This window comes from Monodelphis domestica, chromosome 8, assembly GCF_027887165.1.
Source record: "Monodelphis domestica isolate mMonDom1 chromosome 8, mMonDom1.pri, whole genome shotgun sequence".
Taxonomy (NCBI): domain Eukaryota; kingdom Metazoa; phylum Chordata; class Mammalia; order Didelphimorphia; family Didelphidae; genus Monodelphis; species Monodelphis domestica.
The window spans coordinates 210,585,925-210,730,103 of NC_077234.1; the positions used below are offsets into that span (position 1 = coordinate 210,585,925).

The 144,179-nt window shown below is 36.2% G+C and overlaps 2 protein-coding genes and 1 long non-coding RNA gene across 12 annotated transcripts in view; 2 read left to right on the plus strand and 1 right to left on the minus strand.

The window, feature by feature from the left end:
* Positions 1–3,713: 3,713 nt before the first annotated feature.
* LOC103100623 (uncharacterized) lies at positions 3,714–10,032 on the minus strand. Its single transcript, XR_471208.3, has 3 exons — positions 9,460–10,032; positions 4,549–4,696; positions 3,714–4,310 (listed from the first exon to the last, which is right to left on the minus strand). It is a non-coding gene; the product is annotated as an uncharacterized LOC103100623 (long non-coding RNA).
* Positions 9,981–57,563, plus strand: RP2 (RP2 activator of ARL3 GTPase). 4 transcript variants are annotated; one of them, XM_007501042.3, is made up of 7 exons: positions 9,981–10,229; positions 10,603–10,713; positions 35,281–35,946; positions 38,501–38,615; positions 52,615–52,700; positions 54,876–54,965; positions 55,748–57,563. In XM_007501042.3, exons 1-6 carry the CDS (start codon positions 10,206–10,208, stop codon positions 54,957–54,959), a joined length of 1,086 nt encoding a protein of 361 aa, XP_007501104.1. In that variant the 5' UTR covers positions 9,981–10,205; the 3' UTR covers positions 54,960–54,965; positions 55,748–57,563. The 4 variants fall into 4 exon arrangements, with proteins under 4 accessions (XP_007501104.1, XP_007501105.1, XP_056664521.1 ...); XM_007501043.3 differs by having other exon boundaries at positions 54,876–54,960; XM_056808543.1 differs by having other exon boundaries at positions 10,103–10,229; positions 10,606–10,713; positions 54,876–57,563.
* A 19,719-nt stretch (positions 57,564–77,282) lies between these two features.
* JADE3 (jade family PHD finger 3) overlaps positions 77,283–144,179 on the plus strand; it is a 219,398-nt gene continuing 152,501 nt past the window's right edge. For 3 of the 7 annotated variants that reach the window (XM_016424826.2, XM_016424828.2, XM_056808546.1), the window contains exon 1: positions 77,987–78,123. The gene's annotated coding sequence lies outside the window, so the exon portion shown is untranslated. Of the gene's footprint in view, positions 77,376–77,986; positions 78,124–101,588; positions 101,625–144,179 lie in introns of those variants that run through there. The other 4 variants (XM_007501038.3, XM_056808544.1, XM_016424827.2 and 1 more) reach the window with 3 other exon arrangements.

Genomic DNA, 144,179 nt, shown 5'->3' on the forward strand with positions numbered 1-144,179 from the left:
AAATACCCTCATTCTCATATCTTTCCACCAATACCTAAAATCACACCATTAGCAATTTATTTCTTTGTGTTACATATTTCCCTTTTCAGGTACTACATTCTATAATATAAACACTACTAGTAACTATTATTTCATATTTCTCTTTCATTTCTTCGCCAAACTCCTTTAAAAAAAGTTGCTTGTACTCATTTCTTCCATTTCCTCACTTTGAAATCATTCTTCAACCCTTCGGAGTGTGTATGGCTTATTATCTCATCCATCAACTGAAACTGCTCTCTACAAAGTTGCCATGGATCTCTTAATTGTCACATCTGATGACTGTTCTCAGTTCTCATCCTTCTTAACCTCTCTGCTTTATTTGACATTGTTGACTACTCTTTCCTCCTAGATACTTTCTCCTCTCTTGGTTTAGTACATATTATCTGCAATCTGAATGCCATGGTCTGAGAGAGGCTTTGAAGGTTTACTTCACTGGCAGATATTTTGTTAATTATTGTTTTATTACTATTATAATAATAGCTAATGATAAGTAACCCTTAAGCAGTACTTTAAAGTTTGACATAGTCTTTATACATATTATTTTACAACCCTGTAAGGTAGATGATAATTATTATCTCCATTCTGCAGATAAGGAAACTGAGGCAGAGAGAGGCAAAGACTCTTGCTCCTGGTCATAAAATCAGTAAGCTCCCGATGGAGGATTCCAAATCAGCTTTTCCTTACTCCAGTTCTAGCACTCTATCTACTATACCACCTAGGAGGTTCATTGCTACCATTAATTCTCAAATAGATAATGTTTGCAATTGAGCATGTTTTTTCTATCATGTGTGGAGTTAATTCCATAAACATAGCTTATTGCAGGTAGTGCTGTAGTTTGTACTTGAGTTAGGGCTTAAGACAAAATTTCTGATTGGTAAATTTCTAGTAACTCACATTTCTGTAGATAATAAGGAATAGATGTTAAACAGACACAGGCAAAGGAAAGGAAAAGATCTTAATGCTCTGAGTAAAATTTGATAAAAACACATTTTAAAATTTAATCACCATTGTTATCATTTCCTCTAACACTTTCTAGACAATCAACAAAACAATAAATCAAACCCTGAATTATATAATTTGATTATTTCCATGGTGTAGATGTTCACACTGAAAATCTAACATTTGGATCTAGAGAGTAGGTTAGAGTTGCTTCCACCATGCCCCTGATTTTGTGGAACAGAATGATCCTGTTCCAGTATGATTAGATAATGCCCTTATTTTGACTGTATTTGCGAACACTACTTTTAATAATAGTTTTTAAATGAAAAATTCATATTCAAGCAAATAATATGCTAATTACAACCAATTTTTTAAAATTCTCACTAAAGTTGGTTCTCTAAGGGCCTACCAAGTAAATACTTTGGCTACCTCAGAAAGAGATATTATATGTATTTGAAAATAACATAATTTCACTTATTTGTAAAATATTCTATAATTTAGATAATCCACTAATTTAGCAGTTTTTTTCCTTCAATTATTTCACATTTGTGTGAGATTTTTATAACAGACTTTTGGAATTAATTTGTAAATATCAGTTCCCCCAAGAATGTAGAGTAATAATTTTAAATAGAGAGAGAAGAAGATGATGAGAGGGAGAGAGATTAATGAATTGGGCATGCAATTTAAAAAGTTGAAAAGCAACAAATCAAAACCTCAACTAAACAAAGAAATTTGAATTCTGAAAAATCAAAGAAGAAACAAACTTTAAAACAAAAGAATCAGTGAATAGACAAAAAAACTAGAATCTGTTTTTTCTTTAAATACAAAATGCCAATAGCAAAAAAGGAAATATATAAATGAAGAGTAAATAAAGAAAATTTATAAAAATTATTTTGCTAGTAATATGCTAACAAAATTGTAAATTTAAATTGATGAATATTTTTAAAAATATAAAATATCAAAACTAATAGAAGAGGAAATAGGGAATGTAAATAACTTCATTTTACAAAAAGAAATTGTTTAAGTCACAGAAAAAACTTTCAAAGGAAAAAATCCTACCAGATAGTTTTACAAGTAAATTCTAGCAAACATTCCATGAAAAATTAATTGCAATATTATGTACATTGTCTGCAAAAATAGAAAAAGAAGTGAACCTATTAAACTCTTCCTATGAGACAAGTATTATTCTGATGCCCAAACCAGGGAGCAGTAAATCAGAAAATGAATAGTATAGACCAATAACTTTGATAAAGATGCAAAAAATAAGAAAATATTAGCAAAGAATTATAATGTGATACAGTACGACTAGATTGGATTCATCAGGAATTCAAGGTTGGTTCAGGTTCAAGGTTTATAATGACCCTATAAAAGTAAAGTAACTAAATGTACACAGTCATAGCAATAGATGCAAAAAAAGCTCTAGACAAAAATAAAATGCTTCTTTATGTTAAAAACATTAAAAAATAGATACATATGTACTATTAATAAGTTAAACATCAAGTAATTAAAACTAAGAAGTAGTATTAATCTGTTATGGAGAAAATCTTAGAGACCTTTCCAATAATATCAGTAATAAAACAAGGATAACTATTATCACTAAAATTATTTAATGTTGTTCTAGAAATGATAGCTATAGGAATAAGACAAGAAAAAAGCAAATGTATGAATAAGCTTAGGAAAAGAAGAAACAAAATGATCAATTTTTGTACATTAAAAAAATCTTAGAGGGTTCTGACAAGTGAATTAAAACTGAAACAAGCTTAGTAAGTCACAAGTCACATGAAATAAACCCACAAAAATCATAAGACTTTATATACAATAGTACAACTAAACTCAGTAGGCAGAGAAATAAAAGGAATTCCTTTAGAAATCACTACAGAAAGTATAAAATCTCTGGGAGTCCTCTTACATATAGAAATTATCTGAATATAACCACAGAATACTTTTTACAGAAATAAAGACAATATTTAGAGAATTATTAATTGCTCATGATTAAAATGTGTCAAAATAATTAAAATAATACTACTACTTTGAGTAACTGATATATTCAGGGTTATATCCAGTCAAATCCCCAAAGAATTAATTTATAGGGCTGTAAAATATTAATAATATTTACTGGAAGGATCAAAATATCAAAAAAATCTCAAGAGAAATGATGAAAAAATGGAGGGTAAAGCTATGTGTTTGGAAGCAGTCAAAGTAATGGCTTCATTTAAAAAAAGTTCTAAAGTGGCAGAAAGCCCCAAATTGTCAGAAAATACTTTGGGAGCCACAATAGGTGACAGCAAGTAATGCCTTCATGGCAACACTCAGATTGGGTCAGCCTAAGTGTTTAGAGACTCTAACTTCCTGGCAATCTATTACCAGATACCATAATGGGCACTGAAGATCCAGAATTCTGAACCTCAAAGATCTAAGTGGCAGTGTCAGGGAAACCATGAGTTGTAAAATCAGCACAGAAATGCAGGGAATTCAGAATAAGACTAAACAGGGCTTTGACCACCTTCCCCAAAATTACAACAGGTCTGGTCCTGGCACAAAGCCCCAATTCAGAAAACCGAAGAAGAGAATGATATTGAAAAAAATTATTATAGCTCTGATCATGATAGAATATTACTGCAATGTAAGAAATGATGAGCAGGTTAATTTTTTTAAAATATGGAGTGACCTAGATGAAATTATGAAGAGTAAAATGAGCAGAACCAAGAGACCATAAATATACAGCAACAGAAATATTGTTTGAAGAATGTTTTATATATGTCCACCTCCAGAAAAAGAACTGATAAATAGAAACAAGCAAGACAGACTTATATATAGACATATATGTTTTTGTCAGATTGATGTGGGAGAGCAAGCTCTATGGTGGGAGAATGAATGCTGGTTCTTACCCAGAGAATTGAAGCTCAGATTCCTTAATTTTTTTTAAATTTTAAATTTTATATTTTATTTGATCATTTCCAAGCATTATTCGTTAAAGACATAGATCATTTTCTTTTCCTCCCCCCCACCCCCCATAGCCGACGCGTAAATCCACTGGGCATTAGATGTTTTCTTGATTTGAACCCATTGCTTTGTTGATAGTATTTGCATTAGAGTGTTCATTTAGAGTCTATCCTCTGTCATGTCCCCTCAACCTCTGTATTCAGGCAGTTGCTTTTTCTCGGTGTTTCCACTCCCATAGTTTATCCTTTGCTTATGAATGGTGTTTTTTTCTCCTGGATCCCTGTAAGTTGTTCAGGGACATTACACCGCCACTAATGGAGAAGTCCATTATGTTCGATTATACCACAGTGTATTAGTCTCTGTGTACAATGTTCTCCTGGTTCAGATTCCTTAATTTTAAAGCATAAAAGCATTTATTCACAGATGTTACAGATAGTGTAGCCAGGGCAATAGAAAAGCCATAGGAGGGATTTCAGATATTTAGATCTTATTAATATGGGTCTGGGGCATTCCCTCCTCCCATCCTGGAAATTCTCCACCCTCCCTCAGATTATCCTTCTCCTGGGTGTTCCAGAGGGCATTCTAGGGCAAGGGGCAGGGGAAGGAGTACAAAGATCCCCAGCATACCTGGTTGATGTTCCCTCCATATCCCATTAGTCAAACTTTAAGGTTGTTTTGAGTGCTTTGGTGTCTATTTCTCAGCCTTGCAAACTCTTATCAAAGGGACTGAAGTCATAACATTGTGGGGTACTCCCCCTATCTTCAGGCTTGGCAACTGGGAAGAAGGGCACAGGAAAAACAGGTTTGAGTTTATATTCTTCTAACTAGTAAAAAGTATAAGATCTAAAAACACCTCTAAAGAAAAAAGATTTCAAAGCACCATTTCCCACTGCCAACCCTCATCAAAATGATGCCTTCTCTAGGTAGGGAGAAGAGGGATGGATGGAGGGAGAGAAGTACTGGGGAATTTTAATGTAACAAATAAATTAATGACTGAAAAACACACACACAAGTAGTTTGCCACTTGGAATATGAGCAAAAATCAGAAAACAGGTAAGAACTTAAATTGAGTCCCATCATATTGTACCTCCAATTTTCTAAGAATCATTCTTTAATTCTTCTGAAATGCTTTTCTTCTTTTCAGTTTCCTTGGGACTGTCTCCACTACTTTATTATATAGCATGCTCTCTGCGCTAGTCCTCCCACCAAACACTTTACAATTGATAAAATGTGTCCCTTAGATGGTAATTCCTACCTTAGGCTATAGGAGCCCTTGTAGAATAGGCTTCTACTATTATAACTCATGAATCAGCTGGGACATTTATCATGGTGTGCTCTCTGGACCTAGCAGGTCTCTCTAGTTCTGACCTTTCAGTTATTCCTGAAACTCAATTTGACTCTAGTTGCTATACAACGTTCTGATTGAATAATTCTATTGCTAGTGAGATCTGGGGGCCGGGGGTGGGGGGGGATTGCAATGAGAAGACAAGCTGAAGGAGTGATCAGCTGAAGAGCAGTGGAGGGCAGAGAGAGAAGCTCCAACTGTCAACAGTCTTTCAGCCTGGGAGGTGGAGGCAGAGAGGAGGTTTTCCTGGAAGCTGACAAAGAGCCCATCAGTTTGGGACCTGTTATTCCTTCTGGGACCCAAAAATACCTCCACTAGGACCCTTCAAGAACAACTACCTGAATTCTAAAGGAGGTTTTGGATTGGGACTCATGCTGGCCAGAGCCATCCAGATCTTTCCCTGAGATTTCTCTCCCTGACCTGTTCCTGGACTCCTTGAATTAAGAGTTGAGTTAGCTGAGGGATAGGGATCAACCAGCAGCTGGCTGGAAGAGGAGAACTTGGGGGGTTCTGCCTCTTAGAGGGGACCAGTGTTAGTGTTTCCTACTCCCCACTTTCCTTGCCTGACACTCCTACCTCTTCTTCCCTGGGTGAACCCAAATAAATTGCTTACTACTTTAGAATTAGGTCTGGTTGGTTTCTGATGCTAGGAAAGGGGACAGAAGATTTGGGGAGAATCACATCTCTCCCTAAAAGGGGAAGGTTAGCTCAGGATCCCAAGGATCCAAACTGCCTAATCCAAGGAACAACATCTCTCCTTGATAGTGGGGTGACCCCAGGTTTCTGAAGGGAAATGACAGTGGGTGTCCTCCATTTCCCAGAACTATTTTCTGAGGAGATAGACATATTACCTCTGTCAGGGGGACAAAACTTGGCTACCTCTCTCTCAGAAAAAGAGAGGGGAAGAAGAATCTTCTCTCTCCCCATTTCTCTCTCTCCTTCCATTTCCCCTTGTTCCCCCTCTCAAATCCTTCTATTTATTACACTAGACGTCTTTGGAGGGTCAGTGGGGGTAGAACAGGGTGAGGGAAAGAATCCCCACCTAACTTCTTGAAGAGTAATTTACTTTTCATAGACTTCTGCCAGAATTGAATGAAACTGACAATCTTACTTTGAGACAAACTTACTGGACTTTTAATTAAAATTTTAAGACTGATTGTCTTGTAATTGTGTATGTGTTGGGGGGATGGGGTGGTGGTCAATTGTTGTTTATCCCAGTGAAGTTGCTCCCTATTGATCCAATAAGGAATTGAAGCAATCATACTTTTGACCAATTGACCAATCATACAATTGACCAATTGATCACTGATCTTCTGTGATTATATCCTAGGCTATATCGCCTGAATAAAGGGTGCAGGGTGGGAGAGGAGTGACCAGATACCCCATTGTGTGCTTTAAAAACGATTTCAGTACAATTCATTAATTTTATCATCCCCCCAACTAGATCCTAATCTTGAAGAAGGCATGGACCTTGACATTTTCTGACCAGATTTCCAGGATTATAGTAAATACACACTTGCTTAATAGACTGATTTTAAAGCTGCCTGGGGGAAAAAATTCCATGGTTTCCTTCCTTTGGGAAGAGATAATAAAGAGCATTCATAGAGCTTGGAGTTGGAAGGGAACTTTAGAGATTATTTGGTCTGAACTCTTCCTTCTTCAATTGAGGAAACAGATTTAGAAAGGGAAAACTGTTTGTCCAAAGTTATATAAGTGGTGGATCCAGGCTTTGAAACTGCTCTTTCTATTACAAAATATTTTCTGCAGGTCCATGAGGGATATAACAACTTTTAATTTTGTTTTGGAAAATGAATAATCCTGGCATAATGGTATTAGAATGAAAATTGTTTTCTCACTCCCTACTCAATAAATTCCAGTGACTCACTATTATCTCTAAGATTAAATATTACCTCCACTGGTTAGCATTTAAAGCTTTTTATAACTTGGTCCCATACTAACTTTGCAATCTTATTATACATTACTACACATACAATCTAAACTACCTTTCTTGCTGTTCATCACAGTCAAAGATATGCTGGAGCCAGTTCAAATTGCTTAGAAGAACAGATTGTTAATTTTTTCAGTGTGAGCATTTATACCTCAGCAAATGGCATTGCCCAGCACTTTCCCTTGTCTCTGTTTTCTATGTAATTTTATATGTATGCAATATGTCATAAAATCATTGCTCAAGACTTGAAATGGACCTCAAGTATCCATTTAGTCCATTCCCTTCTTTTATAGATGAGGAGACAATAAAACCAGAAAAGTTAAGCGACTTGATTAAGGTCAAAGGTAATAAATTGAGGTGGCTAAGAGATGTAGTAGGAGTGTTGAACCTGGAGTCAGGAAGACTTGAGTTTAAATACTTCCTAGTTCAAGCACTTCCTTCCTGTATGACCCTGACGGATCTTTCCAGATCCATTTTCCTTTCTACTGCTGCCATAGCCTCTGTTACCCATGGCCCCAGTGAGAACATAAACTCCTTGAGGGCAGAGACAGTTTCACTTTTGTCTTTGGACTCCTGGCTCTAGCATAATACCTGGAATGTAATTGGCAATTAATAAATATTTGTTGATTGATTGACTTATTGGGCCAAAGTCCTGGTTTTGTCTCTGTCATTTGGAAGCTATGTTACCTCAAAAAACGTCCCTTGGTTTCTCAGTTTCAGCTTACTCCTTCGAAACTATTATAATGATTTAAGCTTTACCTAACACACTGGGTTGGTCCTGAGAATCGTTAAAGTACAGCACTATATAAATATCATCTATAATGAAAAAATATGACATTTAGATGTTTTATACATGTTTTCTGACAAGTATCATTTCTATTTTCAAGTGCGAAACTGAGGCTGAGAGAGGTTAAAAGGCTTGCCTTACTTCACAAAACTATGAAGTGACAGTTGAGATAGAGAGAGGACTTGAACCCAGATGAATTAACTTCTTCGTTTTAAAATTTTTAATGTTATTTCCTAATTTTTAAAAATTCAATTTTATTTTATTTTCAGTTCTGTATTCTCTCCCTTCTAACCTTTAGAAATTGAAGGAGGAAGCTAGTTATAAGCATTTATATAGTCAAACTGTTAGGATTAAAATTCTCTGGAGACTGTATATTAATTTTTACTTATTTATTAGATAGTGAAAGCAAGTTGGAGAGAGAAAAGGCACCTAATTACACGGCCAGTTGCCTTGCTAACCTGAGCTCACTGCTCACCTTCCAAGACCATTTCTCAGGTCTAGCAGTTGCTTCTTAGCCAAGAGCCCACTAACTTCCTTGATCCATATCTTATAAATCCTGGTGACACCATTTTTTCCCGATCTCCCTGGTTGGACAGATGACCTCAGGTCAGAGGCCAGTCTTCTAGACACCAGGAGTCACAAGTGGGACAAGAAACAAGCATCTTTGGAAATGCCTGGGATCCAGGAGGCCTCTGGTCCTCCCACAGGCTCCTATAGCCTTGTTCTTAGCCCAAGCAAAGGGTAGGGGTGAGGCCAAAATGGATTTTCAAAACTTTCCTTTTTAAAAGGAGAGTGGTACAATTTTACATTAAATTTACACAAAACAAGATAAACTCCTGCATTGACTGTGTAAAAAAAAATGTATTAGTTGACACTCTGAGTCTGTCAGTCTCCACCTTGAGGCCTGTAGCAAGTTTTATCATGTGCCCTATGGATTTGTGTTTGGTCATTGTGTTGATTAGAATTAAATCTTTCAGGATTATGTTTATAATATTACTGCTTTGTATTAACTGTTCTGGTTCCACTCACTTCCCTTTGTATCAGTTTACGGAACTCTTCACAAGGTTCTCTGAAATCATTTTTACAACCTGACAACAGCATCCCAGAATATTCCTATATTGTACCATTAATTTGCTCCGCCATTCTCCAATTAATGAGTATCTTCTCAATTCTTAGGCACTCTTCTTCTCCACCCCTCCCCCAGATGCTATAACCGGTTTTGCAATGTGGTTCCTTTTTTTTTTTTTATCTCTTTGGGTTATAAACCAAGTAGTGGCATCACTGAGTCAAAGGTGATGTACAATTGACTAGTTTGGGGTTTAGTCCCGAATAATCTGGTGAAGTATTTCTAACTTAGTCTTTTTTTTCTTTCGTTAGGTAGAATGTAAGCAGAGGCCAAGCAAAAAGCATTGGATTTAGAGCTAAAGCCTGGGTTCTAAGCCTATCAATGCTACTTACTGCTTGAACTGTGAGCTTCATTTTTTCTCATTTGTCAATGAAGAGTAGTTGCATTAGATGATCTCTAGGGTATTTGCTAAGGCTCAAGTTCAGAATCCTTTTGTTTTAAAACAAAGGGATGTGTGTGGGGTCTGTGATTTCTTCAGTATCGGGAGGTTTCAGGGAGGGACTCCTCTTCAAAGCGGACCAACTACAGTTCTGCAATACAGTAGGGTCCAAGGAACTTGAAGGTGGGGACATTAAGTCCCGGGGTTAGCAAGATGTCAGAGGCGGAACTCGGACTAAAGGCTTCCTCTCTCGGAGGTAGCTCTCTCTCCACCACCCATCTTTTCCTTTCTATGAATATTCATAAGGAGGATGCGAATGAACCGACAACCTAAAAAATAGGAAGTTGTAGTCCTCCTCAGTCCCATTTCGTAATACTGAATTTAAAAGCCTAAGGAGGGGCCTGCCACGTTGCTGCCCTACCCGATCCCACCCCTCACACTCAGCCTGAGGGGAGGAGCTCTCAGCATTGGGCTCTGGGGAATTCCCCGGAGTCGGGGGCCTGGGATGGGAGGGTGGGGGTGGATAGAACTCTCATCATACGCCCCGCAGGGAAGTTCTGTAGACCATTGGCTCTCCAGGGCTCTCTGACGTCACTAGGGGGCGGATTCGGAGTCGCTTCGCGGGACTCCGGTTGGCCCACCAAGAACGGAGCGGCCATTGGTGGCGGGCGGTAGTCAGGGAGACCGTGGGGCCGGAGAATGAGAGAGAGCGAAGCGAGAGGGGTACGGCAGCCGTGAGCCAGCTAAGCAGCCGCGGCGCGACCGGGGGTTCCCAGGGTGCACGGGGGGGTGGGTGTGGGTGTGGGTGGGTTGATTGGGGTGGGAGGGGTGCGGAAGAAGGGCCGGGAAGGGAGGCGGGGGGCGGAGCGGCTGAGCCACGGAGTTGCCTACCAACTCCGAGGAGCTCCAGCTTAGACAAGCGGAGCGGTCTGGAGCCTCCGGGAAGGAGGGTGGTTTACTGCTCGCCTTGTCGGGGTTCCTCACGTGTCCGTGTCGCGCGCGGGAGGAGGGGGCGCGGGTGCAAGAGGCCTGCGAGGGTGGGGTGCAGCGGGCGGCTAGCCCACGGACCGGCACCATGGGCTGCTTCTTCTCCAAGAAGCGGAAGCCCGAGAAGGAGCAGCAGCAGCAGCAGCAGCGGCAGCAGCCGGCAGAGGAAGCGGGGGAGCAGCAGCCACAGAAGCAGTACAGCTGGGATAAGCGGGAAAAGGTACTCTTGCCTTCTTGCGTCCTACACTCCAGTCCTGGTCATCGGGGCCGCGGCCCAGGATTTACCTGCCCCCATTGGCTGCAGCTGCCGCTTCCTTCCTTCCCCTCTTCTCCCAGCCTTTCTGGGCTCTTAGGCTACCCTCTCCTACAGGAGTTTTTGGATTTTAGGCTGTGGAGCATGATCATTCTCCTTGCCTGTTTTTTTGGGGGAGGACTGGACCCTGGACATTTGCCTTAATGATCGGGGACCTTTTTTTTTTTTAGGTACCTTAGGCAGTTTATAAATTCATAGCTATGTATGCCCTGATCAACTAAAAAACCCATTATTTAATATCGCCTGCTATGTGTCAGGCACTGTCTTAAGCGTAGAGAAAGGCAAAAGACAAACCCAAAACCCAAACTCAATCCCTTTTCTCTAGGGGCTCTAGGTCTCTTCTGGGAAACAAAAGGCAAACAAGATAAATATAAGATAAATAGAGAGATTATCAACTGAGGGAAGTGATTAGCTTGGAGGGAGATCCCAGAAAGGAAATTGAAAGTGGCCGTCTGAATTTAGAACACTACTAAAATACCTTCCCTCCGGATCTCTCTTTTCCTCCCCGACCACCCGCCCAGTGCATCTTTAAAGGTGCCAAATGAATTACTTAGTCCGGGTTAAATAGGAGATTATCATCTGAGGAAAGTATTAGCAGAAGAAAAGAAAATTAAAAGTGGCCTCCTTCCCCGATGCCTGAACATATTCTACTGCTCTGGTTCCTTCTTTGATGCGCACCCTTCCCCCGCCCACCTGTTTGTGTATCGTTAAAGACGTCCAGTGCATTACACAGCCCCTGGAAAAGGGAGCTTCTACTGAGGAAGGCATTATCATGAAGGGAAATTGGGACAGGAAACTGAAAATTACCATCGTTTCTTTGGAATATTCTCTATTGTCTTCCTCGATAAACAGGCACCTTTTCCTTCCCTGATCACCTATCTGCATTATTAAAGATGTCAGGTGCCTTACTGACCCCTACAAAAGGACCAGCTGGGAAATAGGTAACAAGTCTGGTCAGTCTCAACCAGCCAGGCACTCATCAGTTTCTGCAAACTGGATTTTCTGTAGACCTCATCTTACTGTTGAGGAAGTAATGAATTTTCAGCTTCTTTTTCTGTGTTACTTCCTATTTGCTAACCCAGCCCAAAAAAGAGAGCTCCGTTGTGTGTTTTAGTGCATCTCAATGAATTAAAAAACTCAAAAAAAATTTTTAATAAAATAATGCAAATTGTTTCTCCCCTCACACAAAAGATAGTGAAGAGATAAAAATTGTGTGACCCTTTGGGAATATATAAAACGTCAGGGTAATATGGTTCTCTTAACAAGGAACTTTTTTTATAGCTCATTAAGAATATCTTATTTTGGTATTTGTATGCAAAAACAAACACGGTAATTAAGGAATTTTCTATAGAATTGTGCAGGAATGCCTTAAAGTCATGAGTTTCATAAGGTTTCCTCTTTCCACATAACAGTACTTTATATTTAGTTCATTATTTTAAGTATAATCAGCTATATTGCTGGGTTATTGAGTAATGCAAAATGAGTAAGTTAAAATTTAGATAGTGCTTACTATGTGCCTAGACACTTTGCTAAGTGCTTTGTAATTATTATCTCATTTGATCCTCACAACAACCCTGGGAGGTAAGGGCAATTATTATCCCCATTTTACAGATTGGAAACTGAGGCAAACAACTACTAAGTGATTTACCCAAGATCACACAGAGTGTGACTATCTGAACTCCTGTCTTCCAGGTCCAGTGGTCTGTCTCTTGGGTACCACTAAGCTGCCCCATCCTGTTTCACCTACTGAATGATTAGTCAGGCTAATAGTACTTTTATTGTAACAGAATAATTTTACAAAAGTATACTCTTAAGCAAATTTTCTACCAATAATTTCCAGCTTATATAGGAATTTATTAGCGTATACTCAGTTCTTGGAATTTAGATATTATTAAATAGCTCTGTCTTTATCTGCCTTTTTTCTGTTTTTTTTTTTAATTAAATATTTTATCCCTATTTGAATAAGCAGTCTTAAGATTGTGAAAGATATTGTGTCATCTCTTTTACAGGAGGAATGTAGTTATTTTAAGATTATTTTTAGGGCCAACTTAAATATAAGGGAGCTTTAAAATCCATGCAGTGAAAAATAACATTTAAATTTCTTCAACTAAAAGCAAAATTTATATATATTTATTTTTTCAAAACTAAAAGTCCCATACTTAATGACAGTGCATTTACTTTGAATGTATAACATTTAGCAAATTCATTTATTTGATAGCTTAATAACTTAAGCCATTTTAGTCTTTAAAAAAAAATCCTTACTTTCTGTTGTACTCAGTACCTGAATTGGTTAAAGGCTGGGAAATTGGGGTTAAGTGACTACCCCAGGGTCACACATCTAAGAAATATCTGAGCTCAAATTTGAACCCAAGACTTTCTGTCTCCAGGCCTGACTCTATCCACTGAGCTATGAGTGGCCCCCAGTCTTAGTCTTGTTAAACTGGAAAAAAAAAAAAAACACAGAACTATTAAATAGTCAGAAAAATCACCTTTTAATTTAGGAGAGGGGTTCAGTACTTTTCCTCCTTACAGCTGCACGATACACACCCACACGGAGCCCAGGAGGAATGCCAACCATCCTAGGTTGGACAATTCTGAAGAGCCATAAAAATTGGGAAGTTTATATACCCTTTATGGGGAACTGGGGACCTAGGATGGGAGAGTATAGTTGATTGACTTTACAACCCTAAAAGAAAATGAAGGAGCCCAGTAGGGATTATCAGTGAAAGGCTGTTGCTTTACTGTGGATACCAAAGGGAACAATCCTAGGATTTTGACCTAAGGGGAGAAACCATTGGGATTTAAAGGACACTTAACACCTAATGGTATTTGCTAGCCCCACCTAAACTAATTTAAAGTCTATTGTTAATCTGAATTTGTGAAGCTGAGTTTTACCCTCAGGGGGAAACTCCTAAGGTGGTCGAACTTGAAATCTTCACCTTTAAACCAACTAAACTAGGGGGTTATCAGACTTCAGGGGATGCTATAAATTTGGGGGTTTCTAGGTTCCGTCTTATGCTGTTTTATAAACACAGTTGTTTTTGATGAGAAGTCTTTTCACATGGATGTCATTTTTGCTTTAATCTTTTCACAATTTCTTAAAGAACACTGATTCAAAAATTAGCACATTCTCACAAATGTTGGATGTTTGTAGCTACCGTTTTTGAGGTCTCCAGAGCAAGGGCTGCGTTTTTATTTCAATTTCTCCATGGTCTTGTACGGTATTCTGTATACAGTAAGCACTCACTAGGTGACTTGATTTTTTAAATGGGAATACAAACAACAAAAAATTAGTTTTGAAAAGACTGAAATACCAGAAAGAACACTGGCCCTGGTGTCTTAGACCTGGATTCAGATCCTATCTCTGATGCATATTCCTGTGACCTCTGGCTAGTAATTTGTTTAGGCTTGGTTTTCTCATTTATAGAAATAGTAGGTTGGTCTGGAAGCCTCTAAACTCCTTTCAAGTGCTAGATCTTTGATCCTGTGATAAGCAATGGGCCCAGATGAATGAAAATGCTTTTTAAAAGCTGTGAGAGTATAAGGAAGGGAGACACTTCTTGATGTTGTTCTTCCTTTTTTGGACTGTTAGAAATTCATCCAGATATCTTTTTAAGCTTCATATTTAAAAGCCCAAGTTTTGGATAAGTCAAGTTTAACAAGACTTGAGGTATTGAAAAATATAGAATTGCCTAATGGAAATACTTAAACTGTAATTTTAAAATCATAAAACCAGATATGAAAAACATTTACGCTTTATAGGCGATTGTTTTTATAAGGTGTGCTATCAATATTTTACTTAGAAACATCTCCTGGGCTTTGATGAGCTGGAGAGCTGGGTTAATCTTAGGGGACTAAAGCTAGGAGAAACTTAATTAAAAATGTTTGGGTAATTGTTGTGATAGCAACACACTGTGGTCAACATTGCAAGATCCCAGATTCTCTTGCTACTTACTTTTGGAAAAAAAAACAAACAAACACCAACACATCTGTCTTTTGTAATATAGAAAATAAATATGAATAGCATTCTGAAAGACATTATTGAACTGATGCCTACTATGTGTGTAGTAGGCACAGCACTATACAAAGTCATTGCAAGGGTTTTAAAAAGTAGGAGACAAGCCTGTCTCCTCTTCAAGTTGGGGAAAGTCTTGTCAGGAAAATAAGCTGTGCACATTTGTAATGTTTAAAATGAGAAAACTGCATAGTATTTGAACAAGTACCAAAAGGAGTTGTATAGAAAGTAAATATTCAGGAATTTTACTTTTTCTTATTATTTATGCTAATATACCTTTCCATGGATTCAGAGGACTGGGGGCTAATTATCATGTTTATTTTATTATAATGATTCAGGGGAGTATATTATCCTTAATGCCCTAGACATTTATTTACATTCTGTCCAATCAATACTTGAATTATTTAAGTGGACTAGAAATTTAGGTAATAGGTTTTATTACATGAGGTTCTGTGTAAATTAAGAATAAGCTATTTCACTTCAATATTTTAGTTTTGCCTGTAGTAAAATGTTAAACAGTAACACTCTGTAGCATTTAATACTTTTCATACACTACCACACTCTTTTGTATTTTGTTTTTTATATGTTTTCTTTCATTTTGCTTGATTGTGAAATATTTGAGGGAATAGTCCTTGTCATCTTATTTATATAGCACAGTAGGTATACCTAGTAGGTGCTCAGTAAAAGTTTCAAAATTATTCTATATTAAAAAGATTTTCTTGGAAAAAAGACACTTGTTTTCTTTTGTACCAAAGAATAAAGCTGGAATCAAATTTTATTTCATTATTTTAACTGATATTTATTAAGCAGCTATTATGAATTAAGATACTGATAGTTTCTGAGGATATTCTGATAGAAAGACAAAAGGAAATTTATCTCAAGGGGCTGATTGTACAGTTGTAATGTGTGTTATGTGTACATGTATAGTAAATACAAAGCGATTTGAGGAGGAAGAGAACACTAGAGTAGGAGATGGAAGGCTGGTTCTTAAACTGTCTATAGGATTCTCCTATAGATCATTCCAAGCATGTGAGATGGTTTGTGGCAATGCATGTAGGTAGGAAATGGAACATCAATTCTGAGAATAGCTAGTGGGCCCATTTGAATGGAACATAATGGGAAAGATACCTTTGTAAAAGACCTTAACTTCCAGACTGAGGAATTTGTATTTTGTCCCAAAGAAAATAGGAACCTACTAACATTTTTAAGAAGTAGATTTCAGCGAATGGGTGGAAGTAACAAATTTTGGTTAACCATAATTAATAAGCTGATGATTCTTTTCATGTAGGGCAGCTTATTTTGTATGAGGCAGCTAGGTGGCACAGTGAATAGAGCTCTGGATCTGGAGCCCAGACAACTTGAGTTCAGATCCAGCTTCAGATACTTAGTAGCAATATAATCCTGGTCAAGTCAAATAATCTTTTTGCCTCAGTTTCCTCATCTGTAAAATGGGAATGATATTAGCATCTAGCCCCCCCTGCTTCCCCTTCCCCCTGGTTGTCATGAGGACCAAATGAGATAATAATTGTAAAACGTTTAGTACACTTCCTGCATGTAGTAAGGGCTATATAAATGCTAGTTGTCATTGTTATTAGTAGAGGTGTCCAATACTGTGGTATCATCTGAGGTCTTAAAACAGAGAATGGAAGACTGTGAACTATTTTTTGAGAATATTAATCGATCTGACCCAAGGTTAGACTAAATACTCTTTGAGGTTCCCTTCCATAACTAGGATAGTATTTGAGAAGAGCTGAAGCTATTATTTCATTGGGAAATGAAGAGAAATCATGGTATGGAAACTCCATTGATGAAGATCAACAACTGTATTGTATAGGCTTAAGCACTTAACAGAATGATCCCTCTCCCATTGTGGGAATTATGTTCCAGAGACCCCCATGTAGGTGACAATCCACGAAATAGGGACATTTCATATTTATTTTATTATTTATATATATTTTAAGACTTTATAAACCCTACTCTCCTAGAAACCTTTTCCACATTCTTTATTAAGCTATAGTCACTGAGCCAATCAGCACTCAGGATACAGAACACAGCATTGTGGTTGGTCACCTTTCGTTCCATCAGCAAATAGTGCCACAATAAGTGTAAATCCGCAATACAGAATTATATATATATAATAAACTCAAATTAATAGTATTCTTTTGTATATAGTTTTAAGAAAATTGCATCCATCCAAGAATTTGAAACACTTTCAACCATTCAGATGTTTAATAGTCTAAGTATGATCTAGAAAAATTTAACTTCAAGTAATCATTTCATGTACTATTTGTTAAAAATTAAAATGCAGCTATAAAACATCTTTATAATAAGCATGGCTTAATGGGTTTTCCTATTTTTAATTTGTCACCTTAGAAAAACAAAGCTTTTTTTTGTTCTACACATATTTCATAAGATTTTCTCTATAACTAGAATTTTCCTTATAATTACCTAGGCAGCAGGGTTTTTTCCTTCTCAATTGTTAGATGAATACTTTGCTTCAATTTCTTAAAACAATTGTGATAAACATTTTTTGCTAAAGTTGAGCCCAAGCCTGAGTATAAGTATGTATTTTCTTACATTTGCATTTTATAACAATGTCATATAACATGTAAGTATAGTATAATATTAACCATCATGACAACCATACTATCCTAATCATAGAAACATCTTTTCATGGTAATTTTCATAAACCATATCATTTTCAGTGGGAACTAAAAAGCAAATTTTTACCCTTCCCTAAATTGTCACATCATTTATTATGTAAAGAAAGAAAATTTGAGGTTCTAAGACAAGAATATGTTAAGCATATAAAATAGGGATCATCTGGGGGATAATAGGTGTGCTGAGGAAATATTTTTAGGAGAAAGATAAAAGTCATATAGCTATTTGATAAGAGATAAGAAGGGATGTTGAGATGTAAAAGTGTTGGCTTTTGGCACTACTATGGAATGGAAAAGGTATGCAAACTGAAGAGTACAGTTTTTTTAGCTAAGGGATCCTTTGCTATCCAAATTTTAGAACTAGAGGTACACTTTTAAATTTTAGCAAAAACATTTCTATCGTATCTGTTTTAAGGCAGAATATTCTCCTAGCAGTTGAGAAGAAAAAAAATACAGTTTTGGGAAATTATGAGGAAAATTCTGGCCATAAAAAATAGGACATTTTGAAACAATATCAAACTTCTAGGAAAAGCCTACATTATTATTTTTTGTGGTTTTCTTCAGAGTCTAATTTTGGCCTTTGACTTAGACTGAATTTCTATCAAAATGAGCAAGTTCCCTAATTTCATCCTGGATCCCCATGATTTATGCAATTGATTTATTAGAATGGAAATCTTGTTTTAGTAAGAAGTAATAAATTAGTCACTATTCCTCATTTTCATTGCTTTTGTCAAAGAAATACAATAAAAAGACTCATGGTGGATATAAGTAGGCTGCTGCATATTATAAAACACTTGGATTTAATACATAGCATGGAAGACCTCATCAAAGGGATGTATGATCAGAAAAGAAACTGGGTTTGGAAATCAGATGTACAGCCTGATTCCTACACTAGTGCCAACCAAATAAGGAAAGTACCAAAAGAAGGCCTCTTGTGCTTTTAAGAAGCCAAATTGTGTATCTTGACTCTTTCATTTTACAGATGAGGTAGGTATGGTGTTACAGGAGAATGAACAGGAGTTCTGAAGTTAGAGAACTTAGGTATCAGTCCTAATTCTGGAGCTCACTACCCATGTGACTTTAGGCAGTCCTGTGGGTCTGAGTTTCCTCATCTATAAAATGAGGGAGTTATATTCTTAGATATAGCATCTGAGATCCCTTCCAGTTCAAGATCTGTGAAATTGAAATGAAGAAATGAAGTCATATGTCCATAAGTCACAGAAAATTCATAAAAAGTATAATCATCTCAGACTGTTAGAAGTAGTGAGATAACTATAAGCTTTCTAATCATGATCCCATTTCTTGGTAGCTCTTATGAATGACACTAGAAACATTAATTACTTATATGCTTAATTCTGTATATATTAATCTTTATAGATGAGTTTATCTACACTTATATTCTAGATTGGTTTGAAGAAAAGTTTGAAAGTCATTAAAATGGGGCACAACTAGATAAATCCTATTTCTCCCATCATAGGGCAACACTGTCAAAAATAATTTCATATTATGGCATTTGTTATGATCTGATCCTGTCTCAGAACCACCTATCTTGTAATTTGGGTTTGATATTGCAACAAAATGAGATATTCCTGACTCAAATGCATTTACTCAAAAGAGATTTACTTAACTATAGCAGAAGACATATACAATAAGAATAGGCATTGAGGACATCTTGAGTTGATTCACCTGAGCAAAGCTCCCTTACCTGGATTACCTATTATGATTAACAAGCCAAGAACCAGAGTGCCCCCTAGATTTAACATGACTACTTTATAATCATATGATCCAGAAGTGATATTAACAGCCTGAATATTTAATTCCCTGAACCAGCCAAAACTCTAGGATGGTCTTAATACCTTTTAAGCTAAAATTAGGCTAATTCTTATTGGGAGAAGGATTTTTATAGTGTAATAGATAGCATTATTAGGAGAATTATGGTAATAGAGAAGTGTTAGAGGCAGTTCCCAAAGTTCCAAGCCTCTTGCTTTTTCAGGCTGATCCATCTTGTATTTCCATTTCCTCCGTTACAATAGTGCTCCTATCACAGTAATACTCTTATTATTAACTTCAGTCAGACATTTCTTTCCCACTGTTAAATATCTAAGGAAAAAAAAACAGGAACAAGAAATTGAGTATAACTTCTTTAATTTTAGAAGCCAAATCTTCTTGGTTAAGCAATAGTGTTCATTTAGAAGATTTTGACTCATACCTACTTTGAATCTTCTCAAAACATGCATCTCTAAAAAACAAACAAACAAACAAACAAAAAAACCCCAAAAGGCATCTCTACATTTGGTCTTAATAACATTCTTGGATTCTGTATAAGTGCATGACACATGAAGATCTATAATAACTTTGAAACATTATCTACTTAATGCTTTTAAAAAACTATGCCCAGTTAGTGTGCTTTATGTTCTAATTTTATTTAAAAATGGGTTTGTTGCATATTAATCTTAGCTGTATCTTCAAATATATTTCAGCCATATATAATTGTTACTTAACATGGTTCTTTGAACAAATATATTTGAGTGCCCACTGTGGTATTTTAAGCAATGCAAAAATGAATAATAAAGATCATCAAAAAGCCTGCAATGTAGTGGGAGAGGTATCATGTACATAACAACTATAATATGAGGAAGAATGTGATATGTGCAACCAGAATAGTACTATCGGAATTCAGAGGAAGTAAAGAGCATTTATGATTGAATTGGGTTCAAGGAAGACTTTGAGGAAGAAGTAGCATTTGAACCAAGCCTTAAAAAATGGTTAGAATTTATATAACTAGGGATTTGGGGGCAGAAAGTATTCTAGGCAGAAAAAAAATTGGAGCAAAGAGTATGTGAAACAAATGTAACCTCCTTAAGAGGGTAGAGATTCCTCCTTCCTTCCTTCCTTCCTTCCTTCCTCCCTCCCTCCCTCCCTCCCTCCCTCCTTTCCTCCCTCCCTTCCTCCCTCCCTCTCTCCCTCTTCCTCCCTCCCTCCCTCCTTCCTTTCTTCCTCCCTCCCTCCTTTCCTTCCTTCCTTCCTTCCTTCTTCCGTCACTCCTTCCTTCCTTCTCTGAGGCAAGATTTGAATCCATATCTTCCTGATTCCAAGACCAATTATTCATCCTCTACCTGTATATATGTGTATATATATATCATAGAGTCTATACTATACTGTATCTGTAAATTTCAAAACTATTCCACCCTAATCAGACCATTCTTTAGAAGATCTGATTTAGCTATTTCCTGATCAATAACAATAGAGATACTTGGAATAACAGAATCAGGTCTTGGAGACTACATTTCTCCTTTTTAGTTTAACAAGATTGGGAAGGTTTGCATCAAACTCAAGATTTAATTATCTGAGAAAATGGCCTTCAACAGACATGTGCAAAAAAAAGGACAGACCTCTGAGCTGTTCTAAGTCAAGCTTGAGCCACCATTGGCACATGTGAGACGTAGGAAGTGAGGTAGAGAACAGCCTCTGGTGTTCTCATGACTTCCTGTGGAGAGGGCTAGAGTTGAGTTGGATCCTGGAGCTTGAGCTTGGAGGAGCCCCGCAGATAGCTTTCCTTCAGACTGGTCACATGAATGATAAGGACTGACCCCTTTCTCTGCCTTGGCTCTCTAGGGCCTTAAACTCCCGCTTTGGCACAGCCTGAGCCAGAGCAGTTTTTGAGTTAAACCCTTTCCTTCTCTCCCTCTCTCTCTCTTCCTCTAATATTTTCTTTTTCCTGTTGTGATTAAATCACCATAAAATTTGGCAGCTGACTTGGGTATTTTATCATTTGGGATTTCCCTTGGCTACCACTTAAATTTATATTTTTTTCAGTCTCAACCATAATTTCACCCTTTACATATCTTCAGATACTCATATAATTTGTTCTTGTTCATTTATTTCAGTTGTGTGTGATTCTTTGTGACCCCATTTTGAGGTTTTCTTGGCAAAAATACTGGAGTGGTTTGCCACTTCCTTCTCCAGCTCATTTTACAGGCAATGAAACCGAAGCAAACATGTTTAAGTGACTTAGTACCCGGGGGCATATAGCTAGTATCCAAAGCTGAATTTGAACTTGGGTCTTTTTTTTAAACCCTTACCTTCCATCTTAGAATCAATACTGTGTATTGGCTTCAAGGCAGAAGAGTGGTAAGGGCTAGGCAATGGGGGTTAGGTGACTTGCCCAGGGTCACACAGCTGGGAAGTGTCTGAGGCCAGATTTGAACCTAGGACCTCCCATCTCTAGGCCTGGCTCTTAATCCACTGAACTACCCAGCTGCCCCCAAAAACTTTGGTTTTTTTTGACTCTGGGCCTGGCACTCTACTGCCCACTTCACTTCCCAGTTACATAATATACATTCTATATTTAGAGGAGAGCTTGATCAATTCGATGAGGGTTACAGGAGGTGAGCCTCTGTACTTGGGAAGGTTGGAGAGGTTCCTCATTTTTCTCTGCTATACTTGAAAGGGTTCCCCATCCTTTTTTTTTTTAATACTCTCTCTTTTTACTAGGTTTTTGTGATGCTCCTCTCTCTCTTGGTTCTTCTAGTTTTATGTACCTCATTTTTCATTGCCAATTTGTCCTATTCCCTGCCCCTGGTTTTGGGTGTTCACCCAGGCATTTTTCTGGGTTTCCTCTCTAATACTCTCTTATTTGATTTTATATTTCTCTTTAGTTTAGTTATCATCTCTGTGTAGATGAGTCATGGATCCATATGCTCACCTAATTTATAAACATTTTTAAACTATCTTCAGACTTCACCTAGATTTTACCCTGTATTCTTCCTTTTTTTCTCCTCTCAGAAAGATACTCATAAAAAAGAATTTAAAAAAAATTAAAACCCTTTCTGTCTTAGTGACAACTCTTAAAAAGGCAAGGGCTAGGCAAATAGATTTAAGTGACATACCTAGGGTCCTACAACTAGGATAAAAATTTTTTTTAATTTTATTTTTATTTACTTTACTTTACTTTATTTATTTACTTTATTTACTTTTCTTTATTTCTCTAGTGCTTAGCACACAGAAGATAGTTAATAAATATTTATTGGCTGATGTGTATGGAACCTTTTTGTCAGTGACCTCCTTGTTATATGTGCCTATCAGTGGAATTTTTGGGTCAAAGGCTTTTTAGTAACTGCATCTTGTATTCTAGGATACAACTCCATCATTCATTAGTATGCCTGTTTCTCTCTTCAACATCGACAATTTCTATCTTTTGCCATTTTTGCCAGTTTGCTAACTGTAAGGTAGAACTTCAGAATTCTTTTGATTTGTTTGTTTTGTTAGTAACTTGAAGTAGTTTTTTTTATATGATTGTTAATATTTTGCAGTTCTTTCAAGTTATCATTTGATTGCTTATTGGGGAATGGCATTTAGTCTTAAATATTTCAATTAGTTGTCTATACATCTTGGACAGCAGAACCATAGCAAAGATTTTTGATAGTTTTTTTCCCCTCAAACCCACCACTTCCCTTCTTATCCTAGATACATTTTGTTTGTTAAAAGTTTTTCAATTTCATGTAATCAAAACTATTTTATCTAATTGACTCAATTTTCTTTAGTTAAGAATTTGTTCCCTACCCATAACTGTGAAAGGTATAATTTGTTTTCTTACTTTTTAATAATATAATCTTTATATTCAAGTCACATATTCATTTTTAATTTATTGTGGAATGTGGTGTAAGTGGTGGTCTGATTTCTTCCAGATTGCTTTCTATTTCTCCCAGCAGTTCTCAATTAGAGAGTTCTTTCCAAGGTGATTTAGGTTTATAAAACACTGAGTCCAACTCTGGTTTTTCTCCTAAGTCTATTTCTGAAGTACTTTTTGGATATTTTGGATTGGAAATCTGGTAAGCGTTTCCAATTCAACATTTCTAAATAGAACTCATTGTCTTTTTCCTCATTTAAAACTATCTGGAATGGAGGGATGGGAAGGGCAGCTGGGTGGCTCAGTGGATTGAGAGCCATGCCTAGAGACCGGAGGTCCTAGGTTCAAATTTGGCCTTAGACACTTCCTAGCTGTTTGACTTTGGGCAAGTCACTTAACCCCCATTGCCTAGCCCTTACTGTTCTTCTGCCTTAGCACAAATACAGAGTATTGATTCTAAGATGGAAGGTTAGGGTTTAAAAAAAAAAAGAAATAAAATAAAACCACCTATCTTTCTAATTTTGATATGTCTGTCAAAGGCACTGCCAGACTTCAGGTTCCCCAGGTTTGCAAAATGCCTTTATAACTGGGCTTTGATCTCTCTTTGAAGGATTATTATACTCTATTCTTTTCACATTCAGTAGTCTCATCTGTTCTTTTTTGTTGTTGATTATTCAAAACATTCTGTCTTGCATCTTTTTGCCTTTGTACCTTGCCTGGACAACACTCTTCTCAACCCCATCTCTCAAAATTACTAATTTCACTTAAGGCTCAGCTCCAGCGACACTTTATGCACTAGATTCTTCTTGATCTCTCTAGCTGCAAGCACTTTCCCTTAAAAATCACCTTATTTTATTTTATTTTTTGGTAAATATTTTGTCTATATATAGATATATTTTCAAGTCTCAGTGTTTGATGACTGATACTTGATACTTCCCAGAGACAGGTTACCCTGTGAATATACATGCTATATCTTTTCTCTAGAAGAATTCCTTTGTGGAAATTCCTATTTCTTTGGGAGTCTCAGACCCATAACTCTTCTAGATTTGAAACTCAGCCTCACCAGGAAATATTACCCCTTCATGTAGGAAGTTGGGTACCAGGCACTTGGCACTACCCCGGAGATTGCTTTTCCTCTGGTGAAATTGCATAAAAGAAGCAATTTGAAACAGCATTTCATAATGCCCAGAAGAGTTTAAGAAGTAACTGAGGAAATTTCAGCACTTTGAATAAGTCACTTAATTTGCTTGTGCCTCTGTTGAACTCTTAATTTCTTTCTTTCTTTCTTTCTTTCTTTCTTTTTTTAACCCTTATCTTCTGTCTTGGAGTCAATCTGTGTGTTGGCTCCAAGGCAGAAGAGTGGTAAGGGCTAGGCAATGGGGGTCAAGTGACTTCCCCAGGGTCACACAGCTGGGAAGTGTCTAAGGCCAGACTTGAACCTAGGACCTCCCATCTCTGTATTTTTAACAAGAAGCATTGGTTAAATCATACTGTTAAAGAAAAAATTTCATATAATTTAATTCAGCAAAATTGAGTGCCCATTATTCACCTAGCACTATGCAAAGTATTATAGGGATTGCAAAATAAAGAAAAACAATACTCTTTTGTACTTGCTAATAACTTTTCACAGTGCTTTTCATGTGTACAGATGTCACTTGATACCTAAGACATCTCTAGGAATTAGGGAAAATAATCATAATCCTTACCTTGAGAGTTTAGGAAATGAAATAATAGCATAAGGAGAAAAATAGCAACCAAGTGGTACAATTTATGGTATATATTTATAAGTGCTATAGGATGTCAGAAATGATAGTTCAATGTATATCAAAGCAGTTACAGGAAGCTTTGTGGGAAAAAAAAGAGAGTTTGAACTGTGCTTTTGAGAGGAGAGTTGGATTTAGATAAGTAGGGAGTATATTCTGCAGAGGAACAGCTTGAGCTATATGGTTTCAGCACCAAAGGCTGCCTTTTATCAATCACCTATAATCTTATTTTTTTTTAATTACCAAAAGCCATTTCTATGTTTCTCGAAAGTTAATGATATTTCCACAATTATAAGAATTTTACTCTTGGTTGTGAAGTTTGTGAAAATAGTATTTTTTCTCTGACCACATAGTTTTCATTAATAGCTATATTACTGAAACATTAAATTGTGACAGACATGAACAATACTTTCTATATTGTAGTACCTCAGACTGAGTATTGTTGAATATTAATTCTTAATTAGATGAGTAATTATGGCCATTTTGGGATTTAGGAAGCTTCTATGCATATAGACAATCCACAATTAATTATATGTATTAATGTTTTTTTTTTTTTGGGTTCAGATTCTACTTTTATTGTCTATTATTTGGCTAGTTATATACAGAATTACAGGAAGGATACAAATCTGAACTGGCCAAAGGAGTTCCCGTCATATCTATGGAATCAGAGATCAGTGATGTATCCACATGTCTTATTAGCCTAAATAAGATTAGAACCAATAATGGCTATAGAACTAGCTTGTTTTTTTAACCCTTACCTAATATGTGAGCCTCAGTTCTGAGGCAGAAGAGAAGCAAAGGCTAGGCAATTGGGGTTACGGTGGCTCAGGGTCAAACAGCTAGGAAATGTTTGAGGCCAAACTGAACCCAGGTCCCCCTGCTTCCAGGCCTGATTCTCTGTTCAGATGTCTCTGAAACACCTAGCTGCCCTAGAACTAGATTTAAGGATAAGCTTTTTTTTTTTTAATTTGATTTTTTTTAATAATTTTAATATTATTTTATTTGGTCGTTTTCATACATTATTCACTGGAAACAAAGATCGTTTTCTTTTCCTCCCCCCCCCCCCCCCCTGCCTTTCCCTCTCCCAAGACGCATGATTCCACTGGTTATCACATGTGTTCTTGACTCGAACCCATTTCCCTGTTGTTGGAGTTTGCATTATAGTGTTCATTTAGAGTCTCTCCTCAGTCTTATCTCCTCCAACCCTGTGGTCAAGCAGTTGCTTTTCAGCGGTGTTTTTACTCCCACAGTTTATCCTCTGCTTGTGGGTAGTATTTTTTTTTTTAGATCCCTGCAGATTGTTCAGGGATTGCATTGATACTAATGGAGAAGTCCATCACCTTCGATTGTACCACAATGTATCAGTCTCTGTGTACAATGTTTTCCTGGTTCTGCTCCTCTCACTCTGCATTACTTCCTGGAGGTTGTTCCAGTCTCCATGGAACTTCTCCACTTTATTATTCCTTTTAGCACAATAGTATTCCATCACCAACATATACCACAATTTGTTCAGCCATTCCCCAATTGAGGGGCATCCCCTCATTTTCCAATTTTTGGCCACCACAAAGAGCGCAGCTATGAATATTCTTGTACAAGTCTTTTTGTCCATTATCTCTTTGGGGTACAAGCCCAGCAGTGCTATGGCTGGATCAAAGGGCAGACAGTCTTTTATCGCCCTTTGGACATAGTTCCAAATTGCCCTCCAGAATGGTTGGATCAATTCACAACTCCACCAGCAATGAATTAATGTCCCCACTTTGCCACATCCCCTCCAGCATTCATTACTTTGCATAGCTGTCATGTTAGCCAATCTGCTAGGGGTGAGATGGTACCTCAGAGTTGTTTTGATTTGCATCTCTCTGATTATAAGAGATGTAGAGCACTTTTTCATGTGCTTATTAATAGTTTTGATTTCTTTGGCTGAGAATTGCCTGTTCATGTCCCTTGCCCATTTGTCAATTGGAGAATGGCTTGATTTTTTGTACAATTGATTTAGTTCTTTATAAATTTTAGTAATTAAACCCTTGTCAGAGGTTTTTATGAAGATTGTTTCCCAATTTGTTGCTACCCTTCTGATTTTGGTTACATTGGTTTTGTTTGTACAAAAACTTTTTAATTTGATGTAATCCAGATTATTTATTTTGCATTTTGTAATTCTTTCTAATTCTTGCTTGGTTTTGAAGTATTTCCCTTCCCAAAGGTCTGACATGTATACTATTCTGTGTTCGCCTAATTTTCTTATAGTTTCCTTCTTTATGTTCAAGTCATTCATCCATTTTGAATTTATCTTGGTGTAGGGTGTGAGGTGTTGATCTAAGCCTAATCTTTCCCACACTGTCCTCCAATTTTCCCAACAGTTTTTATGAAATAGTGGATTTTTGTCCCAAAAGCTGGGATCTTTGGGTTTGTCATATACTGTCTTGCTGAGGTTGCTTGCCCCCAGTCTATTCCACTGATCCTCCTTTCTGTCTCTTAGCCAGTACCAAATTGTTTTGATGACCACTGTTTTATAATATAGTCTGAGACCTGGGACTGCAAGACCCCCTTCCTTTGTATTTTTTTTCATTAATTCCCTGGGTATCCTTGATCTTTTGTTCTTCCAAATGAACTTTGTTATGTTTTTTTCTAAATCAGTAAAAAAAAATTTTGGAAGTTCCATGGGTATGGCACTAAATAGATAGATGAGTTTGGGTAGGATGGTCATTTTTATTATATTGGCTCGTCCTACCCATGAGCAGTTAATGTTCTTCCAATTGTTCAAGTCTAGTTTTAGTTGTGTGGAAAGTGTTTTGTAGTTGTGTTCATATAGATCCTGTGTTTGTCTCGGGAGATAGATTCCTAAGTATTTTATTTTGTCTTGGGTAATTTTGAATGGGATTTCTCTTTCTAGTTCTTGCTGCTGAGCTGTGTTGGAATTATATAGAAATGCTGATGACTTATGTGGGTTTATTTTGTATCCTGCAACTTTGCTAAAGTTGTTGATTATTTCAATTAGCTTTTTGGTTGAGTCTCTAGGATTCTTTAAGTAGACCATCATGTCATCTGCAAAGAGTGATAATTTGGTCTCCTCCTTGCCTATTTTGATGCCTTCAATTTCTTTTTCTTCTCTAATTGCTACTGCTAGTGTTTCTAATACAATGTCAAATAATAGAGGTGATAATGGGCATCCTTGTTTCACTCCTGATCTTAATGGGAATGGATTTAGTTTATCCCCATTGCAGATGATATTAGCTGATGGTTTTAGATATATACTGTTTATTATTTTTAGGAATGACCCTTCTATTCCTATGCTTTCTAGTGTTTTTAGTAGGAATGGGTGTTGTATTTTATCAAAGGCTTTTTCTGCATCTATTGAGATAATCATGTGATTCTTGTTGGTTTGCTTGTTGATGTGGTCAATTATGTGGATAGTTTTCCTAATGTTGAACCAGCCCTGCATCCCTGGTATGAATCCTACTTGATCATGGTGGATGACCCTTCTAATCACTTGCTGGAGTCTTTTTGCTAGTATCCTATTTAAGATTTTTGCATCTATATTCATTAGGGAGATTGGCCTATAGTTTTCTTTCTCTGTTTTTGGCCTGCCTGGCTTTGGAATTAGTACCATGCTTGTGTCATAAAAGGAGTTTGGTAGGACTCCCTCTTTGCTTATTATGTCGAATAGTTTGTATAATATTGGGGTTAACTGTTCTCTGAATGTTTGATAGAATTCACTGGTGAATCCATCAGGCCCTGGGGATTTTTTCTTAGGCAGTTCTTTGATGGCTTGATGGATTTCAATTTCTGATATGGGATTATTTAAGAAAACTATTTCTTCTTCTGTTAGTCTAGGCAATTTATATTTTTGTAAATATTCATCCATATCACCTAGATTGGTATATTTATTGCCATATAGTTGGGCAAAGTAGTTTTTAATGATTGCCTTAATTTCCTCTTCATTTGAGGTGAGATCCCCCTTTTCATCCTTGATGCTATTAATTTGCCTTTCTTCTTTCCTTTTTTTAATTAAATTAACCAGTACTTTGTCTATTTTGTCTGTTTTTTCAAAGTACCAGCTTCTAGTCTTGTTTATTAGCTCAATAGTTCTGTCACTTTCTATTTTATTAATTTCTCCCTTAATTTTTAGGATCTCTAGTATGGTTTTCTTCTGGGGGTTTTTAATTTGTTCATTCTCAAGTTTTTTGATTTGCATTTCCAATTCCTTGGTCTCTGTCCTCCCTAATTTGTTAATATATGCACTCAGGGATATGAATTTTCCTCTAAGTACTGCCTTGGCTGCATCCCATAAGGTTTGAAAGGATGTTTCGCCGTTGTCATTTTCTTCAACGAAATTGTTAATTGTTTCTATGATTTCTTCTCTAACTATCCAATTTTGGAGTATCATGTTATTTAATTTCCAATTAATTTTTGATTTGGGTCTCCATGTACCCTTGCCGATCGATATTTTAATTGCCTTGTGATCTGAAAAGGCTGCAGTTAATATTTCTGCTTTTCTGCATTTAAGTGCCATGTTTCTATGACCTAGTGTATGATCTATTTTTGTGAATGTGCCATGTGGTGCTGAAAAGAAGGTGTATTCTTTTTTGTCCCTATTTATTTTTCTCCATATGTCTATTAATTCTAGTTTTTCTAAGATTTCATTCACCTCTTTTACCTCTTTCTTATTTATTTTTTGATTTGATTTATCTAAATTTGATAGTGGTTGGTTCAAGTATCCCACTAATATGGTTTTACTGTCTAATTCCTCCTTCAATTCTCCTAGTTTCTCTATTAAAAATTTGGATGCTATACCATTTGGTGCATACATGTTGATTAGTGATATTTCCTCATTGTCTATACTTCCTTTTAGCAGAATATATTTACCTTCCCTGTCCCTTTTGATCAGGTCTATTTGTACTTTGGCTTTGTCAGATATCATGATTGCAACTCCTGCCTTCTTTCTATCGGTTGAGGCCCAAAAGGTCTTACTCCAACCTTTAATTCTAACCTTGTGAGTGTCAACCCGTCTCATATGTGTTTCTTGAAGACAACATATGGTAGGGTTTTGTGTTCTAATCCAATCTGCTATTTGTCTGCGTTTTATGGGTGAGTTCATCCCATTCACGTTCAAAGTTATGATTGTTATTTGTGGATTCGCTGGCATTTTGATGTCTTCCCCTAGTTCTGACCTTTCTTCTTTAGCTTTCTCCTTTTGAACCAGTGATTTACTTTAGGTCAGTCCCCCTAGTCCCCTCCCTTGAGATGCTTCCCTTTCTAGCCCCTCCCTTTTTATGCTCCCTTCCCCTCCCCCCTCTCCTTCCCTCCCTTTTTGTACTCCCTCCCCCCTCCCCCTCCTTAATTTTCCTTTCTTTCTTGCCCTAATGGATAAGATAGAATTCAGGATCCCACTGGATCTAGATGTTCTTCCCTCTCAGATTTGATTTCACTGAGAGTAAGGTTTAAGTAATTCCACTTCACGCTCTCTTCCTCTCCTTCTCATATGAGAGTTCTTCCCCTCCCCTTCCCATGTGTATCTTTATATGGGAAAGTTTATTCTATTGATTCCCCCCCTATTTCTTGAAGTTAATCTTAGTATTATCACGGTTCCCCCCTCCCTTTTCCTTTTTTTGCCCCAACTTTCCCCAAATCTTCTTGATTCCCCAATCTTTCCCTATGCATGTTTCTTCTAACTACTCTTATGATGATACAATTTATGAGAGTTACACAAAACATTTTCCCCACATATTAATATATATAATTAGATGTAAATGTAGTCCTTATAGAAGAGAGTTTGACTTAAAGAGAAAGATAAGATTTATCTCCTTTTCCCTTTCTTTCATATTTACCTTTTCATGTTTCTCTTGCTTTCTGTGCTTGGATATCGAACTTTCCACAGAGCTCTGGTCTTTTCTTAGCAAATGCTTGGAAATCTTCTATTTTGTTGAATGCCCATACTTTCCCCTGGAAGTATATAGTCAGTTTTGCTGGGTAGTTGATTCTTGGTTGGAGACCCAGCTCTCTTGCCTTTCTAAATATCGTGTTCCATGCTTTGCGGTCTCTTAGTGTGTTAGCCGCTAAGTCATGTGTGATCCTTATGGGAGCCCCCTTATATCTGAAGCTCTTCTTCTTGGCTTCTTGTAGGATTTTCTCCTTTACTTGGAAGCTCTTGAATTTGGCAATTACATTCCTAGGCGTTGTCTTTTGGGGATTTAGTATAGAAGGTGTTCTATGAATCCTTTCTATTTCTATTTTGCCCCCTTGCTCCAGAATGTGGGGGCAATTTTCTTTTATAATCTCCTCTAGAATAAAATCCAATTTGTTGTTTACCTCTGGTTTTTCTGGGAGACCGATGATACGGAGATTTTCTCGTCTTCCTCTGTTCTCCAGGTCCGTGACCTTCTCAGTGAGATATTTTATGTTTTCTTCCAATTCATTAATTGTTTGGGTTTGCTTTATTGATTCTTGCTGTTTTATCATCTCACTTTCTTCGAGGTGCTTAATTCTGGTCATTAGGGACTGGATTTGCTTTTCAGCCTTGTCTGCCCTTCTATTGGATGCTTCGAGTTCTTTTTCCAATTGAGCATTCTTATCTGTCAGACTGCTGATCTCTTTCTCCCATTTTTCTTTCCAGGTTTCCATCTTTTGGATAAGTTCCAGTTTTAGATCTTCCAGAGCTTGTTGATAGTTTCCATTTTGGGAGGCGTGTTCTGAATTTTTTTGGATTTCCTCCTCATTCTCCTCTTTTCCTTGGGTACTTCCACCATAAAAGTTTTCAATAGTCACTTTTTTCCCTTTCTTCCTGGAGGCTTGATTTTGGGCCATGTGAGCCATCCCTTTGGTGGTTTTATTCCCCTTTCCTTTTTGGTCTGGGATCTGGGTTATATGGGTGGTTTTTCTGTGAATTTAGGTTGCTTCAGACTAGTTCTTCCCAGCCTCCGAGCCCAGGTATTCAGCTCCGCCCAGATAATCAGCGCGCGTTGTTCAGCGCAGCCCGCCCGAAGTCCAGGTCCGCTGGCTTCTCCAGTGAAAGCGCCCTGAGACGTTTTTTCCTGGCAGTCCCCAGATCCCAAGGACCCTGGAGTGCCCCCCCAGACAGAGACGCTCCCCACTCACTCGCTGTCCCGGTGAGCGCTCAGGTAGCTCACTCTGGTTTAGTGGGGGCGGTGGGGTGGGGGAAGGGCGGCTCAGTTCACTTTTCTGTGCAAGCTTTTCCTTCTTATTTTAGTGTGGAAATGTTCAAGCCCCACGTACCTTTGCCTCTGTGGGGTACTGGGGAGTCCTTCTGTTCCTCCAAAGGTGATTTTATGCTCCTTTGATGTAGTCTATTTCGTTCGGTGCTGGGGAGAGAAAGCGTGCAGCGTCTAGATTGCAGCCATGATTACCCGGAAGTCTGTATTAATGTTTTAAATGTTTTTGTATGACTAATTATATACATATCTTTTTTTGAAATGTCTAATAATATTAGTTATAGAAAATGCTTCTTGAGAAATAGTACAATACAAAATCCTCTTTAGTTAAAAACTAAAAATATGGAATAACTGTGTACCAGTAGAGTGCAATACATCCCAAGGAGAAAAGTTAAGTGTAGATTAGTCTTAAGAATTCCTGATTAGGATTCATGATATTTGCTACAACTATACTTTCTCTCTCTCTCTCTCTTTCTCTCTCATCACCACCACTCAATATAACACAATCTATATATAAGTAAAATATGCATATGTATTATGTATACATATACATTTGTTTATATACTTCATATAAAGTGAGATTTAGCTGAAATTGGCTTTGGACTGTGACAAGGAAATAATACTTAGAGGTTTTTCTCACTAGCTCTTGAGTTAACTGTGTAACATGGTTATGTTACTTGACTTTTTAGTATCTTGCTTGTCTGTGAATTAGGAATAGTACATGGTATCTCATGATTAGGAGCATAAGATTTCAGTATGCATACAAACAAGGTTAATAATGGGATTTGGTTTTTTGTTGTACTCAATTTTATTTCTAGAGTTTAAGTAGTGTTATGGGTCTGTTGTGTTTCTTATTTATTTATTTATTTATTTAAACCCTTACCTTCCATCTTAGAATCAATACTGTGTATTGGCTCCAAGGCAGAAGAGTGGTAAGGGCTAGGCAATGGGAGTTAAGTGACTTCCCCAGGGTCACACAGCTGGGAAGTGTCTGAGGCCAGATTTGAACCTAGGACCTCCTGTCTCTAGGCCTGGCTCTCAATCCACTGAGCTACCCAGCTGCCCCCTCTAGAGTAATTTTAAATGGAGTTTCTCTTTCTAACTCCTGCCACTGAGTTTTGTTGGAAATATGTAGAAATGCTGATGATTTATGTGGGTTTATCTTGTACCCTGCAACTTACCTAAAGTTGTTCAATATTTTCACTAGCCTTTTAGTTGATTTTCTAGGATTCTTTAAGTATACCATAATATCATCTGCAGAGTGATAGTTTAGTTTCCTCATTGCCTACTTTAATCCCTTCAATTTCTTTTTCTTCTCTAATTGCTACTGCTAGCCTTCCAAAATATTAAATAATAGAGGTGATAATGGACATCCTTGCTTCACTACTGATTTTAGTGGGAAGGCCTCTAACTTTTCCCCAATGCAGATGATATTTGCTGATGGTTTTACATATATACTGTTTATTTTTATTTTGAGGAATGGCCCTTCTATTCTTATACTTTCTAGTGTTTTCAGTAGGAATGGGTGTTTTATGTTATTTGTCAAAGCTTTTTTTGCGTCTATTGAGATAATCATGTGATTTGTGTTGGTTCGATTATTGATATGATCAATTATGTGGATGGTTTTCCTAATATTAAACCATCCTTGCATTCCTAGTATAAATCTCATCTGGTCATAGTGAATAATCCTTGTGATAACTTGCTGAAGTCTTTTTTGCTAGTGTTTTATTTAAGATTTTTGCATCTATGTTCATTAAGGAGATTGGTCTGTAGTTGTAGTATTGATTCTAAGATGAAAGGTGTGAGTTTAAAAAAAATATTCATATACTTTTTTTGAGAGTTGGAGCAGAACTTTCTTATTCAGGTAGGGAAAGGAGTGTATGCCTCCTCCCCTCAAAAAAGGTTTTTTGAAGAAAAACAAATTAAGAACAAAAACAAAACAAGAAATATTCCACTGTTTTCTGAGCCTAAGGACAAGATTGGAGTAAGGACAGCCAAATCAAACTACCTGTTCCCTCTTTTCAACTTTCTTGCCTTTGTTTATACCAGTCATGGCAAACATTTTAGAGACCAAGTACTCAAATTGTAACCCTCACACTGCATGTGAAGCCACCCATTTACCCCTACGAGGGGAGGGAGGAAGCACTCCCATTGGGCTGCTGGGCAAAGGGGTGTGTGATATGAGAAAAGTCCTCAGGCGCAGTGGAGAAGGGGGAAGGGAGCAGCTCCCTCTGGCACATGTGCCATAGGTTCACTAACACGGGCTTATTACCATGCCCATTGCCTGGTATATATCCTCATCTTCCTTCCCAATTTGCATTGAAATTTTCCATAGCTTTTGAGGTCCACCTCAAATGTTTCCTCCTCTATTTTTTCCCAGTTACATGTTATCTCTTCTTCTTCAGACCTTTTGTGGGTCTATTATATTTAGACATGTATTATACTTTGTATATAATTATTTTTTTTGTATTCCTCTACAAGGCTCCAAGAGAACAGAAGCTTATTTATTTCCCCCTTTTCCCTGATATTGACACTTTGTTCTTATTGTAACTTCATTTAAAAAAAAGATTGAAAGAGATGATGTTTGATCGTATAGTAGAGATCTTATACTGGACCCAGCTATAATGATTTTTGTGACTTTCTTTAGCAGCATTGAGCAGCTTCTTAAAGATCATTTATTTACTCAAAAGGTATGTGGGCTATATATAGGCTAGTCCCAACTGTTTGGCCTTAACTTTGTTGCCTATTTCTTCTGATTTCATTCTTCTGATTTGCCACCAATACTTAGTATTGATTCTAAGACCTAAGGTAAGGGTTGTTTTTTGTTGTTGTTGTTTGTTTGTTTTTAAAGGCCTTGGACTGAGTGCTGGGAATATAAAGACAAAACAGAAACAACCTACCCTGCCCATATGAATCTTATTACTGAGTAGATAAGAAATGGACAATGATAGTTAATCAGCACTAGAGATTAGCAAAATAGATACAATGGCATGTCAAAGGGTCAAGGGTGAGTCCTGTGACTGTGGAGTCTGGACTATGTAGGGAGGCAAGTGAAATCAGAAGGTGGCTTATAGAATGAGAAATTGAGAGACTTGAGTTCCTGGAACTGGTATACCTAGTTTTTATATGTGATATCTACACTTAAAAAAACAAAAAGAAAGAAACTAAACATTGGTTTCCCACCCTTTTCTAGTAATATTTCAAAAAACACTTAAACTTTTCATTTGTTTTGTTTCTCCAGGTTGATCCAAAAGACTATATGTTTAATGGCTTGAAGGATGAAACAGTAGGTCGCTTACCTGGGAAAGTTGCAGGACAGCAGTTTGTCATTCAAGACTGTGAGGCCTGCAACATCTACATCTTTGATCACTCTGCTACAATCACTATTGATGACTGTACAAACTGCAGAATCTTTCTGGGACCTGTAAAAGGCAGCATATTTTTCCGGAATTGCAGAGATTGCAAGTGTGTAGTAGCCTGCCAGCAGTTTCGTACTCGGGATTGTAGAAAGCTAGAAGTCTTCTTATGTTGTGCTACCCAACCCATTATTGAATCCTCGACAAGTATCAAGTTTGGCTGTTTTCAATTTTATTATCCTGAGCTAGCTTTTCAGTTCAAAGATGCAGGACTAAGCATCTTCAATAACACATGGAGTAACATCCATGACTTTACACCTCTGTCAGGAGAAAACAATTGGAGTCTCTTACCAGAGGATGCAGTGATTCAGGACTATGTTCCTTTACCTACTCTTGAAGAGCTCAAAGCTGTACGAATTTCTACTGATGCCAGTAGAAGCATTGTTCCAATAACCCGTGGTCAGAGGCAGAAGATTAGTGATGAATCCTGTTTGGCTGTGTTATTTGCTGGTGATTATACTACTGCAAATGCCAGGAAATTAATTGATGAAGTAAGAAACTTTTTTCCTTTTTCTCCTACCTTTCAAGCAAAGATGCTATTTAAGTAAGCCTTTCTTTTAGAATTAAATCTTAGAAATTCAGAGACTAGCCACCTTAGTTAGTAAACATTTATTAAGTACTATATGTGCCAGGCACTATACTAAGTAGGTAACTCAGAAGCTGGATAATATTTCCCAATTACATATGTAAAATCTTTTTTTTAACATCATTTGAAAAAATGTGAATTTCCAGATTCTCTCCTTCCCTCTCACCCCTTGAGAAAGTAAGCAATATGACAGCAATTATACATGTGAAAATGTATTTCCATATTAGCCATGTTGCAAATGAAAGCACATGCACACACACAAAAAACATTGAGAAAAATAAAGTTTAAAAAGTATACTTCAGTCTATCTACACTCAGGGTTTATTAGTTCTTTCTCTGACAGTGGATACCATTTTTCATTATGGATCCTTTGGAAATGTCTTGGATCATTGTCTTAGAGTAGTTTAAGTCTTTCACATTGGTTATTATTATAGAATTGATCAGCTTATTTCTAGAACTCTGAGCACTTTGTTCACAACAACCCTTCAAGGGAGTCATAGTGAGAATTATTATTAATCTTTTTTTATAGATTTTTCTTTTTTATTTATTTATAGATTTTTAATAGATTTATTTATAGTTTTATAGATGAAAAAATCAAGGGTCAGCATGCAATAAACAGTTTGTCCATGTTTACAATTAAGAAAATGGTAGAATTAGGTCCTTGGCATCTGAGTAGTAGAATGGTCCTTTGAAAGAACAAGAGTCTAGACATTCTTAGAAAAATCATGGAAGCATCTGTGTCCTTAGAGTCCTATAAGTTAATCTAATTCTTATCCCAATCTCCTTTAAAGAAATTTCAGGATAAATAGTATGTAAATATTTTAAGCTGTTTTAGAAGAAAAGCACTACATAAATCCAAGATGATAGTACTGTAAGGTGATATGATGTTAAGCTTTGAAAAAAAAAATATCTGAATTTAAAAAAAAGAAAAATATTCTCAAAATATCTGGCATCAAATACCCAAGGAAAATTGATGAATAAAAAACAATTTCTTAAAGTCTTACTAGATTTTAGGAAATATTTTGTATTGAATGCCTATAATTTTGTCACATGTAAATTTAATAAGATGAAAAGTGAGAAGATGGGAAAGTAAGAAATAGAGAATATTGCTTTGGGGACTTTATGAAACATACAGAGTAAAAAATGCTTTTGAAAATTATTTAAAAGTCTGGGAAGATACTAGTGATAACAATTCAAAGGAAAAGAGCACCAGTGAAACATTTTAAAAATACACAGAAAAGACTAGAAGGAGAATTGTGAGATAGTACAGATACAGCTTTTGGAATTAATGTACTGTTAATTAGCATTTACTTTTCTTTTTTAAAGCAAGTTGTGGGTGATGAGATTCAGTTTCCTATACAGCACTTCAACATTCATTTTCTTGTTTTTGTTTATAGAAATTTTTAGGTTTTTTGGTGTTTATATCAAGTTCAGAATAAAATTTTGTACATTTTTTTATATTAGGAAGATGTTAAAATTTGTATTAGATCCAAGTCTCAAAATATAAATGAGCTTTTTAAATTTGTGAAATTTTTGGGAACACTTGTTTCATTAGCTGTTAACATTTAACTTTTTTGTACTTGTGACTTTATAGAGCTCTTGGTGAGGAATTTCCTCCATCAATGCAGATAGGCATCATCTTTGTAATTTAGTATTAGAGAATTCCTTAGACCCATGACATATATATATATCCAGCACAGTGAGGCTACAATGCTACATCTAGATATTTAACTATCATTGTTAATATTAACTCTTTATCATAATTATCTCCTTTCGAATTGACCATCTTACTCATATGAGATATTGTTACTGCTCATAATCCAAACATCCAAGTAAAATCATAACCAATTTAAAAAATGTATATACTTTATAATGAAATTGCATTAAAAAGCATCGAAGTGACTCATTGGATTGAGAATCAAGCCTAGAGATAAGAGGTCCTGGGTTCAACTTTGGCCTTCGATACTTAGTTATTTGGGTCTGGGCAAGTCACTTACCCTCAATTGCTTAAGCCCTTACCACATTTCTGCCTCAAAAACAACAGTATTGATCCCAAGATGGAAGGTAAGCTTTAAAAATATATATATTAAAAGGAAAGCCATAGTTTGGTCCTCAACTTGCTAGTATCTGGTATTTATTTTATTTTAAATTTAAATTTAGTTAGTTGTTACATTAAAATATCTAGGTAGTCCCTTCACTCCTTCTTCTACCCCCATTAGAGAAGGCATAATTTGACCAAAAAAAATTTTGCATATATGAAACTTTCACTTATTTCTATTTATCAGTTCTTTCTCTTGAGGTGGACACACACAAGTTATTCATCAAACTATTTCTTTTGCTATATATAATGTTCTCTTGGTTATGCTTGTTTCACTCTTCATAATTTCATGTGCTCTGTTTTTGTTTCTTTTTTACTAATGGTAGCTATTTGAAAAATCTAAATATTTCTATTTTCAATAGATGCTTAGCAGAAGTTTTTTGCTGGTTCAGACAAAGGAAGTATTAATGAAACCTGAGGATGCTCAGAGAGTTTTCCAAGAAAGAGCACCTGATTTCATTCCTTTCCTGGAAAAAGGTAAAACTGGGGAGTTAAAAGATAAGTGTGAAAATCTAATTATGCACAAAGACAATTTATGGTGAATTTGGTGGGGGTCAATCCACTTCCATTGTTTTATGCACATACATAACTCATTGGATTTATTTCTGATTCTGTGGGACTCTTGCTTTTTGCCTGGAATATTTTTCCCTTTCTCATTTCTCTCATATTATGTCCTTATAATTGTTCAAAGCTTGTAAAATCCTTTAGTCTTCAGAAAGATAACTGGAGGAGGCAGCTTGGGTAGCTCAGTGGATTGAGAGCCAAGCCTAGAGACGGGAGATCCTAGGTTCAAATCTGGCCTCAGCCACTTCCTAGTTGTATGATCCTGGGCAAGTCACTTAACCCCCATTGCCTAGCCCTTATGCCTTGGAACCAATAGACAGTATTGATTCCAAGATGGAAGGGAAGGGTTTAAAAAAAAAGAAAGATAACTGGAAATGAGGAAGTGATTTTCTAATTTTCTGTAATATTAATAAATTAAATACCTTACTACTGTGTTTACCTCAATGAATAACAACCATTGTGTTATATTGAAATGCTATAGAAGTGGAGAAAGGAGTTCCTGCTTTGAAGGAGCTTGCTTATGTTGTAAAAACTATAAGAATACTAATAACAGATCAAACTTGAGAATTTTTTTGTATTTTATGTATATTGTCTTGGCATATCTAAAGTAGTTTTTTGCATTTTCGATCCCCACAAATGAATATTTCTTAGTGTAGGGGTTAAAATGTATGGTTTGACAGAAAGAGTAAAATAGAGAAATGTGAAAGAGGGTGTATAAGCTGTCTAGCTATTATTACCCTAATATTTCTCTGGTGATTGGCTCAGCTCAGGCTGGGCTAATTAGCCCTCCACTGGAGGGTCATGAGTTCAGGGGGCTGTTTAGCGATAGGACCCGGTGGTGAATAACCATGTGGCCTCCCTGAGACCTCCCCGTCCAGAAACTAAACTCTCTGGAAGCCAGGAAAGGAGTCAATCTTTTCACTCACCCATGTTGTAGTCCAAAGGGAACACCCAAGAGCAGTCTTACCAGAAGCAGTACAAGAGTCAGAATTCAAGCCGAGGTTCCAAGCTGGAGCTCCTCCAAATTCAAGTCCAGAGAAGTATGTTGGAACAGGAAGTTCACGGCTTGTATAGTGCTTTTTCCAAGTCACTTCCTATCCCTTCTTCTACTTTATGGGGACCAATTGCAGTCTTTAAATTTGCTTAGCACTGCCAAGGGGGCAGTCAGTAGCTTCTGAGTTGTCACATACTTTTGCAAGTGACTTTTGAACCTCCGCTACTTAGGCATTAAGTAGGGGTATCTTTGCTTTTGGAGGTGTAAACTCCTGAAGTAAGTAGTTTGTGGACTTCCCTTACTTTAAGGTTAAGTAGGGGTACATTTGCTTCTGTTGATTAATTCAAAAGTAGACAAAGGGAAAGTTAATCCTATCTTCACATTAGGCAGTAGATGTTCCCATGAAATTCCATATTTCTCTCCGCTAGATTGTAAGGGGTAAAATTAGGGGTTATTGACTGAATATATTATACTAGTGGTTGCCAGGGATTAATCCAATCCCAATTAAAATACTCAAAATACTTGGGATTTTAATGGTGGTTTAATTACAATAGAAGGAAGAAATTTAAGAAGAAGAGAGAGAAAAGGGTATAAGATTTCTCTGGCCTAGCCTAAGCCAAGGGAAGTTCAGAGAACTCAGCCACGAGGCCTCAGAAGATTAAAACTAGCTCAGCTTCCAGCCACAAGGTCTACTCCAAGATGAGGGGCCTCCCAAGAGGATAGTGCTTTAGGAGGTAAAGGAAAGGAAGAATCAGCCTAACCACTCACCCAGGTTGCTCAGGGAAGATGTCTTGCCTAACCGACACTACAGAGCTTCTCCAGTCACCTCACTGGCAAGCCGCAACCCCTAAACCACCAAGACGCCCAGCAAGCTACCATGAGCCACAAGAGCCAGAGAGAGAGCCATGTCTCCTCAAGAGAGCCCAGAGAGAGGAAGTGATGCGAAATATATAGACTGTTCTTTACATCACTTCCTGCGTCTCACATGTTCCAATGGTAACTTAAGCTTGACTTAGGACAGCCCGGGGGTCTGTCAGTTGTTTTTTATTTGTCACTTGCTAGCACATGTTTGTCATAGGCGATCCTCCTCAACACTTAATCCTTAAGTAAGGGTGTATACATTCCTGGTTGCTAGGGTTTTAAAGACTAATCAGGGTGGAGAAAATCTAAAATTTACAAAACTCCCAGTAACCTACCTCTATCTACCTTGCAGTTATTTTGCATATACATTGATATAGAAACTTGGCATAGTTGACATAGTGGATAGAGAGATGTCCTGGGGGAGGGGGGTGGCAGCAGGGTTGGTTCAAGCATCCTACCTCTAATATAAACTAGCTCTATAATCCTGGGCAAGTCACTTAACTCTCTCAGTGCTCTAGATAACTCTGTAATTTGTAGAATAGGAACTGGCTTGCCTTGATACAATAGTAATGTCATTGGGAATTCTCTAAAACCAATAAAATCTCAAGTTTAATCTTTATTTTTATATGTAGGGTGGCCCCCAAATCTTAATACATTTTAAAGCTTTACTAGATTGTGTGTATCTAGCATATAGTAGGTGCTTAATTAATGCTTGCTAATTGGTTGCAATTTTTTTGTAAAAATAACCAATTCTGCCTTCTGATGTGATCTCTCCTTCTAGTTGATAGCCCTTTAAGTTATAAGACCACAATCTTGTGTCTAGTTTTGTCTGCTCCAATTTATATACCCATTTCTATCAGGTGTTTGTTTTTCTAAAATAGTTTTCAGATTACTTATTCTGGTTACTTTCCTTGTACTTTTTTAGTTTGTGAATGTCCTAAAAAAAAGTGGTATTTCAAATTGAATAGTCTCATTTTAGCCACTCTTAGAAAGGTAAAGATAAAGATTATGCCTCTCTCACTTTATATAATGCCATGACTATGTAGGTACTTGATTTAAAAATATATATATACATATATACATATTTTTTAAGTGATATCTCATGAAATTTTTGAAACTGTAAGCATGTCAACCATATCGTATTTTAGGAACTGGCCTGAATATATCCCAATTTTCTGTTCAACTCCTTGAAGTGGGAGAATGTTGGAAATGTTGTCCTTTCTGGTTGAGTATAATTGATAGGAATAATAAATCTAAATTCTAGCTTCATATTTTGTTATCTTTAGATTCCATGGATTAAGAAATGTGTGCAGTGAAAGAGAGAAATATCTGCAACCTTTAAGTAATTTGCCTATTCTTGAAAAGAAATGATAAAAAATCAAGTATTATTTTAACCCAAATTGACCTCCTTGAATATTCTGTCTTTTATAAACTATACTTAACTATAAATTTATTATAAATTACTTGCTCTTATTTTTTCTTATATTTACTTTAGTTTGTCAAGATGGCCTCATTCTTGTGTCAAATGGAATAGAGCTAAATGGGGAAATGGATAATTTTCTCTTCCAGGAGCTCTCAGTTGAATTCATTTACACTGGCAAATACTACTTTTGTATTGTTATTCTTCTTTTATGCCAAGTAGTGAAAAAAGGACCACCTTAAGATTAAGTTGGAAATTAAATACTGCTGAAAGAAATAGAATGGCCTTATTTCACCCTCTTTTTCACTGAACAAATTTCAGACGTAGTAAGTAAAGTTTTTGCCATTTAAGAAATATTCACACTGTGAAAAGACCTGGAAAGGCATTTTTTTATTTTCAAGTCTGTATAGCAATCTTCAGTTGAATGTGGCCTATTACTAAGTTCAGCCATCATGAATCTTCTCTTTGACCATAGATCCTAAAATTTTCATATAAATAGCAATTCCTTTTCTCTTACAGTAGAATATTTATGTTTTACTAATTTTGTTAGCTACTAAATAGAATTTGAATAGAAACTACTGGGCTTGTCATTTACTTAGTATATAGAGAGCTCTTAGATGAGGAAATGTCTCCTATTATTCCTGTCTTGACACCTTCTTCTCTGCTATTTATACCTTTAGTTGTTCAGGGCACTGTAGTTAAGTGATTTGCCAGGGATTACAAAGTCTCTAGATATATGAGGCAAGATAAATAGGATAAAGGTAAATTATTCCTAAATGGGAATAATAAATTAAAGTGAAAGAGTTCCTTATTTTAGAGTTTGAGCTAAAACTGTGTAAATTAAGGTCCACTTTTCCCCATTAGAAACCTTTAACAGAACCTTAAAAATATATTGCATGGTGTAATTTTGGGGGACTCGCACTCCTAGATGGAGAAATGAGGAAAAGGTTGATGAAAATGGCTTCTCTCACCACTCTCTCCTGGAGTCCCTGAATTACTTGAGGGAGACTAATGGAGATCTCCCCTCAATGAAGGCTTGCCCCTTGATGGCTGTGCTGGCCCTCAAGAGCGGCAAGGAAGTCTTCTCTATAAGGAGAGGAATATGAGACCTCAATCTGGATATGTGCTGCTTTGGAACACTCACAAGCCTCCCCCTCGTCTTCTTGAAAATTGGCAAGATGGAGTCTGCCAATGGGTTTATTCTAGTTGTAAATAAATGAGATTGAATTTGCTATCTGACTGCTTATTTGATTGAATTGTTGATTGGAGCAAAGGGTAGACGTTAGAGGGTTGTGGGTCACCCCAAGTCTCTTTATAAATAAAACTAATTACTGAAGTACAAAGTTTTCTCATAGCCAGGGGAGAGGTAGAAAAAGGGGAGAGCACTGCTCACCCATTTGAGTCCAGTATCTCAATAGTTCATGGAATGAAAGTCTTTGAAGAAATTAGGTTTCTTGATAGGAACCAGCGATGTTTTAAACAGGAATCCTCAATGTTAGGATTTCTGTCAGTATCAGAAATCCCCAAAGGTTTCTTGAGTGGGCCAGGGAAATAGATCCTCCTTCCACTCCCTTCTGTATCTCAGCACCCAAGACCCTCTCCTCTGGAGAATTTCCCAGAAGTCTTTGTTCAGTTTCCAACTGCTGTTCTTGCCTCATGCAACTGTTGAGCTCTCAACATTTCATTTCAATCCAATGGTACTTTTTTCCTACTCCCCATCATTACAGTGGGATCAATTTACTATTGATTACAAAATAGATCTTTAGACCCTCAATAGATTTACTGCCTTCTATTGGTTTCCTACTTTCAGCCATTTCCCTATTTAGAGAAGAGCATAAAACTACAGCTTCATCATCACACTCCTGAATATTGGGGTTGAGTGTGCCAAACTCCCAGAGGTTGTATCTTTAATAAATCAGTAGTACTTTAAGAAATGGGAGGACTCTTTGGTCCAACAATTTCTTGGATCCAGATATTCCTTACCCATGGTGATGGATTTTTTAGACATACTTCCAGTTAACCCTTTTAACCCTTTTATATATAAACCATCTTCCAGGTAGTGTCATCTAGACCTTGAAGTTTCTACTTGTGTGAATAGTTCAAGTTCCTTTTAATTGACCAATTTTACTTCCTCTAGAATAGTTCAGGATTTGGAACCCCACAAGTGGAATTATTGTGAGAAAGTAGGCTTTTTAATCATCTTAGGGGAGTTGAAACTTTATAATCATGGTAAACAAGAATTCATCTGGAAGAAATTCATCTGGAATTCTTTAGCTTACCATGGTAATTATCAAAGGGGAAAGTCTTCATCCAGCACTCTGAGATGTGGGACCCTCACAATAAGCTAAATTTTGCTTTTATGCCCCTAATAGAGCTCCCAGGGAAGGAAAGGTTTTGACTGTTGGACTAGAGAATACTGAATGGGTGAGAATATGAGTGCTAGCCTATAGGAAGTCAGGTCCTGGAGCAGGTTGAATTCAAGAGACTTTATGCCCTCTTAGCTACCTCATTACACATCACCTGTTTCTGTGACAAGGCTTAGAGGTAGAATTGGAGGCATTAATCTGTACCTTGGATTGCAGAATCCTGGCACTATGCCCTGGTTATCTCAATGGTTTTTTGATTTGTTCTGAACTGATAATCCTTGCTGTAAGGATAGTACCTTTTAGATAGTTCAATTATTTTGTTTTTATGATTTTGTATTAAACTTCTCCAACCTAGTTTTATGCTAGGCTTCTTTCGAAGTGAGAATTGTTTTGACTATTTTAGTGGTGTAAAGTCTATAATTTGGGGGACCTTTCCATTCAATGGATTTCAATATCACATGATGGAGTAGGAATTGGTGAATGCAGTAGTAGAGATGATGATGATTAGTTTGTTTTGTTTTTAAAATTTCAATTGTATACTTTAAAAATCCTAAAATTGTTTGTATTGTCTTTTTTCCTGGTTCATAAGGATTGCATTCTAAACTGGAGCTTTAGTTACTGGGATGCTCTGAATTTTGACTGATCTAAAATAAGTACCATTTTCACTTTCTCTATATGAACATTTAGGTTATGATTAAGGAGGTAGGAGCCACCGTGTGGCCTTGATGGTTTAAAACCAAAACAAATTAAAAAAAAAAACTTTCTAAAAATATCTTTTCAAATTTTACAAAGTTTACAAATCCCATTTTCTTCTGTTTGTTGTCTTCGTTAATTTCATCCTTAAATGTCCTGAGAATGACTTTTAAAATGTGGGTCTTGATATAGACATAGGCATGGATTCCTTGTTAGGTACTACTGCTAATAGAAACTTATCAACATATAGAGATGTAGGAGGTAAAACCGAGGTTTATTACATGCTTCACATAGTTCCAGAGCTCTTAATTAACTCTGTGCAATGAACCTAGCTTTCCTAAAGCTTATATAGCCTCCAGTTACATCAGAGAAGGGGGAAAAAAAAGGAAACGGTACCAGGTTGGATTTATAGTAGTACGAAAGGAAAAAAGAAATTTACAACCACCAAAATGAGAAATAAGAATTTATCTGTCACAGATACACTTTTAAGATTTATAGATCAAAGATAAGGAAGATCACATCAGATCTAATTTATCAATAAACACTAAGAAGGGGTAGTCTGCAAACATTCTTTTTCCTCAGTTCTATTTCTTATTTTGGTCAGAATAATTGGGAGTCTCAGCTAATTTAGCACACCATAAGGAAAGTCTCAGCTGGGTAGGGGACTTACCTCACAATTAAAGTGGCAGTAATAAAAAATTAATAGATAACTCTTACAACAGTTTCTTATCAAGTTTTATCCAATCTTGTTCTTCCTGCCAATATTGTATTAAGTGATATTGCTCACAATCTTCCACCATCTTTTTCTGTAAAATTTCTACAGACAAATCTTTTTTTAAAATAATATTTTACTTCCCCCCAATTACACGTGGGAGAGATTTCAAATAAAAAAAAAGAAGAAAGTGAAATATAGTATGTTTCAGTCTGCATTCAATCTCTATGAGCTCTTTCTCAGAGAAGAGATGGCATTTTTTCATCATGAGTTTTTGGGATTGTTAGATCTCTTCATTGCTAGGTCATTCACAGTTCATCAAAAAATATTGCTGTCACTGTATACAGTGTTCTGATTCTTCTCATTTCACACAGTTAGGAAGAGGCTGAGGTCACATTTGAACCTAGGACCTCCTGTCTCTAGGCTTGGCTCTCAATCCACTGAACCACCCAACTGCCACCCAACTACCCCCCCTCCCCAATATTGATCAGTGTTGTGCTTGGGTATCTTGTCTCTCCACTTTGCAAAGAAGTTATTGCTAAGTGGAGTAGGTTCTAGACTTGTGTTTTGGGTTTTTTTAAATATAGAAACTGAATTATAGTAGTTGAACTAATTAGAATAACTTGGACTGATAATGAGTTTTGCCATCTCTTTCCCATTTTTAGGCAATAGCTTGTTTAAACAAGTCGGGTTGTAGTTATTTTAATTGTTTGCTACCTTTTTTTCCTTACTTTTATCTAGTTTGTACCTTTTTGATTTTTGCTCTAGCAAGTTGGTGGTTTGATTTCCCACAGAAAGCTCGGTCAAGAACAAGAGTTCTTTCTTGTCTATTAAAAATAAACATTAAATTTGTTACATACTAGCAGCTTTTTTTGGTTGGAAAGTGATTATAATTTTGATTCTCTTAGGGAAGCTAATGGTAAATGTTTGAAGTTCATTTTTAATATTCTAATATAAGTAGGTACACAAAGATAAATAAGAATCACTTTAAGGCATCAAGGTGATTCAATAATATACTTTAAGGTATTTTTTTCTTTGCCTTCATCAAATATTTTAGACATAAAGGTACTTTTAGAGATAACTTATATACTATCAAAAACATAGCCAGTGATCCTTTTATTTCTGAGATGAAATAGCTTTTTTAAAATGAAGAGAAAACTTCAGTCATTTCATAAATAGTTAAAATTGTAAAATAATGAATGATATAATCTTTTCTCTATTGAGGATTATAAGCAACTGTAAAGCTTTCTCATTTGCTTATGAAATAATAGTGATTATTGAAACATTTTTCTTCATATGCTGACAATTGAGCTTTGTTAGTAAACAAAATTATAAAAAGGTTATTGTATTCTATTCATGAAGATATCAGATTTATTTATGTGAATTTTAAGGACCTAGATAACTCTAAAAGAGCTTCTATTACTGAAATCTCCCCCCCACCCCCACCCCCTTCATAGTAAACAGGAAATTTTAGTGAGAAATTTCTGGCTGTCTTTGAAAGCATTTACTGTATTACCCTGTAGGGATGCTTATTAAAATCATACTCTATTTCTCTATCAATTCAAATTTCCTCCCACTCTCAGTGGTACTGAAAACCCTCAATTCACAACCAACCTCTTCCTTTTAACTCAATATTTATTTATTTATTATGAATGCATCAAAACCATGCGCACATTTTCATTTGATGGGCCAAACACTCCACTATGAGCTTTTTCTTATGATACAGCTTTTCTTTAGAGTGCCTTTCTTTTCCCAGCTCACTGTTCTTTTCTCCATTCCTTAAAAGACTATCTGTATTTTGACATCCTCTGCAGTCTTTTTGGCCAAAAACTAGGTTGATTTCTTTTCCTAGCCTTCTTTTCTCTTTCCATGATTATGTATTTTCTATCTTTTGGCTCTTTTATCACCTGTGTTAAAACCTAGTATGCTCTGGTGATACTTTTGTTGTCTTTCTCAGGAAAAACAGTCATAACCTCTATGAGGAAAGGGATTAGAATATTGTTCTTCTCACATGTGGGCAGCTAAGTGTTCCAGCAGATAGAGCACTGGGCTTGAGTTAAAATCTAGCCTCAGACACTTACTGTGTGACCCTGGAAAAGTTGCTTAACCCTGTTTACCTCAGTTTCCTCATCTGTAAAATGAGATGGAGAAGGAAGTGGCAAACCAGTCTAGTATCTGCCAAGAAAACCCCCAATAGGGTCACAGAGTGGGACATGACTAGACAATAACAATGAACAGCTTACCCCATGATATTGTAACATAAGAAGCTAAGCTCTCTTGATAGAGTTACTAGAAAGTTGTATCCTACTCATAGCTTTATAAAAAGTATACTTCGTGTGAAATACACAGAAAAATTGATTATACTTCCTAACTCTTTTCTTTTTATATTGAATGTCCATTTCTACCTCTCCCTCCAGAGAAACTAATACTGATAAATTTGCACACTGTTAACTATTTTTATCTTAGACTGTACATGGCTCTTGTCTGTACGATGTGTTTTGGTACTGTATAAATGGAGATTTTGAACCTTTGCCTTCATTCCCCAGAAGTCCTTGGTATTTCCCAGAATTCCCTATAATCTCTCCTGCATCTCCACATTGGTCAGATCAGGTTATTGGTATTTAACTGGCAGTAATGCCTCCCACATCCTCCTTTTTTTTGCATGATGTAGCATCAGCAGTGATGGTGGTAAAATGGGGAAAATTTGAAAATGGCTAACCAGCCATGGGCACGTGGTCTTATTTTGTAACCTCTTTATTCCTTGATTTCTAATGATCCTTAATAAACCTCATAAAACATTTTTATTATTAGAGATATAAATTTAATTTTTACAGTACTTACAGTTAGTTTAGTGGTTAATTGCATTCTGTTTTGCATTGTTCCCTAATCATTTCATATGTATAAAGCTTGTCTTCCCAACAAGATTATGAACTCCTTTGGGGCAGAAATTGTGTCTGGTATGTTTTTATGTCTCACAGTGCCTATTGCAATGGTTGACACATAGTGAGTGTTCATAAAAATGTATGTTGAATTAAAATAAACATTATTTTGTTTGGTCCAGTCATGATTAGCCTCTGGCTAATTTGATACCAGTCATGATAAGTTCAATTTGAAACCGAAATGAACTTATAAAATACTGAAATTGCAATAGAAAATATAACTAGGCCTTTATAGTAGAATTTTAAGCACAGTCATCTTTTATTATTTGTGGTGAAGACTAAAAAAATATACATGGCTTTGGAAAGCTGTCTGAAATGAGGTTTGGAGATATACTTTCAGACAATTATTACCTTTTTGGTGCCTATTATTAATTCCCCTTTGCCTTGGTTTTGTTATTGGTGGACAATGGCATGCCTGGATATTAAGGGGATTAGAGGCATGGGACTAACAGAACTAAACTACTCTTGGATAATTAAGAGCTGATTGTAATAGTTTTGATTTAAAAAAACAAACAACTTTTTCCTGCTTTTTGGAAATGAACACAGTTTTATGGCTATCTGGCTATCAATAGAAATTAAAGTGAGGTAGTCATAGAATCATAGACCTAAAGTTGGAAGATTATTTAACCTGCTAATATTTGCTTGATCATTATTATCTGAGATGTCCAATAATGGAATGGACTGTCTAATCATGAGAGTCAAAATCTGTCTTGCTCTGCCTTCTCATTGGTTCATATTTTCTGATATCTCTTCTACATGACAGAATTTATCATGTGGCCTTTCTTTAGATTTTCTCTGATTTATCCATAACCCTTTAAAAATGTGACACATAATGCTGAAAAACAATATGCTAGATGTAGGCAGATTAGTAGATTATTGTCCTTTTTTTTGTCTCCTTTTTGATGACATACTTCCATTAATGTTGCATAGAATTGCGTTAGTTTTTTTTTTTATGGTGAGAGAAGATATTCACATTATTGACCTAGATTGTGAACAAAAACTCCTAAGCCATTTATATTAAGTGCTATTATTAAGTCAGGTTTTCTCCATTTTTGTACTCTTCTATTGGATTTTGTTTTTAATCTAAGCAGATAGAAGGATTAAGAAAAAAGTAGCCCCTCCCTTTCATTGCATAGGTAGGGGACTATACATAAGGAATGTTACATATGCTGTCAAACACAGACCATGTGTTTGCTAGTTTTGCTAAACTTTTTTCTTTTCAAAAATCTTTTATCATAAAAATTGTCTCTCCAGATAAAGAAGTATATTCAGAAATGAATGGGATATTAATAAAAACAAAAGCTAGCAATGAAAATAAGGTAGTTTTAAAAATAAATCTAATCAGAGGAATTCATATTTTAATTACATCCAATTCATCATCTGATGTATTAGCTTTCCCTCTCAAGTTTTTGTCATCTTTGAATGTGATAGGTTTACTGTTTATCTCCATTGTAGTTATTGAAAAAAATTTCAAACAGGAAAGCTGAGACTTGAGTCCTGGCACACTCCGCTAGCCACCTGGGTTGATACTGACCCATTCATTAGGACTCTTTGGGGAAAGTCATTAAAACAGGTGTAATTGCACTTATCTATATTGTTGACCATCCCACATGACTCCAGTTGTCTGCAACATTGTCATATTTTTTCCAGAAATCAAACTACAATGCATCTTATTTTGTTCCTTCATCTGATCTACCTAATAAACCTTTCAAAAAAAAAGGAAATGAGGTATTAGTTTAGGGTAGCATGAGTTGTTCTTAGTGAACTAATAATATATGTTTCTAGTGATCACCACTTTTCTAGGAGTTGATAGAAGTTAGGTTAGAAGTTCTAGCTTCTAAAATCTACTTTTTATCCTGTATTGAAAATGAGTGCATCATTTGCTTGTTCATCATCTTGTGACAGCACTACATTTCTTCATAATTCTTTATAGATTGCACACAACAATAGCTTCATAGTCACATCTGCTATAATTTATTGTTTTTCTTCTTACCTAGAATTCATTTTCTTTTAAACTTAATTATATTTATCTGACATTTCCATTGTGAAGATTATTCTTCTTGGGTAAAAACAAACAACAACAACAACAAAAAACAAGAAAAAGAGAAGTGGAGTAGTTCTATCATCTCTTTATGTTTCTCACCTGTAGTAGAATGGGCCTTCCTTCTTGTTCTTAGTGTAACTAAATAAAGCTGTTTTTAATGCCATTAAAATGTTTCAAAAGCTTCAGCATATTCTACACTTTAACTTTCCTAGCACATTTCTTATAGGTCCATGCCATTTTTTAGTATTCATCCTTCAAATCAACACAGATTTATTCCACTCCCGTTTGTCCAAATCACTGTTAGCCCTTAGTTTGCTGTCTTTTATACTTGGCCCTTTTAAAATCTGAGCCATCAGAGAGCTCCCTATCTGTGTTGGCTGCATTAGGAATTTCTGAAGGAGGTTATTGGTTTGGGACATCCTCCTTTTTCTTTACCATTGGGATAATTTGTGATTGCAGTGCCAAGATTTATTATTTTTATTATCATCATCATCTCATCCTACTTAAGCAATTTTTCCTTTTAGAGTTAGGAAAAATTATTGCAGGAGATGAAAATTTCAGCAAGGCCAGGTAAAGAATATATCAGAGACCACATACTTCTAGCAGCATGAGACTTTGAACAGATTATTTTAAGAGTTGAAGTCAGCTATTACTATAGTGTTTCTGTTTTTTGTATCAGATTTGTAATCTGTATTATGAAAGTATCAATCATATCCTCTTTGGCTACACTGGTTTTAATATGTTCCTATAATGATAACAAATTTCTAAGTGCCTACTATGTGTATAATTCTGTACTAAGCAATGAGAGTAAGAGGCATATTAGACAACATAAGAACTTTGCCCTCATGGATCTTATAATAAAAAAAATAATTATTTTTCTCTCCTTTTATCTCCACCCACATGCTCTCTATTGTGCTTCTATTTTCAGGATTATATATTTCTCAAGACTGCTGCTTTCCCACTCTTTTTGAAATCATATTTATATATCATAAACTTAAAGCTGAAAGAGACCTTTGAAACTATATAGTAGAACCTCCTCGTTTTATAGGTTAAAAAAAAGGGGGACCAGAGGGGGCAGCTAGTTGTATAGTGGGGTAGAGCTGCAGGCCTGGAGTCAGGAGGACCTGGATTTATATCTAACCTCAGACACTTTCCTAGCCCTGTGACCCAATTGCCTCCCCTTGCTCCTCTTCTGTCTTAGAACTGATACTAAGACAGAAGGTAAGGATCTTTTTTTAAAAGAGAGGAGGGGTGGGGGGAGTGGGACAGGGGAGGTCAGACAGGCTTAAGTAGATCCAGGATTTGAGTCTTAAACAAAATCTTTATGTTCCTTTCATTATATTTCAGTTATTAGTTCCTTCCTGCCAGTCCTAAGATTAACTTTGTTTTATTGTGTCAAAGTTTCAAATTTGTAATTGTTACCTGTTTTCCATTGGTAAATAGTAGGCATGAAAGCCATAAATGCCGTTTGTTTCTAATCTTTGTGTTTTTCTGTGAATTATGGAAACTCTACCATTCTTTTTTTCTATGATGTCTTCTATATTATATGATTTTACTAGAGATATATAGGCATTTTTACTTCTCCCACAAATTGAAGTTTAGGATTGTTTAATCTACCACTAGTTTGACCACATCATGGAAGTTGTTTGCCATGTTTTCCTGCCTACCATAAAGGTAGTAATAATAAATAGATAATATTTATAAAGGCATTCATTTTGCAAATCACTTTGCATGCAATTTTTCATTAATTATTTGAAGGTAGAAAAACAATAAACCATAACCATCTGCTGCATATTTCTCTTAGGTAAGAAAAGAAAAGCAAATACTAGAGTATACATTAAGTACTTTTCATTAATAAAATAGTTCTTTTGGTTTTCTTCTAGGTCCTGTTATTGCTTTGGAGTTCAATGGAGATGGTGCAGTAGAAGGGTGCCAACTCATCATAAATGATGTTTTCAATGGGACCAAGGTGAGAGACTGTATTGGATTGTAGGAAGATAGGGATAAGGTCTACCCTGAAATGTTTGGAATAGGGAACTCCCTGGCAATGAGTAAACTGTTCCCCTTGGGATGAGCCACCTCCTAGTCTGCACCTTGAGTCTTTGAGTTCTGTCCAGAGAACTACAATATTAAGTGACTTGCCAAGGGATAACACAGCCATTATGACATAAAAATGGGACTTGAACCTAAGTCTTCCTAGCTAAAAACCAGCTCTCTATCAGCTACCTCACAATGTCTCTTGAAAATTGTACAAAATAATAATAAACTTACATGTGTGTTCCATTAAAATTTTTGCTCAAATAATTTTCCTTAAAGTAGGTGATATTAATATTACTTCAGATAAGCAAAAACTTACAGTTAATTCAAACTTCCCCAATTTGGAATTTTGATCATTGGAAAGCAGCCAAGCTGAAATTTGCCTTTGTGTTATCTATAAATACATTATTTTAGAAGTAATAATAGATTCAGTTCATCAGATACTTATTGAAAATTTAGTTATGTGCCAAGGATACATGGGAGAAATGTAAGACTATAATTCTGGGGATAGAGCATATTCTCCAGCAAAGGAACAATAAATGGTAATAAAATCCAAAGCTAAAATATTTGGTATGTTATAATAAGAAAAGGGTATTATTGTCAAGAGTGGGGGAGAAGTAAGCATGAACAACTATAGTTGTCTTACAAGGCTTCATGAAAGAAAAGGAAAGTTAATCGGGCTTGGAGGATACATGGGACTTTTCTAGGTAAGTGAGGGAGAATATGCTTTGAATTATTTTGAGCAAACATAAGAATAATTATGATATGTTCCACCAAAATAGGAAAACCAAGACTTAATTGGTATTGAACGTAGTCCATGAAGGAGAAAGTTGAATATTAGGGTGAAGAATCAGACTATAAACAGGAGCTCTTACCTTTTTGTGGGTGTCCTGGATTCCTTTTGGTGAAGCTTTTGGACCCCTTTTAAAAATGATGGTTTTAAATCTATAGTAAGAGGAAGAGCCAGGACCAGAATACAGGCACTTTGGTGCCAAGTCCATTACTCATCATCCTTTTTCATGCTGGATTTTAGATTTGAAACATTTTCTTGAATAGAGAACAAACTATTCCATCAGGCATTTTAGAAACACCATAATTGACATTTTAAAATAGCTTTTACTTTTTCACAAATAATTTAAAGTGGGATAGGACCCCAGATCAATTTTAGTTCAACTCTCAATTTACAGATGAATAAAATGAAACTAAAAAGATTAAGTTAAATGACTTGCTCAAGGTCACAAGAACAGATCCCAGAGTCATATATAGGTCCTTTTGACTCTAGATCCAATATTCCTGACACATAAGACAGTACCTTATCAACTTTGCTAAATATAAGCGACTCACCTGTTTATTAAAGTAAATCCCCTAAATGCTTCTGCAAAAGTACATTTTCTTAGCCTAATTCTATTTATTGCTTATATCTTTTAAAATAATCTATACTAATTTTTCACCAGTTTAGAGATTCACGAAAATTAATAATTGGTTGCTATCTTTTTAGATTTTTTAATTTCCTGAACAATGTGCATGTATATTGCATTTACTGATTTGTTTTGTTGAACTGCTTTTCTTTCCCTTGTTATGAGAAAGTATGGGAATTCATTGAGAAATAATTGTAGCATAAATTTTATTTGAAGCATTAAAGATAAATTTAAAATTCTCCAATTTACCATTTATATTTATTTTTCTTTATACCTGATGTGATCTGATTTTGAGTTCTACTTTATATTAGCTTTGTGACCCATGAACAAATCATTTAATAGCTTAGATTTTCAGCACAAGGCCTTTTGTATATAAACCAAAAGCTGTAACAGCTTAGAACAAATCATGACATTTCAAGAGTGCTTTTAGAAATGTTCTAATTTTATTTAATGATGATTTTCATCATAGAAGCACTTTAAAAGACATTAACATTTAATTTTCAACTGTTGAAAACCTACTATCTCAATTATAGGAGACTTGAATGTTTTAGTGTTGTGTTGGATGAATTTTATGGTCATATTTAAGAAAGCAGCAGATTTTTTTTTGCTAGATTCAATGGTAAATAGGATGCTAATATTTTATGTTGGTTGATTATTAATATTTTTTGTTTCTTTTAAATTTAAAATAGATGTTTGTGTCAGAAAATAAAGTAGCAGCTTCTGGAGATGTCGAAAGCTTCTATAACTTTGCTGATCTGCAAATGGGGATGTGAAGTACAGTATGGAACCATTACTCTGACATGAAGCCCATATTTTCAACTTGTTTTATGTAGATTTTTAATAGCATAATTTTCTGCACTAGAAGTATTTTTTTTTACAAATACCGAGATGTCAAAATAATATTTTTTTTGGAAGAATCTGTTTAGGATGACATGATTTACTTGATGAAAAATAGATAGTCCTTCTTAAAATTTACATTTAATGGATTTTAAGCACTTAAATCCTCTTCCCATTGTCTGTTCTTCTCTAGAACTTGAAAATTCACTTTCCCAAAACTATAATTTAAATGAACTGTCAATGAAACATCTACAGAAAGTTCTAGGAAGTGAATAAAATGTAGCATAGAATTTAGAACTTGGAAGATGCCTAAGATCCTTTACTGGAATCCATTTCATAAATGAGAAAACTAAACTTGGCTCTTAGTGGAATTGCTAATGGTCCTATATGTTTACTATATGTAAACAGCAAAACTGGTATTTGAAATCAGATTCTCCCTTTCTGAATCCATTATTTTTTTCCACTATTCCACACTAGATGAAACTTAACCAAAACATGTTAATGTGATGGCCATTTTTTAAACATTGGCATCTAAAGAGAGCATATTTGGAATTTTGTATAATTTTACTTATTTTTTTATAGTACTGTCAGAAAAAAAAACCTAAAATTTCATTAAGTACCTTAACTAAACTATTTAAACCCCTGATAATTTAGTCTATCACCTTCATTCAATGGAAGGACTTTTGCATAGCCCATTATTTATTTGAGTATCTCTTCTTTTTAGGGAGATTCGTTTCCTTGTCTATATATTTGTTCAAATGGATCAAGGAATTTTCAGTTATCATGGACAAAGATTATAAAATGAAATGATGGCTTTATAATTGCAAAATAAAACAAGTAGGTTGGGGCTTCTGGATTTATTGCTATGTAAACTAAAGTTGTCAAACAAATCAATCAATGGGTATTAAAGTTATTTCGCCAAATAATTACCCCAATCCCAGCATAGCACAACTTTCCTAAGGAAAGACACACAACAGTGGTCAACTTTGGAACTAAAATTTTTACAAATCCTTTGGAGGGAGCATGGAAGCAAGAAAGATACAACTTTGTGACACACAAAATAAGTGCTGCCCAAAAATAAGACATCTCATCTGATAACAGTACACCATTAATATATTGATTACCAAAAAGCCAAATAAATTTGTTTTCAACAAAATATTCTTTCTACATTTAAGACACAATATTAAAGTAACTTTTCAAACTATCTAGATTGTAAGTGTAAGTGTTTGGGGTAGAGGGGAGTACATTGTAACCTAACATCACTCAGTTCAGAAATGTCTTAATAGGCTTAGGAAGAATTAAATTTAAACTTTCCAAGAGATTTACAGGAAGGTGCTTCATTTTCATAAGTTTGGGGGGGGGGAAATGGAATAATGCCATTTTGATAAGCTTAAGTACAGAAAATAACTATTTCCAAAAATTATTTTCAAGGTGATTATAAAATGCCAACATTTAAATCATTACATATATTCTTCATTACATTTAATAATAATTTGAGATATCATTCCCAACTACTGTCATAAATATATGCTTATAGTCAAAGATAATGCAGTGTAAAGACCACACACTGGTACCCAGAGAACCTCTACTATATACCTAATATTGTGCTGACTTTTTTGCATTTTATTTCTTCAACTTTGATGAGACCAGATAATTCTGTAAGATCAAGTTATGCTCTGACTAGGAAATGGTTTCTTAAAGTTAGAAGTAAAGATCAGTAGTTATTTATTACTGTTTTGGTCATAACTAAATGAATACTTAGTAATCAGTTTAGTTGAATGAAAAAAAGACATTTTGAAATAAAGAACTATTTGAAATTCTAATCATGCTTAAATGATAATAAATCTACTATTATCATTATGCCTTTTAAAACCAGAATCTTAATTTTTGCAAACTGAAATCCACTGTTGTATAAAACCCTTTGGTTTTTTATCTTTTCTCAGATATTCAAGTACAAGTTTAGAAATATGCTGTATAATTGAGGTGTTAATTTTTAATTTTATCATATATGTTTAGCATTTTGATTAATCAGTCTAAAACTGTATATACTTCCCTTATTTTAAGTAGATACTATTTATGTTCTTCTGAACATAAAGACTTGGCTTTTATGAAAAATATTTTGATTTCTGATTATTTGAAGGATTAAAAAATTAAATGAAGTTATATTCTAGCATAATTTCTTTCACTATTAACTTTGGTAATATCTGACTATACAGCATTTCTTTTTAGAATTGCTTTCCAATTCATGAGTACTTATTGTAATGAATGTCAATTCATTTTCCTAATATGTTATATTTAAATTTCCTACTAGCTTATGTCTCTTGTATATTACCTGCTTTATACAACTTTTGTATATTTAATGTCTAGTTTTTGTATATATTTCATGTAGCATTTGTAAAATGTAGTTCATAATAAACATTGTTAAAAATAAAATGCCTTAGTACTCACTTAATAGATCACTAACATGTTGCAGTTATACACCAAGATTGTGTATCATGATGTGAATGTTTTAGTAGTAAAATAAAACCAGATGAGCCATGTCCTGTTGTTTCTATTTAATGCAAATTGAGCCCTGATTTAGCAGGCCAGAGGATTTACACTGTTGTCTTACTGTATTACCCAATATCACAGACACAGAATTTTAGATGAACTTTTATTTTAGATATCAGAGCAAGAAAATGAAAATCTTAAAAGAAAAAAAATGTTAATGTAGGAAATTAAGGCTTCTACTTAGAATATATTCACTTAATTTAAAATATAGTAGGAACAAACAAATCTTGAAAATATTTTCAGGTATATTTAGCATGAATATGCCATGTATCAATGAAGTATGTATTAAATGGCTACCGTAAACTCAGCACTAGCTAAAAAAGGTGTTATGAGGGGTATAAAATGATTAAAACAGATAAATCTACATTTTTCTTGGGAATTTATGATAGTCTTTAATTAAAGGTAATATGTGGGTGAAGGACTTGATTTTATTTTTTTTTTAAGTTTTACTTGTTCCTAATAGTGAACCAATAATTTAAATTGTTTCTTAAAAGAAAAGCCAGTGAACAACCTGCAACGATCTAAGAGGAAAAAAAAAAACTATCCTCAAGCAGAGGACAAACTGAGGGAGTAAAAACACCGGGGGAGAGCAACTGCTTGACTACAGAGGTTGAGGGGACATGATCGAGGAGAGACGCTAAATGAGTGCCCTAATGCAAATACCAAAAACAAGGAAATGGGTTCAGAGCAAGGACACATGTGATACCCAGAGGAATCGCGCGTCGGCTAGGGAAGGGGTGGCAGGGGGAGGGGAGGAAAAGAAAATGATTTGTTTCCAATGAACAATGTATGAAAATGACCAAATAAAATAATGTTTAAAAAAAAAAAGCCAGTTCTTGGGATCTTAGGTTCTAGAGTTCAAATGGACCTTTGAGACTCCCTTCCTATTTTAAAGAAAAATTTCATTGCTATCTTTTGTTTTTGTTACATATTTCCAATTATATCCCTTTCCTCCTTGCTCTCCTCACCAGGTAGCCATCCTTTGAAATAGGTTGTTTGTTTTTGATTGAGAGAGAGCAATTCATTCAAATTAACCCCTTGTGAAGGTGTGTTTCATTTTCTATAGTCCTCTCCTCCTGCAAAGAAGAAAGGGTCATCCATTTTTTTCAAATCTTCCGCAGGACTAAATTTCTTTGTCAGCATAGATTAGACAGTGTTCAATTTCTTTTGCCTTTTGGTATCTTGTTTGCTGATTCTGCTTACTTTATCACATGCTGGTTCTTGTATCTTTCTGCATTGTGTCCACAGCTTCTTACAGGTCAGTAGATACACTTACCATATTCTCGTACCACAATTTGTTTAGTCATTCCTCAGTTGATGAGTATCTGCTTTGTTTCTAGTTCTTAGTGACCACACTGTGGTTTGGTTTATAGATGACTCTTCCACCACCTTTTGAATGCCTACCTCGCAAGTGAGATCTCTGGATCAAATTTGGGGCACTTTTGAAGCAAAATTTTAAGCATAAACCGAGTTGGAGTCTCATTTAAAAATTTTTTTTAAGATCCAGAGAGGTTGTAATTTGCTTTGGGTGACAGAGAGGCTGGCAGCCCTATTGACATTTTTTACCCACCTAGACTGTATCCTTGTGTTTCGCACAGGACACGTTTTGATGCCAATTGTGGGACATCTCTCAGTGCTGTAGCAAGGTTTTTGGAGGTCTGAGTCCTACAGCATTGGGCACCTGGACTTTGTGGATCCTCCTCAGCTTCACGTTACTCAAAAAGTTGGTAGAGTAGCAGAACAAAAAACCTGCAGGTACCTGCTGTGTCCGGAGCTAAGGGATAGGAGCTGGGAGCAGTATCGAGTTTAAATAATGCAGGACAGTACATCAACCCAATAACTAACATCCTGTAATCATAACTAAAAGCATATCAGGTGCCAAATGAAATACACAGAGCCAGAAAACAATATAAATAATGATTACCTCAGGGTAAATGGAAAGAACAGCCACAAAACAATTTAAGAAAAATGGTGCAAAAATTTAAAAGAATAAGCTTGAAAGAGGGGCAGTTCTGTAGCTTGGTGGATAGAGAGGCAGGCCTGGGAATGGGAGGGTCCTGGGTTCAAATCTGACCTCAGACATTTCATAGCTATAGGATGACCTTGGGCAAGTCCCAATTGCCTAGCCTTTCCTGCTCTTCTTCCTTGGAACCAATACTTAGTGATTCTAAGACAGAAGGTACAGGTTAAAAAGAAAAACAGTTTTGAAGATCCCAAAGGAGATAGGAGGAGATACCTTCCACCATTCCTTTGCAAAGATTGGGGGAACCATGAGTGTAGAACATTGCATGTAATGGAAGCAGCTAGGTAGTGCAGAAGAGAGAGTTCAGCTTGAAGTCGGGAAGACCTGAATTCAAATCTAGCCTCAGATACTAGCAATATGACCTGGGTAAATCACTTAACTTCTCTACCTCAGTTGCCTCATCTTTAAAATGGGAATAATGGCACCTACCTCTCAGAGACATGAGGCTCAAATGACACAATAGAAGTGTTTAGCATAATACCTAGCACAGTTATTGTTATTGGTAATTGTAGCAGCAGCAGTAGTAGTATTAGGCACAATATAAATATTAGCTCTTGCACATTTTTCCTGTGTTTTGATCAGTTAGTTGATTCCTTTTTTTTTTTCTCAATTTAAGAGATAGTTTTCTGAAAGGAGGTGAGAACTAATATCTAAAATATATCAATAAAAATCTGCTAAAAGCAAATCAGAACCATGAAACTTAAGTGCTATGGTAAAGCAATGGTGGGTGATAGCCATAAAGGATAGGACTCAAGAAAGACTGGAGAAAATGGATCAGAGAATCCCAAACTGGAAGGGACTTCACAAGCCACCTAGTCAGACTCCCTCATTTTCTGATGTAGAAAGTAGGGTTCAAGGAAAGTGTCCAAGGTCACACTGAGCAACTGACTTGGGCTTTGAACTCGGGTCCTCTGACTTGCCAACCAGCGTTCTTTCTACTGTATCACATGGTAGTCTTTAAAGAATGCAGCGGAACAGTGAGGTGGCTCAGTGGGTAGAAAGGCCTAGAGACAGGAGGTCCTGTGTTCAAATCTAACCTCAAATACGTCCTAGCTGTGTGACCCTGAGCAAGTCACTTGACCCTAGTTGTCTAGCCCTTCCTGCTCTTCTGCCTTGGAATCAAAACTTGCTATTGATTCTAAGATGGAAGGTTAGGGTTGTTTTTTTTTTGGTTTATTTTTTGTTTTTTTTAATGCAGCTAGGTGGTGATGTGGATGGAGTGCCAGTTCTGGAGTCAGGAAGACTCCTCTTTCTGAGTCCAAACATGGCCTCAGAGACTTAGTAGTTGTGAGATCCTGGGCAAGTCCCTTATCCCTATCTGCCTCAGTTCCCTCCTCTGTAAAATGATCTAGAGATGGAAATGTCAAATCACTCTGTATTTCCACCAAGAAAGCCTCTATTGAGGTCACAAAAAATTACAAATGAAATTCTCTGGAGGCTGTGTTTTAGTTATAGAAGGTTACCTTATTAAGTGACCACTTAAAAGATTTCTAAACTATCCAGTGAAGTCCCTACAGTTCAAACAGACACTACACTAACCCAGGTGAGGCAGAGAGAGGCGTGACCAGGATTGGGGAGAAGAAAGGGAAAAAAAAGCCCCACTTCCAGTCCCTGAAGCAAACCTATGCTCCTCATGAGGTAATCGTCCTGGCCTTCCCCAGCACATCTGGAGAGGCTCTGCACTGGACCACAGCCGCACAGGAAACAAACTCAAGACCCTTCCTCCCAGAAAGTGGCAGGTGCCCGTGGGCTCTGGCTTCTGGCTGACAGAGAACTTCTTTAACCTCTCTGAGTTCTTTTTACAGATAGACAGGTCTCCACCCTGCCAGTTTTTAGACAGCCAGAAGAAGGGAAGACCCAATATAGCCTCAGGGAGAGAGAGCTTGAGCTTCAGCCTTAAAATCAAACTCTTTCAGTTTTAAAATCAAGAGGCTTGGGGGCAGCTGGGTGGCTCAGTGGGTGGAGAGCCAGGTCTAGAGATGGGGGTCCTGGGTTCAAATATGACCTCAGACACTTCCCAGTTGTGTGACCCTGGACAAGTCACTTAATCCCTATTGCCTAGCCCTTACTGCTCTTCTGCCTTGGAATCAATACCCAGTATTGATTCTAAGACAGAAGGTAAGGGTTTTAAAAAAACCAAAAGGCTTTTTTGGGATGCCAAAAAGGGATATAAATTAATATGGACTTTGCACAGTTGTGCATAACTGAAAACAACTGAAAAGCAAAAAGAATTCAACAGATGTGAAAAGAAAGAACTATTACACTTTTCAGGAACAGCTGAGAAGAAAGGTGCAGAACCTGCTCTTCAGGCAGAGGGTAGTTTGGTTTGTCTGGGACAAGGAATGATATGAATTAGAGTGGCACCAAGTTGTGGAGGCCTCGACTGCCAGGTTAGAGGTGTGTGTAGGCTTTCTGAGTGGAGATCGGAGGAAGATTTTTGAGCAGATGAATAACATGACCAGATCTCTGCAGAGGAAGGGTTATTTTGGTGAAAGGATGGGCTGGAATGGGAAAGAATGGAATTGGGAAGACCTTATTGTAGTAGTCCAAGTTAAGTGAACTGTGTTCAAGGATAGTCCTAGAGAGAAGTGATATAGGAGGAATATTAAAGAAGTGTCATGGAAATGGAATTGTCAGGGTTCAGTAGCCTGGAGAATTGAGAAAAAAGGAAAAGCAGAAAGATAGAGAACCCCAATTTTATCAATGTTCTGAACAACAAACAAGAATTCCATATATAATACAAAGAAAGAAGAGCACATATAAAAACTCATTTTGGGGGGCTTGTTTTTTGAGTAAGAAGAGGTTGTTGGGGAGAGGCTAGGAACTCTGAGAGCCTTGAGTACAGGGTTAGGAGCAAAGACTTCCAGCAGTCTTAATTTTCACCTTAGTTCTGCCTCTCTCTGGGGCCTCAGACAAGTTGCTTACCATTATGAATGAATCAACTAATTTGTAATTGGAGTAATAAAAATGAACTTGCAAGGTATAAGAGGGGATCCTAATTAGCTGATGTTTGTAAAGTGCTTTGAAGAGGAAAAGTGGTCTATAACTCTTATGTATTATTATGTTGAAGCAAAATGAACATGAGTTTCTTTTTTAAAGTACTCCCAGCTGGAGAACAGGTTACAAGAAGTCCAGTGAATAGAAAATTGCATGTCAAAGAGGGTGTTATTGAGGTTTAAGAATGGTTTTTCTAATGGTTACTGTACAGTGCACCACTGACTAGGACAAGACCTGGGAGTTGAGAGAAAAGTTAATTTTGAGTCTGGGGCCAGTTGGAAGAATGGGAAGAATGGCCAGTTGGATGAATTTGCTAAGTGACCCTGAGCAAGTCAATTTACTCCAATTTCCTCAGTTGTAAAAAGAGGCAGTTGGTTAAGATAATTTTTCAAGTCCCTTTCAGCTGGAGTATTTTATGAGTATGTGAACTCCACCTTTTGATCACTTTAAATTCCTTTTTAAAAAAAAATTCAACTTCTGTCTTAGAATCAATACTAAGTATTGGTTCCAAGGAAGAAGAGTGGTAAGGGCTAGGCAACTGGGGTGGGAGTGGGGGTTATAGGGTGGGTTAAAAGAAGAATTCAAACTAGCTATATATATATATATATATATATATGTGTGTGTGTGTGTGTGTGTGTGTGTGTAAAATAAAAGGTTTATTTAACTAAAGGGAGAAAGAAAGGGAAGGGAATCAGGGAGTAACCTACTTCTAACCCACACCAGATACTAAAATCCTGAACTTTCTATAATTATACTAAACTAACTAATAAATTAAAGTTAAGGAAGGAATGTTAGAAGCAAGGACAAAGGGCCCAAAGAAATCTCACAACACAGGAGTCCTTTCTTTGATCAAGCAGAAATCCCAGTGACAGCTCTGTAGATCCACACAGGATTAGAAGGGGGATGATGATTAACCCATACACTCTCCACCAGTGTAAGGTAATTACTCACTCAACCACTCCTTCAAGATGGTCCAATTTCCTGGCAGCTTCAAAGTCTTTTCCCTTCAGAGAGAGCCAACTCCACTTTCTCTCTGTCTTCTTCCAGAGAGACAACAGTCAGTCCCAACTACCTCTCGCCTCCTCAGTCCTCTCAGAATGTTGACCCAGTCCTTGCCCTGTGGGATCTCCTTGCTTCTTGCTTTTTGCAAAGCTAATCCTTTACAACAGGGGTGTGTGTGTGTCAAATGACCTACCCAGGTTCACAAAGCCAAGAAATGTCTGAGATCAAATTTGAACCCAAGGCCTCCTGACTCTGGGCCTGCCTCTTAGTCCACTGACCCACCTAGCTGCTCCTCAAATCTCTTGAAATGGAAATATCAGAAAATTAAGGGACAAAAAAAGTATGAATAAATATAATATTATAGGCGCATAACACCTAGGTGGGACAGTACATAGAGTCCCGGTACCTCTGAATTCAAATCCTAAATGAAAGGACCATAAAACTGTGCACACCCTTTGACCCAGCAATATCACCACTAGGTGTGTATCCCAAAGATATCAAATAAAGGAGAAAAAGACCTACTTGTACAAAAACGTTTCTAGCATCTCTTTTTGTGGTGACAAAGAACTGGAAACTGAAGGGATGTCCATCAGTTGAGGAATGGCTGAACAAGTTGTGGAATATGATTATAATGAGATAATATTGTGCCACAAGAAATAACCAACAAGATGATCACCAAAAACCCTGGAGTGATGCAAAGGGAAGTGAGCAGAACCAGGAGAATGTTGTACACAGGAACAGCAATCAAGTATGATGGCTACTGTGCAACACTTAAACTATTACCAGCAATGCAAGGATCCAGGACAACTCCAAGGGACTCATGACAAAAAAAGGCCATCTCCATAGAAGGGACTGATAGAGTCTGAATGCAGATTGACGTAAACCATTCTTTATTTCCTCCATGAAATTTTCTCTAGTATAAGTGATATGTATCTTCTTCCACAACACAAGAAGCATAGAATTATGTATTGCATCATAGCACATGTACAACCTTCAACATATTAGCTACTCAACAAGACCTGTTACTAGTTGGGTGACTTGGATAAGTTATTTAATTGTAAAATAGCAACAATAATTGTATCTACTTCACAGGGGTCTTGAGGGTCAAATGAGATATGTGTGAGATACTTTATAAACCTTAAAGTGCCATATAAATTGTAGCTACTATTATTTTATATTTAGAAGGGAGCTTGGAGGTTGGCTAGTCCAAACCTCCACATTTAAAGATGAAGAAACTGAGGGCTGATGTAAGCCTTAAGAGAGTTGCCCAAAGTATTCAAGGAGTAAGAATTACTAGCAGATGGAAAAGCTTGGTTTAATGCATTCATCTGCACTGCAAGAATGAGACTGGTTTTGTATCTACTTGCACATTGCAAATATTATTATGGTATTTTCTTCTTTTTCTACAACAACAACAACTACTACTACTATTATGGTAGTACTGCTAATTTGCTAACTAGCTAACATTTAATGCCTACTATGCCAGGCACTTTACAAATATTCTCTTATTTGATCCTTACAACCACTCCTCAACCACTGCTGTTATTATTCCCACTTTACAGTTGAGGAAATCAAGACAGAAAAGGTTATGTGACTGGCTCAAGGTCAGGCAGCTAGTAAATGTCTAAGGCTGAATTCAAATATTGGTTTTTCTGACTGTGCACCTAGAGCTCTATCAACTGTGCCACCTTACTACTATCAAGAGTAGATTGTTTATATATGAGGTGTAACTCTAAAGGAATGTAATTTAGATAAGTGGAATATTAAAGTCCGAAGGTGTTTAGAATTAATTTTGGCCAACTTTCTTTCTACCCACAGCTTGAACCCCAACTACAACATCTTTGATAAAGTCCTCAGTACAGGAAGATGACATAGACCATTCTATTTTTGGACCTCTCTAATCCAACTGTTTTTCCAAGGATCCCCAACCTCCCTCTATAGAATTTCCATCCTAGTTCTGCTTGATTATGTTACACAAGTGAAATAGAATTTTTCTCCCCTCCACATGACAACTCTGCATATATTTGAAGGTAGCAATCCTATTTCCCCTAAATTATCTCTTCTTTGAACTAAAACCCCCAAATTCCTTCAATCATTTCTCATATAACATTGTTTTCAGATATGGAGTGTGATTATAAATGTTTAACAGCTGGCTCTCTGGAGAGAGGAAAGGTGAGGGTAATGTATACAACATATACTTTTAATCTGCATTATTAACATTTTCTCTATCACTTTTTAAAGTCTAGCCATCAAAATAATCAACAAAATGCTGATTTTCAGCATTTGAAGATTTCCAAGTTGTAAATGCTTGTACTGAAAATTTAAGTCAGTGCTCCTGAGCCAGTTCAAGGTGGCTCCAGCATACCTATGGTTCCTGATCTCTTATCATCTGGTTTGTCTTCCTTTAGCTGTTTTCTAATTCATCAATATCTTCCTTAGAATGTCACCCTCAGAATTAAACTAAATACTTCTTATCTCATCAGCACTGAATACAATGGGTCTATTGCCTCTTTTGTTCTTGACACTGATTCTATTAATGCAACATAAGCTTGATTTTCTCTTTGGCAGACATGGCATATTTTAAACATGTGTGTCCAAACACAGACAAGTTTTTTTTAACCAAATATACTTCCAGATGATTATTTTTCAAAGCAATAACCTTGTAAAGCTATGGAATTATTTCATTGTCTAAAGCATTCTCAGAGCTCCTTTTTGAAGTGCCTTCAGAGTTAATCTGTAAGTTACACACACAAAATATTGCTGTTATTATTTTATAGTCACAAATTATCATTGGCCAAAAATAGTATTATTCACCAAAAACAGTATTATTCAGTTTGATCACCCACTTTATTTGACAGACTTGGCTTGAATGACTTCTAGCTGCTATTATACCCATTCTTAATGGATGCTTGAACACTGTTCTTTTAAGTTGGTAGAGTCTATTTATTAGTAACCTTTCTGGTGCCCCAGCCTTTCTCTGAATTCTCAAATTTGCAATGAATGAAGGCCACGAAAAGGTTCTATCTACCCTATGTGAAGATAATTCTACAGATCTGTTTTCAGTGGAACATGTACCTTATCTTTTTAGCAATTATGGATTCTGTTATCATCACTGCACATTTTCATATATATTACAAGTTTATGGGGGAAGTGGCCAGAGTCCATGGAACAAAGCAAAGAGAAGCTCATTGATTCATCAGATCCAACATGGACAATAACCTATGCTAAGTATATTGTGCTAAGTATAAACAATTCTCAACTAGCTAGTTATCAAAGCCAAGAATTCTAGAAATAACATTTTGCTGGTTTTCTCCTATTAGAAAACTCAGAAATGCAATGTAAATCAGTGTGCTTATATATGGTACATGGGCATTTTCAACCTGTTTTTTGTAGATTTTTAATTTCCTCTTTAAATTTTAGTCATATAAATAAGTAATATATTTTATTTTTGTTAAATTTGATTCTATCATAATATTTTGTATTCTCCTTAAGGTTTCCTTCTGAGATTATCTCCAGTTATCTTGTTTTATATACAAAGGATAAGTTATATGTCATATATATATATATATATATATATATGAATTATTTTGATTGTCCATTGTTGTTTACATGTTGTCTTTCCCTCTGATTGGGAACTCCTTTAGGGCAGGGACTATTTTTGAGTCTGTGTCCTTAGCATTTAGCACTGGGGCTGGCAGATAATAGATTCCTAATAAATGCTTATTAACTTGACTTGTTTGCTACGTGCTTATTCTAGTTTATGTTACTGTATTTGCATCCATTACCTCCTCCACTAGCTATAGACTTTTCACGGGTGGGACTCCTACCATCTTATTCATTTTTCTATGTTCTCAGTGTTTTGTACACAAGTTGCTTATCAATGAGTATGTGTATTAAGTGTTGTAAAGATATAGTCCATAATGCTCCCTTACACTGCAAAGTTTAACACTTTTATATACAGACAAGCATCGACTGTCTTTATTAATAAAATTCTGAATATCCATGTGACTAAGCTAAGTACTTCTATTATGTCTTCCAAAGTAGAAAGGATCAGATATTATTTCCACCAATTTTTATCCCTGGACTTCCAACCCTACTAAATGTGATTTATTAGGGTGTAATTAATTTTTCTGTGAATCTTCTTTGACCAACTAATTTTGTAAAAGAATACTTCAAATAATTAAATTAGCTAGATGACATGTATATACTATGTGTATTTAATAAACCTTTCTTATTAGGGACTTTAAAGACATCACAATGCATTATTTTGATGGCACTCTCTTTTCTTAACTTGCCTTTATACTGTGTCTTAAACTTTTACAATTCTTTCACATAAATTATCTAACTTGATTCTCACAACAATCCTGTAAGGTAAGGTAAGTAGGAATCATTATTTCGCTTCACAGATGAGAAAACAGCAAACAAAGGTTAAGTGGTTTATCTAAAGTTACTGTCATTAAGTTCAGACTAGAATGCAGTTTTCCTTATTCTTAACACCAATACTTTCCTTACTATTCCTTGTCTTTACAAAATGTCTTCTGGGGAAGAATTTGCAATTCTTGTAATATTAATGTTGGTGTCATCACAGTGTTTATATTATAGAAGCATCAGAAGAGCCCACATCTAGAACTGGAAGGGACATTAGGAAGCAATGAGTTCTGCCCCTTTCATTTTACAGATGAGGAAAACAGATTCCCTGAGATTAAGTGACTTGTCCAGGGTTACATAGTAAATGACTAAGGTAAAATTAGATCCTAGGTCTTCTAGATTCCACGTCTAACATTCTATCTACTATACCACACTTCAGCAACTTTTAAATGGTAGTACCCCATGTTCGAACCCCTTTGTGTGGGAGGCAAAAAGGATCAAGAAGTCAGTCAAATAGTAATTATTAAATTTCATCTATGTGCCAAACACTATATCAAATACTGTAAAGAGGATGAGGGGCTGAAGGTAGCAGAGCATCATTTTTTTAAGCCCTTACCTTCTGTCTTAGAATCAGTACTGTGTATTGATTAAGGTAAGGGCTGGGCAATGGGGATTAAGTGACTTGTCCAGGGTCAGAGAGCTAGGAAGTTTCTGAGGCCAAATTTGAACCCAGGCCCTTCTGTTTCTGGGCCTGGCTCTCAATCTACTGAGTCACCCAGCTGCCCCCAGGGCATCATTTTTTTGAGTGTGTGTGTGTGTGTGTGTGTGTGTGTGTGTGTGTGTGTGTGTATGTCTAACTTCTAAAAGTACAGAGAGAGGTGCTAAATTTGTGCTAATTCTTGGGAGGAAGTGGTAAGAGTGTTACATAGCTCTCAACAATAGAAGAGAAGAACTGGATGCAGCAGCAATAACTAGCTCCCTTCTCACTAAAATTCATCCCAATTACTTCTGGTATGTGGTATACATTGCCAACCACTGGTCTGGATTTTTTTAAAAAATACTGAAGTCATGTTTTATTTAAAAAACACATTTAAACAGACCTAACTGGTGTCTAGCTGAAAGCAGTTCCATTACATTTTCCGTTCATTCTGGTAAGGTAGCTGTTGATTTTTGCAATGAAAATTTTGAATGGCTGATTTAGGTGGGCTAGAATAAGGTGGCTGGGGGGCTCTTTTTGCCCTGATATTGTGGCCCATGAACTGACAGAGATCAAGAATGATTGTACTAGAATACACTTCTGGTGACTCCATCTGTTGAGTTAGAATAGCCAATTTATAGCATGTGGTCTAAAAACCAAAATAACTTATGAGTTTTCTTTGCTCACATAGAGTTGACGAATTCTAAGATCCTATCACAGTGCCTTCCACATAGTAGAAGATAATTGAAGACCCCAGAGGTAAGGGCCATTAAAACATATTGGGCCAGGGGTGATGGCACATGCCCATAATCCCAGCTACCTGGGAGACTAGAGCAAACAAACCTGTTAAGTTTAGGATTTCAGAGTTACAATGGGTTTAGCTGATTGGATATCCAAAGTAAGTTAATCATTAATATGGTGACTCTCCAGGATCAATGAATAGTCTCCATACTTTCAGCCTGGAAAGATAGCAATCCAATCTAAAAAAAAAGACACTGAGAATCCATTGTGTATTGGGCACTTTGGAAAGGGAAGAGAATAAGTATTTATATATGTGTCAAGCACTTTTAACAAATGATTTCATTTGTAGTAGAACCTTAGGACAGGAGAATATATATATATGCACATATGTGAGTAATATCATAGAGTCCCAGCTTTAGAGCTGGAAGGGAATTCAGAGATCTGAGTATGAACATTTCATTTTACAGATGAAGAATCTGATGCCCTGAGAAGTTAAATGTCTTGGTCAAGATCACATGACTAATAAAGATCTGAAGTAGAGGATGAAGAGAAGATGAAGCCTCTCTGAAAAGTATATAGTCCTTGCCTGCAAGCAGCATAGGATATAGTCAATAAAACATGACATCTTCCTCTAAGTACATCTCCAGTGCCTCATCATGGCATGGAGCTGAATGCTACTAGGAATTCTGGCAGGTCCAACAAGCTAGGATGACTTCAAATATAGGCTTTGACAACTATATCTATTACTTGAAAACCAGCCTAACTAAATTCAGAGGCTTTTTATGATATGATTGGTCATCAAATGATTAATTTTTTGCCTACATTAACACCTGGAACAGATGAGTAAGGTATGGGGAAAGGGTACAATAGAAGCAGCACTGATCTTTTAAATTTTAAAGAATTCAAAGAAGTGTGATTTCATTGGTACAGTAAACTCCCGTCTACCAGTGCAGTTTGGTACTTTCTCCACTATTTCCAGTCTTAAGAAAGATGTCAGGGCAGCTAGGTAGCACAATGGGAAAAGTGCCAGGCCTGGAATTGGGAGGGCCTGGGCTTGAATCTGGCCTCAAATACTTCCTAGCTGTGTGACCCTGGGCAAGTCACTTAACCCCTACTTAATCCCCAGAGTAAGGACTGGTCCTTACTGCCTAGAGCTCTGTGTCCAGGGTCATGCAACCAAACATCAGAGGAGAAAGTTGAACTCATATTTTCTCTCTGAGGCTAGCTCTACCTATTATGATATCATGCCCCTCAATGATATGTACAATAATAGCTGTCATTTATATAGCATTTTAAAGTCTACAAAACAGGGGGCAACTGGGCAGCTCAGTGGATTGAAAGCCAGGCCTAGAGATGTGAGGTCCTAGGTTCAAATCTAGCCTCAGACACTTTCTAGCTGTGACTCTTGGCAAGTCACTTAACCCCCATTGCCTAGTCCTTATTGTTCTTCTGTCTTAGAACCAATATAAGTAGTGATTCTAAAATGGAAGGGTTTAAAAATAAATAAATGAATGAAATAAAGTCTACAAAACACTCTGCATACTGTTTCATTTGAGCAGGAATAATAGATATTATTCCTACTTTAAAGATCATGAAACTGAGGCCCAGGGAAATTAAATGATCTCTCCATTTCCACACAGCTACTAAGTGTCAGAGATGCAATTTGAACCCAAGTCTTCCAGAATCCAGATCAAACACTTTATTAATTATGTAAGAACATTTATAAAGCAGCATGGAAAATGAATAAAACTGAAGAGCTGTCATCAATTGGGGAATAGCTGAACAAATTTTGGTATATGATTGTAATGAAATACTATTTTGCCAGAAGAAATGACAAACAAGACTATCACACGCGCACACACACACACACACACACACACACACACACACACACACAAAGCCCTGGAAAGACTTATGGGAAGGGATGAAAAGTGAAGTGAGCAGAACCAGAAGAAAGCTGTACACGGTAACAACAATCATGTACAAAGATCAACTGTGAATGAGAAGTATTATCAGCAATGCAAGGATACAAAACAATTCCAAAGGACTAAAGACAAAAATGAATAGAGGCAAACTCTTAAATATAGTAAAAATACTATATTTTAAGGAGGTTTATTTTTTACAAAAGTTGACAGCTATATGACTTTGGGTGTACAAATATGCTACAACATGGTTCTACTGAATATACTTTCATCAGAACTCTAATTATTGACCTTAACTCATGGGATGTCAATATACATATTCTAGAAGCAAGAATCAATGGAGGGGAGCAGCTAGGTGGCACAGTAGTTGGAATACCAGGCCTGGAGTCTGGAGGAATTGGGTTCACATCTAACCTCAGACAATTCCTAGCTATGTAACCCTGAGCAAGTCACCCCCATTTGCCTAGCTCATGCCCTTCTTTATTCAGATAGAAAGTAAGGGTTGGGTTTTAAAAAAAAAATAGAATCAATTGAGGAATGCATCCTAGTAGAGATCATTCTTGAGCCATTTTGAAAAAAGGCAAGAAGGACAAAATCCTATAACTAAAGCTGTATTACTTTGTCCTGGCAAATATTTTTTTCTAAGATGCAGGGCTGAGGTATGGAGCTTATTAAAGGAATGAAGAAGAGTTAGATTCCCCCTCTTCCTCCAATGTTTCAGAGTCCTGCTGCCTCCATTCTCACAGCTTGAGTAAGTAATATAGTTGATAGACCATGGGACTTGGAGTCTAGAAGACCCACATTCAAATTCTGCCTTGGATGCTTACCATCCGTGTGACTCTGATATGTCTTTTAAGCTCTATAAGCTTTAGTTTCCTCATCTGTAAAATAAAGATAACAGATCCTCACTGGGTGAATGAGGATCTCTCTCTCTCTCTCTCTCTCTCTCTCTCTCTCTCTCTCTCTCTCTCTCTATATATATATATATATATATATATGTATGTATGTATATACACAAACACAATTCTTTTATTTTATATAATATAGAGTTCTTTAAGATTTATAAAGTACTGTATATATATCTATATACAGATATATGTATATACTATATCACTATATAGTGCCTTACTATATATATATGTACATCACTATAAATAGTGTGCTTTAAAGAGGACATATATACTGCTTTACAAGCCCGAAAGAACTTTATAAATGTTAGCTACTACTACTATTGTACAAATATAAAACTCTCATGCTTTACACATCTTAAAATGGGCTTTATAAAAGTTAGCGGCTACTAGTACTATTATACAAATGGAGAATAGAAACTAATACAAAAAGAGCATCTGGTAGTAACTTAATTCTTACTGCAAGGATCAGCAAATCTCTCTCAAAACTGACAGTGTTCATCCTCTAATACTACAATCTCTGGTAAATTTCTAGAATAAAGACATTTCTTATCTTCTCCCAAATTCTCTATTTGACATCTAGTGTTTCTTTTCTTTCCACTGCTAACAGTGAGAATGGCTCAGCAAGGAAAACAAAGCACAGAAAAGATTGCAAGAAGAGTAAGATGATCAATATTACTCATCCATGGCATCAGCATCTGGCACAGGACTGGTCTAGGGATGCTATCAGCCTTCTGTCAGCAATGCTTTGTTCTTCTTGGGACTGGGCAATAAATGTAAAATGAAGCATTTTTCAGCCTTGATGACTCTAGAATAAACAATGAGTCTAATTACATATATAGGTAGATACATAGTTATTTGCATTTTGTGACTCCATTAGACTGGGATTTCCCTGACTGTCTTTTACCTTTCTTTGTATCCCTAGCACTTATCATAGAGCCTGATAAATATTAAGTGCTTAATAAGTGTTTATTAATTGACTGACATCAACTGTTGTATGTTCATTTCACTTGTATTCCAAGCAAGCCTTGAATTCCAGCAAGAGCCTTTAGTTTGATGGCTATGAACACTCTTGTAGCATAAAAAGAACATAAAAAATTCTTACATGTATATAATTGTGCCTAAATATGCATTGTGGAAGACCATTGCAAGGGAAATGGATGATTGGCTTTTTATGGGAAGTAAAGTGTGGCTTAATGGAAAAAGGTGGCTGTACTTAGATTTAGCAATGAAATTCTGCCTCTGTTACTTAATAGCTATGTAGCAATGGCCATGTTATCTATCTTCTGTCACTCAGTATTCTTATCTGTAAAATGGGAATAATAATACTTAAACCAAAAGATTATTGTGAAGATTGAGATAATATATATGAAATACTTTATAGACCTTATATCAGTTACTCATTCTTTATTTTCTTGTTATCAAATTCACACAGAGACATCTTTTTAAAAATTTTTATTTTTATTGTCATTCAAAGCATACTTCCAAATTGTTTGTTGTAATTGTTGTTGTAAGACCAAAACCCCCAAATAAAATCACAAATACACTGATGTGAAAGATGATTCCAACAGTTCTTTCTCTGGAGGTGGATAACATTCCCTGTCATAAGTCTTTCAGGATTGTCCCAGATCATTGCACTGTGACACATAAGATCTCTGTAGATATCTACTAATAGCTATTCTTACTTTGAGCCTCTCCCAGTCATCAATTTCTTTTTGAAAAGCCTCAAAGTGCCTTAAGTGTGCTATTTTCATTTCTACTCTTTAGACAAATAGCAAGACCCTCCAAACTGTTGAAATCCCCAAAATAAATATAGCCTACAGACATGTTGCCAAATCAAATCCTAAAATTAAGCATGCTGATTAAGCTGTCTCCAAAACTCATGTGGATTTTATAATTGGTATTTTAAAGTTATGTACCAGGCAAAAGACAAAATAGAATGACCACAAATATATTTACTTAATAGACTTTGTCTGCACTGCACAAAGTACCACATATATAACCTTTTTAACACTAACATCAAAAGCTCTTTCAATGTTATTTTTATTTCACCTTTTGCCTTAGGAAGATCAAGAATTTGTTACATCCGTAATCATTTCAACTATTGTTGCAACTATGAATAATTGATATATGCACGTGCTAGTAAACTAAAAAAGTCAAAGCTGATCTCAAAATTCTCTTTGAGAATGTTTTTTCAGTTGTTATTAGAATATTGAATAATATAATTATGGTGGTGAAATTTTGGGCATCTATATTTGTTTTAGTGCAACTTGAGACTTGAATATCAACTTTTTTTTTTTAAACCCTTACCTTCCGTCTTGGAGTCAATACTGTGGAGTGGCTCCAAGGCAGAAGAGTGGTAAGGGCTAGGCAATAGGGGTCAAGTGACTTGCCCAGGGTCACACAGCTAGGAAGTGGCTGAGGTCAGATTTGAACCTAGGACCTCCCATCTCTAGGTCTGGCTCTCAATCCACTGAGCTACCCAGCTGTCCCCTCTGAATATCAACTTCTGATGCAAGGAAGAGGCAAAATATTAATAATATCTGTTTGCTGTCCTAGTTTCTAATACAGGTGCACAGGTTGCTATCACTGGTATCTATTCAGAAGGCAGATAAGAGGAGAAGATAAGAGATGCTGTTGATTTGGGTCATAATAAGCTTTACCAACTAACCTTCTGTGTTCATTTGAAGAGTTTGTGGTGAGGAAAGGAGGGAATGCTGGGGACATCTGAAAAAAAAGTGAACATTTGGGCCCTTGTGAGAACCATAGTCCTGTCTTCCAAACTCCCTGTGTATTCTCTTTTCCCGAATACGGGTGTCCTTTAAGTTACTGTGGAGTAGAAAAAGCATTGGATTTAGATGAAGAGGGCTGAGATTCAAATCCCAGCTCTACTACTTTGCCAAATGTGTACCCTAAGCAAAGTCATTTAATTTCTCTGGACCTCAACATTCTTCACCTTCAAAACAATAAATGTTTTAGTTGGTGATCTTCAAGGTCTCTTTCATCTCTAATTCCTACAGTATATAAACATGGGACATGAAGTTTTAAAACCTTGGATATACTTACATTAATCAGTAATTTGTCTTAGGTTCACTGTTACTTGCATCAAAGACTAATTTAAGAGAATGAATGGTGTGACCCTGGGCAAGTCACTTAACCCCCATTGCCTAGCCCTTACCACTCTTCTGCCTTTGAGCCAATACACAGTATTGATTCCAAGATGGAAGGTAAGGGTTTAAGAAAAAGAAAAAAAGAGAGAATGAGTGGTAGGCTCTCAGAATTGGAAGGGTACTCAGAGGTCATCTAAGGCAAAGTGTATCTGAACAAAAATTTGCTTTACAAAATCCCAATGTGATCATTCAGTCTTTGCTTGAAGACCTCTAGTGAGGCAAACCTACTATCTTCTGAAGCAGTCCATTCCATTTGTGGATAGTTCTAATTGTCAGGAAGTTTTTCCTCACGGCATGCCTAAAATTACCTTTGCAGCTTCTACTTTTAGTATTCCCAGCCTTGCTTATGGGTGTTTCTCTTAATGAAGCCCAAAATTGCATTAGCTTTTTTGACCAATAAGACTTATACAAAGACCTATGTGAAAAAGAAAACCAAAACAATATATTGGCTACAACTATTTACATTTTAAAACCTCTGGCCAAATACAGTGGATGATAAAGGTTTACTTATCATAAGTCATTAGCCCTCCTTGGTGTTTCATTATATAATTGTTTTGGTTTAATAATGATTTGTCTAATGTTTCAGTGACATCAAAATTTATCAATTAAAACATATATTCCAAGCAAGAGCCATAGTTGTATATTTGCCGAGAGTGTCTATTTATTGTTAAATTAGGCTAGTTAGAGGCTCACTAGTCCCTTTTATAGACTATGTTTTAGTCATTTGTTGATCTTTTCCACTTTTCATATGTCTCTGCTTTTGTACCAGTTGTCCTCCATACCTCACATCCTCTCACCTCAACAACTTTGCCTGCTGAAATCTTTTCCTGCCTCAAAGGCTCAGCTGGGGTGCCACTACCATCATGAAGTCTTCTTTGATCTTGCCAGCTAAAAACATGATGGCCCAGAAAGCATTAGAAAATCAAAGTATAAACAAGTAGGACCAGCCTGTTTGGAGTTCGAAACTTTGGCAAATGCCATCATTTTACAGGTGAGAAAGGCAAATGACTTCCAAAGTCATACAGGTGACAAGTAAGTAAAAAGCTGAGATCTGAATCCAGTTACGCTGAGTTGATAAAATAGAAGTCAGATTTTTCACTTCCCCGATTTCAACTTCTTGCTTTTCAAGTGAAATAAAGTATTGTGTACTGACTTTCTTCTCTTCTCAGACATTTATCCCTTCATCTATTTTATGAATTCTATTTTCCTTAAGGAAGTTTAAAAAAATAGATGACCTGAGTGCTTTTAGGTTAACACTTTTCAGTCTGTAGGGAATTCACTTCTAACCATTTAATATAGAGAATTTGCATTTTGCTTTTTAATGGAGCGAAAGGGTCTATTATGTTTAATTATACTGCTGAAAAGTACTACATGAGTTAATTATGATCTTAAAGGACTTATTTCTAAGAAGATAGAACTGGCGTTCCATCACTTAAACACTGTTATATGTCACCGGTATTCAGATTCTAATAAATGTATTCCGTTAAGGGCCACTTTGGCTCTATTTATTATTACATCCAATTAAAGCAGTGACCACCTAGCTCATCAGTGATTAAAAGGGATGATGTGTCTGAGACAGAAGCCTCATTAACGAAAACCCTGCTTTCCGGATTAGGTAACAAAACAGGTGGTTCCCCCCTCCCCTCTTTTTTCTCCTCCATCTGTTACCCTGTTCTGGTCCTTCCCTCCTTAACCCCCCCTCCCCCCCATCAAACAAAGAAGATATTGCCAGAGCCTAGGAGGGGGCAGGACCCGAGGAATGACCCACCTGGAAGGGAGAAGAACAGGGCGTCTGCAAGTGTGAAGAGCCCTCCTCGGAAGGGTGGGGGACACGCGGAGGGAGAGGGGTGCCAGTGTCAAAGCTAGGAGGTGGAGCAAGCGGCGGCGGGAGCTGGGTACGGACCGGTACCGTCGTGTGGGTGCGCGGAAAAGTTCAGGATGTTTTGCGTGTGAGTGGCGGCGCCCGAGGAGGAGGTACTTACTTAGCCGCTTGGCATGTCTGTATGTGGGAAGGGGAGAAGCGGACAGGAGACAAGAGGAGCCTGGGGTGAGGGGGTGGGGGGATGGCGGTGACTCTGGGACAGTCGCATCGGCAGGTATATAGGACGAAGAACGCAGGAGGCAGAAGAAGAACCCTCCCTTGGCCCGAGCTCTTCCTTCGGAGCAGCTGGCAGGAAGAGAGGGGAGCTCCGCGGCCGAAGCCAGTCAATGAGGGAGAGTGTTGCTGGCAGGGAGGGAAAGGGAAGAGGCGGAGCGTGGGAGCCAGCGGTGTCAATAATACAATAGGGCTCTTGTGTGTCTGCTGCCGCCTCCTCCTCCTCCTGCGAGCCCGGGAGAGACGGAGAGGGAGCGAGAGCCCACGGGTTGAGAGGAGGGGGCGTGGGGGGGGGGAGAGGGAAAAGAAAAGGGGGCGGGAAGCGCCCGGGGAGGAGACTCTACTGCCTGCCGCTGGCATGAGGAGTGGAGCAGCACCCGCCGAATAGGCAGGCAGACGCGGGCGGTCTGGAGAAGGGAGGAGGAGGTGGAGGAAAAGGGGAGGGGTGGCGGGAAGGGAGGGGAGTGGGGGGTAGAGAAGAAAGCGAGCAAGCCCGGGCAGGCGGGGAGCGAAGGAGGGAAGGAAACGAGCGCTGGGGTAGGAATGAGCCCGGAGAGAAAGCCGTAATTCCTCTCCGGACTTACTGCACAGCCCACGGCCAGAAGGAAGCCCAAATAAAGCCAGAAGGTAAGGCGCCGCGGGGGTGGGTGAAAGGGCTGGAAAGGGGGAGGTAAGACTGGAGGGGGGGGCGGGTTTGTAAACCGGCCGCCTCTTGCCCTTGTCGGCCTCCTCCTTGACTGGGGCCTGGCGGGTGGGGAGGAATCGGGAAGAGAAGAAGGAGGGGGTGAGGGGTGGCTGGTGCTCCTTCGGCCGCTGCCTAATGGAGACCGTGCCTGTGCAGCACCGGTAGCGGCTCCGGCCTCGCGCTTGCCTTGCACGTTTGTGCTCCTCTGGCTGCTCACTACGGGTGCCGATGCCCGGCCGGTCTGTCAGCTGGCCCTCCCTCTTTCGCTCTGCTGCGCTGCCCTGCACTGACCCCGCTGCCCGCCCGGGTGTCAGCCCAGCGCCCCGAGCTCCAGACAGCCGTCCTTCTCCGCCTCCATCGCCCCAGTTCTGGAGGGACTACACGAGCTAGAGACCCACTTGCTCTGTGTGTATGTGTATGTGCGTGCGTAAGTGTGTGTGCTCATGTGGGTCTCAGATCTTGCACCAGGCTGGAATTTAGCGCCGGAGCCACTGCGGCTGCTTGGCTTATGCAGGGGGAGGCGGGGAAAGAGGAAGAACAGGGCTGACCGCCACCGCCGCCACCGCCCCCCCCCCCCCCCCTCGCACTCTCCCTCCTCCTCCTCCTCTCCTGTGTCATCTTAAGTATCTGGGCCCTCACTCACCTCCTCCTCTTCTTCCCAGTTCGCTGCTGTCCAGCCGCTTGCACTCTCTTCTTTATCTCCACCCCCTTCCCCTCACGCCACTTACCCAGTTTGCTCGGGGCAGGCTAGAGGGTTCGAACCTGGAGGGCGGCGGCCCAAACCGCAGCAGCAGCAGCAGGAGCTTTGGGATGACGACCTGCTTTTGTGGAGTCGGTCCCTGGGACAGCGGGATGCTCTGGACTTCGGAAGATTGTTGAGAAACTGCAAAGCAGAAAGAAAAGGGGAGCGGTGGGAGGGAAGAGAAAATGATTTCGAGGGGCACCGTAGGGGGTTCGAAGGTTAAAGGGGATGGCTGTGGGAAAAAACACATACTTTTAAGCCACTTTCGCTGTTAGCTCTCCCGGTGGGAGAGTGTTAATTTGTGCCCTTGAGTGCACCAGCTGTGAGGTCTCTTAGTGCCAACAAAGAAGTAGCAAGAGGCAGCTGAGAAACCTGCAGGACTTTTAACTTTCCCTCCTCACGGTCAGTTACTGTTGTGCTTGAATTAGTGTGGTCGGCCTGCTGCTTCCTGGAGTGCTGGTACTTGGGGGATGTGGAAGTCGAGTGTGATTTCCTTGTTTTGTAAAGACATTCTCCAACCCTCCAGGACACTGGAAACTTTTTTTTTTTTTTAACGTGCATGCCTGACTCTTCTGGCGGTGGGTTTTTATTTCTTTATTCCAGGAATGTGAGGCAGTCTATTTAAAAATAATCCTGTCACCACCACCCTTTTTGAAGCCAGCTGACAGTAGGAGAGGTGTACTTTAAAATGGTACAGGACAGTTTATTAAGCTTCAGCATATCTCCCTGCCTTGTAGGAAGGAAAGGTGGTAGTTGTGCTCAGTAGGGCAGTGCTACTTCATTTCAATTAAATAAACACTCATTGAAGACATATTGTATATCGCAATAGGCTGGGCATGATGAGACTTATGAAGATGAATAAAACATCGCCCCTGCCCTCAATGAGTTTAAAATCTTAAATTAGATAAAATAAAACAGATGAAATAAGAGATTAGAGATGAAAAAAGATTTGGGATTAGATAACTAAAGACAGTGCTAAATAAAGAGCAGGAGGTACAAAGTGCTGTAAGAAGTCCAGAAAGAGGAATAATCCTGATTTAGTAGTAAATGTAAAGAGATCAAGAAAAGTTATATGGAAAATGTTGGAGTTTATTAGACCACTTGTACAATCCCTTTTTAAAAAAAGTCCAATATCTTTTTGGGAGGCAGGGAGAGAGGGACAATATACTTTTAAAAAATATTTCCTTACCTCTTGACAGAGAATGAAAAAACAAACAGGCATGTTAAGTAATTACTTGAGGACTTTTCTAGGTAGAGTTATTGTATATTCTCTAGCAAGTATTTAACTGATTTGTGGCATACCACCAAAAGTAGGAGGGAACTCATTGAGTTACTTTAGACACTTAACCACCTAGCTTGGGTTGTAAGAAAATCCACTTCTCCAGGTGTGTGAAAGTTTTCTTCTAAACATTTAGTACTCCAATAGAGAATGCAACACTCTTGACTTGCCAGAACCTCTCAGCTTCCAAATTCCATGTTACATGGTTTTATAGGAAATCAAAAGAGATGTTATTATTCAACCATTTAACTCCTCAGCAGGGTTGTACTGTCAAGTGCTAAACATTACAGAAAGAAGCCTTGGAGGTAGAAGACCCATCTGTCTTTCCAGGAATACAGAAATTGTCATCTCTTCAAAGAACCTGCTTAAAGCTGCCCTGTAAATCAACCCTTTACTTCCTGAAGGCTTTCAAAAGAATGCAAAATAACTTAAGTAAGAACTAACTTAGACCAGAGTCTGTTTTAGGCTAAACCAACAAGTACATTTTTCTATTTTCACTGATTTTGATTAAAAAAAAATTATCTTTCTCTCCAAATGACATCTCTGTATAGAAGTGGGGAAGAAAGATGTTAATAGAAAGGAAGACATAAAAATCATGCTGCTTTATAATTTTCTTTAATATCTTAAACTCCATAACTAGCAATATGAATCTTGGTTATTGTATGCTTTTTAAAACTTCTTCTGAATTTTGAATGATTTATAAAACCATATAAATATCATCATAATAGTCTAAGTAGAAATATAGAAAAACTTTAAGATTTATAAGGAGGGCTTTCATCATAACCAGAGTGAAACAGATCTAGCATATGTTATTACACTTATTTTACAGATGAGGGACTGAGGTTGTGAGGTCCTGTGACTTTTCCAAAGTCATAGAGTTAATAAATAAAACAATAAAAATCAATATTTGAACTCTGGGCTTTTGGGCTCCAAAATCAAGCCACTTTCTGCCCTGCTATACCAGGAGGTATATACTCCAGAAGATGATGTTGTTCTGATCAAAGACCCCAATTATGATCTGAGACTATAATTGCTTTTTCTCTTAGGAACATTTTTAATATGTTCTATTTGTGTTTTGGGGGGGTGGGATAGAGGGACTTCCTATCTTGTTTTGACAGGTGAAGGATCTATCATATCCTCTCCCCCACCAAGATTTTAAACTTAAAAAAAATGCAGTTTCTTACTTTAAATTTGAACTATGTGACTAAGTCACTTAACCTCCATTGCCTAGCTCTTACTGCTCTTCTACCTTGGAACTAATATACAGTATTGATTCTAAGATGGAAGGTAAGGGTTTAAAAAAATTTTTTTTAATTGAACTCAAGCCTTGCTTTTATCTTCTTGCCTTCATACTTTTCTCCTCAATTTTATTTCACCAGTGAAGAGCTCCTAACCTCACATTGTCCCCTTAAAGTTTTTCCTCATACACACTACATTATTCTTGATTGTTTAACTCTGGATTAACCAGTTGTGGGTTATTCATGCTATTTGCTTTTCCTCATTCTTCCTGGTTTGCGTTTTATTGGCAAAAATCTTCTCACTTTTAAATCCTTGCAAAATTCAATATGTGTAGATGAATGAATCCCCATATCCTTTTAATAGGAGTTCATATATAACTGAAGGGAACAGTAATTTTTGAATGTACCAAGCTGAAGCAGTTGAGCCTACCTTCAGACTTGTAAAGGTGGAAAGATACAATGAGTTGTCACTGTAGTTGAGACTGGCAAATGGAATGAGTGAGTTAAGATGAAGAATAATGTCTGTTGTAGTTGGGGTCCTCCTACAAATAGCATAGTTTGACCTCATGATGAGAGGCCATTTTCTCTCTTCCCTTTCATCTAAGTTTTGGCTCAATTATAGCCCAACCTAAATTTGGGGGCCCCTTCTTAGACAGTTGACTTTTCTCTCCTGCCTCCAAGGTGCTCTCCTTGAGCATACAAAATTTTCAAGGAAGCATGAAATCCAGTTTTTTGTTTATTACTAAATAGTTGTCTGTTTTTGAGCAAATTCTTTTCTTATTGAACCTCAGGTTCCTTCTTTAGTTTGAAATTCCCATGGTTCTCTGATATAGCTCCTTTTAACCAATATATTTCCTTCACCTTCAATAATGGCCTAGAATTAAATTAGTAATATTGTGGTATGTTTTGGAAGTGAGTAGAAAGTCAGTTGGAAAGAGATTAGAGGTAGAAATTTCTCTTATTTTTAGTGGAAAATATTGATTCCATAATTTATGAAACAAATGAACAAAGTGAGATAATAGATTATAAGACAATAGTTGGACTGAGCACCAAAATGAAAAAGAATGAGGTTTTCTGTATCAATGGAATGCTCATGATTTAGCAAGTAACAGACTTGAAAGCTGTTACTGAATTTTACTACTCAAAGAACATACTTCATCAGTGAATGTGCTGATAAGAAAACCAATTTTTATAACATAACAGTTTAATGACATTTTAAAATTTTGTTTATTTTTAAACTCTTACCTTCCATCTTGGAATCAATGCTGTGTATTGGTTCCAAAGCGGAAGAGCAGTAAGGGCTGGGCAATGGGGGTCAAGTGACTTGCCCAGGGTCACACAGCTAGGAAGTGTCTGAGATCAGATTTGAACCGAGGACCTCCCATCTCTAGGCTTGGCTCTCAATCCACTGAGCCACCCAGTTGCCCCCTAATGACATTTAAAAAAAATCATGAAAGCATGTCTATGGGAGAAGCTAACAGAAATACCAGGGTAGACACCAGAACAAATTCCAAATGTGAAAAAGAGTTGCTAATGCTTAAACATGACTGATCTTTGGAGCTACCACATTTTCCATGTAAATCTTCTTGAATAGTTTAACAGAGCAAACCATATTTAATGCTTCTTAGGAAAACAAGATCACTGGGAAGGGAATGTAGTAGCTCTTCCTTCAGCACCAATGTATATATAGTAAATATATATATATATATATATATATTAAAATACATATGTAAAAGGTAAAAAAAATCACTTTTGATGTGAAAGTTATATTCCTAGAAAGCAATAGCTTTCACAACATTATATAGAATAATGAATGGGAAAAACAGGGTTCTATTCTTGAGGCAGCTAGGTGGTACCATGGATAGAGCACCAGATCTGAAGTCAGTCTATATTCTGTGACTTTGCTTCTAGGCAACAGTTGCAGGGGCTGCCTGTCAATTCTGTCAGTTAACATTTATTAAGTTCTTACTATGTGCCAAGCATTGTATTAAACTCCAGGAATACATATAAAAGTTAAAAGAAAGTCCCTGCCCTCAAAAAGCTTATATTCTAATGGAAGAAACAAATAAAAGAAAGCTGAAAAGGGAATGGAAGAGCCATCTTTGGGTATGACAGAGGAAATCCTAAGCACAATCTGGAGAGGAATGATATATGGCTGCTCTAGAAAGAGTAAACCAAACATAAATGGTCATAGCATGGTTCATTTTGAGAGGGGTTCTTTTGTTGTTTCATGAACCCATTGGGCAGTCTGGGGATGCCCCATCTCAGAATAATGTTTTGAAGTGCATAAAATAAAATATGTAGAAATACAAAGGAACCAAATATATGAAAACATTTATCAAAGTATTAAAAAAAAGTTTACAGACCCCAATTTAAGAACCCCTAATTTAAAGACACCAAGTTGCGATTAGATTGGTGAGGCCAAGAGGCAGGGATAATAATGTCTTGGAAATTTCCTGGTTCTCTAAACTTAACCAAGAGTAAATTGTCTTTATGTTTATGGAATGTGGCAAAAATTAGCTGTGGTTGATATTTGCAGCATGATAGATAATCATGTCACTATAATCATCTCTGCTTGGGATAGGTTATATGTACCTATAATTTAATGATATTTTATTAGTTTACATACATTACACATCTTATGTAAGTTGGCATATAATGTATCAAGTAGATTTTACTTTGTTATCATGTTAGAACCAAATTGCTTATCTGTGCCTGCCTACCCTCCAGTGACAGAATACCAGTGGCCAGGAAACTTTATGGGAAGCTCCAACTAGCCTCTTTATCTATTCCTTTCTTTAAAAAAATTCAGAGAGGCACCTCATAAAAATTGAATGGCTTAATAGGTCATTTCCCCTCCAGTGATCCACCCTGTCAGAGACAAAATTTCCTGCTTCTTCCATTAACTTAGATGATGAGTTTGTGTAGCAATTATTAAAGTTAGTTCTGTAGAACATTTTAAAAATGTAGTTTGATTATATTAAGATTTTTTGTTTTTTAGGCTACACAATAAAACAACTCATTATCCTAACTGGCAAGCACTAAGAGTCTAGGATTGGCAGAAAGTAGTGAATGGTAACCCAAATTGTTTATCATGGTCAGAATTGGAAATAACAAGTGTAGTCAGAAGTGTCCTCAGTTACTAAGAAGGGATTTGGTTCTGTCTTCAATATTCACTAGTGAGAGGGAGGACTCATTTACTTAGGGTTTTTGTTGCCAATATAAAGATGGTTTCTTTCTCTTTGGAAATTTTTGTGGTTGTTGGAAAGGGCAAAACTTTTTTGCCCTCTGTAATTAATATGTATAATAACTACATTACTTTGGTAGATATATATAGAAAATCAGCATCAAAGCCTCTTGGCTACTTTTGGTAAGAATCTTAAAAAAAAGAATCTGAAAGATTTTGCTTATAAATATTGTGTATTCATGAACTTAAGTACTTTGGATATCTTAGTTGTCAATAGTTTCCTATTATTCTCTTAACAGAATTGAATGATGATGTATCAGTTGAAATAGAACATTTGAACTTGAGTGTTATACATATGCACTAGACTGAAACAGATGATTTGACTTCATGTTTCAGTTGTATATTATAAATCAGGATGATACAAATTGACTTAGTTTATTATTTTTGTTGGTACAGGATTGCCCAAGTTTTTATAATTATATAGTAGTAGTCTCTCGATAACGGAGGATGACGATTGTCTTTGTGCGTTTTCATCTATGATAGATGAGTGTGCACAAAGACACTTGTGCGTGAAGGAGATTTAAGTGGAAAAGTTGATGCACAGTGACAGTCCCACTCTCTCGCTGTTGGAAGCCTGGGTCCAGTGGCACAAAAAGTCTTTACACCTGGAGACTTCCTCATCTTTATTGGATGGCTGTGTTGTCTTTTGTGCTCCAACACGCCCTAAGCACTCCACTGTGCCTTGCTGCGTCGCCCTCTCAGCCGTTGAACCTTCTTATTGGTTTCTTCTGTCTGTTCGGCTGAAGCAGTCTTCACATGCTGGGTGAGCAAAGCCCTGGTTCACCAGGGGTCTACGACCCGATGGCTACTCTCACAAGGTTTAGCCAGCCTGTCGAAGCCGTTGCCCGGGGTGTGGCCGCTGCCGACTGCTAGCAACTACTAGGAGCCACAAGTGAGAGCTGGGTGTCAGGTGGGGGTCAGAGGCTGAAGAGCTGCCCTAGAAGGGCACGACAAGCCCTCCATACCAGAGATACTACTCCTCCCTGAACACCCCATACTAAACTAAAACTATATATCTATATAACTAAAAACAAAGACTGCCATTTCAGAATAGTATAAGAAAATTTACTTCTTAAGAGAGATTTTTAAGCTGTATGGTAAAAAATCCTGAAACATCATTCTATGTATTGGAATAAAAGCACCTAGCAAGGGGCATGGGAAAAGCACTAGACTTCAAATCAAAAGATGTTGGTCAGAGGACCTGGCTTCAAATCTAAGCTTTGTCCTTGTTTGTTTGGACAAGTTATTTGACCTCTGTTGATCTCAGTACCTTCATTGAGAGAGTTGAATTAGATAGTCTCTAATGTCTCTTCCAATTCTAAATCCAAATGTGTATTCCTAAAACATGGATTTGAGGCCTCCACTTATTAGGTATGTAACTCCACATCATTTGAGCACTGTCACCCTATTTCCTCATCTTTAAAATAGGAATGATGATACTGGAATTCGGGTATGTCTGCATGTGTGCTTGTGTTTATGTGGTGATGATTATAATGAGATATGTGTGTTAGAGTACTTTATGGTGGTAGAGGGTTATGTGAATGTGAACCATTATTATCATTATTTGACCAAGAATAAGATTCTGGAATCTTAAAATGGTTAAGGCAATGGTTAGGTACTAGCAACTTTGGCCACTAGCCTTTGTCATTTGTTTTTGTTCATGAAGGTCTGCAGATGGGTTTCTTTAACTGTAGTGATCATTTTAAGACTCTGGGGAATGTTAATGCCATTTGGAGTTAAGGAGATAAAATGTAGCTGGTGACACCACATTTTTAGCAAAGCTATTACCTCTAAATTTTTTTGGGGGGAGATATTTAAAATTAGATGGTAGGATTAATGAAACAACAAGTATTTATTAATGACCTATTATACAGCTGCTTTAGCTGTATCCCATAGATTTTGATATGTTATCTCCTCATTGTCATTCTCTTCAAATAAATCAGTAATTATTTCTTTGATTTATTCTACTGGTTCGCTTCTTTTGCTCTGCATCAATTCCTGGAGGTCTTTCCAGTTCACATGGAATTCCTTCAGTTCATTATTCTTTTCAGCACAATAATATTCCATCAGATACTACAATTTGTTTAGCCATTCCCCAATCGAGGGGCACCCCCTCATTTTCCATTTTTTTTTTTGCCACCACAAAGAGCGTGGCTAGAAATCTTTTTGTACAAGTCTTTTTCTTTATTATCTCTTTGGGGTGCAAACCCAGAAGTGGTATGGCTGGGTAAAAGGGTAGGAATTCTTTTAAATCCCTTTGCATATAGTTCCAATTTGCCCTCCACAATGGTTGGACCAATTCACAACTCCACCAGCAGTGTATTAGTGTCCCAATTTTGCCATATCCCCTCCAACATTTATCACTTTCCTTTGCTGCTATATTGGCCAGTCTGCTAGGTGTAATGTGGTATCTCAGAGTTGTTTTTATTTGCATTTCTCTAATAAGGAAGGGTTTAGAACAGTTTTTCATGTGCTTATTGGTAGTTTTGATTTCATTATGTGAACTGCCTGTTCATGTCCCTCGACCATTTGCTGATTGGGGAATGACTTGATTTTTTTGTAAATTTGATTTAGTTCCTTATATACTTGGGAAATTAAACCTTTGTCAGAGAGTTTTGTTATAAAAATGTGCTCCTAATGATCCACCAGTTTTGCAGAATTCGATTATTTAATTTCTAATTGATTTTACATATTTGCCTCTCCAAAAACCCTTATTAATTACGATTTTTATCTCATTTTGATCTGAGAAAGTTGTATTTATTATTTCTGTTTTTTGTATTTGTTTTCTATGTTTTTATACCCTAGTACATTGTCATTCTTTGTATATGTGCCATGTGCTGCAGAAAAGAAGATATATTCCTTTTTATCCCTATTCAGTTTTCTCCAGACATCTATTAACTCTAATTTTTCTAATATTTCATTTACTTCCCTTACTATTTTCTTATTTATTTTTTGGTTCAATTTGTCTAGTTCTGATAGGGGAAGGTTGAGGTCCCCCACTAGTATGGTTTTATTTTCTAGTTCCTCCTTAAGCTCCTTCAATTTCCCCTTCAAAAATCTGGAAGTTGTATCATTTGGTGCATATATGTTGAGTACTGATATTTATTCATTATTTATATAACCTTTTACCAAGATGTAGTTTCCTTTCCTGTCTCTTATTGAATCTATTTTTACTTTAGTTTTATCTGAGATCTTGATTACTACTCCTGCCTTCTTTGCCTTAGTTGCTTCCCAATAGATTCTGTCCCAGCCTCTTACCTTTACCCTGTGTGTATCTACTTGCTTCATGTGTATTTTTTGTAGAAAGCATATGCTAGGATTCTGGTGTTTAATCCACTCAGCTATCCACTTGAATTTTATGGGTGAGCTCATCCCATTCACATTCACAGTTATAATTACCATTTGTGTATTCCCCTCCATTTTAACTTCTTTCTTTAATTCTGGTCTTATTCCTTCTATTCTTTCCCTTCTCTCCAACGTTTTGCTTTTAGTCAGTCTTCTCCCTTTCCCCTCCCTTATGTTATCCCCTTTACCCTCCCTTACTTCCTCTATTACTGTGGGACCTTTTGGTTGCCCTCCAGCCTTTTCATCCCTTGTATTTCTCAGCTCCTCACCACACCACCCCATTTCTTATTCCCCTTCTAATTTTCTATAAAGTAAGACACAATTCTATACCCCAATGAGTCTGGATATTCTTCTCTCTCTGAGCCAATTCCAATGAGGGTATTATTTAAGTTTTACCTGTCATCAGCCTCTTCCTCCCTTCCATTATATTGGTTTCCCTCCTCTACTCCCACATTTCTTCCCCCCCCCATTTCTTTATGTGATATATTTTGCCCCATTTTAACTACTATGACAATGATAACAATTTTTAAGAGTTATAGATATCATCTTTCCATATAAGAATAAAAGTCATTTGACCTCACTCAGGCCTTTAAATTTTTCCTCTTTCTTATTTATCTTTTCATGTTTCTCTTACATTTTGTATTTGGGCCTCAAATTTTCTATTCAAGTTTGGTCTTTTATTCAGGAATGCTTGAAAGTCTTAGAGGTTATTAAATGACCATACTTTCCCCTGAAAGAATATAGTTAGTTTTGTTGGGTAGTTGATGCTTGGTGTAGACCCAGTTCCCTTGACATCTGGAATATATTCCAAGCCTTTTGGTCCTTCAAAGTGGAGGCTTCCAGGTTCTGTGTGATCCTGACTGGGGCTCTATGATATCTGAATTGTTTCTTTCTAGCTGCATGAAGTATTTTTTCCTTGATCTGGGAACTCTTGAACTTGGCTATAACGTTTCTGGAAGTTGTCATTTGGAAATGTATTGCAGGAGGTAATCTGTGGATTATTTCAATCCCTATTTTGCCCTCTTGTTCAAGGATATCACAGCAGTTTTCTTGGATAATTTCCTGTAGTATTATGTCATGGCCTTTGAGTAGTCCAATAATTCTTAAACTGTCTTTCCTGGCTTTTTCATTAAAAATTTTTTTAATAGATTCTTGATGCCTTGTAAGTCATTAGCTTCTAATTGTTCAGTTCTAATTTTTAAAGACTGAATTTCTATCCATGACTTTTTGATACTCCTTTTCCTTTTGATCTATTTTTCTTTGTAAATCATTCTTTTCATCTTTTAATTTTTTTGCCTTGTTTTTGAGCTGGTTAGTTCTGGCTTTTATGAAAGTATTTTCTTGTTTTAGTTCATGTGCCTCTGTTTCAAGATGACCTATTTTTCTTTTTAAGTTCTTTCTCCAATTTTCTTCAACCCCTTTTATTTATTTTTTTAAATTCTTTTTTGAGCTCTTCCAGAGCCTGAGTCCAGTTCACTGGAGTTGAGATATTTGATGTTCCTTGGTCCTCCTCTTTTCCATTTGTTCTTTATCTGAATAGAAGCGTTCAATTGTAATTTCCTTTTTATTTCTTCTGTTGTTTACTCATATTTATTCTACCCCTCCCCTCCTTGTGGGCTGTATACTTGCTCTTCTGGTTGTTTGCTGGCTCTGTGAGTTTGAGCTTTTCTGCCCTGAAGGGGCTTCTTCTCTGCTCTGCTGGTATACTGGATTAGAGCAGTTGAACTGACCTGCTGAGCTAATCTGCCTTGAGGCCAAATATTCCCCAGCTGCTGGCAGAAGCTGAAGGTGTGGAGACTAAAGGTAGTAAGGAGCCAATGCTCCCCTCTGCCCCTCTCTGTCAGCCACCTGCCTGCCAGCTATGGCCAGATCCCAGAGCTTCACATACTCTGTCATGGTTGCAGCCCTTGCCATGAGATCCCATTGTCAGCCAGAAGTCTCAGCATAGTAGGTGTGGGAGGGGTGTTGGGACTTTCCTTCTTTCCCTTATTCCAGATAATTCAACTTTCTCTGCATACCCTTCAAGCTGAATTGAATAGGGCCTCTTTGTTGACTTTGGATTTCTATCTTTTTTTGAAACACTTTGATTTGATTGGTGTGGAAGGATAGTCACAGAGGATTTGGCTTCTGCTGTTTCTAAGCTGCCATCTTGACTCCACCCAGCAGGAAACTTTGGTAGATCATTTTTTCTGAGGTCCACCTTTCTGAGTCTCCATTTCCTCTTTATGAGGAGGTTGACTTGGGTGGTTTTTAAAGTCTCTTCCAATTCCAATGTGACTATGACTAGGGGGACCAGAGATTAGAGGTCTGAGTTTTAGGGCCTGGTTCTTCTCCTGCTTAACCACCTTATGCCAGTCAATAATTAGTAAGGTAATATATACCAAACTGTTTTATTCTTTGCCTGTACTGCATAGTTAACATATTTATGTGCTACTTGTCTTCTTTTTTAACTATATGGAATATACATGTTTAGTTAATGGTGATTTCCTTGTTGGCCTGGACTGTCTTGTTTTGTACTCTTTTTGTATTGCATCATTCTGGGTGCATAGATACTTTAAAAATCAGGAAATCCAGGATTTTATACTGGTCATGCTATTTAGTATTTAAGGGACTTTAAACAAAAATTTTAAAATTTCTTAGGCCCTTTGTTTCCTTCTCTGTAGAATGATGGGATTGGATCTAGAATAGTGGTATCAAATTCAAATAAAAATGGGGGCCATTAAAGTATATATATAAGAATCCCTGAGGGCTGCATATTGATTTAATTTTAAAATATATTGTTATTGGGGCAACTAAGTAGCTTAGTGGATAGAGAACCAGTCCTGGAGATAGGAGGTCCCAAGTTTAAATCTGGCCTCTACTTCCAAGTTGCATGACCCTGGGAAAGTTACTTTACCCTGTTTGCCTAGCCTTCTGCTTTAGAACAAACACCTAATTTCTGTTCTAAGACAGAAGGTAAGGCTTTAAAAAAAGTGTTATCTATGTTTTATTATATTTTTATTTAATTTGTTAAATATCTCCAAATTACATTTTAATCTGCTTCCTTGCTGTCATGTGACTGTGTTTGATGCTTTTGGACTAGAAGCTTTCTAAGGCCCCTTTCAGCTCTAATTTCTATAAATCCATGATTTAATAACTTTATATATCTCACATGCCATATGACATAATACTTACACTTTCTCTACCTTTCCCCCACCTTGAAAGGAGAAGATTATCAGATTTTAAAATGTCCTGTAGTTATAGATACAAAAACCATAAAAATCTATCATAAACATTTAAAATGATTACCATTTACCGAGCACATAGAAATATTTTCATTTCTACCCAGAAGAAATAAACTAGGGCAGTATTTCCCAAGTTAATTTGTCCATGGACACTTTGGGGCTTCAGATATTTTGATGAAATCTGCACATGCTGTTCTGGGAGTATTCTGTGCTTCCATATAAAGAGAGATGGAGAAATTTTGAAGCAAAATAGAGAGTTTCATTTTAATCCTGAAAAATTATTGTACATAATAAGGATTTAAAAATAGATGCATAATTTCATATTTAGTCATTGTAGGGAAAACATTAATGTAGAAATTCTTATGCAAAAATATAGGGTTCCATTTGAAAAATTCTAAACTAGGATTTCTTTGTTATTGTCTTAAGCTTATAAACAGATGATTTTGATATACTGAATTTTATTGTTTTCAATTTTATATTTGCTCTGTCTTTGCTATCTCTCAGCATTCTAAACCTAAACTTCTTTAGCAGGCTGCAATATCATAAAGGTGTTTGCAATTAAAAAAAAAGATTTGTGTGCATAGTCTTTCTTAATCTTGTATGCCATGATAGAAATATTTTGCATCATTGCACAGCATGACTTTAGATGTTAATTTTTAAATATGCAAACTATTTATAGTGATAGGTGGAGCCATTATAATTAGTGGTGTGTTTCCAGAAACTGTAGAAACCTGTGCTGCCCTCAAATATGGTCTATTGTCTCCATGATGGAGATTCTACGTCTCAGACATTTGGGAGGCCCCTTCCCCCTCAGAAGCCTCTTCAGAGAGAATTAGCGTGCATAAAACTGAAATATGCTTCTATGTAAATTCACAGTGTGTGAGTCATCAGATATGAACATTTTAACCCAGCCTTTGCCTTTCTCCTAACAATCAGCTCAGAGGCATAATATGTTACAGAAGAACAAAACTAGACACAACTAAGGTTAAGGATGAATTGGCATTCTTACTTGTATATTAATATTTGTTCTTGTTGGTTACATTTATAGTATCGAAGTTACCCATGAAAGTTGTTTTAAGGCATTCATTCTCTTTCCAGCTTGAGCCCTAAAAAGTCCAGGATATTCTACATAATAATTTAAGTTGTTTTTACAAATACTTTGCCTTATTATGTTGCACTTGGAATTACCTGAACTGCCTAACATCTGGTATTGAGGCTTTAATGTATAATGTGGCAACCAGGTGCTGAATTTTATAGCAAGAAGTCTAACACCCATGTATTTGCTGGTTATAGCTCTATAATTATGGAGCAATCTATTGTTTGCCCTGCTTTTCTTTCTTACTCTCTTTTTAAATTTAATTCATTTCCACACCCCTGAGAGTAGTTGAGCTTATGGCATTTCAGAGATCCTCTTTTGCAGAGGTGAATAATATAACATTTGGATGGGAGCTATGGCACAGGAATAGGTAACTTGGTTCCCTACCTCCCATATATCTAGTATTTTGGATATTAGATTTGGGAAGTGGAAGGAAAATCATCTTCCAGGTGCCTGCATAAGTCAGCAGAAGGGAAGCTGATAAATTCATGATTTTTTTAGCAGTTTATTGAAACTCAGTCTTGTAGGAAATGTGTTTTTGCTTGTCATAAGCTGTCAGATTTTGTCCTAAGAAATTTGGAATAAATTTTTTGAGAAACATTTAACATTTTTCACAGGACCACCTGTGAGTAAAGATAATAATATAAAAAAATGGGGAACTCTGAGCTTGTATCTTCTGCCTCTTATCTTGTCTACATCTTTGATGTTAATTAAAAGGGAATCAATGCATTTATTTGCCATCTTCATTTGGATATTACATGACAGCTCCGTGTTTCTTTCTTGCAGTACAAATCAGAAGGAGAAAATGCTTTTGATAAAGAAGTAGTCCCTGGTTTTATCATTGTTGTAAAAGAATCATGGAATCTCAAGGGGACCATCAAATTAGAGAGAGATTAGAGAAATTAAAGGAGCTTTTCTTAGTATAATAGAATGTTAGAACTCTAAGGTACTTTAGGATTCATTTAGATCAGATAAGGAATCAGAAGCCTAGAAAGGTTAAATTGATAGTGCCATTTTTCATACCACTTGCTTTCTTAATAGAGACAAAATATTTGATTTTTAAGATATGTCCATTACCATGTAAGACAGTCTGAGAACAAGATGACAATATATTATATCATTGCTTTTTCTCTGGGTTTGGAAAACATTGGAGGGGTTATATAAGTAATATGGAAACAGTATTTTTCTTTAAGTTAGAAAAAAATTGCTAACAAGTTAGTATAGACTATGTTGTGCCTCTTTTCTTTCAGGGGTGGAAAATTTTTCTTTTGTCCTTAAATTTCAATGATCTCATTGTTTTTTTCTTTTTCTCTGAAGGATTTGTACATGTTAAGAATCATGAACATGTTATTAATGTTGAACTGGCATAAATGGGCATTATTTATTCAGTCAGTATCACAGGATAAATAAGCTGTTTAGGTGTAGTTTATAACATTTGTAGGCTGGACAAGGGCCTCTAGGGTCATCCTTTAAAATGTACAGTGCTTAAAATAAAACTGCACTATTCTAGTGGTTACCATGTATTGTAGCAATTGGGGACATGAGAGTGTGTGAATATGGCAATATGTGGCTCTATTAGGAATAGTCTTCTTGTTTATGATTATTTTAGAGGCAAGAGTATCTTGATGAATGAGAGTTGCATTTGCAGACCCTAGAATTCAAGAGGATTCTTTCCTGTATCCCTGAATAGCAGAAGGAATGATGGTGCTAGGGAGGTAGGGTTCTATGTTTATTACCCTGATTCTTCTCTCTTCTCCCAGCAGGATTTATAATGCAACACCTGGGTGCCAGCAGCAATAAAGAACCACCAATATCATAATCTAGAGTAGAAAAGTACATCAGAAGTATTCTAGTTCAAACAGATGAATAAACTAAGTCCCAGGGAAGTGAATTGACTTGCCGAAGGTCAGACAGGTTAAAGAGACAGGCCAAGATTCAGACTTCAAATTTAGTATTTCCATTTTCCATTCCATTCCAGTATTTCCACCAAGGAATCACATTTGACACATTGAAACTAGGGAATGATTTTTGTGATGAAAGCATGAAAGTGAGATGTGTACCATACATTTTATGTCCCATTAGGCTGTAATTTCTTTGGTAACAGAGACTATGTCTTACTCCATAATACTCTGCTGAAAGTTTAGCACCATTTAAGTCCAAAGTTCATGGTTAACAAATACACTTGGCTTAGTTGATCATTTTTATTACAAAAGATTTTTCTAACCAAATATGATTCAAATAAGCAAGCCATCAAGTAGATCTTGGAAATACTTTGGTTATATATAGATTTTTGTTTTAATATTTCTTGCAATGGGACTTGGCATATACTTTAAAAAAGGTCCTTCAAATGTTTAGGTACTTTCCTAGTTTCAAAATAAACATTTATTTCTCGTCCTAAGATAGAAACATATAGTACTAAATTCCTGGACTCTTTGGCTTTGAGAGATGGGGATGAGGAATGGATACCACTAATTTGCCCAGAGCTAACAGCTGACCATTTTGCCTTCTCTGGCTTCTGTTCTCTTATCTGAAAATGAAGGGTTCAGACTACCTGGTCTCTTTCAGTTCCATGATTATGTCTGTGAGATATTTCTTTTTTAAAGTAGACTATCTGGCCATTTGCCCTTCATTTCTCTTTATTTTTTCTTGCTGACTCCCACCCTTGGCTTAGGAAATATCTGCCAATCTTTCCTAGGAACGACAGCATTAATTAATGTGGAATTTTACCTGTAGTCCTTGGGATGGATAAAATGTCAAATCATAACATATTACATGATTAGATTATACATTTTGATTTCGAATATTCAAATGTGGTTGATTTCAGGGGTAATAATGAAAGCGTGCATTACCACAGTGGTTCTTAAGGGGGAAAGACAGCAGGATTGTTAATAATCCCAAGTTTAAATTGATTTCCCAGGCAAATCCAAGGAAATGTTATAGCACTTGACCATTTTGCTGTCTTCCCCCCCCCCCACCCCCCCTATAGGTATTCCTCATTGCCCAGGCTGCTGGAAGTACCATGAACAGGCTCTAGACTCCAGGATAGATTGAATTAGTATGCCAATAAAAGGCACCTACTTTCCTTTCAGGATCTATTAACCTACATCAGCAGAATTAATTGTACTCTCCCTAACTTCCTGCTGCCTTGATTTTCATTTTCTTCTAAATAAAGAACTCTCAGTGAAATAGCAGATAGCACCTGAGAGAGAAAAAGATCCTAACCTCAGGGTAGCTAACCACTTAGACATCAGCCAGCTTGTTCCCTTGATTTCCACTTCAAACCATTTTTCTGCAACACTGGGCTTATCTGGGAGGATGCATAAATAACCTGGATACCTCTCCTGTTCCAGTGTGTTCCTGTTACTGTGAAGTTTATTGAACCGAGACCCATGACTGCCATCTCTTACTTACATAATACCCAGTATGCTCAGGAAGAGCTTTCTTCTTAACTGACCTTTCTGAATTTGCTGTTTGGGGGTGGGGTGGGGAAGTGGGAGGATGCAGTACAGTCTTCCTTACAGTGGATGAGCCCTAGCAAAGTAAGAACATATTCCCTGCTGGGATGTCTTTTTAAAAAAGAATGGTAATGTGTGCACTCTGTATTCTCATTGGATTTTTTAGCAAGTGCCTTCCACACACTAGACATTATTTGTTGAATTGAATTGTCTTCTAGTCTAATTTCATCTTTGCTGGCAAATCGTTTCTTTAACATAGTTGTGACTGCTCTTTTGTTTTTTAAAGTAGATGTTCAGTTTTGGTTTCCCAGTCATTTCCATCTATAATCAAAGCTACAGTAACATAGGGTAGTTATAGATGTTTCCCCCTATGTAAGAGTTCATAGTATAGGAAATAAGAAAAACATTTCAGAACTGAAAGGAAATCTTGCCCAAACCAGTTGGCTTCTTGATTGAAAGGACTTTTTATTCTCCTTATTTCAGAGGAAAGGCTAAAGCCCAGTGAGCTGGGGGGAGGGGATGGGGATGGGGCAGGGGCAGAAAGAAGAATGAGTAAAGACTTCTTGTAGAAGGTATTGTTTGAGCAGAATCTTGAAGGAAACTAGGGATTCTGAGAGACTGATAGGAGGGGGAGGGAGAACATTCCAGGCATATGGCCAGGTAATACAAAGACATGGAAATGAGAGAGAGTTTAATGTATTGAAGAACAGTAAGAAAATTAGTTTGGCTGAGCTTTAGAGTACATAAAGGGTAGTAGGGTGTAATAAGGCTGAAAATGTATGTTAAGGATAGGTTGTGAAGATCTTTATTTTTTTATTAAAATTAAAAAAAAATTTTTATTTAAGAAAATTTTTTCATGGTTACATGATTCATGCTCTTTCTCTCCCCTCCTCCCACCCTCCTCCTGTATCCAATGCACAATTCCACTGGGTTTTACATGTGCCCTTGATCAAGACCTATTTCCATATTATTAATATTTGCACTAGGGTGATCATTTAGCATCTACATCCCCAATCATATCCCCATCTAACCATGTGAGCAAGCAGTTGATTTTTATTCTGTTTCTACTCCTACAGTTCTTTCTCTGAACGTGAATAGCATTCTTTCTCATAGGTCCCTTAGAAATGTCCTGGATCATTGCATGGCTGTTAGTAGAGAAGTCCATTATATTCTATTGTGCCACAATGTATCTTTTTCTGTGTTCTCTTGGTTCTGCTCCTTTCACTTTGCATCAATTCGTGGAGGTCATTCCAGTTCACATGGAATTCCTCCAGTTCATTATTCCTTTGAGCACAATAGTATTCCATCACCAACAGATACCACAATTTGTTCAGGCATTCCCTAATCGATGGACACCCCCTCATTTTCTAATTTTCTGCCACCACAAAGAGCACAGCTATGAATATTTTTGTACAGGTTTTTTTCTTCTTATCTCTTTGGGGTACAAACCCCACAGTGGTATGTCTGGATCAAAAGGCAGGCAGTCTTTTAAAGCCCTTCAGGCATAGTTGTGAAGATCTGTAAATGGGCTGTTGAAATGAATTTATTTGTGATAGAGTTGGAACCTGGGACTTTTTCTATTACACTGGATGAATGCTTTCATATCAGTTCACTTTTTGTTACTTAAGCAGTAGCCTTTAAACCTTTTTCTCTATCTAATCACTGCGCCCTTTAATTTTATTTATTTTTTTAAAAAATCCTTGTTCTGTCTCAGAATTGATACTATCAATTCCAAGGCAGAAAAGTAGTAAAAGATAGGGAAATAGGTTTAAGAGACTTCATCAGGGTTACATAGCAATTATTCAAGGCTAGATTGTCCCTTTTTTAAAGCCATGAATTTTGAATGCTTTATACCTTTATTTGGCATTCTCTTATTACTTCAGTAAACTCTGACATATTCTTATGTATACACACACACACACACACATATGACATCCTGTTTCATCAGCTAAAAAGCAAGGCTTGATTAAAGGCAATAAATACTACCACATGAGTAGGCACATATTTATTAAAAAACGAAGAAACTCACAATTCTAAAACTGACTAGTATTTTTAGGAGGACTCAAAAGTGATTTATTCTTTACATCTATGCAAAGATGTTTATATCAGAGCTGTCCCTGTGTTTTCCCTTAGAAACAAAAAAATCTTGCAACTATTTAGTCAGTTTAGTTGATAAAACACATCTGGGTTGGGGTTAGATTCTTCATTTTCCTTTTTGAGAGTCAGATTTCTACCTTTTCCTTTCCACTTATCTTCCTCAATTTTTTTCTTTATACCTTCCTTTAATTCCATCCCCCAATTCCTTTCTAAGATTTAAACATTATGTGCTAAGGAAACAAATGGTTCTGCTTGACCCAAGAGTACTACAGAAATAAATTAGATCATTCTCATTTAGTCTATGTCTGAGCAACTTGAGTTTAGAAATGGTAGACTACCTTCCCCCACCCTTCACTTTTTATGTGGAGATAATAGCTGCTTGAGTAAAGCTGCTACTGTATGGCTACAGCAGAAATTAAAATTCTTGACTCTTCATTAAGCAAACAAGCACATTTCTCTGAGTCTATTTTTAAACATTGATCACTAGCGATTTGCCTTTTTCTAATTTTTGGCTACAGTACTGAACTAACATAATCACCTACAGTTTTTAAAAAGTAATTATAATGATGATTTGTAGCCATTTGTACATAAAACAATTTTGTCTAAGCGTTTAAGAATGGGCACCTACTGTGTACCAGGCACTGTGTATATGCTAAGTCCTGGAGATACAAAGAAAAGCAAAACAAGCAAATAAACATACAAAAAAAAAAAACCAACAAAAAACCAGTCTGTTCTCAAGGAGCTCATTGTCAATTGGAGGAGGCAACATGCAGACAACTCTGTACAAATAACATATATACAAAATAAATTGAGAGATAATAAACAGAGGGAAGGCACTAACATTAATGGGGATTTAGAAAAGCTTCTTAAGGAAAGTGGGATTTTAGCTAAGACTTAATGGAAGCTTAGGAGAGCAGGAGACAGATAAGGAGGGAAGGTATTCCAGAAAGGTTTCATTTCCAGGTGACATCTGAAGGCAAGTTAGAAACAGTATACATATTATGGTACTTATCCAACATTGAGGGCTTTCTTCATTTGGTATATGTTTCCACAGCTGCACAGTAATGCATGCAGGAATGGAAATTGCCTTTCTTTGTTCTAAGAGCCTAGATCTACCTCCTCACAAACTGCTTTTAGATAGCATGGCTTTTCATTAGCTGAATTCACATGAAGGTAGCCTTAGCAGGTTAAGACTGACTTTTGGGAGCCACACTTTGGTTTTTCAGGTGCCCCCTTTTAGTCCTTAAGTCAGAGGCTGATACAGTCAACATTTATTGATGTTGCTTCTGGACACTAAGCTGCTCATATGGCACTTGTTTGTTTGATTATTTATGCTATCCACCAGCTCTTCAAAAGAGGCAGCAGTTGTAGCAGATGAACTTGAAGCCAAGAAGAACTGGGTTCAAGTGTTACCTATTGCATATTGGCCATGTGACCCTCAGCAAATCATCTAGCCCCTGAATGATTTAGATAGCTCTCTTAGACTATAAATTATGGAGAAAGTGAGCAGCACAATGCTAGGATTATTTTCCTAAAGTGAAGAATGATTAATATGATAGAAAATAACTTGTAAACTTCCTCTGATTACTTTGTATTTCATTGTTTTTTTCCTTAGGTTACATTTAAATGAGGAGCATAGTTCTTCTGAAACATGACTAAAAAACCCCCCAATAATTTTCTTTTACAATTTTGCTATAGTATAGAAGCAACGTGTTGTCAGAATAAATGAAAAAGCTTTGTCTTTGCTGACCTGGTTGGGTATAATTTTCCTTGTATTATGACCTGGTGACTGCAAACAGCACCTAAAGAAATTGGGTATAAAAATTCATCAGAAAATCTAGATTCATAAAGGCTGATCTTAGATCTGTTTTATACCATCTTGTTTTGATTAACTTTAGACTGGGCCATTTTATCACTATCATCACGTTGAGTTAGCAAAGGCCTAACTTTAAGCACTTTTGTGTGTCTGATCTCTCTTCTAAGTGAGATTTGTATTTTCCCAGAAGACTCTGGTTATATGCTTACTTTCTTGTCTAGACAGGTGAAATTCCCTTTTTATTATAGCCTCTTTATTGTATAAATCTATCATATAATTTTATAACAATCTTAAAACAAGGATTAATATTTTTATTTTAAATGTCTCCTTATACCTATTATTATAAATGTTCTTATATATAAAAATCCATGTCAAAGGATATATTAAATAAGATGTAAATAAAATGCTTATTGAATATTGTATATATGCATATTTGTTGTTGTTGTTCAGACATGTGATTTCATCTGATATTTAGTCAACTATCATTTATTCATTGTTTTCTACGCACCAAACACTGTACAAAGTGCTAGGAAAAGAAAGAAAACCCCTCTCTCCTCCCAAAGAACAGACAGTCACTGTACTCAAGGAGCTCATAGGTAAGGGTGGAGACAACATGAAGACAACTATGTACAACCAAGATATCTGATTACATGTATGTGTGTATACATATATAGTAGAAAGGAATTTTCTCAGAGGAAAGAGACTAAGATTAAGAAGGGCTGGGAAAGAGTTCTTTCAGAAGGTAGGACTTTAGCTGAGACATTGGAGGAAGCCAGGAAAGTTGGGGGGCAGCAATGAGAAGAGAGAGCCTTTCAGGAATGGGGGACAGATAGTGGATATGCTGTTGGGAATTGGGCAGTGGAACAACACTGGGCAGTTGAGGAACAGCAAGGAGATCAATGCCACTGGATGGTAAACTTATGTGGAGAAGAGTAAGGTATAGGACAACTAGGAAGGTAGGAAAAGAACAGGTTATGAAGAGCTTTGAAAGCCAAACAGAAGATTTTATATTTTATCCTGGTGTTAACAGAGAGGCACTGGAATTTACTGAATGATTCTGAGGTTTGGTGGAGAGGGGGTTGGAGGTGATATGGTTAGAATAGACTGGAGTCAAGAGAGACCTGAGGCAAGGAAATTAGAAAACTCCCTCTATTAGTGCATACAACTATTCTATAGATATTAGTCTTATAATGGTGCCTAAAACATTGAAGGCCCAGAACTGTAGAACCAGTTTATTAATGGACCTGAAACCAACTCATCTTGACTTAAGGATACTATGCCCTGCTATCTCTTCTGTATATAGTAGTAACAATGACACTTGGAGTGTATGTGATATTTTTATGTTTTATTTTTTTAGAAAATTTTTTGTTATAAATATAAACTATAAGTACAAATATAACCAAATAAGTATAAAAAATAAAGAATGCAATCTTACATAAAACTGAAAAAATTAACAGATATCAAGCAAGAAATATATCTTGTTCAATGCGCTTTTCCACATTCATCTGAGGTTCTGCTATTTTTACTCTTGGGGGGAAAAATTACCGACTTTATCAAATGAGATAATGCGCATTAAGCACATTACAAATCTTAAAGCATTTTGATTATTAGCAATTAAATTGTAGATGATATATCTACCATTGCCTTTCTGTTGCTCCCTTTTTGCATTCTGTAGTGACATAATTCCTTGCTGTCACATTTATTCATTTAATGTATACAGCACCATAATATTTTGGTACATTAATATAACATAACTTGTGCAACCATTTTGTAGCCTATAGCTTATTTAAAAAATTTCTTTGTAATGCTTGTTTGGCAAATAAATATTTTATATTGATAAAAAATTTTCTTTTTATGATATTTTAAAGGTAAGGACCTAGTGATGGAATTGCTGGGGTCAAAAGGTATGTTACTTTTAAAATATTGCCATATTGTTCTCTAAAATGTTTATGCCAGACAACAATTTCATCAGCAGTGCCTTTTTGTCAAGAACCCTTCCAACATTACACATTTGATCTTCATAGGCTATTTTTGCCATTCTAATAGGAATAAGGTGGTATCTCAAAGGTTGTCTTGATTAGCATTTTTCTGATCATTAGGACATTTAAGCATTTTATCATGCATCTGTTAATGGTTTGCGTTTTCTCCTTCAAAACTTTTGTGCTCATATCTATTGACCACTGGGGAATGGGTATCAATTCATAGATATGTATCACTACCTCACAGGTTCTATACATCAGACCTTTATTACATGTATTTTCTTTAATGTTTCTCTCTATTAAATTTAAATTTATAGAGTTGGCTTTTTGTTACGTGAAATCTTTTATTTGTATATTATCAAGTTCCCGGATTTACTTTTTATTTCCATTTGTTTGATTTATAAAAATGTTTTTCTTGTCTATGGTTAGAACAAATATGTTACTTATTTCTATTTTTATTGAAATTCTTACCTCATTATATGTAGCTTTACAATGATTAGATTTGTCTTTTATTATATCATTCTATTGAAAGGGAATATATACTTTCTTATTAGTATTTCTATTATTAATTCCAATTTAACTATTACTATAAACAGAAATCTAATAGACATGCAGAGTTCTTTCCTTTATCAAAGATAGGAGCTTTGCTTTGGGATTATTCTGGCTCCTACTTGTTTAAGTTTGTATGTGCTGTGTTTCAGTTACTTCAGTGGTCCTTTGTCTTCTTGAGATTTTGAGTCCCCTGTATTCTTTCATATTTCTTGTTATGCTATTTCTGTTATTCCTCTGGCAGCTCAAAGTATTTTTTCCTTACTTAAAAAGCAATTTAGTTGTGATATGTCTAGAAGTGTTTAATGTTGGATATTTCCTTACCAAAGGGAGATGAGCTTTAACCACTTGGGAGGGAGGGAGATCAGGGAAGGCCTCATGGAAGATATAGCACCTGACCTGACTTTTAAGGAAGATGAGGATTCTAAGAATAGAATTGAGTTGGAAGTCTGTTAAAGGCATAGGTACAGCTAGTGAGAATTCATAGAAGGAGATGGGGTGTCAAATTTGGGAAATAGCTTTTGGTCCACTTTTGCACAAATAAAATATATGAAAGACCATAATAAGAAAAAATGGCAATTAGGTAGAATCTAGATTATGGAAGGGTTTAAATTCTAGGCTGAGTTGTTATCTTATCCAGAGGTGGTCAGGAGCCACTTCAGGATTTTGAACTAATATCTGAGACTAAGGAAGATCGTTTTGACAGCTCTATAGAGAATAAGCTGGAGAGGGGGAAGAGAGTGGAGACAAGAAGGTTACCTAAAGGACCCAGATATACGTAACCATCATACTTTGTTCTTTTTTTATTTTTTTTAAATCCTTACCTTCCATCTTGGAGTCAATACTGTGTATTGGCTCCAAGGCAGAAGAGTGGTAAGGGTTAGGCAATGGGGGGTCAAGTGACTTGCCAAGGGTCATACAGCTAGGAAGTAGCTGAGGCCAGATTTGAACCTAGGACCTCCAATCTTTAGGCCTGGTTCTCAATCCATTGAGCTACCCATCTGCCCCCTATCATTATACTTTGTTCTAAATACTTCCCCCTTCTCTTTCTTTTTAAATATAAAAAGAAGGCTTATAGTATAGAGAAGATGGATGAAATGTTTTTAAAAAGTAGCAATAAATCTTTAAAAATCACCAACTAGAAACTTTTTAAAATGGCCATCATAATGCTAAGGACATGAGAGGTGGTGAAGACCTGAATTTAGAGAGAATATTTGCCATCAAATTCATACAAATCTATTAAAAATTTATTAAGTGCCAGATACTAAGCTAATCAAAGTGGCTGTAAAGAAGGGTAAAAAAAATCTCTTCTTTCAAGGAGTTAATGGCATGTAAGCAACCATATCTGTACAAGATATCTACAGATAATTTCAGAGATGTCAATTCAACAAGCATTTGTAAAGTACTTTCTGTGTGCTAGATATTATGCTATGTGCTGGGAAGGTACTAGTATTTATGGGGATAGGGAAAGTTCTTTTATAGAAGTCAAGCTAAAAAGCTCATTTGAAGAAAGATGAAGTCTGTTCTTATATGCCTACATCTGTGTTTTTATCTCTTTTTAGCAATGTTAAGTAAAGAGAAAATCACTATTAGGGTTGCTATGAAGTAACATTGAAAGAACTTGACATTTAATTGATTAGGGGATGAGAGAACATGAACAGCTACAAATAACCACAAGGATTGGTTTCAAATTCTAACTCTTAACTTCTTGGCTTTATTTTCCTCCTTTATATTATGAGAGAGTTGAATTTGTTGGACTCGAACATCCCTTCCAGTTCTAAATCTTTGTGCTCATGATTCTCTGAAGGACAACTCAAAACAATAAAAAAAGCACTCATAACAGGTGCCATTTGAGCTGAGCTTTGAAGAAAATTAGAAATTCTCAGGTAAGAACATGGTGTGAGGAATAGTCTGTGCAAAATCATGGATCTGGAAAATACAAAATCCTGTACAATGACTAGCAAGCAGTCCAATTTTGATTGGAATACAAAGGAATGTATTATAAGCCTAGGTTTAAATATATTCAAAGGCTTTAAATACCAGTGGAATTTGGATTTTATCCCAGAGGCAATGAGGATACCCTAGAACTTTTTGAACAGGGGTAGAGGGTCATTTGTGACTTGGTCAGACCTATGCTAGGTTACCTTTATAGCTATGACAAGGGTGGATTGTTGTGGAGAAAGACTTGTGGCTAGGCTGTTGTAGTAATCCAGATGAGTGGCAGTGAAGACCTGGCCATGTAAAATGAAAGAAGGTAGATGGATATGAGAAATGTTATGGAGGTTAGTTTAACTGTACTTAGCAGCATATGGATGAATATGGTGAAGGACATCAGCCTTTTAGTTTCACACGATTCTATGTTGGAAACTGGTTGAGTGAAGATATGAAGATACAAAAATAGGGAAGTTAGCAATAAGGGGGAATTCAGATAATGAATAATTGCCAAGAAACATCCAGATGAAAACCTTTAGAAACCACATTCTCTGAGGGGAAAAAAAAATCATTTGTAGATGATTAAACAGAAAGGAAAGATATATCCTGCAATTTTTACTATATGGTCTTATTGTTGACTAGATTTTTATTACTTTTCCATGATATCCTTATTTACATTTTTTGTAGTCATTGTATACATTATTCTTTTGGTTAATCTTTTCTTAGTCTGCATTTCACTTTTTATGTCTTCCCTGATTTCTGAATCCATTTTTGTCATTCCTTATGTCAGGTAATATTTCATTGCTCTCATAGAGCATAAATTGTTTAGCTATACTTCAGTAGTTCCACACATTTTGCTTCCAGTTTAAAAAAACACATAAATAATGCTACTATGAACAGTTTGAACATTTTATTTCCATCAGTAAACTTTGGAATACAGCTATCAGATGACAGATATAGAACTGGAAGAGACCTTTAGAGGCCATTTGATCTTACCTCCTCATTTTATAGATGAGGAAATAGGCTCAGAAAGGTAAAGCAATTTGTTTGAAGTTACAGAGGTAATGGATAAATGAAATGCTTATTTTGTGGCAAGTACCATGCTAAGCACTAGGGATGGTCTGTGGGCTCTTATTTTGGGATATCTTTTTCAGGAACAGTGGCAGAGTTGGGATTTGATCATGGTTTCAGAACTGGAGGTTATGTCATCAAAACATGTATATATTCTCCAGCAAGTGGTTGCTGAGATTTTTCAGAAAGATGAGCGATAGTAGGGAAGGGGTGAAATGAAGCATGAGTGGGGTCTTCCTGAAAATTTGGGCTGCAAGAGGTTGACAGCAGGCTAGAAGGGAGGGAATAAGAAGAGATAGGTAGGATTTTAACTTGTAATTTAAAAATTTTTTTATCCTTATTTTATTCCAAAAACAAACTTACACTTAAGTTTTCCAAAGTTACATGATTTTTCCCCTCTCCTATGTATTTCTTTCTCTAGAAGTGGATAGCATTCTTTTTCATAAGTCCCTCAGAATTGTCTTGGTGTGTTATACTGACATTTGATCATCCCACAATATTTCAGTTCTCTCTCTCTCTCTCTCTCTCTCTCTCTCTCTCTCTCTCTCTCTCTCTCTCTCTATATATATATATATATATATATACATATATATATATAATGTTCTCCTAGTTCTGTTTTTTTTTCTCACTCTGTATCAGTTCATGTAGGTCTTTCCGTCTCTTTCTGAAATCATCCTGTTCACCTGTTCATTGTTCCTTATAGCACAATAGTATTCCATCACCATCATATACCACAATTTGTTAGTTTCCAATTCTTTGCCACCACAAAAAGCACAGCTATAAATATTTTTGTACAAAGAGGCTTTCCCATTTTAAAAAACCTCTTGGGGATATATCCCTAGTAGTATTATTGGATCAAAAGGTATGCATTCTTTTAAAACCCTTTGGGCATAGTTCCAAATTGCCTTCCAGAATGGTTGGATCATTTCACAACTCCACCAACAATGTGTTAGTGTTCCATTTTTGCCACATCCCCTCCAATACTTATTATTTTCCTTTATTGTCATATTGGCCAATCTTCTAGGTATAAGGTGGTACCTCAGAGCTGTTTTAATTTGCATTTCTCTAATCAAGAGGGATTTAGGACATTTTTTTCATATGATTATTGATAGCTTTGCTTTATTCATCTGAAAACTGCCTATTCATGTCCTTTGATCACTTATCAATTGGGGAATGATCTGGTTTCTTATAAATTTGACTTAGTTCTTTATATATTTGAAAAATTAGACCTTTATTTGTTATAAAAAAAGTTTTTCCCCAGTTTGTTTCTTCCCTTCTAATCTTGGTTGCATTGGTTTTGCTTGTACAAACCCTTTTCAATTTAATCTAATAAAAGTTATTCATTTTACATTTTGTAATGTTTTCTGTCTCTTGTTTGGTCTTAAATTCTTCCCTTCACCATAGATACAATTCAGGTACTTTGACTACAAATCCAATCTTCTTTCTGTTGTACCATGCTTCATTATAGAGTCTTAGAAGTAAGATCTTTGGATTAAAGTATATGGATAATTTTTTTGCAATTTTTTTTCTCAGAAATATTAAATCAATTAACAATTGAATTAGTATAACTATCTTCCAGAGCCCCTGCCTCACAATAAGGAATTTTCCCTTCTCATCTTGCTAGCCTGAGCAGTTGATGAATGTGAGGTCATTTAATTTGCTTCTTCCCCCTGATTATTAGTTATTTTGTACTTTTTCAAGTGGTTATCATTAGTATTTATTTTATTTTATGTCATTTAACTACCAAATGAAGGCTTTTTGAAGCTAGAGGAGATGTTGGTATGTTTGCACATAGCAGAGAGGGAGTCAATAGGTACAAGTATTGGATGAATATGAGAAGAAAGAGGATGCTTATTTGAAATCAAAGTCATAAGGTCATCTTATGTAGGGGATAAAAGCTCCAAATCATCTGACACTCTAGTATATAAAGATATCCCTTCCACACTGTGACTGTCACCATTATGGTTTTGATATAAAATGGGTTGGCATAAGAAATTAAATGAATTTTTTAAAGAGTTTTGAAGAAACTGCAAACAACACAGAAAAAGTTTAGAAACTCAGGAATGTATAACTATATACATATGATTTTGTGTAATATCAACATATTTTATCTTTTAATACCATAAATATGCACAATTTCTTTTTTAAGTGAAAATAAGTAAAAAATTAAAGTTTGCAAAAAGAACATGAAAACCAGCAGATGACACACAAAGGGAGATATCTTTATGTATATAAATGTATATATCTTTATGTATACAAATGTAGAGATATCTTTAAAAGTTTGGTAACTCATAAATTTGCTTAAAACATATGTACTATTATGTATAATATTTCCTATGCAGTATATATTTTACTGTTTAATAACAAACGAAAAGCTATATTTTTTTCCTTAAAATTAAATTTGTAGTAAAAGAACTGTAGTTTTACAGGCTAATGGTGAATACAAGTGGGGAATTTCAGAAGTTATTTTTTAAAATGTCTTTTATTATACATGCAGTATGTTAAAGATTATTCTCCTCAAATTTGTTTCATTTAAAATTTTTTTCATATTTATGTTTCATATTATGTTTTTCATTCAGAATTTTTACTCAATATTGACCCACATAGCCTATGACCAAATACTTAACCTAAATTTTACAATAAGATACTGTAAATAGCCCATAAAAGAAAAAAAAGAATAAAGTCAGACTTCTTCTCTGGTAGGAAGGGAGGGCCAAAAATATTTTATGCAGACTTTTCATACCACAGAGGCACTATACTCCACCTCTTTCCCTATCCCACAATGTGGAATACCTGTACTTGATTTGCACTGTGTGTTAATTCATATCATTAATGCAGGCACGTATTAAGAACTACAGTGAATTAAAAAATCATTTGTTACATGCCAACAGGAATGAAAATGTTATGAGCAAAATGGTTCCTGCCTTCAAGGTACTTAAATTTTATTAGGGGAATGCTACATAGACCTGGGGAGTAGTATTCAGGCAATTGATTCTGGTCTTTAAAGTCGGGAAGGGTGAGTGGAATCATAAGACGATTGATTGATAAATCCTTTTTAGAAAGAGCATTATTGAGTTGAGAACTATTTTCTGAAGCAAGATGTAGAAAGTCAGTTGTTTGGGTGGGATTAGGGAAGTTAGGTATAGCATCCCTTTTAGAGTCATCTACCTAATTTACACTGTACTGGCAGGTTTGGTTCTCAGTGAAGAGGATACTCCTCTGGATTTTAGGGGAAACTCTGAGAAGTTTCATTTTCAAAATTTATTGTTCCTAAGCCCCAATCTAGTCCTTCGCTTATATCGATCATTAAGTAGAACTACCTTAACTTCTAGAAAAGGATATTTATTGTGAATATATATTAACAGCAGTAGTTAGAAAATATTTTGTTCCACCAGGAGACATTTCCCCTTACATGAGTCCCCAGGAAAAGTGAACCCAAATTTAAAAGTGCAATGAGAGTTAAACTTAAGTGTAGGGAAAAATTTTTGCCAAAGTGTATCTCCTGACTCATGGTCCTAGAATTCCTTTTCTTTTTCTTGAAGTACTACCTCACTTCATTTTTATAAATAATAACCAGACAAGTTAGGTAAATTTTCTATAGTGACCCAATTAGGTAAGTGAAGAACCAGGCTTAGGGCTTGATTAACCTGGCTCCTAGTCCAAAGTTCTTCTTGCTAGCCTTCTCAGGCACTTCTGCTTCCTCATCCTCTCTTTTGTATCCTGGAAAAAAAACAATTCGAAATACTGGATATATACTAAGAGATTCCCTGGTTAAATATGTTGGTTAGTCACCAGATCTTTAGACTTTGTATTTAACAGTTGCAGCTTTTTAATTAAAAGTTACAAAGTGATTATATTTTTGGTCTTTGGTTTTTTTGTGAATATATAAACCAAAGTTTCAATATCTTCTTTTGAAATGAGAAAATAACTTCATTGATAGTCATTCTAGTGGATTTTTAAACACATACATACATATAATTCATTCATCATAGGAATTAAGTTAAATAGGAAGAGGATTAATGGATGTTTGTACAACATATAAATAGGTTAAAAATTTAGAGAAATACTTTTAGAACAATTCTGTTTATCTTATCACATCATTAAGCAGTGGTAAATACTGACACTAGGCACTTGCTATTATATTTGTCAGATGTAAGTGAAAGTAGTTTATAACCAAAAGGAGACTATGAAATAGCTAATAACCAAGAATAAAGAAAACCTCAACATGGTCACTACTAATCCACTAAAACTCAGAAAACTATATGCTACAAAGAATCGAGAACAAATGAAGAGTCATGTGAATTTGTTTACAGAGACGGTGGGTTTTTATAATAGCAATTCAAGATTAGATAATCACCAGAAAGTACAAATGGTTTATTCTTTAGGAACTGATTGTTAGTGCAGACAATGCAAGGAAATGGTAGAAACTAGGTAGCATATTACTGTAGGATACAAAAAAAAGCACTTACTGAGTACCTACTAAGACTTGACTTGTTTGCTACAATTAAACATCAAAAGTTTGTGATGTTTCATAAATACATGACATCCTCATATTATAAGTAATTGTGAATTCCAAACTATAGTGGAGAGTTCAATAAATTGTATGGGAACTAACTGATCCATTGTCATAGATAGAAATGCTTCCCACAATTATGCAGATTTGATATCAAAACTATAAAAACTCAAGAATAGCATTTAAAATAGTTTGCCATACCAAAAACTCATGATTACTAAGCTGTATGGAATAAACAACTTTTTGACATAGGCTGCACTTGTATTTTAGCCATTATAGGTTTTAGAGAATGGACTTGTGATTCTATTGGTATAGGAAAGACTCCAGTAAGGAAATTTCCACTAACAATGCAAATTAATATCTTCTATATGGCTGATAGTTTTAGAGAGTTGCTTAAAATATTGAATGACTTGTCTAGGGTCACACAGTAAATGCCTCATATATTATTGTTATTACTATGTACAACTTTCTCCTGCTTTTGTTCACTTCACTTTGCCTCCCTTCATACAAGTCTTTCCTTTTTTTTTTTTAATGATCATCTTGTTTGTTATTTCTTATGGTACTATAGTATTCCATTACAATCATTTCCACAATTTGTTCAGCTATTTCCTTATTGATGATAATCCCTTCAGTTTCCAGTTCTGTGCCACCACAAAAAGAGCTCCTATGAGGATTTTAGAACATATTTCTTTTTCTTTTCCCTTGATCACCTTAGGAAATAAGCCTAATAGTGGTATATTGGATAACTTTAAAAAAATAAAACAAAACAAAAACTCTTAATTTAAAGATAATTAAATTGTCTTCAAGGCATCTTAATTCTCAGTCATGCTTTGCCACTAGGGAAGAGATTGCTTTCTTGTATAAAAAATTATACCGTAAAATTATTTCATGAAAAGTTTAATCATTCTTTTTTTTACCTATTAGCTGTGAAAATGCATAAATCTATTTTGTTGGAATGGGCTTTGAGCACATATTCATTTTTGTTATTTTGTATACTGTAGCGAGGGAAGTTACAAAGTACAAAGAAGTTGCAAAGAATTGATTGGCTGCCCTCAAGCCTCAGAATTCTCTGAAACTAGGCAGGATCCCTTATTAACACCATGGCTACAAGATTATTATGACACAGATATGAATAACAAGGCACAATATGACATGATGAAAGAAGCCAGACAAGCAATACTAGAGGTTATGAGTAGACACACTAAAAGGCCGAATGCATGGTTGGCTAATGAAACACCTATTTACATTCCTTGACCACGTTATTGGAGCTACTGAAACATACTTGAACATGGATGTTCTGGAAGAGGGAACAATTGCACATATAAAAAGAATCTTTGTGAAAAATGCTATCCCTAAAATAAAACTATTATTTAAAAATAATTATCCAGATTGGAAGGAAATGGAACTAGAGGATAGTAGAAGGAAGGCAACATACTTATGAGGACAAATATGAGGAAAGGGATACAGTTATAGAAGATCTAAAAAGAAAACTGAAGGAAGCAGAGGGCAAAGCAAGAGACAGTGAAATTAAAGAAGTTAAGGTAGTGGCAGCATTAAGATCCATGAAACCTAATAACAACTATTACAAGCCTAGGAACAGAAGGTCAGGTCCCCAAAGGTGCTTTTTATGCAATAGGATTGGTCATTTTGTCAGGGAATGCAGATACAGAGGTCAGTTTTCCAGACAATTGAACAGAAATGGAGGATTTATTAGATGGAATAATTATAATAATAATAATTGGAATAGCAACAATAATATTTGGAACAACAACAATAATAATAATAGCTAGAATAACTACTCAAGGAGAAATAATGGAAATACATGTCAGAATGCTTGTTATCAGGGAGCTCAAGCATCAGATCTAAACACTATGTAGGACTGGGTTAAGTCTGGAGCAAGGCCTATATATATATATATATATATATATATATATATATATATATATATATATTACATTATCCTTTGATTCAGTCACGTTATCTATATCTTCATTAACCTTATTACCATGACACTCACTTTCATTTAATATCAATCCATTTTCCCTTGATTCAAATATAGAAGAACACTGGGTAAACCTTCATAAGGAACAAGCCTCTTTGTTTTGATCACCCTTCAACAACCTGACTATATTTAGGGTGTTAATAAGGGATCCTGCCTAGTTTCATCTATGAACTTGTTTCTTTCCCTTTTTGTCAAAAGTTCTTTTGTTAGTAGGGCAAAGTCATTATAATATGGATCAAACAGATCCATATTACAGGCTCTCTTCATTTCTTTGATTACCTTATTTGGCTTGTCTACAAAGGCAGGAGTTCTCTTTTTTATGGAATCAAGTCTTCAGGTGAAAATCTCTTACACAATTTTACTTGAAAGATCTCATCCCTAAAAACCACTGGGAGATCTTTAAGAGGGAATAAAGTAACCCTCCCTTCTGCCTCTTCCTTCTTCAGTCTATTCAAATTTTTAAATGTACATCTTTTTTTTTTTACCTCAAACCCATATTCATTATTTATAAACCTTTTGTCTTTTATGTATATTTCCATTTGGTCCAGTTGTTCCTTCGTCAACATTACCACTTGTTTTAGTTCTGAATCCTTTGTTACCCATACCATTGCAGTCTTAAATCCATTACCAATAATAAATAACACAACCCTACACTTGTACACAATACACATACAAATACACTGTATGGGAACATAGGACAATACAGTTTGCACAGTCAACAACATGCAGGGTTTTATCCATTTGAAGTCTAACAACAGGTAGCACACTTTAGGGAACAGGGTGAAAACAATGTACATGCTTACATTCATTAGTAACTCAGCATATACAATAGAATTAGTATTGTTGTAATCCACTATGGTCCCTTTGTAGCTGTACACAATTAAAGAAAGGAAAAAATATTTTTCAAAAAAATTTTTTAAAAATCAAATATGGCTGCCTAGTTCATGTGCCAGGGGATTTAAAATTTAAATGTCACTCCCAGTTCAGTTAGAGTCCCAGAGTTCTGTTGTCTCCACCTTTGGAATGTCCCACCTGCTGAGAGCAAAATAGAATCTTCTCAGTCTATAACTGACTTTGACTTTCTAACTGCTATATGCTTATATTATATCTATATTCCTAAGTCCTATCCTGGCTGACTCTGCCAAAACCTGAACATCTGCAAGCCTTAAGTAAGCTTAAAGAAGCCATTTTATCTGCTTCTGCTTTGTTTATCTCAGACTATACAAAACCACTTCAACTATTTGTAAATGAAACTAAAGGTGTACTTCTGGTGTACTGGCATAGACTTTAAGTCAAAGTTATTGTCTAACTGCACATTAAAGTTGTCAGCCTGATCCAGTAGCTGCTGGTATAGTTCCTTGTCTAAGGGGTGTAGCAGCTGCAGCTGTGTTAGTCCAGAAGTCAGCAGACTTAGTTTTGGGATGTCCATTGACTCTATCTTGTTCACATAAAATAGAAGCGCTAATGAGGAAATTTCATACTCAAGCTTATTCAGATCAATGAATATCTAAGTATGAAATTATTCTTTTAGGGAGTGAGAACATCCAGTTGAGGAGATATAGTGTATTAAATTCATTACGTCACTACAAAAAATCACTTCCTGATTTACCAAAGAACAGTGAACCATTTTACATGAGTGTGTAGAAGTAGTAGATCTAGTGAATATGCCTAGAATGGATTTAAAAGACACTCCTATTGAAAATCCAGACTTGGTGTTATTCATTGATGGATCTTTATATTTGTGTAATGGAATTAGATGTACAGGTGCTGCAGTGGTCACAGAATTTGAGACACTGTAGTATGATTCATTACCTAGTAAACTTAGTGCTCAAGAAGCAGAGTTGGTTGCTTTGAAGCAAGTATGTCTTCTAGCTGAGGGTAAAAGTGAAAATATTTATACAGACTCTCATTATGCATTTTCTGTATGTGATGCTACAGGGAAGATCGGGAAACAACGAGGTTTTATTACTGCACTGGGAAAACCAATTGCACAGGCAAAAATAATAACTGAGTTGTTGGATGCTATCCAAAAACCTAAACAGCTAGCAGTGATTAAGTGTAGAAGTCATACTTATGGTAGAGAGTCAGTCTCTAAAGGAAATCATAGAGCTGATATAACTGCAATGTTTGTAGCCAGGAATCTTCCAGTGTATGTAATGAATTTCTCAACTATTGAATCTGATGATCTAGAAAAAGCTTATGTACACTCAGAAATTCAGAAGCGGAAGGAGAAATTTGGAGCAAGGAAAGAACATGGAATATGGTTGTAGACACTGGAAAACCACTGTTACCAAAAGATTTAGATACCTATTTGTATCAAGCCATCCACACAAAAGGTCATTTTGGTACTCAATCTGTAGTAGACTCTGTAAAAAGGCAATGGGTAGCACTGGGAATAAGTACTGTAGCAAATAAAATCTGTACAAGTTGTTCTGTTTGCCAAAAATTCAATCACGGGGCAATCATACAGAAAAGCTTTTAGGTGGTAGACCTTTAGCATATTGTCTATTTGAGATTCTGCAAATTGGTTACATCACCATGCCGAAAGCTAGAAGATACAAGTTTTGTCTGGTCATTGTGGACAGATTAACTAAGTGGCCTGAAGCATTTCCATCAAATACAAATACAGCTAGCTTTGTGGTAAAAGTTTTGATTAAGGAAATTATTCCTAGTTTTGGTGTACCAATTATCAGAGACTCTGACAAAGTATCTCTTTTCACCCAAGATATCCTGAAAAGAGTCTATGAGAATCTAGGAATAACAATAATACCTAAATAGCATGTTCCTTATCACCCACAAAGTTCAGGTCAATAGGGAACTCAAGACAATGGTGGGGGAAAATCTGTGTTGAAACTCATCTAAAATGGCCAGATATTCTTCCCCTAGCTTTGTTTTACCTGCATACAAGACTAAGAGCAGATTTACATGTATCATCCTATGAAATGCTCTTTGGACATACTCTACTACAGGCAAAGACTTGTAAGACAGTCTATACATCTCTCTTAGGAGATTGTCCACTTGTTTCTTACTCAAGTGCTTTATAACAATGACTCAAAGAATTACATGATATGGGAGTATTGATCCAAGCTGGTTCAATGGATTATTTTCTCCATAATTTCAAACCAGGAGATACAGTATATGTCAAAAATTTTGCTAAAACATTAGCAATACAAGAGAGTTGGGTAGGTCCTGGTTTCTCCATCTTCAGTAAAAGTTTTAGGTAGAGGTTTAGTGTATCTTTGTTCACATATAAAACTAGCACATAGTAATAATAATGAAAATACAAATTATTGAGGAATAAAATGAAGAAGAGATTGTGGAAAGTGAGAATCATCAGTTAATTTGAGTCTGCAGTCAGAAAGATCAGTAAGGAGAGGACCATTCCAGTGGAAGAGGACATTTGGATAGAAGAGGACAATGCAGAGGAAGAGGAGAATTCAGGAAATTAATGGACATTGTGAAAGACTTGAAAAGACTTTGAGGAAATTTGTAATGAAGAGGATCAAATAATTAATGGATTAAAAATTTGGGTAATATAACACAAAACAACATAACATATTCACAAAAACAAACATAAATATATTTACTGTCATAGAGTTGGAAAGGAAGGAATCTTTAATCAAGATGAGATGAAAAGAGAAGGAAAGTCTGAAGATTGAGTAAGTATATTACATGAAACAGTAACATAACATTAACATAACAGTAACACTGACATAACACTTCCAGAACAACATAACATAGCAAAAATAACAACATAAACACATAAACATAAATACATAAATATGGTTAGGTTACATTGATTCACTATTTGAATGAATGAAACAATGTACAGCTAGGGTACTAACAATGTTATAATTACCTATAAATTAGTTACTAACAAAAAATAGATACTTAGTTTAGTATAAGAATATAGGTAGACAGTAGAATTGTGAAAATAGGGATTTAGTTAGATATGGTAAAAATTCAAGATAGATAAAATAAGGTAAGATACCGACTTACATTACAAAAATGCATTACAAGATATATTACATAGCACAAATAACATATAATATATCACATATCACATAACATTATAAATACATATGTAAATATACATAAATCACAGTGTGTATTATAGTTAGGATTATATATTGATTGTATTATAGTGAATGTATATGATATATGTAACACATATATAACATTTGTGAAAAATGAAGTATATATGTGTACATGTATAACATATATATTAGATGTATTATATGCATATATGGAAATTTTATGTAAATAGATCACTTATGTTTAATTTTATCTATTGTTACATGTATTTTGCATAAGTGAGTTTGATGTTTTAGTTTAATTTTTTGTAAAACTTATACTATGTTGTGTTTATTGTATTTTTCAAAAGTTTTTTCCTCTAAGTTTGATGTTAATGCATTATAATAGTAGGAAAATGTTCTGTATTAGTTGATAAGAGTAGTATTTGTGAGTTTAATGTTTTGCATGAATGCTGTGTTTATTTTTTGCTTTTCATGTTATTTGCTTATTGTGCTTTTGCATATGTTTGATCTGTGTTTGAAATTTGTATGTGTTCATTATTTAATTCCCTTTTTTCCTTTCCTTGATTAAATCCCTAGAACAAGATAGTATTAGATAGGTTAAGATAGTTGAGTGTAGGTTGTTTGTTATTTTGGGTAGATATTTTAGTTTAAGTAATAGATAAGTAAGTTAGTAGCTAGTGCACAAATGCTTTGTGCAAAGGAAGTATAAAGTACAAAAAAGTTACAAAGAATTGATTGGCAGCCCTCAGCTCTCAGATTTCTCCAAGATCTGGCTGGGTGAGAGTTCTAAGCTGTTGAAGGGACAGGAGCAGAAGGCCAAGCCTGAAGAGTATGGATCTGGACTCTCCCTGGACAACCTTATCTTGTAAGGATCCACCTTAGAATAAAATCAAAAGGATTGAGAAGATTCCCAGGCATTCTGGTGGACAGAGTGATTTTGGAGGAACCTTTCTCTTTCCTGGAACATCTGAGGCCTCAACAGCTAGATTCCTGTTACCTGACCCACCAAAGACTTAGACAGGTTAAGCTAAGGAAATTCACTATAGTGGGTTAAATATCTTGGGGGCAAATAGTCAGATGCAAACTTTCCCCCTTTTCCTTCTCCATCATCTCTTTCTTTGTTAATAAACTCATTTATTTAAGTGTTTTTCCCCTTTGTATAAACCTTTCCTTCTTTCTAAATCCCCCATAACAATACTCAAGAGGGCCCATTTTTGTACTTATCTCCCTTAAGATGGAGAACATGCATGAAATAAGACATTGCAGTTACCAAAACTGGATGTAATATTCCTGTGTCAGGATCCTCTTGCATGAATTCCACTTGTATGCTTTTATTTGAGGTTTAATTCTTTAGAAGTGACCTTGTGGGTCATAAAAATGTCCCATTTACATATCTGTCTCATGACTTTATGTTTTGATTGTGTTTGGGCAAATGGAAGGAATAAATTAATAGGTCATATTTCTAATCTAACATCCTAATTTTAAGTGGCTGTGTATCTTTGGTTATTTCATGATGAATGTTTATACTGCATTGGTAACTTTTATTTTTGTGGATAGTGATTGGGTGATAAGGTTTTTCTCTTCCCAACCTGACAGTTTAATTGACATTAAACTGAGAAGGTCACTTTGTTTATGAGGTACCATTTTGTAGATGTTCATTTTGGAATTGAGTAAAATGTCACTTACCCTGGGACCTCTTTTTCTCCAAAGTCCTTTTCTTACTTTTGAGACTACCTCAAGGAAAGCACAGGAATTTATGAAATGGGATTTTGCCATTTAAGAATGATAAATTATGGTGTAATAGTGTTATTAGTTTTAAATTGCAGCCATTGTCTCTGAGAGCTAGAAATGTTGCACATTTCTTGATGCAAAATTGGGGATTTTCTTTGAGAGCTGAGCCAGCGGTCTCTCAGAGGGGAGGGTCCTTCTTTCTAAGTGTGACAATTCAGTCAAATAATGGATGAGAGGCACTGCATGCTCAATCCTGTGTCAGGCATCACACAGTGCTCTGCCATAGCACAGAGGTCGGTTTATTTTATAGGTTCACTGAATACATGCTTTTCTGGTACACAATCATTTTTCAACATACATGTTTCCATAGAACCTAACAGCAGATGCAAAGCCTAAGGAGATAGTCAACAAAACATTGTTGCCATGACAGAAATGGATGAATGACATAAACAGGGTGATCTGGAGGTTAGTTCTCCCTGACCTATGGAATGACCAGTTAGGAGAATCATTGTTACTTTTGGTCAGTTTTCACAATCAATCAATTATTTTCATACAGGGTTAGAGGGTAATTTAAAGCAGACCAGAATTGGAGTTTTCCTCAATTTACAAGTTCTATTTTTCTTGTGTTATTTTAAAGCACCTGGCAATGTTGCCTGGTTTCTGTCCACAAACTGATTCAGTGGAGTGTGTCCTGTAGACCTGGGCTTGAAGGCGATTGATGTTCTTGGCTTGCCTGGCTTGTAATGGGAGTTAATTTAACTCTGTGGAGAGGGAAAGGAGGAGGGTAATGGGTAATGATCTTTAGGTTTTACTTCTGTGAATGTAATATTTTAGGGTAATAATCTGGGGGGGGTTAAGGTGGGATATATGTGTGTCAACCCTATAAGTATTTGCTCTCATATGATTTCTCCTGTATTGGGGAGAAAACAATAATTATAGTAATTCCATTAGTAGGGGAAGTTAGAGGGAGAAGTCACACAGAAGGGGGTTCAGTGGTTGCCTTATTTTCTGGGAGCTGCTTTGCAGACTCCATTTCCCTAGACTGTGACTCTGTCAGATAGCAGGGGTGTGATGGCTCGCCATAGATTTTCATGCAAAGAACAGGTAGGGATCCAGATCTGCCTTGTATTTCAGCTTGTGTGTTTGGGTATGTACACATGGTATCTTATGAACAATACATTAGATAAAGGCATTATGTGTGATTGTTTTATGAATAATGAGTTCTCCACTATGACAAGGACCACACAAATTGTGTTATTTTAGTGGATTCAGAATTTAAGGTGTGACCTTTCTGCACAAAGGGGCCATTACTCCTATCTGTGAGGTAGGTAGGGAATGGAAGGCATTGGGCAGATGGAGTGCTGCTTTCTGCAATGTGATATCAGTAACACTTTTCATGATTAATTTGTTGTGGGGTGGAGTGTGTTCATATGTGTGTGTATGTGGGATGTGTGACCAGAGCTTCACTTTGGAACATTTATTCCCAGGAGTTAAAGAGATTTCCATTTTAGTTCTTGTTAATTGTCCAGCTTGAGGGATTCTGAAGTAAGGTGGAGCCAGGGGATGATGTCATTCTCTGAGGCTCAGCTATGTAGACCCTAGAGAGAATAGAGCAGGAAGAAAAGGTTGTGTAAAAGACAGTGAGAGAGGCATTCTTTTCCCTTTCCTGTTCTTATTGATAGAATTAGTTCTGTGCTTTTCAGAAAATAAAACTTAATAGCTCCAGTAAACTTTAACACAACTGGCTTTTAGTCCAAAGACCTTAATGCTTGTAGCTTTGATTATTGTCTTGTAGGAGATGGTTTTTAGTAGGGTAACTGATCCTTTGTAAACACTGAGGGCAAGATTGAAAGGAAAGGTGAAAACAATTTAATGTATGTGGGATGGAGTTAATAACTTTTCAAATGGATGGCTGGAGTAGTAATTCTCTAGTGGGATTCTTTGATTTTCTTCACTTTTCTGATATAAGTTTTCTTTGTTTAAAAACCCTTTTAGTCTTAGAAACAATATTGTGTACTAGTTCTAAAGCAGAAGAGCTGTAAGAGCTAGACAGTGGGGATAAAGTGACTTGACCAGGACCACACAACTAGCATCAGTTCTTAACATTAGGAAATTAATCCTTAAATCACCTAAGCAGTTCATTGCACTATTTATGCTACATATAGTTCAATTGAGTTTAAGTGAATTAGGGAAACTCTTTAGGTTTTTTTTCCACCTCCACTTAGAAGCCTTAGAAACCAGGTAATATTTAGCCTGAAACTTATTAAGAAGAGGCAAAGGATGCCTAAAAATATTCAAGATGCTTTGGGAAAGATTTCACATTATTTGAACATTTCTTTGAAATCAACATCTTTTTTTTTTGTTTCCAAATATAGTCTTACTACGTAAAGGCCCATGTCTTGAGATTGCTGCATATAGGTTCAGAAATAGGTTATAATCTTGTACCTTTTTAAAAAAATGTAACTGGAGATGGGCAAGTAGAGTTTTATTGAATTTATATGCCAAAGTCTAAATGACTTTTCTTTTATGTTAATAGCTGATTATCCATGAATGAATAATTACTCCCTCCCATTAAGAAAAAATTCCTCTGTTTTAACAAAGAAATTAAATTTTCTGTTAATTTTACTGTTGCTCAATAGCTTTGGAAGTTAGCAGTAACTTCCATATTTGCCTTATGATGCTTTGATATAAGAAAGGAAGGGTTGGACATTACTTCTAAAAGTAACTTGCTCTGAAATCATAAGAGCCTAGATTTAGAACTGGAAGGGATATTAGAGTTAATTTCCAACCCTTTCATTTTATAAATGAGGAAACTAAGACCCCCCCAAAGTAGAATGAATTGTCAGAAGTCATATGGGTAATAAATCTAGAGCCACAATTGGGATGTGGATCCTTGAACTCCAAATTCAGTGTTCTTTTCACTACTGAAGACAGTTTTAAGTTTTGGAATTTTGATCATTATATTTTAAAAGGCTATCTTATATCACCTTTATTTCTAAATGTGTTCCTCCCACACTATTCCCTACCTAATGAATGATCCTTCATAATGACAAATAAAATATAAGGGCAGGAACAGAAAAAGGAACTACAGGAACACCAATCAACATCAAGTGAGCCAGAAAATATATGCATTATTTCACAACCAGAAAGATCAGAGTATCTTTCTTTCTTTTTTGGGGGCCAAAATCTAATCATTAAAATCATATAGGTTTTAGTTTCAGTTTTTCGTTCTTTCCCTTTAAGTTGTAATAGTAATTGTTTATGTTGTTTTCTTGGTTCTACTTTATTCTTCTTCAAGTCATACAGATGCTTCTCTGAAGTTTGATTCACTGCTTCTTACTGAATCATTATATTCTAGTGCCTACATGTATGTATTACACTGAGTTTTGCCATTCTCCTGTCAGTGAGATTTCTACATTGTTTCAAATGCTACTACAATGTTGCTGTGAATAGTTTGCTATATTGCCTTTGACATTCTTGAGCTATGTGCTTATCAGTGGGATTACTGGGTAAAAAGGGGTAGTCATTTAAACCCCCCTTTTCTCTAAAATAAGCATAATTCTAAATTCCTTTCCATAATAATTTATAGCACTACTTACTTTGTATTTATGTCCTACCTTTCTGAAGCCCCTTCCACATTGCTATTTTCATCTTTTGTCAGTTACTAATTTGCTGGGCATAAGATGAAACCTGGGAGTTGTTTTGATTTGCATAGCTCTTATCAGTGATTTGGAGCCTGCATGTAGATTTTAATTATTATAATTTTAACTTCTTTCTTCTGAATTAAGATTTGACTTTACATATTATAATTAAAAAAACTGACCCACATTTATTTCCATTTTTAAATATTCTTCCAATTTTCAAGTAATACTGGTATTTTGGTGTAGTACTTATTCTGGATATTTGGGGAGTAGTTTTTAAAAAATTTTAAACTGAAATACTCATAATTGTATAGAGCCAGACGTATTGAACTTTATGTGGGGTGTGTGTATGTGTGTGTGTGTGTGTGTGTGTGTGTGTGTGTGTGTGTGTGAGATTACACTTTCCTGGGCACTGTTTGTATATCAATAGTTTCAGAAATGCTTTGAACTAGTAGATAAACATTGGATCTTATGTTTTAATACCTGCAAGTATGTCTTTCTGTCCAGTTTTTAATATATCTCTTTGGTTAGACAGGGCTTTTTAGATACATTCTTGTTATTGGGTGAAACCCAGAATGTTAATTGCTTCAAAGAGTGAGGTTTCTATCTTTTGTCAATCTAGAAATAGCATCTATTGAAACAAAGTTTGGCTCTAGAGTACAAGGTAAGGGAAGAAGATCAAAGTTAGAATTGACAACATTTGTGTTCTTCATTTAAAGGAATTCATTTTGTTGGGAGGGAAAAGTAACACCCATCTCCCAAACAAGAGCCCTTGAAATATACAACTGTATGAAGGGAAAAATAAATAAATCATTAGATATTTTAACAATGTGGTACTAGTGTGATAGAGTTCATAGCTGTTGCTTTAATAATTTCCATAACTTAGTTTTTTTCTCTTTGCTAAATGAGGATAAATTTGATGAACAATGGATTTGGAAGCAGAAGTGCTAAGTCAAATTCCCATCTCTGCTACTTACTAGTTTTATGACAGATTTAGTTATTTAGTATTTTTGAATGTCATTTTCATTCATCAACTGTAAAATGAGAGGTTTGGACTAGAAGATGTCTAAGACCTTTTCTTTATGATCCTTTCATACAGGATCTTCAGGAATGCCATTTCTTGTAGTTTAAAATGAATTACATATTTCTAGGACACTAATATATTTCACCTGTCTGTACCTCATTAATTAGTCTTTCAGGTCAGGAGGAATTAATGAAGAGTTTTGAACTTTTTCTACCTCATACATAGGAGAAATTAATATAAGTATTTGTGGGCAGCTAAGTGGTACACTGAATAGAGTGCCAGGCTCTGGAGTCAGGAAGACTCATCTTCTTGAGTTCAAATTTGACATCAGTCATTTACTGGCAGTGTGACTTTGGCCAAGTCAAACATTTACTAGTAGTGTGACTCTGGGCAAGTCACTTCACCTTGTTTGCCTCATATCTTCATATGTAAAATGAGTTAGAGTAGGAAATGGCAAACCACTTCAGTGTCTTTGCCACAAAAACCCCAAAATGAGGCCAGGAAGAGTTGGACACAACTGAACAACAACAAAAAAGACAAAGTAAACATTTGCATTGTGAGTTGGTGGGTTTGGAAAGGTTTTCTTAGGGAAGGAAATCAAGTCCCTTATTTAAACAATTTCCTCATCTGGGAGTTCTTTATACTAATAAAATCACAGGTCCAGTACTTGTCCTTATTCAAAGAGTAAACTTCCTTGGTTTCAGATTGGTTTGATTATTTAGTTGCTTTTTAAGAGGCTCCTCCTGTGAAAATGTTATTCTGTAACTAGTGGGTGGACAGTCTCTGCAGGGTACAAATGAGCCTTGAAAAAGTCAATTTTTATTCCTACCAGATTATTGTTCAGACTGAGTGCCCCCTTTCTTAACCCCCACACCCAGAATCTGCCTTTCATTTTTGTCTACCAGTCCTGCTTTAGCAGCTGTTATTAAAATGTGTTCAGATGTTCATGGCCTGTCTTATTTCTTCCTACTCTCATTAGTCACCCCCTTCTCTTTTTTCCCCTCTCTACTTCCTCCCCCTCCATTTTCAAGGACCAAAAGAGCAGTATCATTATCATACACGAATTTAAGTATTTTCTTGTAAGTCATAAATAGTAGTTGCCAATGTGGTAACTTTATAAGGCTATTAAGGTCTTGTATTCATTTCTCTGCAGTACAGCCATTTCTATATAGATTCCTTTATAATTGATAAAAAATTATCAATTATTTCCTTGGAGAAATATTTTCTGGGTTCTAGGCAAATGGCTATATAATTGTGGGAATATATGCATGCATATATTTGAGTAAATATGGAACATATATGTATCTGCCTCTCTGTGTGTATATACCTTTCTTCCCTACTTCCTTTCCTTTAAAGCAGATTTTAATGCTAAAATTAAAGGTGGAAGAAGAGAGCTGTGGATCTAAATTGCATCTACTTGTGTCACCAGCCTTGAACTTAACGTTCTCTTCGTGTTAGGCTTTTGAAGTTTTAAGAAAACTTAGGAGACATTTGAATTAGAGATTAAAAATATGGGGAATTTTTTGAATTCGTGGAAATTTTGGGAAAATTGAAATACAGTTTTATTTAGAAGAACCCTTCATATATTTAAAAGAACTATTTAAGAATGTGTCTTAAGAACAATTTGGTTTGTACTTAATCCTGTCTGGTATATTAGTTTAAAAGTATGAAAACAATACATATTTATATTTGTGTATGATTTCTCACAAATGGAGCTTCAAGCTACTATGAAATGTTAGTTTTTTCTAGACAAAACATGAATAGAAGCCTACAACATTATGGTAAAAATATGGAAAGTTAGATGTCTTGAACATTAAGACCCTTCCTCCAAAGGGTCAAATGCAAAAAATATTAATTTAATTTAAATTTTTAAAGTTTTAAAATAATTTTCAGGGGTTAGCTGCGTGGCTAAGTGGATTGAGAGCTAGGCCCTATAGATGGGAGGTCCTAGGTTAAAATCTGGCCTCAGATACTTTCTAGCTGTGTGACTCTGGGCAAGTCACTTAACTTCCATTGCCTAGCCTTTACTACTCTTCTGCCTTGGAACTAAACACAGTATTGATTTTAAGAGGGAAGGTAAGGATTAAAAATACTGCTGCTGCTCCTGCTGCTACTACTACTACTACTAATTTTAAATTAAAAAGTATTTAGTTTCTCTCATCTAGCTCCCCCCTCCCCATTAGAAAGAAAAAGAAAAACAAAACCCTTATAGAAAATATTAATCATCCAGCCAAAGAAATTCTCTTATTAGCCATGTCCAAAAATGTATGTCTGAAATTTTGTAACTTCAGTCCATCATTTCATTTGTCCTCTGACATACTTACATTGATCAGAGTTAAGTTAAAAAATATTCGTTTTCAGAAAAGTAGCTGATGTGGGAAGTAGAAAGAGTTTGCTTGCCTGTATTATTGCCCATAGATTTCCCTTTGATTACAAGGAGAGTTTTAATTGAAATTTGTTTTAAGTCTCTTTTAGATAAGGTGGTCAAACTGTTGCAATCAATAAATACTTTATTTGTTGCATGATAAACTCACTTTCAACTAACTTCAGAGACATTTTCCATAATTGTTTGTGAGTGTACAGGTCACATTGGCCACATACTGTCAGATTTATTAAAAAATGAATATCTTTAAAAGTGTAGCATAAGCATAGATTCACTGTTACTGCTTGTGTATCTATTTTTGAGTATTGTAGATGCTAACATGCAACAATGTAACAATAGTACAATATATCAAACTTGGCTTTTGACTTTATTGGCTCTGGTACTGTGAAAGTCATTTATTTCCGACTGAATTCTGGAGGATCAAGCTCATGATCATTGTCTTGTTGCTGACATGTGTCTTTCGTGCAGATATTAAAATATTTGTTGATTTGTTATGTGAAAAGGAAAATGTGAGTCTCTTTCTCTGTGTGTGTTTTTAGAGGAACCTGTTAAAGAGGACCATACATCATGATGCGTTGTATATTTTGCCAAAGCTATTAGATTTTTTGAGGCAGCTGGCACTTTATCAGCTTTTATTGCTCTAGTGTAGGATTTTTATGGGCATTACTACTAGGGAATGTGGATTACAGAAATAGTGTGGTTGTCAAGGAAGTGCTTTGTGAATCTTTTTGCTCCTGAATCTTCAATAATAAAAACTCTTAAAGTGCTTCAGCCTCAACATTTTACCACAGCAGCAACTTGATAAAGGAAAAGTGAGTGTTGTTTGGATGTAGTTTCTAAACTTTGTGTTTGGGTTGTTTAACATTATTTCACCCTTGGCTATAAAATCCTGTTTGGATGCTTTAGGCATATTTTAACTCAAGGACAAAAAGAGAAATTCTATATACTTTAAAAACATAGATTATTTTTTTGTAGTAGAGAAGGGCTAGAAACAAAGTTCATGTCCACTGATTAAAGAATGATGAAACTTATTGTGGTACATGCATGCAATGAAATATTATGAATCCATAAGAAGCAGTGAATGGAAATTCAGAGAAGTATTAGAAAACTTATCTGAACAAATGTAGGGTGAAATAAATACCAGGAAAATGTCAATATAAATGATTCTATAACATCTAAATGGAAAAAACAAAAACCTTAAAATAATTTTTCTATAATTATTAGGTTTGGTCCCAAATAAGATGTAATGAAATATACTCTGACTTTTCCTTGCAGATTTGGAAGACTCTGATTGTGGAATATTGTATATATTTTCTGACTCACTTGATGTATTGTTTAGTTTTGTTGAATTATATTTTTCTATTCTTGACTTAGAGAGAATAGAGTATAGTTGAAAGATGGTTAGATTTTAAGTTTGAGGATCTAGATTCAAATTTTGCCTGATACGAGTTTAACCTTGGAAATAATTTACTCTCTCTGTGCTTTAAATTCCTTATATAGAAAGATGGTGTTATTGGGCCAAACTAACTCTGAGATTCCTTGCAGCCCAAAGTCCACAATCCCTTTAATAACTGAGCTTCTCCTCTCTTTGATGACCAAAACCTCCCTGGAACAAACTGTTATAACTTTAAATATTTTCATTTCTGACAGAATTATGCTTGTTCATAATAATTTTGCAAATTGTTGGTTAGTTTGATAAATCCATGGTTTTGTCTGTGTGTATCACCTGAAGCTACTCCCTACTCTGATCAACGAATTAAACTCAGCAAACAGTTTATCAAATATTGTCAAGACACCAGGTAATGGGGATACAAAATTGAAAAATTTTACTTCTGCCTTAAAAGAAATTTATCTTTTTCTGGGAGGTGGGGATAGTCACATGGACCTCATTCAATTTTTGTCCATGTTTTTCTGAAGTTTGTCTGTAGATAGTCTACCAAATATTCTTCCTTATTTTTTGCTTTGTTTTATTTTTAACATTTCTAGAGAAGCAGTGTGCCACTTAGCATATCTGTCCACTATCTATATATGTTCATCCCCAGTCTCTTTCCTGAACTCCATCTTCGCATTGCAAATTGCTTATTGAGACAGCTGATGTTACAGTGACTAGAGCACTGAGCCTGGAGTCAGGAAGATCAAGAAGTTCAAATATGGCCTCAGATACTGTGTGACCCTTGACAAACCACTTAGCTTCTATTTGCCTCAATTTCCTCAGCTGTATAATAGGGATTATAAAAACACCTTCTTTGTATGGTTGTTATCAACATAGAATGAGATCATACTTGTTTTTTAAAGCACTTAGTACAATGTCTGGATACAGCAGGCACAATATAATTATTTATTTCCTCCTCTTGCTTGGTTGATCTTTTTAAATTGTCCCATAGAGATTTCTATTTCAATATGTGCAAAACAAATCTCATTATCTTTCTACCCAAATCTACCCATTCTTCCAGGTACACAGGTTCCCAATATTGTTATCCTTAATTCCTTCTTGAGAGGGAGAAGAATTGAGGAGGATAATATCAGTTGCCAAATCTTTGTTTTCTATCTCCACAAAGCCATATCTTTTCTCCCTTCTTCAACAGCTACTTCTTTAGATCAGGCCATCATCACCTAGGCCAGTGATGGAAAATCTTTTAAAGATGGAGTGCTGGGTCCCCTTCCCCATTCTCCTGCCTTTACCCCACACAGGGGAGGGAGAAAGTGCTAGCATTGGGCTGCTGGGCAGAGGGGCAGGTGATATTCTGTCTGAGTCCCTCTGCCTTTCTAGCAATGAATTCTGGGGGTACGGGGTGGGGAGGGAGGGTGGCTAACTGCCCATAGAGGATACTCTGTGTGCCATCTTTGGCACCTGTGCCACAGGGCCGCCATCACTGACCTAGGCTATTTCAGTAACTTGAAGAGTTGCCAAGATGATTTTCCTTAAGCACAATTTGATCCTATCTACTCATTAAACTCCATTGGATACTTCTTGCCTCTTGATTAAAATATAAACTCTTCTGTTTGGCTTTAAAAGTATTCTTAACCTGGCTCCTATTTACCTTTCCAGGCTCATTAATACATTATTCCTTTTTCTATACTCTAGGGTCCAAACTAACTGGTGGTTTGCTGTTCTTTATACACAATACTCCATTTCTTGTCATTTCTACCTTTTTTTTTTAATTAAGAATCCCTTATGCCTGGAATGCATTGTTACCTCCTCACTTCCAACTCATTTAATCCCTTACTTCCTCTAAGACTCAAGTCAAGGAGCACCTTTTACATGAAGTTTTCCTAATCCCCACATCTACGAATGGTTTTTTTTTTCTCTAAATGTCTTGTTTTTGTTGTATATATTTCATAATATTTAAGATTTAGGTCTGGAAGGGACCTTCCAAATCCTTCATATTGTAGGTGAGGAAACTGAGTTTTGGAGAAATAAGTGACTTTCCAGTGGTCACATTGCCGATAAATGTCACAAATCTTGAATCGAAGTCTTGCCCTTTAACCACTGTCCCATATTGTTCCTCCTTTTCCTCATTTGTAGATATAGATATAAATGTCTCTTCATATATAAGTATCTCACCCCCCCAAGAAGGTAAGCTCTTTAAAGATGAATACTTTTATTTTTGTGCCTCTAGAGCAACCTTGCAAACCTTAAAGTTTATTTTAAATTTTGATTTGATTTTTAAAAACCCTTACTTTCTGTCTTAGAAATGATAATAAGTATCCATTCCAGGGCAGAAGAATGGTAAAGGGATATAGTAATTGGTGTTAAGTGACTTGCCCAAGCTCACACAATTAGGACCTTTCATCTCCAGGCCTGACTCTTTATTCATTGAGTCACCTACCTACCTAAAAGCTTTATTTAAATATAATGTTTCAGTGATCAACTAAAACTTCAAGAATTTTCTTCATATACATTTTTTTCAAGCAAAGTGTTTTTTCCAACTTTAGGTGATTTAAGATGTTTGCACTAGAAGCAACCTTAGAAGTAATTAAAGTTCAGCTGCTCCTTATTTTACATTTGAAAATTGAGACCTATATAGGCTTGTGCAAATTCATGGAGGTATTGTCACTTACAAAGCAAGAATTTGAACATAGGTCCTTTTGATTCTAATTCCAACACACTTTCCACTGACCTATTATGCTTTTTTAATGCAGAATTCCACATTAACCCCTATTAATTTTCCACTTGTTGACTTAGACTTATCCTTCTAACTGAGCAAATCATTTGTTCAGCTATTTCCTATTTGATAGACACTCACTCTAAAACATCTTCAATGTGAAGATTGAAAACGTCCCTTTGTTCATCTTCCCTTTTCAGCAGTGTTTGAGAGAGTTTTTCCTACCCTTTTGGAGTTTAGATCTTTCTTTAGCTCACTCGTATATCCAACTTGGATATGCCTCTTTTCTTTTTATGCTAAAGGCCTTTGGTGAAGCTATTATTGCTTTAGTTTCAAACAGTTTAACTCAAGTTGGTTAATGATTCTTCAAGTTGGTTTTTAAAGGGCCAAATTTATTTTGACCCAGAATTATTTCTGATACATAAATTTAACCAATTAATGAATATTGTGTATGTAGAAGTCCAATGAATGTATTTCTTTGGGTAAATACCCCAAATTTAAATTTCCTTCCTTAAGGAAAGGAGGCCTACTGTTTATTTGCTCAGCTTTGAAAAATGGTATTTTCTGTCCTTGAGGGACTTGTAATTAGTATGGTTTTATTCATACACATGAAACAATTATTGAGTAATATTAGGCAACAAACAATAAGCAGTATTTCAAAGTTAGAATGGTTTGCCCTTTGATTAAGCTAAACTACTGTTGGGCCTTTGCCCAAAGGAGATCAAAGAAAGTGCCCTCTTTGTTCAAATATATGTATAGTAGCCTTGTTGGAGTAGCAAAAAACCTGGAAATTGAGGGATACCCATCAATTGAGAGGTTGATGAATGAGTTGTGGTTTGTGATTGTGATAGTAATACCATTGTGTTGTAAGAAATAAGGACGTAGATGATTATAAAAAGACATGGAAAGACATTTGGAACTAATGCCCAGTGAAGTAACCAAAACCAGAAGAATTATTTATTCTATTACATCAGTATTACAAGAATAAAATTTTTTTGAATATTTTCATAAACTCATAAAGAAATGAAATGAAATGAGCAGAACCAGAAGAACAATAACATTGTAAAAACAATTTCAAAAAGTGTAAGGAAGAAAGGAAATGAGCCTATTGTGCTATGTATGTGGTTTACAGATTTTATCATTTGATCTTATAATAGTCATGGGAAGTAGGTTTGATAATTATCTTCATTTTACAATTGAAGAAACTGAGTAAGACAGAGGTTATATAACTTGCTCAGCATCACACAGCACTATTATAAATATAATGACCATTCATGATTCCAGAGGACCAATGATGAAACATGATTTCTGTGATAGAAATTAGAAAAAATATAGAATGTATCATGAGAATATATATACACATATGTATATATATATATATCTAAGGAGGGAATTTGTTTTACTTAACTATGCATATTTATTACAAGAAATTGTTTTTCTGGTGAGGCTGAAGGTGGGAGGGGGGAGAAAATAGATTTCTGTTAATATTCTTAAAATAGAGAATGGGAAGGGGTACTACAGATGTGAAATACTACACTCACTTTCAGATAAGGTCAATCTATTATTTGTTTTGTCTAATTGTTTTACTTTGTTTATAAGAGACTTTTCATGGAGTGGTTGTAATATGTAAATATTTATAATGTAAAAATGAAATGGATCAATAAAACTTAAAAAAAAAAAAGAATGAATACTGGAGGATCTGAGGGCCAATCTCAGCTCTGCAATCTAATGTCCAGGCTTGGGCAAGTCATTTAACTTGTCTGGACATCACTTTCCTCATCTGTGAAATAGAGTTAGATTAGATGACCTGTCAAGTTCCTTTTAGCTCTAAACCTCTGATCTTATGTTGAAGTATAGTAGAGAGAGCACCGGATTTCTAATTAAGACAGTGGGAATTAGCGCTAGTCTATCATTAACAAAGTGATAATGTTGGACAAGTAAGTAAGGCCCAGGTTGTGGAGAGTCTTGGTTAGGAAACTCAGTATCTTGTATTTAATCCTGTAGACAATGGGAACTAAGGTTTTAAAAAGAGTAAGCTGGTAGTGGTATGAATATTAACTTGGAACAGCAAAGCCTAGAGTCAGATTTCCATTAAAGATTCCATTCTAATAAGGGTTAATTAGAATAGTGGCCTTGTGATGAAGAGAGTGGATGAAGATATTCTTCCTTAATTTAGTGTCAAATTAAACTGACAGATTTCTTAATTGCTACTCTTATCCATGGGTACCTTTATCCATGGGTATCAATCCATGGGTACCTTTTCCTGTAGATTTGTTTAGTGTTGTATTCAAGTCTGCCTTATTACTAGCTTTAGAAAAAAAAACTGGTTATTCTAGGGAAAGTTTGATTCATGTCATAAACCATACTGTTAACTCCAATGTTGGACATGTGAGGATCCTTATGATAAGAAGTGGTGACCAAGTCTTATTTGTAATTAAAAAAATTTTTTTTAAGTTTAAGTTTTGTCTTACATTTGAAAAGAAAAAGACATACTCAGCTCTATTCAAAATAAAATAAGTAGGATAGGGAGGTGTGGGGGAACCCTACAAACTATTATTTAGCCAGTAGAAAGATTGCACCTTACAGTTTTGGCTGCTAGCTAGACTGTAAAACAGTGATCTGCATTGCACAGATGGCAGAACTGCAGTTTCACACCTGTCACATTAAGCAGTGTGGAGAAGTAACAGTTTTCCTTTTGATTCTTGTATGTTTGACAGGCTGTAAAATGCATATTTTCCTTTCCGTCGATTGTATCATGTGGTTTTTTTGTATGCATATTAAGTGGTCATTAGAACATGCTACATGTAATAAATCAGTTATTTACAAAAGAGGAATGGAGAGGTCATGATTTTGTTAGATAACTGGTTGGCAGGAGCACCCATTTGTTCTTTCTTGTATTTGGTGGAATGTCTGCCTTATGTGCAGAAGCAATCACTCTATGGGGGTACTGAAGGGCATTAAAGAGATTAAAAGCTATGAGTCCTAAGAAAGGGTCTAAGAAGTCCATATTTTGAGACATATGCAAGTCTGGGAGAAATATGAAAACCAGCACAGTGCCTGGCCTAGGGAAACTTATGGTCTACTAGGTAGAATAGAACATGTATTTTTATGAGAAAAGATTGGTGAGAAAATGTAATGAGAAATCTTTTTCCTCTGTGGGGGGTTGGGAGAGGACGAAATCAGGCATTTATGGAAGAGGATGATTCACCGGAGAAAGCAATTCAATCTATAGATAGGAAGGAATTTAATTACTTATATATAGCCTGTATCAAGGCTCAGAGGTAAGAGAAGTCAATATGAGATTAGGGAACATTAGAGTCCATTTAGGGTGGAATATATGAAATGATTGTGTAGTATGAAATGTCTCAATAAGTAGACTAGAGGGTTTTAATTGCCAAAATTAGGATCTTATTTTATAATTCCCATCCTTATAGTGCGTTATGGTTTGTAAAAGTACTTTCCTTAAAACTCTGTAAGGCAGATAAGTGTAAGTATTATTATTGTCTTCTTGAATATGAGAAAATTGAAGATTTTTCAGTTCAAATGACTTACTCTTGATCACAAAACTAGTGAATGTCTGAGGTGGAATTTGAGCCCAGGTTTCTTGATTCCAACATACACTGACAATGGCTAGAAGCCACTGACTGCTTTGAGCAGGGGAATGATCTGGTCAGAACAGCTCATTAAGAAAATTAGTCTTCATAGTTCCATGACATGTATTAGAAAGGGGAGAGGATAGGGTGTGAAAATAAGTTATGGTATTCCAGGCCTCTGCTGGTATTATAGATGAGAACTGGAGGGCCATCTAATCTACCTCCCTCATTATACAAATAAGAAAACTGAAGCTGACAAGTTAAGCATGATCACTAAGATAATAAATGTCAGAGGCAGGATTTAAGCCTTGGTCTTGCTGTCTTTAGGCCTAATACTTTAGCCCCTATACTATGTTGCTTTCTTCTAATAAAGACTTGAACTAGGCATGAAGAATGGATTAAGTAAATGCACAGAGAGAAGGAAAGCACTTGATGTGTCTAAAACACCATTTCGTTTGAAGTGTTGTGTATGTGGATTAAGGTTGGAATAATGTGAGATTAGTTTGGAAAGGTGGCGTGGTCTCAGATTTCAGAAAGTCTTTAAGGCCAGCCTAAGGAATTTGAACTTTCTTCTTAGGCAATATAGAGTCATTAAAAGCTCCATCAGGTTTCAGCTTAAAGAAAGATGGATTGGAGTGTTGAGAGAGAGTACCAGCCAGCCAGTTAAGAGCTTTAAGGGGGCAGCTGGGTGGCTCAGTGAATTTAAAACCAGGCTCAGAGACCAGAGATCCTGGACTCAAGTCTGGTCTCAGATATTTCCTAGCTGTGTGACCCTGGGCAAGTCACTTAACCACCATTGCTTAGCCCTTACTGCTCTTCTGCCTTGGAACCAATATACAGTATGGATTCTAAGACGGAAGGTAAGGGTTTAAAAAAAAGGCTACTGAAGCAATCCAGTGGTAACGAGAGCTGTATCAGGGTGCTAGCAGTGGGGATAGGAAAATAGGACAAGGAAATTGGACTGACATACCAAGAAAATAAGAGAAAGGTAGGCTATTTCTTAAAAAATAATCAATTTTATTTCTACACTATATATACATACATATACATGTGAATGTAATCAATATGGGCATACAAGGGTAAGAGGAATTTTTGTAAATAGAAAACACATAGACCCAGCCTTTGAGGAATATTCAGTCTAGATTAGAAAATAGAGACACCCAACAGAACTTTATACACTGTAGCTCAATAGTGTAACCCCTCAGTGAGCAAGAAGGTATCTGAGAGGTAGAGGTCTTGTAGTACAAGTCTAATGGTTTACATTTAACCTTCTGAGGGTTTAAATGGTTTACCAAAGGTCACATATGTTGTAGAAGAAGTAAAATTAGAACTCAGGTCACCTGACTTACATGATCTAATGATGGTTTCTAGTATACTACACTGGTTCCCTTATAAATGACTTCTAATATTGGAATAATTATGTTGTACCCATTTTTGTATTGCAAGGGATCCCAATATAGTGTTAAATGTGCATATAGATCATAAAGTTTATAACCTTATTAGAGCTGTAATGTTAGTTTGAGATGTCATATGTATAGTTAAAAATTTTTATAAAAGTACTTTGTGAACCTTAAAGGGCTATATAAATATGTACAGGTAAGTGCTACAGTGGATAGAGCTGGACTTGGAGTCATGAAATTCAAATCTGGTCTTAGACAGCCAACTAGATGTGTGACTTGGTTTAAGTCACTTATCCTGTTAGCCTCTTTCTCTTCTGTAAAATTAGGATAAGAATAAGCACCTACCGTTAGGGCTGTGGTGAGAATCAAATGAAATAGCATATATAAAGTACTTTGCAAATAATAAAGATCTTTTAAAATGTCATTATTATTGTTACTTGAATTTATATATTCATAGTTGTGTTCTGCCTACCTTCTCCCCTCACTGAATAACACCAGCCTTTATTCTTTTTCTGTTGTTAATCTGGGTGTCCAAAAATTAAATGTAAACATGTGTGTGTGTGTGTGCATGTGTGTACATATGTCTAGTTTTACTGGGAGTTTAGAGAAGGAAGAAAAGATTAGGAAGAGAAAAGGGCCAGAGCAATGGTCAATGGTAGATTCTTCTTGAGCTTATCTCCTTTTTAAGTTAACCTCTGAAATGTTTTTAAACTTTGAGTCCTCCAAAGAACATGTTCTCTCAGATTCATAAAAGAAATTGTTTTAAAGCACTACTTCAATGACTTTCAGCTCCTGTGATTCTTTGGGATAATTATGATTTCCACCATTGGCTGGCCAGAATTAGATTGACAGGTAGTTAGGCAAAAAGGCATTCATTCTCTGTCTGTGTTGTGGGGAAAAAAGCTTTTACGTAATAATGTGAATGTACAGTGTTGTCAAACTTAAATAGAAACGGGCACAACTAAACTATACATAAGAATCCCTGCAGGCCACATATTGACTTAGAAAACTGCATATGTTTATACATTTCTTTTTTTGTTATTAACAAAAAACACATTAAAATCATATAGAAACTATATTTTAATCTGATTTGGGCTGCACATGCATGTGACCAATTCCACACTGGCCAAGCTTGACCATCTGGTCTAGAGCCTCTTTGAGGGTATACTTTCTTTTCCTCTTTGGCTCATGTGTGCCAACACCTTGGCTAGTTTCTTTGCAAACTGAAATGCCATAGGAAAAACATGCTGGTAGAACCTTATTTTAGGTTCATCGAAATTACAGATATAGAAGTCTAATTAGGTTATTTTGTACATCCTCAAGGGGCCTTGGCAGCATAGTTCCCTAAGTTCATTTTCTATTTCTTTACCTTATATTCTTAATAAGTTATCTCATTGGATGAGTAGGAAAAACCTTTGGGAGAATATTTTGCCTCATCATCATGGAAATGCTTACCCAATTTCCCTTTTTAAAAATTTGATGACATCACCTATTTGCTTTTTAAATCTTTGTGCCATTGAGATACTTATAAACTCACATGGGATCTCTATCTTCTTTCTTAATCCAAGTTTCATCACTTAATTTGTAGTTGTTTTTTATTGAAAGTGAAAAAGAATATATTTTTCTTGTTCTGTTTCTCTTTTCTGTTCTTTTTGGAATTTATTAGAAGTTGTCTATTTTTTTCCCTAATAATGAAATATCTTTTTCTAGTATGGAACTTGGAAATGCAGATAACTTCATTGTAGTATTCATTTGGTTTAGTACCTGACTAGAATTTTTGTCATCTTCTCACTATAATTTGATCATTATGGTCAACAAAAAGAAGATTCAGAAGAAACTCATAGAAAGATAATTTATAAAGTTAAAAAACAAGTCTTTAGAGAAAGAAGTAGAATAGTTATAGATAATTTACCAGAAAAAGAAAAGACTGAGGGGGTGACAAAGTAGTACATGAAAGGCTGTTATATGAGAGATGATGTTTATTGAAAGCTGAAATTAAGAAAATGGACTTTAGTGTGAGAGATTTATGTTACAAGGATGACCTTTGACAGGTCTCCTAAGGGTTGAAATGGAATTTCTTCCTGTGGACCTTTAGAAAAACAAGAGAGTCACATTTGTCTGGGTTTGGATAAATTTAGAGACCTTCCAGGGAGAAGAATGGACTAGGTGACCTCTCTAGGCATTCCTTCGACCCATAATTTGTTTGAAATCAGTAGAAAGGGAAAAGGTTTTTTTTAGCCTTTAGGAGTTTATGAAGAGAGAAGTAGGTATTTGAATTTGATTTATAGAGGGGAGTGTAGAATAGGCAGATGCCCTTCAACTCTATCCTCCTTTGACATTTCTGGTCTCTGTTGATATTTTCCTCACACTAGTTAAAGTATAGAAAAGTACTCTGGAGCAGATTGCCTATTTAGGAGCATATTCCTAATGGAGGTGTCTCATTTTAGGACTATTACTTTGTTTTGGAATTATGTGGAAAATTGGACTAATCCTCCTCTGTGTTTAGGAAACTACCCTTTTTATTTCCTCTACTGGAGTTTTGCCAATATAAAATATGTTTTCTCCCTGTAGTTATTTTATTGGTTCACTTCACTTATCCTAGACATTTTTCACTTTTTGGAGTACCTAGTTTTTGGCTGCTTTGGACTATGCAAAAGTGCCAAGTATCACTGATGGTTCAACAGATCAGAATGAAATAAATTTTTTACAGCAGGGCATAGAGGAACAAATATGGAGAACTTCCACTGGATAACAGGCCATGGAAGAGGAAATATACAATCCTATCCCATAAAATAAGCTTTAACATTTTTACCTAGGTGACTTGCAGTTTGTCAGTTGTAATGCAGGATCTAGAATATCATGAATAAAGGAAATTCATATTATCCCTGCTTTAGCTAAAATTGTCAACCCTTTTCTCTCTTTTTTTCTTGCATTTTTCTATTATCAGTTTTTTCTCTAGAAATGGACATTCACAAGCTATTCTTCAAATATTAATTCTGTAGCTGTATATAATGTTCTTTTGTTTCTAGTCAATTTAGTCTTCATTATTTTGTGTGGATCTTTCCGTGTTTTTTATGTTTTTGTTTTTGAAACTGATTTGCTCATTATTTCTTTCAGCCTCATAGTATTCTATCACAATTATATCCCACAATTTGATCATCTATTCTCCAACTAATAGGCATTCCTTCAATTTCCAGTTTTTTACTACCATAAAGAGAGCTGTTATAAATACTTTAGAACATATACATTTTTCCTTTTTCCCATAATCACCTTGGGAAACAGATCCAACAGTGGTTTTGCTGGGTCTAAGATTATACACAGTTTTATGACTCTAGGCATAATTCCGGATTGGTTTCCAAAATGATTAGATCAGTTCACAGTTCCACCATTAGTATCTGAAACTTCTTTCCATCAAATCTTTTATCAGTGCTACAAAGAAGTAGAATTTAGGTCCTGCCTTTCTTATCTTTTGAAGAGAGTTTACCACTTTTGAGTACCGATTTAGTAGCAGTGCATTGTGCTTAAGCACATTTAGAGAAGCAGGGCCTTAGTTGATAAAGTCTTATAGGTAGGAAGAGCAGGGTTCTAATACTATCTCAGATAATTCCTAGGTGAACAACTATGGGAAAGTTACTTAACCTCTCTGAGTCTCAGTTTCACATCTGTAAAATGAAGAATTTGGACTAGATGACCCCCAAGCTCTTTTCCAGCTCTAAAGCTATTATCCTATCATTTAATTCCATTTATGAATAGCACTTGTACATAGGTGATTCTGTTTTCATACTAGAAACATACATTGTTGTTGGCCACATGATGTAGTAGGGAGAATACTGACTCTAGAGTCAGAAAACTTAATTGCTAATCATAGTTCTACCACCTAATAATTACATACATAATCTTGGTATAATCTTGGGCAAATTAATTAAACAGCTTAGCCTGTTTGCTCAACTATGAGGTGAGATTAATGCTACATCTATATTCCTTAGATGGATTATGGAAGTGTGAATCTAGAAATGGAAGGGATTTCAGAAGCCATTTGGTTGATCCCTCTCATTTCAAAGATGAGGAAACTAAGGCCTAGGGAAGATAAGTGACTTGCTCAAGGTCACACAGTGTATATTAGGAGTGGGATTTGAACCCATATTCTGTGACTCCATAGCAAGTAGACTTTCCACTTTATTACATTTTCCATGAGGATTGTTGTCTTCATCAAATGATATGGTATAGATATGAAACAATTTTATAAACTGAAATATCTTTTAGATATGTGAGGTAGTCATAATTTTTACTACCTTTTCTATCCCTTGCTGGTTTACTTTTATCACTTTGGTGTTTTGTGGTAGTATCATCTTATCTTTTTTTTCTTCCTCCTAACTGGTAAGTCCTGATACTACTAGAGGGGACTGCTTAAACCCATAAGAATGATTTAGTAGATCAGAGTACTAGACCTGGATTTGGGAAGACCTAACTCCATATCCTGCCATCTCACTTGGGTGGCCATGAGCAAATCATTTAATATTTCTGAACCTTGGCTTCTTTGTCTATAAAATAGGAATAATCATATCTATAATATCTGACTCATGGGTTTGTTATGAGGTTCAGGTGTGATAATGTATTTAAATTTAAAGTACTATACAAATGTCACTTGTTAATATTATTGTATTTTCTTTCATTGTAAATGACCTGGAAATCAGATACAGTGAGTTTCCAGTTTCACCATCAGTTTAAAACATAATTAGAAACAAGCCATGTTTCTAAGGAAGGAGTTACAATGAAAGAAAGCTGTTCAAAGTATCTATCTTTGAATTTATTTTTGGCAAAAAGCCTAGAATAGTCCTTGAAGTAGGTATTCAGTAAATCTATTGATTGATTGAGTTCACCCAATGAAATGAAGCTTTCCTTGTTGCATCTCCAATGTAATTCTCATAGGTTTACTGCAAAGACTTGAGTGAGTACAATTATTGTGTTAAATTACCCTTAATTTTTGTTTGCAAAATTATTATTTTTCTATCAAGAATGTGGGAAATAAATATAAATTATATTCCTAAATATGATTTCTTACATCACCATTCCTCACCCCACCCCCCCTGAAAATTTGCTTTTCTGGAATTATACTTTTTAGTGGGCAATGTATTATTTGAGAATACATGACTACATTTAATAAAATGAATAAAATATGAATGGTAGGAGGAAGTGAAGGCCTTGGATTATTTGCCAACTGCATAATGAATGAATGCATAGAGGCAGTCTACTAGAAACAGTACTAAATTATTTTTTTCTAAAAATTAACCTCATTTCTATACTCTTCTGGCCTCCCCATAATTTTCTCTCTGTTCCTTTTCTTTTCCTCTAGCCTCCATTCCATGTGTCTCTCAGACCTCCGAATGATCCTTTCTTTCCTCCTCTCTACTCTAGTGAGTGTCCCATTTCTTTATGTCATGTGTTGTCTTATTCTGACCTTGACAAACAGGACTTTAATGATCTCCTCATTTTTGATGCATAGTTTGGAGCAAGCATTTCTCATTTTATGGTTAGAGAATCTTGAGGGAGAAAAAGAAAATGGCATGGTTTTACCCATAGAGAATATTAATGACAATCAGAACCAGAACCTGTCCAATATGCCAACTGACTATCAGTTCAGGATTCTGTTACATGTATCAAGCATCTCTGAGTTCCTCCTGTAGAAACATAGGTTCAGAAACCCTCATGAATTGATAAGTTAGCTGCATGGATGACTTCCTATCTGGGTCAACAGAAAGGAAAATATAGCCATTCTCATGGCACTAATTTATGAAGACATTAGTTCTTAAAATAAAACCTTTTGGTTTCTTTTTTTATGTCAAAGACAAATAAAAGGAAACCTTACTTAGGAATTAAATTAAGAGAGTAACTTGTGAAAATACTGCTTTACTCTTGCTAGTAAATGTTACAGCATGATGTTAGGGAAAAAAGACAATTTAGAAAAACAAATAAACATGATCTTTTCATGGTGCTTTATTTCATGTACTATGTAAACCACCATGTATTTTCTTTTATCAAGTTGGCATTATTACAGTGTATATAATTTTCTTTTATATAGGCATTGGTCTGCTCAATTGATAAAACTTTCAGATGCAAAATAACTAAAAGAGATTTTTTAAATGGCATGTTTTGAAGAAGATTCATATATAGCATGTCAAATACTTCCAAGAAAGCAAACACACACTCACTGTGCTTTGTCCCCACCTCCCCACCCTCCCTTGCTAGAGAGCAGTGGAAGCATCAGGGGGTTGCTTAAGTGTTTGGCCCATTGATTTTTGTGCCAGATTTCCCCCTTTTCCCCTCCATCTCCACTTTAGGAGAGGTCAGTAGTGCATTAGTTTTCCACCTTCAGGAATTTTATTTTTCTTTGGTAATAGCCAAAACAAGGAGTTTGAAAGAAAATACATTAATTCATTTTTGCCCTTTTATTTTGGTGAAGGAATGTTCACAACTCAGTGGAATATTTCTGTGGAGAATTGTTTTGGCATGGGAGCTCTTTGACTTTGATTCTCATAAAACAAATAGTGAACTACAGAAACATTGATTAAATATGCAGCAGTTCTACAGGTAGAAGTTTAAGCAAGGCATGGGAATTTACACTGCCTTTATAATAAGCCAATATGACACATCACTTCTTGGAATCATTTACTAGATACTGTTAAATAGCTTTTTAAAGCTATCAGCAGCACTGTGATTTTATTGGCATAGGATGCTACTGGTGAGGAACTTTCTCTATCAATGTAAATCTTTACTTTCCCCACATCTTGTAGCCTTGGAGAGTTGCCTTTGAAAACTTTAAGAGTTAAGTGACTTGCCTCTGGTCACACAATCAGTTTATATGAAAGGTAGGACTTGAACCCAGGTCTTTGTGACTCAGAGACCAGTTGTCCACTACATCATGCTGCTTCTCACTTTCTCACAATGACTTATCAAAGATGAAATATACAAAACTAGCACCATCAAAGTGTACTAAATCATTCAGAAGGCAACTGAACTCATATTAATTCAAAATTTTTCTGATGTTATCTACACATTTACTTCTATTATAGATTTAAAATTCACTCAAGATCTAAAATTTACTTAAAGAGATTTTTAAAAAAGCTTTTACAAATGGATATTTACTGAGAAGATTTAGGATGAACAGAAATAAAAAATTTCTCTAACATTAGGGAGCACACTTTTCTCTACACCAATTAGGTCTCTTGAAAGAGTGGAACCAAATTTAAAGAATCTCTGTGAAGTATATATCTACCATGGTTATTTCTTCATATGGCAAGGCCAGTGGATGAGTTGATGGTAATTTCATTATCTCTTGGCTGTCTTTTGATCCATTTCTATTCTAATTCTATCAGGTTGCTCAGGGCTGGGCTATCTGCAAAATCTGACATAGACATAAGTTCCCATGCCTGTAGTGTTGCAGTCTCTTGACCTTTTGAAGCTCACAGCCTAGTCCAATATACATTCACCTATGAGCAAGAAAGAATAGGTACAATAGACATGGGAGCAACAACAGGACCAACTGGACATGGATTCATGGACCATGTAGAGCAGGTAGAGAGATAAAGTTGTATAGTCTGTCTTTCCATCTGGAGGCTAACAGCCAAGCAGGAAAAAAATTCCCTTAGATGATTTTCATCATAATAGTTACCTTCTGGAGAATCCTTTAGTATCCTTAGTACATTGATAGGTGCTTAATGTGGTTAACCCTTTTTTTTTTTCCAAAGAGGACATGGAGTAACATCTTGACTTGCACATGAATTGGCTTTAAGCAAGGCAGAGCTATACAAAGTCACTCATTTCATTCTTTCTTCCAGCGTAATGGCATTGAAGTCCAGTGGCAAGACAAAGGTTAGGATGACAGGTGGGACACAATGAATGATCTTGGCTTCCTTGATGTCTGACCAAACTCTAAATGTTCCACAGTGTCTACTTCAGCTGCCTTCATGGCCTTTGGGACAAATTATTCTCATCCACCCTATACTTCAGGGGAAATCTTCAAATGCTTGGGGTAGATATCCCTCTAGATCACAGATGTGTTTAAGACCTTTAGGTTACCTCAACCTACTTTAGCCTGTCAGCTGAGATGGTTTTCCTGGGGTGTGACCACTAACCATGCTACAGCTTCTTGGAGCCACTTGAGAGCTAAGTGAGTGGACATCAAAGATAAATGAGCAGCCCTGAAGAGAAACCAACCATAGAGGTGCCAGTCTTCCCTAAACACTCCATAAATGCTAGCTGACTGGCTTTTTAAATTTGGGTGTGTTGATCCACTGAGAAAAGGTGTAAACCTTATAAGTCCTTTCAGCTTGGTAGGCTATCCTGTGAATGAAGAATGAACTTGTGAATGTTAACAAATCAATGAATGCTTACTTTATATCGGACACTGTGTTCAGTAGTGGAGGTACAATTACAAAAAGTAAGATATTCCCTGACCTTAGGAGCTTACATGGTAATAGGATAGTGGTAGTCTCTCGGTGACCGAGAATGACAATTGTCTTTGTGCATTATCATCTACGGTGTACCCTCATGTGGCTTTGGAGTCCAAAGGCTGAGGCGCAAAGTTTGTGGCATATGGGGCATGGGACGCCAGTTGTTACAGGAGGTGCGGTTGTGGCCTAGTGTCGGCGTTCATGCGCAGCGGCAAGACGTTGACATCATTCATCCTCAAAGGTGGTGGCGGCATGGTGAATGTGGGTTCTCCAGCTGCTTCTGTCAGAGGCAGCGAGTTCTAGTTGCTTTAGTGTCATGCCAGCCCACTTCAAGTTTGACTTTAGCTGATCCTTGAATCTTTTCTTTGGTCAGCCTTGTTTCCTGAGTCCAGCTGACAGTTCACCATAGAATACCTGTCTTGGTATTCTCTGTGGGTCCATGCAGATGACGTGTCCAGACCATCGTAGCTGGGTTTTGAGGACCATGACTTCGATGCTGGTGGAGTTGGCTCTGTTGAGGACTTCCTGATTGGTGATTCAGTCCTGCCATCGGTTCCTCATGATTGACCGGAGAAAGCGTTGGTGGAATTGCTCCAGCTGTTTCATGTGCTTCTGGTACAGTGTCCATGTCTCACAACCATACAGGAGCGAGCTGAGGACCCCAGCGTTATACACTTTGAGCTTCATCTCAGTGCTTACACCTCTGTGTTGGAGGATTTTGGAGTGCAGCTGCCCAAGGGCTTGGCTGGCCTTTTGGATCCTGGCATTCATCTCGTGGTCTAGGGACCCTTTGGTGATGGTGCTGCCCAGGTACTTGAAAGTGTTGACGTTAGAAAGCTGCGTGCTGTGGATTGTAGTGCATGGCTGGTTAGTTGGCCTCCCTGGTGCAGGTTGGAACAGCACCTCTGTTTTGCTGAGGCTGATAGTCAGGCCAAACAGTTTTGTTGCAGTAGAAAACCTGTCCACAATGGTTTGAAGGTGATGTTCTTGATGGGCCATGAGAGCACATCATCTTCAAAGAGAGCTTCCAGGATGAGTCTCTCTGTTGTCTTTGTTTTTGCAGTTAGGTGGCGAAGGTTGAATAGTGAGCCATCCAGTCGGTATTTGATGTAGATGCCCAGGTCTAGATCCATCACAGCAGTAATACTTGGGTGAAAAATAGGTTGAATAGTACCGGAGCGAGGACACAGCCTTGTTTCATGCCATTGGAGATATTGAAACGATCGGAAGTCTCTCCATCAGATAGGACTTCCCCTATCATGTCGACATGAAAGAGCTGGATCAGTTTGACGAATTTTGCTGGGCAACCGAGCTTGCTAAGGATCACCCACAATGTGTCCCTGTTCACTGTGTCGAACACCTTTGTCAGGTCTATGACAACAATGTAGAGACTCAGGTTCTGCTCAAGGCATTTTTCCTGCATTGCCTCACTGTGAAGACCATGTCGATGGTGCTGTGATCTGGTCGGAAGCCACATTGTGATTCAGGCAGGTTCTGCTCTGAAACAGATGACAGGAGTCTGTTGAGTATAACATGGGTGAGGATCTTTCCAGCAGTGGAGAGTAGTGAGATGCCTCTGTAGTTGTCACAGGCTACTCGTGCACCTTTGTTCTTGTATAGGGCTACAATGGAGGCATCTCTGAGTTCTGGGGGCATGTCTTCCTCTTCCCATATTCTGGTCAGCACTATGTGGAATGCCTGGAGCGCCTTTCCATTTAAGGCCTTGTACACCTCGGTTGGGATCCTGTCTTTACCGGGTGTCTTGCCTACACTCATTTGTTTAATGACTTTTTGGACTTCCTCTATTGAAGGAGGGACATCAAGTTGTTCAATGGTGTGGTTTTGGGGGATCTGGTCAAGGGCGCTTTGGTCGACTGAAGAGGGTTGGTTGAGAAGCTGACTGAAGTGTTCTTTCCACCTGTTGCTGATGCCTTTTTTATCTTTTATGAGAGTGTCACTGTCAGAGGATAGCAAGGGAGTGGTGGTGGGTTTTAATGGCCCATAGACAGTCTTGAGGGCACTGAAAAATTGTTTGTAGTTTTTTGTAT

Bases quoted from the DNA above. Each gene is read 5' to 3' on its own strand.
- RP2 (XM_007501042.3), top strand. From the start codon at position 10,206: ATGAGAGAGAGCGAAGCGAGAGGG. The intron at 10,714-35,280 runs GTACTCTTGCCT...TTGTTTCTCCAG, and splicing joins GCTGGGATAAGCGGGAAAAG to GTTGATCCAAAAGACTATAT. The intron at 38,616-52,614 runs GTAAAACTGGGG...GTTTTCTTCTAG, and splicing joins CATTCCTTTCCTGGAAAAAG to GTCCTGTTATTGCTTTGGAG.